The 112,279-nt window shown below is 49.1% G+C and overlaps 4 protein-coding genes and 1 non-coding gene across 5 annotated transcripts; 2 read left to right on the top strand and 3 right to left on the bottom strand.

Moving 5' to 3' along the window:
* Positions 1-9,036: 9,036 nt before the first annotated feature.
* Positions 9,037-16,133, bottom strand: ZP3 (zona pellucida glycoprotein 3). The gene is made up of 8 exons (XM_059897212.1): positions 15,825-16,133; positions 13,730-13,848; positions 12,916-13,019; positions 12,662-12,839; positions 12,449-12,566; positions 9,854-9,945; positions 9,590-9,717; positions 9,037-9,254 (listed from the first exon to the last, which is right to left on the bottom strand). Exons 1-8 carry the CDS (start codon positions 16,131-16,133, stop codon positions 9,037-9,039), a joined length of 1,266 nt encoding a protein of 421 aa, XP_059753195.1.
* Positions 16,134-34,889: 18,756 nt separating this feature from the next.
* Positions 34,890-43,874, top strand: SSC4D (scavenger receptor cysteine rich family member with 4 domains). Its single transcript, XM_059896530.1, has 10 exons — positions 34,890-35,055; positions 36,493-36,528; positions 36,801-37,106; positions 37,837-37,914; positions 38,700-39,014; positions 40,101-40,178; positions 40,752-40,826; positions 40,942-41,253; positions 42,136-42,204; positions 42,835-43,874. Exons 1-10 carry the CDS (start codon positions 34,890-34,892, stop codon positions 43,149-43,151), a joined length of 1,752 nt encoding a protein of 583 aa, XP_059752513.1. The 3' UTR covers positions 43,152-43,874.
* Positions 43,875-64,930: 21,056 nt separating this feature from the next.
* Positions 64,931-91,663, top strand: YWHAG (tyrosine 3-monooxygenase/tryptophan 5-monooxygenase activation protein gamma). The gene is made up of 2 exons (XM_059896884.1): positions 64,931-65,239; positions 88,241-91,663. The coding sequence occupies exons 1-2, from the start codon at positions 65,153-65,155 to the stop codon at positions 88,895-88,897; spliced, it is 744 nt and encodes a 247-aa protein (XP_059752867.1). The 5' UTR covers positions 64,931-65,152; the 3' UTR covers positions 88,898-91,663.
* A 9,052-nt stretch (positions 91,664-100,715) lies between these two features.
* On the bottom strand, positions 100,716-100,788 carry TRNAG-GCC (transfer RNA glycine (anticodon GCC)). The gene has a single exon. It is a non-coding gene; the product is annotated as a tRNA-Gly (tRNA).
* Positions 100,789-106,554: 5,766 nt separating this feature from the next.
* On the bottom strand, positions 106,555-108,203 carry HSPB1 (heat shock protein family B (small) member 1). Its single transcript, XM_059895927.1, has 3 exons — positions 107,716-108,203; positions 106,969-107,032; positions 106,555-106,878 (listed from the first exon to the last, which is right to left on the bottom strand). Exons 1-3 carry the CDS (start codon positions 108,065-108,067, stop codon positions 106,689-106,691), a joined length of 606 nt encoding a protein of 201 aa, XP_059751910.1. The 5' UTR covers positions 108,068-108,203; the 3' UTR covers positions 106,555-106,688.
* Between the last annotated feature and the right edge of the window lie 4,076 nt (positions 108,204-112,279).

Raw genomic sequence — 112,279 nt, 5'->3', positions numbered from 1 at the left:
TATGGGGAAATGTCTGGGTAAAATTATGATGGACTCTATATGTCATGCAAGAAATTTAGGCCCCTGGAGTCAATTGAAGATTAAGCAGGGGAATGAGAGTAGGCATTGCATTTTAGAAGGATACCCTTGTGGCAGGTGGAGGATAGAGAAAGGAGTGGGGAGACCAGTCTGGAGACTGTTGTCCAGGTCGAAGGTGATGAGGCCTAAACCAGACTGGTGACTAATCTTTTGGGATCATAGACCTCCTGTAGAAAGCTAAAGAAAGCTATTCCCAGAAAAATGCTCAGATGTGTTCACACATGTGTATACACACACATTTTGCATACAGTTCCAGGGGATTCAGAGTCCTCTGAATCTTGGACTCTAGTTGAATATCCTTACATAATCTAATGTCACTCATACTTTAACAGGGATTTGAGGAAGATTCAGATTGCTGGAGATGGGGAAAGAGCCCTCCCCCAACATTCAATTCAAACACTTTATTTTATAGAGGAGGAGAGAGGGGGAGTAACCCATCAAAAGCTAGTGAAGGAAGAGAAGGAACAACTGCAGCAGGCCCAGTTTCTTGTACCCTAGGCTGGGACCCCTTACCACCCGGAGCTGACTTAGAGGACATAGGCTTTGAGTCTGGGGAGGCATCAAAGTCAGGTTCTTCTAATTATGCCCAGAGCCAGCTCTCCATTGAGAAACGAAGGGTAGCGTTTTACCTGTGATTTATACTAGATGCCCACCGTGGCTACAGATTAGGATGGGACCACTTCCCTTCCCCTCTCAGAGCCTCAGTTTTCTCAGCCATAATGATTAACAACATGTCTAAATCACCTAGTAGGTGCTTCCCTCATTACTCCCATTTTAAAGATGAGGACACTGAGGACTTCCCTGGAAGTCCAGTAGTTAAGACTCCAAGCTTTCACTGCAGGGGGCCTGGGTTCGATCCCTGGTCGGGGAACTAAGATCCCACATGCCATGCAGCACAGCCAAAAAAATAAATAAATAACATAAAAATAAAAAAATGAGGACACTAAGGCACAGAACTTAAGCAATGTGTCCAAGGTCACATAGTTGACAGCTGAGAGCTGGTCTTTTTTTTAAAAATAAATTTATTTATTTATTTATTTATTTTTGGCTGCGTTGGGTCTTCGTTACTGCGCCCGGGCTTTCTCTAGTTGCAGCGAGCGGGGGCTACTCTTCATTGCGGTGCGCAGGCTTCTCATTGTGGTGGCTTCTCTTGTTTCAGAGCACAGGCTCTAGGCGCGCAGGCTTCAGTAGTTGTGGCACGAGGGCTCAGTAGTTGTGGCTCATGGACTCTAGAGCGCAGGCTCAGTAGTTGTGGCGCACGGGCTTAGTTGCTCTGCAGCATGTGGGATCTTCCTGGACCAGAGCTTGAACCCGTGTCCCCTGCATTGGCAGGCGGATTCTTAACCACTGAACCACCAGGGAAGCCATGAGAGCTGGTCTTTAAATCGAGGTAGTGTCTGAATCCAGATTTGAGCACCCCCATATAGCTGGCCTCACTGCAGGAAAGGTGGGGATGCAGATGAAATGGTCTGAAGCGTTAGGAAAGCCTTTCAACACCCAAAAGATATTTTCTTAAGTGTTTCCTTTTTCCTCAGTGAAACACTGGAGTGTTTGTCCAAAACCCCACTGCACACACACGTAGACACCCAAACGGATAGAACAATGGTGAGAGGCTGGCTGGGAAGGTTTTGGAACCTAGGCTCTAGAGAGGGGAGGACCTCTAAACCCAGACTGTTGGAGCTCTGGGGAAGTCTCAGGGGCTCAAGGTTGAGAACCAGTGTGGGAGACCAGGGGGAAGGCTGAGGCGGAGAAGTTCCACAGGGGCAGGAAGTAGGACACGGTCTGGAAGACTGGGTGCATGGGAGTGTCCTCCCATGAGGTAGAGCATGCTAGAAAAGTGGGGAGGTCAGTCAGTCAACCTCACGCATTGAGTGTGAGGTAGGGGGCGGGGTCGAACAGCCAGGTATGAGGCTCTGGAGAGATCTGGGCTAGAGATGGGGATTTTGGAGTCACAGGCGATGAAATTGAGATCACCTGGGAAGACCACAGAAGAGGCGCAAAGGTCAGTCCAGGGCTGAGGAATGCTGACTTTTGAAGGACAGATGAGAAGCAGAAGTATCTGGGGAACAGGCTGGACCGGGGGACACCAGGTGAGCATGATGGCAGAGAACCAAGGGGAGGGTTCCACGAAGGGGGAGCTCAGTGGTGACAGACACTCTGAGAGGCCCAACCAGCTGGTCCCCTGGTGGGGAGCCCATCCCAGAACCCAGGGTTCCTCCCTCCCAGTCTTGGGCTCCCTCATTTTTCAGTCAACCGGCTGACGTCCAGAAAGTTCCCAAACTTCTGACTTAGGGACAGGAAGGCCATTGGTGACCGCACAGTGGCTTCCATTGAGAGGCAGGAGCTGAGGTCATGGAGGTTAGGAATGCAGTCTGGAAGCATAGGCAGCTGTTCCAAGAGCAATCTTTGTGTTCCACACATGGGAGGAGGAGATTGAAGGGGGTGGCAGAGGATAAATCCACACGTGTGGAATGATGCCACTTACGTAAGGATGCCCGTGGCCATGTGCCCTTGGGAAGACGCTAGCCAACACGGTGACACCCAAAGGGCGGGAGTAACAGGTGATAGTCACTTTCTTTGTACTTTTCCTGTAGCATTTCACTGTGTCCCAATGAATAGTTTCCATTTTTATAACCTGAAAAGAAAGACTATTTTTATTTGGGGAAAAGTAAAGAGTTCTGGTCATGAAAAGAAGCTAAATAGGACAACAGCAAGAGGGAGAATGGGGGACAGGGACTTTGAAGTTTTAGGCAGGAGAGAGTGAGTGTGCTGTGTTCTGAGGCTGCAGCAGGATGTCCCTCAGGAAGCTGGAAATGAGGGAAACTGGATTGGCCACTTGCAAACTGAACTTTAAGCCAATACACATAGCAGAACGGGGCTGGTTAAATAACCCTGGAACGCTAGGTAGAAAGAATGAGGAAGACTCACAGGTGCTGATGCAACTGGTAGCCAAGATCTATTGTTAAGTAAAAAAGGAACTTCCAGAGCAGAGGGTTAGAGTAGAATGGGCACTTTTGTGTGTGTGTGTGTGCATTTTGATTTTTATTGGACTATAGTTGATTTACAATGTTGTGTTAGTTTCAGGTGTACAGCAAAGTGAATCAGTTATATATATATACATATATCCACTTTTTTTAGATTCTTTTCCCATGTAGATCATTACTGAGTATTGAGTAGAGTTCCCTGTGCTATACAGTAGGTCCTTATTAGTCATCTATCTTATATATGGTAGTGTATATATCGCACTCTCCCAATCCCAATCTCCCAGTTTATCCCTCCCCCCACTTCCCCCTTGGTAACCAGAAGTTTGTTTTCTACATCTGTGACTCTGTGTTTTGTAAATAAGTCCATTTGTACCATTTTTAGATTCCACATATGAGATATCATATGATATTTGTCTTTCTCTGTCTGACTTACTTCACTCAGTATGACAATCTCTAGGTCCATCCATGTTGCTGCAAATGGCATTATTTCATTCTTTTTATGGCTCAGTAATATTCCATTGTGTATATGTACCACATCTTCTTTATCCATTCCTCAGTCAATGGACATTTAGGTTGCGTCCATGTCCTGGCTATTGTAAATAGTGCTACAGTGAACACTGGGGTACGTGTGTGTGTTTTAAATGCACACACAGGCTTGGAGGCATAGACATTTTCTGAGAGGAAACCTAAGATGCTCCAAGAAGGTAAGGGATGAGCTGAGGATTTTTATTTTATTTAGTATGCATTCATGCTAATTTTTTCTATCACAAAAATATGAGAATGCCCCCCAACACATACACACAGTAGAGTAGGTTAGGTATGCCTGTGGGAGCTGAAACATCCCAGGCGGAGGCTCTGTCCTAAATCATCTGCCCAGAAGGGAAGACTTTTTTTTTTTTTAATTTTCCTTGTGCTGAGAACTCTTTTTTTTTTTTTTAATATTTATTTATTTGGTTGCACTGGGTCTTAGTTGCAGCAGGCAGTTTCCTTAGTTGTGGCATGTGAATTCTTAGTTGCGGCATGCATGTGGGATCTAGTTCCCTGACCAGGGATTGAACCCGGGCCCCCTGTATTGGGAGCACAGAGTCCTAGCCACTGTGCCACCAGGAAAGTCCCAGGAAGACTTTTTTTTTTTTAAGGTCTCACAGGCTAGCATTTGTGCCACCCACGGGCCTTGAGGGCTCCCAAGCAACTGAGAATGAATGATGTGGCCCAGGAAAGAAGTGGCCATAGAAGGCGGAGTGGTGGTGGCCAAAGGAACTTAGATTAAAAAATAAAGTTCTTCAATTCCACTCCAGGTGTCAGGGTTTACTGCTTCCAAAGGTTCCAATCTTGGAACCAGCCCCTGGCTCACGCTGGAGCAAGAAAAGATCAACGTAAACCTGGGAAAAGGCGAGACACTGGAGCCCAGCGACACCACTGAGGGGCTGAGCACTTTCTGATGTTTTGCTCGGAAAGGCAGAATTTTGCTGCTTGGTTTCTCAGCTAATGGGCCTCTGTCTGACACTCTGCAGGGCTTGTCTGATTAGAAGCCACAGCTGCCTTGCTCATTATTTCTGATTAATTGACAGCACCTGGCATCTCTGGGCGATGGCCTCGCTCAGGACCCAGGTGTGACCTACACAGCCAATAAAAGCGCAGTGGTTTTGCAGCCCTGAGGAGGGAAGCAGTCTCACCTGAAAGCACCATCGTATGTAATTCCCAGTCCCTGGGAGCACAATTTGATGAACTGGTTTATCCTTCTTGCTAGTTCCCTTGCTGCCGGTCTGAAATAACTGATGTAAACTCACAGTTAATTCATTGGAGAAGTTTGTTTTAAATCTAAGCAATCCCACTTGACCTCTAGCCTCCACCCCACAGTTATTGTTCTTATTGTAAATTAATGCTCCGGCACTCTGGTGTTAAAAAAAAAAAGGACAACAAGCCTGAGGCGGGAGATAGATGGGCCCCAAGCGGAACAGTTTCTCCCCTGTGGACAGAAACTCCATAAAGCAGGATGATGGAGGAGGCTGGGTCCTGCCCAGATAAGAGATAATAGACCACATATTCCTTATTCTTGAAGTCAAGGAGACCTCCCTGACTACACATGCACAGAAAGGCTCCTTGGAGGTCAAAAAGGGAGGGGGCGCCACCTCATAGTAAGTGACGTCAACTACCCATAGGCCTCTTCGCTGGAATCCATCTTGGCTAAGAGATACACACGCACACAGGGGAGGACGCTGAGATATACCAAATATGGACTCAGAACCAGGTAAAGCAACATGATTGGTCAAAGGAAACCCGGAAAAAGTGCCCCATAAGAGTGATTCAAACTGCCACGAGTGTGTGACTCTCTCTCTGAGCCCACCCGTGTGTCTATCCACGTGTATGCTTTTTTCTCCTAATAAACACTTTACTTGCTTCACTACTTTCCATCTCTATGTGGAAATTCATTTCTACGCAGCTGACGGGCCAGGGCCTTGTCACTGACTGCTGGTCTAGGGGCTAGGATTTGGTGCTCTCACTGCCGTGACCCGACCTCAATCACTGGCCAGGAACTGAAACCCTGCTTCAAGCCGCTGCAAGGCCGAGGCCACCGGAGATCAGGCCCAAAATGGAGTCAGTTGTGCTAAGCCGCATGTCAGCAAAACAAGACTTATTACCTAATTGCAGTTTCAGCCTCTCCCAGGAAAGTAACCTTTAACCAGTCAATCTGGAATTACCTGGCCAGCACTAGTGAAGGAATTCGCACCATAGACCCTTTCTGTCCCCCATAGGAAGGTGACTTTGCCTGAAACAATAATCCATTCTTTGCTAGAAACTTCCTTTTCCCACCCCCTTCTGCCTATAAAAGCCTTTCACTTTGTACAGCTCTTTGGAGCTCCTTTCTATTTGCTAGATGGAATGCTGCCGAACTCATGAATCGTGGAATGAAGCCAATACGATCTTTAAATTTACTCAGTTGAACTTTATTTTTAACACTCATTTGGAATCTTGAGTTGCTCAAGAGAAGGGATCAGTTGTGGTGTGTGGACAAGCAAGGTGTCCTAACCTGAAGGCTGAGGGCAGGTGGTCCCTTGGGAGACACAGTGTTATCTTTCTGGTGATATCCAACCTCCCCCTGGAAACTTCCATTAGCCCCTAGGAGCTGCTCAGAATCCATTGATAAAAATACCTGATAAGTCTCACACCTGTCAGGAAAAATTGTAAAAGACCTTGAAATGGGCAAAAAGTTAATATGGAAGGGTGTTAGAGAACACCTAGGTATCTGATTCTATAAGAGTCTGTGCCTTTCCTAGTCTTTGACTAAGGTATTTTACAAAACCAATAGTAATGCAAATAACTCTTACCCATAGAGATGCAATTGATTTCTGTCTTTGAAAGCCAGTTTTGCCTCTATCAGCAAATTCATGTCTGCATTCCTGATCGCCTTTGTAAATCTGTTTTTTGGATTCTCCTTTGAACCAGTTTTTTCCATCTTGCAGTTTCCCTCAATGAATGAGTTCAAACAAGATCTCTGACACATTTTAATTTTATATTTGTAGGATGATTTTTTTTTCATTGTTCTTTAACATAGCTCATATCTCCCTTTTTACCCCTGGCTATCAGGAAGGCAAAATTTTAAGATTAAGTTGTCTTATTTTTTAAACTTTTTACCGTGGGGGCACACCCATAGGCTGGAGCTGCAACCTGGTCCAGGTGGGTCGAGTGTGGGGTTTCCCAAGAGAGCGAACAGGTGCACTTGGAGCCCACAGGATGTGCTATGTGACTCTGGGTGCAGTTTTAAACACTCAAAGTGTTGATTCACCGAGAGTTTCCCCAGGATATAATAGGGACTTTCCCCAAATGCCCGGCAAAGAGGCGGCCTGAGCAATGGGCCTGCCATCTTCCTCCCTTTCCCACGGAAGCTCCACCTTGAGGTGGGAAGGCAGGGTCCTCTGACATTACTGCTGGAGGTGGCCTCTGCACCCAAGCTGAGGGCACCTACCTCCCGGAACTAGCTGGGGCTGACACTTGAGGTTACGTCCTCGGCACACTTCCTCCCCACACCAGACGCAGCCACTTCCTCTGAGGACAGCAGAAGTTGAATGAGAAATGAGTTCCCAAGATGTTGCAACACCCAGGACCATGAGGGCAAGTAACAGGTGGGAGGTCGCAGCGAGGACCATCTCCCAGGGGGTCCTGGGAGTAGCCTTTGCTTGGAGACCAGCTCTGAACACACGCTGCATTCCAAGTGTCACATGAATCCTCACCATAATCCTGAAGTCGAGAATGCCCCCATCTGGAACAGGATGATTCTTAGCAGGAGGAAACGGGCTCAGGCAGGGGTGGAGCTGGGTGGGATGTGAGACAGGCCATCTGGCCCAGGGCTCCTGCTGCGTGACCCAGGATTCCACCAAGTGCTCTGTTACTCAGTCTTCAGACAGTCCCATCTTACAGATGAAGTGACCTGCCAGCCCGGCCGTGGCAGGGAGGCAGGCTGGCTTTCTGTCAGCCTCCAGGTTTTACTCTGCTGCTCGGTCGATCTCCCTGACAGGGACGGCCCATCCATGGCACTCAGCCTTTCAGTGGCTCTTTTTCATGTTATCAGCCCTACGTGGCCAGCCTCTCCACTCTCCCCCTTACTGGACATCCAGGCCCTCCATTCCTACAGCCACAGGTTCTCGCCATCCTCTCCTCCCTCCACACCCACCTCCCCCATTTTGCCCAGCTAGGACCTGCTCGTTCTTTGAGGATTTGCTCCAGGATCACCACCTCCAGGAAGCCCACCCCTTCTACCCCCGAGTCTTTTACTCCTGTACAGCACACCTGATGGGGGCGGGGGACAGGATTCCTTCTTGATGGAACTCTCCTGGCCCAGAGTACTTCACACACCTGAATCAGTTGGGGATTTTGTTGAGATGCAGATTCTTAGGTCTGGGATGGGGCCCCAAACTCTGCCTTTCCCACAAATCCCCAGGTGATGCCCAACGGTGTTCACAAAACCATGCTTGGAGGGGCAAGGACCTAGGCCTTCCTGTACTTCTGAGGCCCAGAATCACACAGATCTTGCTCTGAATGTATTTAAGTGCCATTTGACTCCAATCAGTTTATGCCTAACAGCCCTGCCCAGCAGGTACCAGCCCCGTTTTGCCCCCGAAGATGCCCAGGCTCACAGCAGGTGACTAGCAAAGCTGGGATTCCACGGTGAAGGAGATCTTGACCCAGTGAGAATGAGTCGCAGCTGGTGGTGAGGTTGGGCAGCTAAGGGCCAGCCGATGGTGGGGACATCACAGCCCTCAACAGCGGGAGCACGACCACTCCCTGGAGAGGGGCCACAAGCTTCCTGGGCACCACCGGGGCACCATTCCCTTGCTGAGCACTCCCAGAGGCTGTGGCCAGGGCCTGGGGGAGCACAGCAGCTTCTGGGGGGGGAGTGATGAAAGTGGGGGAGGTCGAGAGGCAGCTCCCCTCGGTCACAGGAAGCCCTGAAGCACCCACAGCTGGTGACTTGGCCATGACACTCACCCCCCAGAAGGGCTCCCCTACAGCGACTTCAGGTCCCACTGCCCTAGACCATCACCTCTGGCCTTTGGGCTTCTAGCACATGGACACGTGGCTTCCTGCCTGCTGCCGTTAGGGAAGGCGACTAGAAGTCCTTTCCTCCCTGCCCCCAGCCCTGGCATCAGATCCATAGGGCCCAGAGCCAGGACCCTCTGCCCCCCTAGAAGCGGGGCTGGCAGGGCCCACCCTACTTTAGCCCCCAACACCTCTCATCTTGGCCTCCTTGGAGATGTGGGATTATACTTGCCCTGGGAAGACAAGCCCTGGTCTGAGGAAGGCCTGAGGAAGCCCTACCCTCTCTATACACAGACTTGCTAAAGACACAACGGTACTTCGATTTCGCTGCTTGAACCCGTGACCCTGTTACAGTTGACCCTCCGCCCCTACACAGCCCCTCCCAATTCACCCCCATCTAGTTACTGTGCCACACCCCAGAGGCCACTTTCTTCTTTTATTGGGAAGCAGACGCAGGGCACACAGGGTGGGAAGCAGCCTGACGCCTCCCCGTGAAACCCAGGACGATGGTGGCCAGAGTCAGGGACACCACAGTGGCCAGGCCTAAGCCCAGCATCACCGAGGGGGGAGAGGAGGTGGACCCTTCCACACCGTGGTCGCTAGTCTTCCCCAGGAAGATCAGTGGCCCCACTGTGACATCTGCTTCTTCTGTCACTGAAAGACAAGACATCCAAGGGTCACCCTAGTCCCTACACAGGAGTCAGGTTAGGGGTTTGGGGTTGCTCAGTGGGTTCTAGACCAGTAGGTTTAGTTCTAACAGCTGCATTATTCTCCCACACCCCTGATTATGTGTCATGACTCCAGGATGACTGCAGAATGGCCCCGGACGACAGCAGGGCGAGGGCTTGGGGCCTCTCCCACTTAGCCCCGAAATGGCATCCCCCTAGGGGTAAGCAGCCTTAAATGGGGAACAAGTGTCGCCCTAGAGTGACATCCAGTGCCCTAGACGGAGGGGAGGGCAATAGCCCTGGGGCCCTCTGGAGACCTACCATGCCTGCGACTACGGGGAACAGATTGTCCCTCCAGGTGGGTCAGCCTCCTGGAACGGCCCGATACGCCACAGCGCCCCTTGTTACAGCATCGACAGATATCAACAGGGCCTTCTACCGGGGACCATCTGAGAGGGAAAGACACAAGGGTCAGATGGCTGTGCGGTCTGCAGGAAGCGGTTTGCTGACAGTAGGCACCTTGGGGGAATCAACAGGAGCGTGGCCAGTTTGCTACCCCAGTCACATCCAATCTGGTCTCCTCACCTATTGGAGGACTTGCTGAAGGAACAGGCCTTGCTTATTTGGTCCGGGACTCGGTCAACCGGAGTGACCTTCAGGTGGCAGGTGATATATATCTGGAAATAAGAGCAGCTGTTACGAGGTGGAGTTCTAGGCAGTGCAGTGACTAGTAAGCCAGTTCTTCTATAACCTTTAACCCTTGAGGGGGAGGGGAAGCCCACTTTAGAGATGGGATAGTACAGGCTCAGAGGTTAACTTGCCTCAAACTTCAGAGCAAGTCGCAAATTGGACTCTAAATCGGAACCATCATCTTTATTCCTCTGGTCTTTCCCATACTTTCCAATCACTTAGCATGCCTAAGCCCTTGGGCCCATTAAGTCAGAACCTCAGGGACAGGAAATCAAATCCAAAGGGGCCAAAATCCCACCCGACCAGCTGGAGTGGGGGGAATTTTGACAAAACCAGAGCTCAGGTCAGCCTGCGTCCTCTTGGGAGAGGTCTCCACAGTCAGAGGTCCCCCTTCATACTTTAGGGTCTCAACACACACATGCACACACCCCCCAAGTCCTGCAAAGAAACCGAGGTGCCACCGCCTTTCCTAAAGCCTTCTGCAGAACCACAAACCTCGGCCACCACCTAGTGGCCAAGCGTGCCTGCAGGGTAACCGTTTCGGAAACTTGAACCATCCAGGTTGCACTTCTGGCTGCCTGCCTTCCATCTGCACACACACCCCAGCCCCCTCACCAAAGAAGGGCTTCCGGGTCCCTAAGTGTTCCTATTCCAGGAAGGGAACTGCTTTGACCCTCAGCTTCTTCCCAGAACATATTGCTGATGCTAAACTGGGGCCTCGGATCCCAGGGTGGTTCCTCGTTAGCTTTCTCCCTTGTGCCATAGCCGCCATCAGCCAAGCCACCCGCCCACCTTTGAGGGAGAGCCCCGCGAGAGCTCAAGGCTGCCTTCCATTGATAGGATCGTCCTCTGACCTTAGTCACCCCCACCCCATCCCTGGAGAGGCAGATGCCGGCTCAAGAGTCACCCATGCTGATGGCCACCACCTGTGTGAAGCCTCATCCCCTCCTTCCTCACTCCTGGACCACCTCTGAGGTCGACTCCCTACCCCAACCAGGATCTACCCTAGGACCCACAGGGTCACCGATCTGGGCACCGGGACCCTTCCCGAGTCTATTTTCTTTTATCCTCAGCCCCATTCAACCCAGGACCTGCCATCAGAAAGCTCCAGGACATCTCCCAGTAGCTCCAGTTGTGCCCTTCCTTCTGTCTGTCTACCATCTGTAGCAGATGACGTCTGTTCTCTGAACAGAACTTCTGGGTGAGGTGAGGTAGCATCAGCGAAGTCTAAAACTTCACACCGCTCGTCCCTCAATGCCAGCCAGCCACGTAAGCCTCCGGTTTGGCGGTTTGTAAACCTAGCTGCTTATTAGATGCGCCAGGGAGCTTAAATGGCTTTTGATGCATTTCTAAATAAAGAGACTAGTGGCTAGGTATGGTGAGATACTAACGGTAGAACCTAGATGGTAGGTACATAGCTGTTTGCTGTGAAATTCTTTTGGCTTCACTTTTGAAGACTTTAAGAAACTGGAAAAGTTGATGCCAGGCCCCACTCCAGTTAAATGAAAATATATGGGATGTATCAGTATTTTGATGATCCTTAGGTGGTGAGTACAGAGCCAGAGCTGAAAACCCCTGCTTTAGTCACTAATCCTTCCTGACCAGCTATTCCAAATTTCACATCCTCCCAATCCTATCTCAGGAAACTTGTTTAAAAACTTCTTGATTTTCGTCTGGAAGATTCTACCAGCACTTTCTGGCTAGAGGCCAGTTCTACCTGTGCTTCCTGCCCAGCCATCACGAGGGGTCCACATTTTAGCTCCCTCCTCCCTCTGCCACCCTTAGTGTCAAGTTGAGCTTCCTAGCTTAGTTGTTCTCGAAGGGTGGACCCCAGAGCAGCGGCATCACCAGAACCTGGAAACTTATTAGGAATGCAGATTTCAGGCTCCACTCCAAACCTGCTGAACCAAACCCTGGGTGGGGGGCCCAGTGGTCTCTTTCAACAAGCCCTCCAGGTGACGCTGATGCACTCAGGTTTCAAAAAGTCACAAGTCTAGCCTATGATCAGGTTCGAGAGGCTACCTAGCATGAAAAGTTCATACCTGCTTCCCTTGCCCTTTTAGAAAGCCTCCAGGAAGGCTGACACCTGCTCTTATTAAGTCCTTTACTCAACCCATCTGGGTTCTGGCCCCGCTGACCTTGGTGAGGACAAGGTCAGTGACTTGGTCACCAGACGCTGCATTGTTGGTGCTCGTCCGTTGTGAGCTGTCAGCTAGTTCTCCTGCGTTCCTATTCTCCTAGTTTGTTCTGTTTCCAGGATCCCTGAATTTCTCCATCCTTCATGGATTTTCTACCGGTCTCTTAGGGCCTGTGCCTTCCCAAAGATCTCACTAGCGCCCATGGCTTTATCTACTTGATAAGTTACTAGGATAGGGCAGAACTATCAAATCACTGCTTAAGGGGACAGCTAGTGAGTGACCACACCGGCTAGTAAGCCTGGTCAGCCTGACCCTATGAATTCACCCTTATTCAAGGTTCTTAAGCCATTACCGTGTTTCTGGAGTCATTAGCAAAATGGAACACATCCACTGTGAACTGCAGGGTCTCTGGTCTGGGTCTGGGTGTTTTGAAAGCAGATGAGGCATCGGTGAGACCGTCCACGAGACAACTTTAAAGAGAACAAGTGAAACACAGTTAAAGATCGAGGAGGGTGACACAGGTCGTGTTGCACAAGGGTTCCCTAGAGAGGTAGCCCAGCCTTACCCGTGGAAGTCCACGATGGTGTGATAAGGGGAGGTGCTCCAGTCCGGTGTCAGCGTGGCCACACAGTGGTCCACGAACACTCGCAGGGGCACATGGCTGCCGGTGTGGACTTGGGCCTGGAGGTGGGCTCTGTCTCCCAGCTGGAAGGTGGGCGTCGTCTTCTCGGCGCTCCAGTTCTCTGCAAGGCACGGCCAGTGTGAGGGCCTGCCAGAGCGCCCCCTGCTGGCTGCCCTCTCCCAGCACTCCTTGCTCACCCTCCATCAGGCGCAGAGAGAAAACCAGCTTCTCCTCCGAGAACATCGTGGTCCTGAAGGGCACCCAGGTGGGCAGGATGGCCCAGCTGCTCACGTTGCCCTGCCTGGGAAGAGAACAGCAGCTGTCCACCCCTGGCCCGGGGCTCCAGGTCCCTGGGCTGCAGCCCCTACTAGTGACACACTGCCCTCCTCTGTGGTGTGTACGGCTCTGCCCAGATGTGTCTGCCCACTGTCCGAGGGCCCCCTCTCCAGGATCTTGTTCTGGGAAGCCCTTCCACACATGCCTCATCCCTTGTTTCCTCGTGGTATCAACACCATCTCCCCTCCCCCCTCCCAGATGGGCGGGCAGGGTTCAAGGCCTTCGCACTCCGCCCAGCACAGGGCCAGGTGTTGTAGTTATAAACCAGTCGCCCTGTCCTCCCACCTCGATGCCCCAGTTCACAGGCACATGCTTCATGCTGGGGCCTCCCCACCCTCACTCAGCCACTGCGGGAAAGCCAGAGGGAGAGAGCAGGTTGTGATGGCCAAGGTCAGAGCCTGGAACCCACCCCTGCGCTATTGAAAGACCACTTCTGAACTCTGAGGGGGCCAGGGGCCGGGCAGCCTCGCAGCTTCCGCCAAGAGGCAGCTGTGGCCCGGACCAATTTCAGAGGCTCAGAGCAGAGGCATCAGGCCCTCCATTCGCACCAGGACCGAGGGCAGCGACCACAGCCCGAGCACCTCCCCTCCTCACAGCTAGATGCTGCCGGGAGGCTGACGTGCTTGCCGAGGGACCTCTGCGCCAGAGGCAGCGACAGGCCCATCCCACACGGACCTGGGGTAGCGGCACTCGATGGGGACCTCTGCGCGGTTAGTCCTCAGGATGGACAGGTTTCCCACAGGGCGGGGGTTATGGAACAGGAAGGTGCTGTACACCAGGGCGTCGTCGGTCACCTGAGGGAAAGGGGAAGGGTTAACCCTCCCAGCATCACCTGCCCTGATGCGCCCCCCCGGCCAGGGGCAGGAGGGCCGGCCACTGGAGGTGGAGAGAACACAGGCCCTGGGCTCAAAGCCTGCTCTACCGCTGACCCGTGGGAGAGCCTGGACAGGCACCCCCTTCGCACATCTTTTCACCCCAAAACGGTGACACCACCGCAGGGAGTCTGGATCAGCTCCGTGTCATCACCAAGCAACGCCCAATGACCAGAGACATGGGGTGTATGCTCCCTTCTCAGACTGCTGCCCTCACCCCCACCCTAACACACACACACACACACACCCCACTTCCTTTTCCAGGAGAGGCCTGAGGCCAAGAGAGCCTCCAGGAAGAGGCGAGAAACTTCCAGGAATTTTAACTCACTGCCACAGCAATTACTACCTAACTCGCCCTCCCTCTTCTGACTTATTCTCGAGCCCATTTCACAGAAGGGGAAGCTGGTTTTTAGTGGTTGCCTGAGGCCGGAAGAGCACAAGCAGGTGCTTCTGGGGCAGTTTGCAGCACCTGCCCCCGCCCCCTGACCCCAGCCCCGCAGTGAACGGCTGCCTGGCCCTGCCCTCGGCCCGCTCAAACTTCAGGGGTGAATCCTAACTGTCTGTCAGCGAGGCCCCCAGGTGGAGTGGCTGCATATTCGTGGGGCCCAGTGCAAAGTGAAAACGTGGGGCTCTTTGTTCAAAAGGAAAGAATTTCAGGACAGCAGAGCATCACTAAGCCAAGTGTGGGCCCCGAGAGCCGGCACAGGTGGCGTCCCCGGGAAGCCGCCCCGGCCCCACGTGATTCTCATCTGGCGAGACTGGGCAGATTGTCCTGGGGAGAGGTGTCATCAGGCTGTGCTCCGCGGTGGAGTCAGCTGGGGATCTTAAAGCTACTGATGTCTGTTCCCACTTCCATTCCGATTTAAGGTGGGCTGTGGGAATCAGGAGTTTTAACCACTCCCCAGGTGATTCTAATGCCCCAAGGTTGGGAGTTACTAAATTAGGATCATTCCTTAATTCCTGCAGCTCCGGCCTCCCCACGCTCTCCCCAGGGAAACAAGGCCCAGGAGGCTTCAAGGACAGCCCTGGGCACCACACTGAGACCAGAGCCCCAGAGGAGAACTCCGGGGGCTGATCGTGCTCCAAGGCCAGGTGGGCAGCGGGGCACAACAGAGGGGAGGACAGGCTCTCTGAGCGGGAGAAGTCGGTCCAGGGAATCGTGCACCAGCTGGGTCCGGTCCGGCCCTGCCTTGCTGAAAGGCCCCTCCTCGGAGTCTGAGGCTCTGCCCCTCCCCCCTCTCCTTGGGAGGCGTCTGGCCCGAATATTACTCAGCCGTCTTCCTACTTACGCCCTTACTTGAGACTGCTCCTATGGGACCCACTTTGAGCCTCTTCAACACAGATGAACACGATGCCCTTTGCCCCCTCCCTCAACATCACTTTTAGTTCAAGGCTTCAAAGCCATTAAACATGAATGAGGGATGCCAAAATTCTGGTATGTTTTTTTTCTGTGATGACTTCTGAGCTTTCTGAGGTGTCAAAGTTCATCTCTTCCATACAAATTTCTAGGGCCCCTCGCAAGTGCTGGGCTACCCGCAGGGGATCCTATCACACCCTCCTCCCCTACATCGGCTACATCTGTCCTGGATGCCCTCCAGGGGTTCATAAATCCTCAGGAATCGGAGCGGGGGTGCCCAGTCTGGCCCAAAGTGCACTGCCACCTCTGGACTCCACCCCACCTCCCCAGCTTAGGCAACTAGAGGCAGGAACTCCCCCACATCCCCATGCCACGGAGGCCCAGCTTCAGGCCTCAACTGCTCCACCCACCCTACCCCACAAATGAAAGGAATTCACCCCAGCCCCGCCTCATACCGGCTCTGCACCCACATTCCCCATCACCGGCCCCCTCCCATGTCATCCCACCGAAGCCGGGGCCGCCGAGGGGGCCCAAGCCTCACCTGCACACTGTTGCCACACGCATGCAGCCCAACCTCAAACCTGACCACGGTATCGGTGTCCATAGAGACCAGCGGCTCACAGTTGTCAGGGCCCAGGGTAAGGTCTGCAGGCCTGATGAGCTTCCCGGTGCCAAAAAGGTCTTTGCTGACAGTAACCACCAGCTGATCCTCCTGACACTCCACCATCACGGCGGGTGGCTTCGATGGCATGAGATGTTGGGATTCATCATGCCAGACGGGCTGGGGGTTGCACAGCTCCAGGCTTCCCCAGAGCAGAAAGCAGACCAAGAGCCTATAGCTCAGCCGCATGATGCCGACGAAGCCACTCCCACTGGTAACCCCTGGGCAGGCACCACCCTGCCGTCTTATACCCCGGATGATGGTTACTCACACCTGGGCTCCCAGTGGCCTCCCTTCCGCAGCCAATCCAGCGGGCTAGGCCTCTGCTGCCCAAAGTGGCTCCCGGTCCTGCAGCATCAGCATCACCTGGGAGTTTGTTAGAAATGCAGACTCTGGGACTTCCCTGGCTGTCCAGTGGTTAGGACCCCACGCTTCCACTGCAGGGGGGCCAGGTTCGATCCCTAGCTGGGGAACTAAGACGCTGCAAGCCGTGTGGCACGGTCCCCCCCAAAAAAGAAATGCAGACTCTCAGCCACAGCCCAGGATGACTGAGTCAGGATCTGATTGTTCGCTATCTCCCCAAGTGATTTGTATTCACATTAAGGTTTGAGAAGCTGGGCTGGCAGCCTGGTCAGTCATAACTTCTCACCCCTTCCCTACTCCCACCCCTATGGGTCCACCCTCTGCAAGGCCTTGCCCTCATTGCCTAGAGAGGGAGCTAAGACCTATCCTGGATTTCTGTGGGGGACCAGGAGAAAGGCTTTGATTGAAGGATGAGGAGAATTTTATCAGAGACGGGAGCTTTTTCAGAGGAGAGAAACGGAGGCATCATTAGGAGACCAGGGTATGTTGTGAGCCGCTGCTTAACTTTATGGGAGGTAGGAGGGAAGGGCGGTTCAGGCAGAGGCAGCTGTGTGAACAAAGTTGTAGACGGGGCACTGGGTGGGCTTGGGGGAAAACCCCAGGAACTCAGAGATGCTGGAGCCTCAGGTCCCCAGGGGGCAAGAGTGGAAGTTTAGGGGGCTGGGGAGGTGGGTGGGGCAGGATCGTGAAGGCACTGGGCTGAGATGCTGGACTTTGTTCTGGGGGGCGGGGCGGGGAATGCCACAGAAGGGTGCTGAAGCAGATGCGCGATCTGGCGAGCTCTGGCTGGGGAGGGGTAGGACTGGAGACAAGGGTCAGGGGGCTACTGCACCAGTCTTGGGGGACAAGGTGGAGAAGGACTGACAGACAGGGTCAGCCCGTACTCATGGCCTACTCGGTGCCAGGCCTGGGTGAGACTCCTTCAGGAGGGGAGAAAGAATACAAAAAAAAAAAAAAGAATACAAAAATATTCATGGCATTGAATTCCCAGGGGCAGAAGTGTGTACTCTCTAGCAAATGCTTGCTTCTAACGTGATTGAACCATACATCTAAGTTGCTTAACTATACTTCCTTGGTGTTTTTTTAAAATAATCTACTTGTAGGAAAATAAATAAATGCAGGGGAGAGATTGCCCGCACAACTTCCTTTGACCTGATCGACACGGGTGAGGGGAGGGGGGAGGAGGGAGGAAGCCAGCAGAGAGAAGCAAGTGAGAGGTCAGGTTCCAAGCTCGCCTGGGTGGCCTACCGCAGCAGAAACCCTCCCACCTGGGTTTCCTGCCCAGCAGGCCCAGAGGGAGGGAGCCAGCTGTGGCCTGAGGCCCCTGAGGGACAGCCAGCCAGAGAGGGGGGAAGGGGCCCCTCGGAACTTGTTACCCACAGCCGTGGGTTGGCTGTGGTGGGCTGGGGATGAGCCTCCCTGAAGCCTCACATCCATCAGCCCCTCTCCCTCTCTGCCTTGGAGTTAACCCCCCTTAGAGGGCTTCAGGGAAAAAAAGACAGGAAGAAATATGTGGCGGGGGGGGGGGGGGGGGGGGGGCGGGGGTGAGGCATGTACCGCTAGGGGGAGTCTGGGTGAGGATGGGGGAGAGTCTGGACGCACACGGGGTGGTGGTGAGCATGTGTGTTCCCCTTGTCCAGAAGGAGGACTAGAGACACCTCCATCTGGGAGCATGGCCAGTCCAGCCCGCAGGAACCCAACCCAGACCGGATTCTGAGTCTTTTACATTTTTCTGAGAAGTGCTACCCCCTGGTGGCCAGAATGCACCGAAGCAGGGCCACCAGCTCAGAGCATTTTCCTTAAAATTCTTGAAAGCCCAGATAGTGGTTTCTAAATACTATTCCTCTTTAAAAGCAGGACCCAGCTCTCCTTGGAGAAATGGCTGATTCCAGGGCTAGGGCCAGAAAAGACAGGGTGAATCTGGAACATCTTGTCATGCCAGAAAATGCCCACAAAGTGGTTAAGGATCTGCCTGCCAATGCAGGGGACATGGGTTCGATTCCTGGTCTGGGAAGATCCCACATGCCTCGGAGCAACTAAGCCCCCCCTCCGCGAGCCACAGCTACTGAGCCTGTGTGCCACAACTACTGAAGCCCGCATGCCTAGAGCCCGTGCTCCGCAGCAAGAGAAGCCCCCGCAATGAGAAGCCCTCACACCGCAACTAAGGGTAGCCCCCGCTCGCCGCAACTAGAGAAAGCCCGCGCACAGCAACGAAGACCCAATACAGCCAAAAATTAAAAAAATAAATAAATAAAAAGTTTAAAATGCTCGCAAAATGATGAGAACTTGTCAAAGGAACACAGGAGTCAAATTAATGGGGTGGGGAGGGGACTGGCCAAATTGGGGACAACTGTACATCAGAATGAATGCGGACAATAAGGACTACACATTGAATAAAATAAGAATTCGTGAGTGTCCATGCTGATGCTAAACACATATATAAAAACCCACGAATGAGAGAACTTTTCCCATAAAAGGGAAACTTCCTTACAATACAATGCCAACAAATGATCGTAGAAGGAAGATAGATTCAGAAAATAACAATTTGCAATCATCACAGTACTAATAGACTCAGGCAAGAAGCATTAGTGCCTGTTAAAAAATCAGCTGATAGTGGGCAGGGGAAGGATGGATTGGGAGTTTGGGATTAGCAGATGCAAACTATTATATACCCGTCAGGACTAAGATCCCGCAAGGCGCACAGCGGGACCAAAAGAAAAAAAAGGGTAAACAACAAGGGCCTACTGTGTAGCACAGGGAACTATATTCAATATCCTATGATAAGGAATTCCCTGGTGGCCTAGTGGTTAGGAGTCCGCCTTTTCATTACTGAAGGCCCGGGTTCAATTCCTGGTTGGGGAACTAAAATCCTGCAAGCCACACGGCGCAGCCAAAGTTAACTCTTCTAAAACGTTCGCTATCACCTATTAAAATTTTAAAATATATATATATCTATCCCATGATAAACCAAAAAAATTATCTGATGCTGTGATGAAGATGTTAGCTAACCCTATAATCATTTTGCAGTATAAAGTCAAATCAACATGCTGTACACCTTAAACTTATACAATGTTATATGTCAATTATATATTGATAAAGCTGGCGGGGGGAAGCTCTGGAGATGTATGGTGGTGATGGTTACACAACTATACTGAATGCTATTGAACTGTACACTTAAAGATGGTTAAAATGGTCAATTTTATGTTATGGATATTTTATCACAATAACAATAAAAACAAAACTAGTTGATGGAAGTTAGAATACATAGTCTCGAAGTTTCTCCTTAAGGATTGTTTATAAATTACAAAGGAATAAGGGCTTCCCTGGTGGTGCAGTGGTTGGGAATCTGCCTGTCAATGCAGGGGACACGGGTTCAATCCCTGGTCCAGGAAGATCCCACATGCCGCGAAGCAACTAAGCCCGTGCGCCACAACTACTGAGCTTGCACTCTAGAGCCCGCAAACCACAACTACTGAACCCGCGTACCACAACTACTGAAGCCCACACACCTACAGCCCGTGCTCCACAACAAGAAGCCTGCGCACCACAACAAGGAGTAGCCCCCGCTCGCCGCAACTAGAGAAAGCCCACACGCGGCAACGAAGACCCAATGCAGCCAAAAATAAATAAATAAAATAAATAAATTTTTTAAAAAATTACAAAGGAATAAGTGGCTACTTTACAGTGGATAAATCTGGCAAATAGCACTTTAGCCACATTGTCAAAGTTAACTATTAGTTGAATAAACATTATTATTTATTTGGTGGGATAAAAGGACATCACATGCCTCCTGATGTAAGGAGATGATACCCAGGGTTTAGAAAAAAGTTATGTATGTGTAAATGTGTGTGTGTGTAAACACACATGTATGTGTATACATACGTGTGTATATGTGTATGGGTATATATGTACATATACACAAAATTACGTGTATATACATATTACATACATACAGAGATAGAAAAAGCATATGTAGCAAAATGTTCATATTTGCTATATATGGGTAAAGGGTAAAGAGGATTTCAAAATAAAAGGTTAAAAATAAACCCTTTCTAGGTCAGGTTCAAGAGAAAGAGAGGACAAAGGGATTCGTTTTCAGAAGAAGGCTGTTAACCAGTTTCCAAAAACAATGGCTGAAACAAAGTATGAGGTTAGTAGGTAGAAAACAAAAATATGTGTAAGTCCTTTGAGAAATAATTTATGAAACTTTACTGAAAGTCATCAGAGAATACCTAAACAGAGAGAGATTCCATATTCATGGATGGGAAATGCAACCTCAAAGATATCAATACTCCCAAAAGTAATTTATAAGTTCTATCAAAATCTCAACAGGTTGTGTGTGTGTGTGTGTGTGTGTGTGAGTGAGTGTGTGTGTGTGTGTGTGTGTGTGTGTGTGTGTGTGGAACTTGACAAAATGATTCTAAAATTTATATGGAAGGGCTAAGGGCCAAGGAAACCAAGACTTTTGAAGAAAAAGAGCAATGTGAGAGACACACCCCAACAGATACTAAGACATATTATAGAGCCATGGTAGTGAAAGCAGGGTGCTGGTAGGACAAGAAAAAAAAACAGTGGAATAGACGAGAGAGCCCCAAAACAGCCACTTGCATAAGTGGAAATCTGATACATGACAGAAGGAACAGACGGACAACTCAGTAAGAGAAGCTGTGACAAGTGTTATCCATATGGGAAAAAAACCTGGATTTCTACTTCATACATAAAAATGAATTCTAGAGAGATTAAAGAGCTGAATGTGAAAGAACAAAACTTTAAAACTTTTAGCAGGAAATACAACCTCCCAGGGCAGAGTGAGATGAAGGGTATTTGCTAAATATGACCCCCATGCCCTCCCCCCACAAAAAAACACAAATCGTAAAAGAAAGGTGACTTTTTAGGGCATTTTCATAAATAATGATAAAATAGCTATAATAATAATAATTACGATTCATCATTTACTCACAATACACAGGGACTAGGTTCAGTACCCTAATCCTTATACCCACCAAGGGAAGTGTCGTTGAGCGCATTTTACAGATGTGCAAACTAGGACTCAGAGAAGTTGTACCCAAGGTCACGATGTACCAGTGAACACCCAAACCAAGTTCAATCCCAGATCTATCAGACTCTAGCTCCTGGTCTTTTGTCTCTAACCCTTACTGTCTCTCTGACACTTTATAGTAAAGTTAATAATATCAATTGGGTGTGTTGGCGGCGAGATATACCCATCTAAATAACTCTAATACAAACAAGTGTTAGGATTTACATGCCTCTCCCCCAGCTATTCATATCAGGTATTCAATAGGTGCTTTAAAAATAGGACTTTCTTCCTATCACCCTGGGAAGACAAAATAGCTGGTGTGTGATTAAGAATAAGAAACCAAAATTGTGGGACAGGTGGAATTTGCCAGACGTACCCACACACAAGCCACTGACACTACAGCCATGGCATTAATTCTGTAGCCAGACTTTATTTTTTATTTTTTTATTTTTTTATTATTTTTTGTAGCCAGACTTTAGCTGGAGAGACCACGATGGGGTAAGATTTGGCACATTTTTTGTGCAGTGAAAGAGATGAAAAGAGATTTAGGGGTATAAAAGGAAAGCAGCTCTGGGAAACTCTTCACTATTTCATTATTAAATGTCAAATGGTATACAAAATTTACAGCCCACTTGACTTAGTACATGACTTTGATTACAGCTAAGGAAAATGAATATTTTGTACAGTGTTTCTGGCTTTTACTTACAGAGTGTTAAAAATTACTTTAAAAAATAAAGTGTCGGGAATTCCCTGGCAGTCCAGTGGTTAGGACTCTGTGCTCTCACTGCCAGGGCCCAGGCTCGATCCCTGGTCGGGGAACTAAGACCGCACAGCTGCGTGGCACAGCCAAAAAAAAAAAAAAAAAAAAAGGTGTCTAAAGGGAAAATGAAATCCACTCCTTCACACCCCCAACTATTGTTAACAGTTTGTGGTGAATCCTTCCAGACAATTTTTATATGCATATAAAATCACTTAAAAATACACTTACTAAATGCAATGTGGTATCCTGGATTGGATCCTGGAACAGAAGAAAAGACATTAGTGGGAAGACTGGTAGTATCCAAATAAAGTCTGGAGTTTGGTTAATATTAAGGTATCAATGTTAATTTCTCAGTTTTGACAAATGTATTGTGGTTGTATAAGATTCTTGTTAATGTTAGGGGAAAACTAGGTGAAGAATTTATAGGAACTCTGTGTACTATTTGGGCAATTTTTCTGTAAACCTAAAATTATTCCAAAAGAAAAAGGTTATTTTAAAAATGCGCTTAAAATGGGGATCATATTCTACACTGTTCTGCAACCTGCTTTTTCTCAAAAGAAGCAGAGGACAACTTTAATGCTGAAAATCACTTCATTCTTTCTGATGGCTGAATAGAACCATATATGGAGGTACCACAATTTATCCAACTAAAGTTCTCGTGCTGAACATGTAGATGACTGCAATTTTTGTTGTCACTGCTACAAACTAGAACTTCCTTGTCCATCTATCTTTCCATGCCTGCTTCGATATTTCTGTAGGATCAATTCTTAGAAGTGGATTTGTGGATCAAAAAGTATCTGTGTTGGGACTTCCCTGGCAGTCCAGTGGTTAAGACTCCTCGTTTCCAATGCAGGGGGCGCAGGTTCGATCCCTGGTCAGGGAACTAAGATCCCATATGCCACGTGGTGTGGCAAAAAAAAAAAAAAAAAAGGTATGTGTATTGACACTTTTCATAGCTACTGCCATCGAACCCAGCAACCTTATGTGGATATGCTTGTCTCCTCCACACCTGGCCTTTAAACTTCTTACCCCTGATGTCCACACTAAACCAGCAAGGGGGGGGGACTATAATCCATGTTCTTATTCCTTATCCAGCAGGTCCTGTGTGGGGCACATTCTCTGCCAGCTCTGGGTATGGCTGTGTTGCCAACACTGAGATCTTAGGTCAAAGGCTTTATACTGTCTGCCTTTCTCAGTGGTCATGTTACCCAGACTATGTTCCTTGAACCAGAAGCAAAAGACTGAACACTTTCCAAGAGGCTGTGTGTGCTTGACTGACTGGTGTTTAGACCACCTACTCAACTTCTACAATCAGGGGGGTGGTACTGGTGTTACAGGACCATCAGACTTTTCAAACAGGATCATGAGGGTGGAGAGTGATGGGAGGACTGCTGATTTGGAGAGGGTGATCAGGAAAGGACATTCCCAAGGGAGGTACATTTGAGCAGAGGCTTGAATGAGGTGAGGGAGTGAGTTGTGCAGATATCTGGGGGGAGACAGCTCCAGGACAAGTGCAAGTGCAAAGGCCCTGAGGCAGGAGCAGATTTGGTATGTTCCAGGAATGGCAAGGAGACTGGAGGGGCTGAAGCCTAATGAATGAAGGAGGAAGTGGTAGGAGGTGAGCTCAGAAAGACCAATTCATGAAGGACCTTGTGAGATTTTAGATCATATTCTAATGGGAAGTCATTCAAGCAGGAGAATACTGGATGCGATTTACCTTTCAAAAGGATACCTAGTCACTATGCGGATAATACATTTAGAGGGGCAAGCATGGAAGCAATTAGGCTACTGCAGTGGTCCAGGCAAGATATGATGGTGGCATGTATCAGAGCAGAGTTACCCAACCCCAGAACTATTGACATTTTAGGCCAAATAATCCTTCGTTGTGGAGGCCTGTCCTCTGCCATGTTTAGCAGCATCTACACAGTTGTGACAACCAAAAACGTGTGTAGAAGTTGTCACATGCCCCCTAGGGGGTGAAATCATTCTGGTTGAGACTTGTATTCATATTGTGTTAGAGTGACTTGGAGAAGGTAAGAACAGGTTGAGCTCCAGATATATTTTGAAGATAGGGCTGGAAAGATTTGCTGATGGAATGGATGCTGATGGTAGGATGCAAGAAAAAGAAGAATCAAGAATGACTTCAATGGATAAATAAAACGTGGCCCATCCATACAATGGAATGATTCAGCTTTAAAAGGAAGGAAATTCTGGACTTCCCTGGTGGTCCAGTGGTTAAGAATCTGCACTTCCAATGCAGGGGGCACGGGTTCGATCCCTGGTCAGGGAACTAAGATCCCGCATGCCTCATGGTGCGGCCAAAAAAAAAAAGGCATGAAAAAGGAAGGCAGTTCTGTCGCATGCTACAACATGCATGAACCTTGAGGACATTATGCTGAGTGAAATAATCCAGTCACAAAAAGACAAATACTGTATGATTCCACTTATACGAGGCACCTAGAGTAGTCACATTCACAGGCCCTAAAAAAGTAAAATAGTGGGTACCAGGGGCTGAGAGGGGCAAATGGGGAGTTATTATTTAATGGGGACAGAGTTTTACTTTGGGGAGATAAAAAGTTCTGGAGATCTGTTTCACAATAATGTTAATATACTTAGCACTGCTGAACAGTACACTTAAAAACTAGTTAAGATGGTCAATTTTCTGTTAAATGTATTTTGCCACTTAAAAATAAAATAAGATAATTTAAAAAAATATTTATTTATGTATTTGGCTGTGCCAGGTCTTAGTTGCGGCATGTGGGGTTTCTAGTTGCGGCATGTGGGATCTAGTCCCCTGACCAGGGATCGAAACCGGGTCCCCTTCATTGGGAACACGCTACTGGACCACGAGGGAAGTCACAATAAAATAATTTTTAATATTGCATAAAAAAAAGAATGCAGTTTTTGTCCAAGAGGGTCTGCTTGATTCTCAGAATGTGGCAGCTGCTGCCAGAAGTTTCCTCTGGGCCATTAGTTTCCCAATACAAGGCACATCCCTTGGGAGGCTTCTGCCTTGGCAGCCCTTAGGCCTTAGGCTGCTTCTGAAAGAAAGTGCTGGACAAACATAATGGTCCCCAGTTCCGGTCATACCAAACTCTCCCTCAACACCGGTGCTTCCCCAAACATGCTCCCTGCCGTTGTCTACGGGAAGCTCAAAGAATGAAGTTTCAGTGACTCTAGGGGGACGTATTGGACACTTCTCTCCTACGCTCTAGTTTCACTTTTGCATGTTCTGTGGGAACTGCATTTTGTCACAGCGCAAATGTATCTCACAATGAGACCTTCATTTCCCAACAATGGGTTGCAATGGATTCCCACTTCAGCCGTCTTGCCTAGATAAACACACCAAAAGCAACCTAAATGTCCATCAACAGAGGACTGGATAAAGAAGATGTGGTACATATATAATGGAATATTACTCAGCCATAAAAAAGAATGAAATAATGCCATTAGCAGCAACATGGATGGACCTAGAGATTGGCATACTGAGTGAAGTAAATCAGACAAAGAGACAAATATCATATGATATTGCTTATAAGTGGAATCTAAAAAAAGGGTACAAATGAACCTATTTACAAAACAGAGGTAGAGTCACAGATGTAGAAAACAAATTTATGGTTACCAGGGGGTAAGAGGGGGAAGGGATAAACTGGGAGATTGGGACTGGGAGAGTGGGATATATACATTACCATATATAAAATAGATAACTAATAAGGACCTACTGTATAGTACAGGGAACTCTACTCAATACTCTGTAATGGCCTATATGGGAAAAGAATCTAAAAAAGAGTGGATACATGTATATGTATAACTGATTCACTTTGCTGTACACCTGAAACTAATACAACATTGTAAATCAACTATACTCCAATAAAAACTTTTAAAAAAGAAAAGAAAGAAAAAAGAAAACAAAAACAAAAACAAAGCACACACACCAAGAAAGAATAGTGGTGTGGGCACTAGTCAGATTTAGTGTAACAGATTTCCTGCGAATAGGTGGGACTGTTAGAAATGCATTAGGGGAATTCCCTGACAGTCCAGTGGTTAAGACTCTGCTTTCACTGCAGAGGGCCTGGGTTCAATCCCTGGTCAAGAAACTAAGATCCTACAAGCTGCACAGCACAGCCAAAAAAAAAAAAAAAAAAAGTACATTAGGATATCTTTTCATAACTAACCTAAATGGAGTCATCAAAACTTTTGGGTGTCACCATCATCCTGGGGGCTGAAGAGCAGAAAAGGTACTCCACTCGGGAAAGACATTCCAGAATGTGGGGACCCAGTGGGATTACACTCATACACCGCACACCAGATTTTCCTACTATCCAGCCAAGCCCGGCTGCTTCCAAAGGATCTTTCAGAAGACAAAACAGTGAATCAACCCCTGGGCACCTGCAGTTTCTCACACCAGGGAAAACCACTTGTCAGAATCCATCTTCATACCTCAAGCTGATGATTTCAAGAAATACTAAAATTTTTTTGCTTTTATTTTGCACTGTTAGTCTGTTTTGCTTTTGTAAGTCAGCTAAGACTTTTTAAAAAATGTTTTATTTTGAAATACTAATAATAGATTCACAGGAAGTTGCAAAGAAATGTATAAGGAGGTCCCGTGTACCCTTAGCTCAGTTTCCCCTGATGATTACATCTTACATAACTGTAGTACAATATCAAAGCCATGAATGTGACATTTATACGATGTGTGTGTATAGTTCTGTCATTTTATCATATGTGTAGACGTCTGTTACCATCGTGGCCATCAAGACACAGAACAATTCTGTCATCACAAAGATCTCTCTCGAGCTGTTCCTTCACACCCACTCCTCTCCCCTACACAATCCCTAAACTCTGGGCATCACTAATCTGTTTTCCACCTCTATAATTTTGTCATTTCAAGGATATTATATAAATGGAGTCATAGGGTGTGTGACCTTTTGAGATCAGCTTTTTTTTTCACACAGCATAATGCCCTTGAAATTCACTGAAGTTCTTGCATGTATCAATAGTTTGTTCCTTTTTATTGCTGAGAAGTTTCCATGGAGTGACTGTACTATGGTTTGTTTAACCCTTTACCTAATGTAGGACATTCTGATTGTTTCCAATTTCAGGCTATTACAAATAAAGCTGCTGTGAACATTCTTGTGTAGGTTTTTGTGCAGACATAGGTTTTCATTTCTCTGGAATAAATGCCCACGAATACAATTGCTGGGTTGTATGGTTAAGTGTATGTTTAGGGTTTTTTTGTGTGTTTGTTTGTTGTCTTTGTTTTTGTTTTTTTGCCGCACCACACGGCTTGCAGGATCTTAGTTCCCAGACCAAGGATCGAACCTGCGCCCTCAGCAGTAAAAGTGTGGAGTCCTAACCCCTGAACCTCCAGGGAATTCCCTGTTTAGTTTTGTTTGTTTGTTTGTTTGTTTTGGCTGCATTGGGTCTTCATTGCTGCACATGGGCTTTCTCTAGTTGCGGCCAGTGGGGGCTACTCTTCGTTGTGGTCTGCGGGCTCTAGGCGTGCGGACTTCAGTAGTTGGGGCACAAGGGCTCAGTAGTCGTGGCACACGGGCTTAGTTGTTCCATGGCACATGGGATCTTCCTGGACCAGGGCTCTAACCCATGTCCCCTGCCTTGGCAGGCAGATTCTTAACCATTGTGCCACCAGGGAAGTCTACCTGTTTAGTTTTTAAAGAAACTGTTAACACTATTTTCCAGAGTGGTTTGATCATTTTGTATTCCCACCAGCAATGTATGAGGGATCCAGTTTCTCCACATCCTTGTTAGCATTTGGTACTGTCACTATTTTTATTTTAGCCGTTCTGATAGTTGTGTGGCGATAGCTTATCCTGGGCTTAATTTTCATCTCCCTAATGGTTAGTGATGTTGAACATTTTTTCATGTGCTCATTGCCATCCATATATCCTCTCTGGTGAAATGTCTCTTCGTGGCTTGCCCATTGTCTAGTTGGAGTGTTTGGTTTTTTTAATGTTGAGTTTTGAGAGTTCTTTATATATTCTAGATAGGAATATATCAATATCTGTTCATATAGGTGGTATATCCATACAGTGGAATATTACTGAGCTATAAAAAGGAATAAAGTACAGATACATGCTACAATATGGATGAACTCTGAAAACTATTCTAAGTGAAAGGAGCAGGACACAAAAGGCCACATATTGTAGGATTCCACTTATAGGAAATGTTCAGAATGGGCAAATCCATAGGGACAGAAAGTAGATTAGTGGTTGCCAAGGGCTGGAGGAAGGGGGAAAAGGAATTGACTGCTAATGGGTACAGGTTTCGTTGGGTATAGTGAATATGTTCTGGAATTAGGTAATGGTGATGGATGTATAACTCCGTGAATATACTCAAAACCAACAAATTGTATACCCGGAGCTTGTTCAAAGTCTCCTAGAGAGGTAGAATGGATGGAGAAAAAGGCCAGGACTGAGCCTAGGGCTCCGGTCCACTTGCCAGTCATGCTTTGCAATGGGCAAGTCACTGGATCTGGCCACTGAGACTTGAGGGGATTTCTCTTCTGGGTTTTCTGGGGAAGTCTTCTTAGCTTTTAAAATAGGACACAAGGTGGGGATGTTTCCTCTTTTCTGGCTCTGAACATTGTCATATGCATGAGCTACTCAGAATTGAGGCCACCATGTTGAGTCATGAGGGAAACCAGCCAAAAGAAGGGGCCAACTTGCTGAAGATAGCAGAGTAGACTTGGGTCCCTGATGATGTCGCTCCACTGAATTAACCAATCCTGAAATGGCCTTACCTCTGGACTTCTTTTTTTTTTTTTTTTTTTTTTTTAATATTTATTTATTTGGCTGCACTGGGTCTCAGTTGTGGCATGAGGGATCTTCATTGCGGTGTGCAGGATCTTTTAGTTGTGGCATGCAAACTCTTAATTGTGACATATGGGATATAGTTCCCTGACCAGGGATCGAACCCGGGCCCGCTGTATTGGGAAAGTGGAGTCCTAGCCACTGGACCACCAGGGAAGTCCCTGGACTTCTTATTAAGTGAGATAAAAACTCCTCTTTATGAGTGACTTTGATTTGCATTTCCCGTTACTTGCAGCCAAAAACACTGTAACTGATAGAGTATCAAACACTTTTGAGGGAACTCTACTCAATATTTTGTAATAACCTATATGGGAAAAGAATCTGAAAAAATATATATATATTCATATATATCTGAATCACTTTTCTGTACACCTGAAACTAACACAACATTGTAAATCAACTATACTTCAATTAAAAAAAAACCCAACATTTCTGAGATATCAAGAAACACAAGGACTATGGCAGAAACTGTAATTGTTCCCTGGTACTTTCTGTCCCTTCTTACATAGTAATAGAATTCTTAGCTGGGCTATGGCCATGAGAAGATGTTCTAGCCATAAGAGAGCAGAAGGGATGTGGCTGTGCCCCTTAAGGGAAGGAACATGCCTTCCGTGTGTCTTTTCTTTCTCTTTTCATTGGCTATTATGGACTGAATGTGTCCCTCCAAAATTCATGTTAGAGCCCTAACCCCTAATGTGAGTATATATGAAAATAGGGCCTTTAGGAGTTAAGATTAAATGAGGTCATAAAAGTGGGGCCCTGATCTGATAGGATTAGTGTCCTTATAAGAAGAGATACCAGAGAGCTCTCTGAGATCCATGTGAGGGCACAGTGAGAAGGCAGCTGTCTATAAGCCAGAAAGAAGGCTCTCACCAGGAAACAAAACTTGCCAGAACCTTGATCTTGGACTTTCCAGCCTACAGAACTGTGAGAAAATAAATTTCTATTGTTTGAGCCACACAGTCTGTGGTATTTTGTTACAGCAGCCAAGCTGACTGATACACTGGCTGAAATAAAATCATGATGGCGGAGGATGGAGCAGCCATCTTGGACTATGAGAAGGAAGCCCTGTTGAGGGTGGCAGAGGAAGAAGAAAGAAGAAATCTGGATCCTTCACAATCGTGAGCTCTAGATCTCCTGCCAGCACTTATAGGTGAGAGGTAAAAATAAATCTGGATATTGTTTAAGCCTCTGTTATTTTCTGGTAGGTTATACTACTGTTCAGCATATGTTCACTCTCTCCTCCTCCCCATTTTTGGGAGAGGCATACTTCCCCTGCCTCATTGATAGATAACAGCCTTGGCCATATGACTTGCTGTAGACAATGGAACATGCATGAGCAGATGGGATGTGTGTCGTGACCCAGCGCAAGCTTTAAATGTGCTTGCTTGGTCTTTGGGGTTTCTGCCTTCATCTCCAGGAGGAGCATGCCCCAGGTAACCACTACTCCTTTAGCTTGGGTCCTGGAATGAGGCACACACAGTGCAGACCTGAACGCAACCCACAGCCTGAAATAGAGCTTTCAGAGCCAACGTGCAGAACCATGGGAGAAAAGTAAATGTTTGTTGTAAGCCATTGCAATTGGGGGGTTGTTTGTTACACACTCCATCACAGCAAAAACTGATGAATACAGTTTCAGAGCTCATATTATAACTAAAACAAGGAATGAAAAAATTGTCCCTTGAATCTCATGATGTGCAGGTCACCATTGACCTGAGGAAGGGTTGTCTCAGTGACGTGCTAAGGACCAAAAGCAGATTGGAGCCATTTGAGTAGTGAGAGAGAGGAAAGGAAATAAAGGTGGGTGAGCAGACAGCTCTTTGGGGAAGTTTGGCTGTGATGGGGAGGAGAGGGGTAGGGCAGCAGCCGGAGTGGGGCGTGGAGGCCAGTGGCAGCCATGCAGATGGTCTGCTCAGATCTCCCTCCGAGAAAGGAGCTGATGAGTTGTGAGGAATGTAGTCAGCTGACAGCCTCCATTTGTAGCAGCTTCAGGATCTACTGCAGCCTTTGAGCCAAGGGCACACTCTTCCAGGGCATCCCCAGCCAGTGACAAAGCATGGTAGGGAGGGACTTCCCTGATGGCCCAGCGGTTAAGACCCCCCACTTCCACTGCAGGGGGTGTGGGTTCGATCCCTGGTCAGGAAACTAAGATCCCACATGCCGTGCAGCACGGCCAAAAAAAAAAAAAGCATGGTAGGGATACTAGGGCTGGGCCATTTCTACCCTGAAGACCCAACCGACATAGGTTGAAAGGGTTTTCTGTTGTTTGCTTTAAATGACAGAAACCAGTTTGCTTAGAAGCCCCACGGGAAGAATCCAGTTGGGAAAGAGCAGCTGAACACGGGAGAGAGAAGACCCACAGATGGAGAGAGGGAGGTCCCGAGAAGGTAGAAGGAGATGGGGTCTGGAATGCGGGGGAGCAGTTCCTCAGGCCCGGGGAGGAGAGGACGGCTGAGCGCGGACATGTGAGGGGGTGTAGGTTTGGGAGCGAGGTGATGGCAGACTTCCCATCAGAGAATTTTCTTTTTCTGAGAAGTGGGAAGCAAGATCAGACTCCAGAGTCAGGGAACTAAGTCCTTCGAGGTTGTATGGCTGTGTCTCCATTTTCCTCTCTTGGCCTCAGTTTTCCCATCTGCACGATAAGCAGTTTGGGTTAGACCCCTGATCCCCAAACTTGTTTGAGCCTCAGTAGATTTTCAAAAACACACTTTTGGGGGGATCCCATACCTCAACTGCTGGATCGGAATCTCTGGGGCAAAAAGTGGTAGGGGCAGGAATCTGTTTCTATTTTTAAGTGCACCCAGGGGTGATGTGAATGCACATCCAGGTTTGGGAACCACCCTGTGGAGGCTCTAAGGACACCTTCAGCTCTGAGAGTTTGTGGTTCCAGCCAGAAGGTGCAGAATTCCAGCACAGCATTTGACTGAAGCTATAAACTACAGAGTAAACCACATGCCGTTACCTGTCACCTATGACTACAAAAGCACCTAAGTCCCAAAGGTACCGAACTCAAGAGGAACCACAATAAGGCAAAAGATCAGCAGCAAAATCAGAGGCCCTGCCTACATGGGAAGCCTACCTCATGCACTCTGGTTCCTGCTACCAGGTTTCCAAACCCCCAGGTGGGATGGGTTTGGACATGGTCAAGGGGAGTCCCAGGCAACGGAACTAAGGGTTCAATCAGGGCTGTGGCAGGAGAGAGAGGGATGCTTTTGGCTGCCCTGCCAAGGGGTGGAGGCCTATCCAGGCCTTTCTGAAACCTGAACCCTGGGGTGGGGGAAGGGGGAGGAGGGGCTGCCTGGCCCTGAGAGTCCACTCCTGCCCCCCAACCCCAGAGCTCCTCCTCTGCCCGGTGCCCCTTCTGGGGGCTGCTCCAGACACTGCAGGCCACCTTCACTCTCCCTTTGCCTCCCTCTTCCCCTAAGGTCGGGTGGGGACAGGCTGGGACCACCAGCCAGCTCCATGGACGGGGGACTTTGCCTTTGCTCACCTCCCAGCTTTGGAAAGAAAAGAAGAAAGGTCTGTGTTGATTTGCATCTGGGGGATCCTTCCCAGTCTTAAACTTCTGGAGGCAGACAAAGTGATTTGACCTTGGACTGACTATAGAAGAAGGAACAGAAAGAGCCTAGAACCTTCCCCCAGGTATGAATTCTTCCCTTTTGCTGGCGTGTGTGAGTGTGAGTGTGTGTGACTAGTTTTCCACTGGACAGATGTGGAGTTGTCCTTAATGATCTCCGGGGCCTCTTCTGACTGCTTCAGTGCTGTGATTCTGCAGCCCTAACCTTCATTCAGTCTCCTTAGTACCCGCCCTGTGCCAGGTGCTACCGCTGGGTAAGCCCTGGTCCCTGCTCTCGAGGGTCCCCAGTCTAAACGGGGAGACAGTAATCATAATAACAGCTACCACACTTACGGTGGGCCAGGCTCTGGGCTAAACTTTTTACAAACTTTAGCTCATGTATCCTAGCAAGAACTGTAAGAGGTAAGTGTATTACTAGCCCCATTTTACAGATGAGGACAGCGAGGTGTGGCACGATGAGCTCACACAGCTAGTAAGTAGATGGTGGAGCGGATGCTTGTAACCACTGTGTATGCTGCCTGCCCTGAACAGTGAAGAAACAGTTCAGGGCAACAGGTGCACTGCTACAGGGTAGGGAGGGAGCCACTATTCATGAGGGCAGGGAACGGTTAAGCCTCATTTTGACCAAGGTTCCCAGGGTGTAAGGCAGGAGAAGTTTTGGGGACCAAGCTAGGAGCTAGAGATAAGGCAGGCTCCACAAGGCCCACTGAGAGCTCTTGGGTCAGCCAGGACTTGAGATCAGTGGCTGTCAGGATCAGGGGTCCTCCTCCCTCACTCCTGGGCCAGGGTGGCAGGGGATAGAGCGGGGGGACTTCAGGATTCCCAGCCAGGTTCCCTGGGAGCTGTGTGTCCCCATACTCACAGAGCAGGGGCTTCCCTGACCTGGGGGGCCAGTGTTCCAGCAGCCTGAGAGGTGGGTGGCCCCAAGGCCTGGGAGGCAGGGGAAGGCCCAGGTCACAGTGGATTCCCCTCAGCAAAGACCGGACCATGGGTCCCCCCTCCTCACAGCTCTCGACTCCCATCTCCCAGCTGTCCCCAAGAGGACAAAAGCTGATTATTCCACTGGGGGCTGTACTGGGCCCCATGAATGGAGTATTGAAAACCCTGTGTCCACATCCAGATAGGTTTTCATTCTCTTCCCAACCAGACTGTTTGTATGCCAGGATGGAAGCAAAGCCAGGGAAAGATGGTGGGGGGGCGAGGGGGGCGGGTGCGTTCCGGCTGAGAGGGGCACCCATGTCCCCCGGGAACCTGGGTCTCAGTATATCCCAAACAGAACCATCTTCTAAACCAGTCCCCAACCATCCAATCATAGCCCACACACTGGGATGCTGGTTACATGGTGTGAATGTTTACTGAGCTCTGCACTTATGATTTATGCACTTTTTGGTTTGTAAACATCAATCCAAAATTTAAAAAAAAATCCCAAATGGCATTTACTCTCCCAGCCCTATACCATTTTTGCATATTTGTGACTGGTGGGAACCATATTTCCTTGATGTTTTTTCTTTTTTTTTTTTTTAATTTTTATTTATTTTAGCTGTGCGGGGTCTTAGTTGCGGCACGTGGGATCTTCGTTGTGGCATGCAGGCGGGATCTAGTTCCTCGACCAGGGATCGAACCCGGGTCCTCTGCAATGGGAGCACAGGGTCTTACCCACTGGACCACCAGGAAAGTCCCTGGTGTTTTTTCTTTAAATTAACTTCTTTTTTTTTTTTTTTTTTTCTGATTTCAATTAACTTTAGGGAATTCCCTGGCGGTCCAGTGGTTAGGACTCAGCGCTTTCACTGCCATGGGCCTGGGTTCCATCCGTGGTCGGGGAACTAAGATCCCGCAAGCTGCGGTGCAGCCAAGAAAATAAATAAATTAAATTAACTTTAAAGGGAAACTTTATGTTGTTCCAGATAAATGAAGAGCCAGCATCCTTTGCCATAAATAGAAGGCAGTGTAAAAGAAAAAATAAATGAAAATGAAACAGTAAATGTCATCTATCTCCCCCCAAAATGATGTGGGTTGCCCCCAGTGGCCCAAACACCCTGCTTTGGGATGTGTTGTCCTGGAGGGAAAACTCTGAGCCTTTGGCACAGCCCGGCAGACCTGTCTCGGTTTGGGATCAGACAACCCTCCAACCTCACCTCCCACCCCTTGCTTTCATACACCCTCTGCCCCAGCCGGACCTAAGTCCTCATGAGGAGTTTCCATCTGTGTTTCTGTCCTTATCCTCCAGTTGCTGCCTCCACGCAGTATACGAAACCCAAGTGGAAATGTCACGCCCCCACCCCTCACCGAAGCTCTACCTGGGCCCTTCCAGCTGGAAGAAGTGAAGGGGAACCTTTAATTCCAGAAGTTCCAGCTGTGACTTCTCCACCACCCCTTAATGGGACCCTTGGAAAGGCCATCCACTGGCTGGACGCATAAGGACACAGAGATGCAAGTTGGTCCCCAGCCTGATGAGAAGAGCAGGGGATGGAGGCCTGGAGACAGGAACGCGGCCCCTTCCCCCCTCACCCCTGTCCTGTCCTTCCTCCTCCTCTTGCCACTGGGTGAGTGCTCCCCTCCCCGCACTTCCCCTTTCTGGCTCTGAGTTTTCCCAGTTGTAAAATTACGGTGGGAGGTGGCCTCTAAAGGAGGTGGTTTCCAACATTCTCTCCAGCTCTGACATTTGCCCAGGTTTGATGAAAGCTAAGGTCTGAGTTGGGGGAGTGGAAGGCTCAGTGCTAAAGGTGAGGGCTCAAGGTACACAGAGCATGGGCAGTTAGGATATTGGAAACAGGCAAGGAGGGAAAGGGCACGGGCTCACCAATGGCTGTTGGAAAGCCAACTGGTGGAACAGATGCAATCAAACAGCCTAGGGACTATCCTAACTTAGGAAAGAAGAAACTGGCTCTTAGTTTCTTCATCTGTAAAATGGGTACACTAATACATGCCTCAGAGGTTGTAAGGATTCTTTCTCTGAGCTAAGGTATGTGGATGTGTCTGAGAACTCTGTGCACAAATGAGGGGCTATTATGGGTATTCAATTTCCCATGCTAGGCCAGTTTCCCTCTCAGTCCACATGCTCAGAATAGTGTGGTGAAGAAGAGTGTGGCTGTCCGGGTTAGAATTCCAGCTCTACCTTTTATTTGCGGAGTGGCCTTGAGCAAGTTACCTAACTTTACTAAACCTGAAGTTTCCCCTTCTGCAAAATTCAAGCTGCCTCATAAGTTGTCCTAATGAGTAAGTGAGTCAGGCCACATAAAGCAGTGAGCACAGTGCCTGACCTACACATATGTGAGAGCCGAAGCAGAAGGACTTATACAGGTAAATCTTTGGGGGGAAATCAGACTGAATCCCAAAGGTAATTTACACACTTAAGGCAGAGCTACTGAGCATCTGGGGAGTAACAGGCTCTGGGCAGGGGGCTCTGGGGGAGACCGAGATGAGACAGACATGGCCACATCACCGGGCAGAAGGCCTGGAAAAGGGTATGTATATGGTGCCCAGGTATTCAGAGGAAAAGGAGAGCACTTCTAGCTGAGAGCTCCAGGAAGGCTTCCCATAGGAGGGGGCTCGATCCGCAGGGCTGTAATGAGCAGGGCTAGCAGAGGAGACTGCAGGGTTAAAGACCTGGAGACAAGACTGATGGGAGACTAAGAAGTAAGGAGAAGCTGATCAGAAGATCCTAGAAGACTTTGTAGAGAAAGCTTAGGTTCTGGGACTCCTGCAGGAAAAGGGGAGTCTTTGGGGAATTCAGCAGTGGAGTGGGATAAGCTGATCTGTGTCTCAGGCAGATCACTCTGGGGCAGCCCATGGACCAATGGGCGAGGGATGAAGCAAGGAAACCAACTGGGGCAGTCAGGGGCTTTGGAAAAGCAGGGGTAGTGAAGAGGAGGGGGATGATGGTGAGGAACATGGGGGGAGGAGGGGAGGCTGTGTTCCCAGGGCCAGGCAGCCAAGGGAGGGGGCTGAGGGGGCCAATGCTCTTCCTCACTCTGTTCCAGCCAGCGCCCTACAGCCCACCTCACTGCCCTTTCCAGGTAGGTGCCCCTGCCCCTCCCCCCCGCCCTTCCCCCTGCTCGCGAGGTACTCAGATGCTCAGACAGAAGACCTCAGGGAATAATGACTAACCAGCCCTCCATTATTCTAGAGGCCCCCAAAGGGATTGCTCTAGTCTCCCCATTTTACAGAAAGGGAGAAGTAAGTCCCAGGAGGGCCTGATCCCAAGGCCCCCACAGCTTCAGGGCAAGGCGGAGGCATCCTCTAGGTTGGGCCCACTGATCCCCCCGTGCCAGCTTAACCCTCTCCACAGAGCTGAGGCTGGTGGGGGGCCCGAGCCGCTGCCGGGGACGTCTGGAGGTCCTGCATGGCGGCTCCTGGGGCAGCGTCTGCGACGACGACTGGGACGTGGTGGACGCCAATGTGGTGTGTCGTCAGCTGGGCTGCGGCCTGGCTCTGCCCGTGCCGCGGCCCCTTGCCTTCGGCCAGGGCCGAGGCCCCATCCTGCTGGACAACGTGGAGTGCCGTGGGCAGGAAGCTGCGTTGAGCGAGTGTGGCAGCCGAGGCTGGGGCGTCCACAACTGCTTTCACTTCGAGGACGTGGCTGTCCTGTGTGACGGTGAGCAGGACGGTCTGCGATCCGGAAGGACAGACAGGCAGGCAGGCAGCAGGGCTTCCCAGCGGTAAGAATGTCCCAATGAAGAAGACCAAGCCAGCAGCTGCAGTGCATGGTGCTGGCGAAGTGCCCCAGCCTGGCTGTCGGGAGCCTGGGCCCCAGCAGTGCTCTGGCTCATTGTATGACCTCTGCTGAAAACCAGTATTACTGCTTCCGTGGAGGGCCTTGATTATCCCAGCAGAGCCCCCTTCTCATTTTTAAAACCAGACAATTGGGGTCAACGCTGGCAGTAAGGCCCGCTTGGTGTAGAGCTGCAACAAATCTCTGAGAGGCTTTGACCTTGAGAGCAGTAGTTCTGGTTTTCAAGAAAATCAGCTGGAGGGCTCATTAAAACACAGATGGTGGCCCCATCCCAGAGTTTCTGATTCTGCAGGTCTGGGGTGGAGCCTGAGAATTTGCATTTCTAACAAATTCTCAAGTGATGTGATGCTGCTTTAAGAACTAAAAGAACTGAGAACTAAACGAAATCCTCTAAACCTACTGCTTTCAGGACTCAGGTGGCCCTTTCTCCTCTCATACCCCAGATTTCCTAGTTTTGACCCTTTGTGTGGCCAGAGGCCCTGAGGGCAGGTACCTTAGGGGTCCATGCCCTGCCCCTCACATACCTGTGTTTGTGAGGATGGAGAACAGAAAACTCCATATCCTCCTCCCTTCCACCCTGCTTCTTTCCCAGAATTCTTGCCCACGCAGCCCCCAGCAAGGAAAGTGTTAACCAGTAGGGCACCCCCTACAACTCCCCAGAATGGAAAAGGTAAGTAAAGGCAATGTGGGGGACCACCTGGGTCTTAGGAGAGGGATCCAGGGAGGAATATCCCAAACCCTACCCTAGGCAGTGGGAAGTGAGGGATTACTGATGGGTGAGTTTGGTCATTCCTTCATCCCGCCCTGCCCCTGCACTCCCTCAGGCCACTCACCGTCTGGATAGGGAAAGAAGATTCATTCTAGTGGGATGACAAAAATAGTCAGCACAAGGTTGGAGAAAATAAGAGAGGTGGGGGCTGAAGCTTAATCTAATGGGAGAGTCCGATATACACAGAAATGCTGATAATGATGTAGAACAACAAAATGAAAAGTTCCCTTAAAGAATGACAGATAAAAAGGCAAGAAAATCCGGAGGAGGAAGAGGATCCCATTCATCAGAAATCAGGGAGGGTTTCCTGGAGGAAGAGTTGTTGGTGTTGTACCTGGAAAGATGAGAAGGCTTTCACTGCTGTAGTGTTATAAATGAGGAATCAGCACATCCTAGATGGTTAGCAGAGCATGGATTGACAAGGGCAGGGAGGGTTGCTTTTAGGCAGGAAATGACACAGTCAGAGGGCTCTGTCCTCAGATCCCACAAAGCACCCCCAATCTAGACTCTGAGGAAGCAGTGCTTTGGGGGTAAGTGGGTGAGCAGCTCCTCCTAGGTTTTAGGTCCTGTGATACCATGCACTGTGGGTATGCGGAGGGCCTGGGGCAATAAGGAAGAACTTTGGGTTGGAATGGGCAGCAAAGCCATGTGGGAGATGCTCCTTGTCCCTCCACCCCCATTACCAGGTGAGGGCAGCGTGCGCCTGGTGGGGGGCGCGGGCCCGTGTCAGGGCCGAGTGGAGATCCTGCACGGTGGCCTGTGGGGTACCGTGTGTGACGATGACTGGGGGCTGCCGGACGCCACCGTGGTCTGCCGCCAGCTAGGCTGCGGGGCGGCCCTGGCAGCCACCACCAACGCCTTCTTCGGCTACGGCACGGGGCACATCCTGCTGGACAACGTGCACTGTGAAGGAGGCGAGACCCGTCTGGCAGCCTGCCTGAGCCTAGGCTGGGGGGTGCACAACTGCGGCCACCACGAGGACGCCGGCGCGCTCTGCGCAGGTGCGGACTTCGGGGGCGGGGCCTGTGGGCGGGGCGGGGCGGGGCCGAGTCCTGAAGCAGGAGGAGGTGGAGTGGGGCCTGGGAGGGCACCGGGATGTTGACTGTCTTGGTGTTAACCTGAGCTCTTTCAAGAAGGCCCGCAAATTAGTGTTAATTTCTCAGTACTGCTCTAGAAGTGCCTCCGAAAATCGTAGTAGACTCCACAGGTATGTAATACTGCAGTATTACCCCACCAATACTCCAGAATTGTCTAACAGTACTCCAAAAATGCCTTCGGAATTTTCCACCACTTTCTAAGTACTCTTTATGGAATACTTCAGAGTAAAGTAATAGTCTTCTAGGATCGCTCCAGAGATACTCCAGAATTCTCTCATTGAAACCCAGGTATGTCCCCAGAATTTCCTAGCCATCTGTAATCCTGATTCTCTTATAATAGTAGTTCCTCTCACCTGGTCCCTCTCCCATACTGAGGTTTTCTGAACAACTAGGAATAATAGGGCTGTTAATGGCATTTCACAAATGGACTCCATTCTACCAGATATAAAGTGCTTGCCCATGCCTCACAGCAAACCAGGGGGCATCATTCCCAATTTACAGATGGGAAAGCTGAGGCCCAATGAGGCAGAGTGAGCCCTGGCAAAGCCTCAGCTAACCTTGCTGCATGATCTTGGGTATGCCCCTTGCCCTTTCTAGTCTTATTATTTTATCTGTAAATGGGGATAGTGAGTTTTGTTCTGCAAGCCCCTCAGGACTGTGCATGGCCCTCCCTGGTGGGCAAGGCCTTCTTTATCTCCCCATCTTGGACACACATTGGGCTTCTGGGAACATTGGAGAGACATGAAAGCACATCTGTGAAAGCCTGTATAAACCGTGAAGTGTACACCTAGGCAGCACAAATAAATTACAAGAACTGGCAAAGTGGGGCAGACTTCCTTGTACCCCAGTTGGGACTGAGCCCCCAGCTCTGAAAGTAAAATCTGTTGTCTTCTCCAGGGAGACCCTCCCATCCTCTCCGAGAGCCCAAGGCTGATCAGGAACCAGAACCTTGGCCTCTGACCCTACTCCCTTCTCTGACTCCTACTCTAGTCCTGGGGCACCTGACTCTCACGGCACTGCCACCATCGGGCACAAGAGCGGACTGGGCGTGGCACACAGAGCCAGAGGGTAAGGAGCCCAGCCCACCAGGCTGGAATGGTAGGGGCAATGGTAGGTGTGTAGGGCTGGGAATTGGGAAGACTGTTCTGGACCCAGGGGGAGCGGGCCCGGGCTAGCAGGCCAGGGCTTTTGGCCAGACGGTAAAGAGGTGGGTGAGAGAACAGATGGGCAGCTGGAGCAAGGGTGAAATCCAGGGCTCTGAAAAGTTCAGCAGGCTGGGACGAGGCACTTTTTCAAAGCTCTGAAATAAAATTTGGGTTGGGGCCGAGGTTGGAAATTGAGAGGCCTTTCGAGAAGTGAGATATAACTTGAATGAAGGGTAGAAGTAGATTTGCAATTAGGGCTGGACCTATCATTGGGATTGAAATTAGGATAATGCCTGGAAGTAGGATTTGGTTCATTCCCTTCAAGCTTCCTGAGGACCCCACCACAGCGTACAACATGGTGACTCTAGGATTGAGGCTGAGTGGGGTGCAGGTGTGGTAAGAGTTGGGGCATCTCAGTAGGCGCGCCCTGTGCCCTGCTGCAGGCCAGAAGCCCTCTCTGTCCCCTTCAAATGCTCTAGATACCCTGTCTCTGCAGCTACAGGAGTTGGTGCCCTGCCTTCCAGGGAGCCGGCACTGTTCACCACAGCGGCCTGGGCGGCGGGGAAGAAAAGTAAGTGGCAGGGCCAGGGTTCCGTTGTGGGTGGAAGAGGGTGGGGCCGGGGCTCTGCCCGGGAGCCGGTGGCCCCAGCCCAGCCCCTCTGGCCGCGGGCCTGTGCGCCCCGCAGGCGGGCGGCTGCGGCTGGTGGGCGGCCCGAGCCCGTGCCGCGGCCGCGTGGAGGTGCTATACGCCGGGGGCTGGGGCACCGTGTGCGACGATGACTGGGACTTCGCGGACGCGCGCGTGGCCTGCCGCGAGGCGGGCTGCGGGCCGGCGCTGGGCGCCACGGGCCTCGGCCACTTCGGCTACGGCCGCGGCCCCGTGCTGCTGGACAACGTGGGTTGCGCCGGCACGGAGGCCCGCCTGAGTGACTGCTTCCACTTGGGCTGGGGCCAGCACAACTGCGGCCACCACGAGGATGCGGGCGCGCTCTGCTCAGGTGAGGCCGCTGTAGGACCACGTATGCACAGCGACACGGGCGGGGCAAAGCGCCATCTGAGGAATGGGGGGGGGGGGGGGGAGTGCCGCGCGCAGGCGCTTACTGCGGCAGGGCGGGGCCCGCTGTGAGATGGGCGGGACCGGCGCAGGCGCGTACTGCGGCGCGGGCGGGATGAGGCAGGCTCTGGGGAACGGGCGGGGCCTCGCGCAGGCACGCTCTGCAGCGCAGGGGGGCGGGGTCTGTTGGGAAATGGGCGGGGCCGCGCGTCAGAGTTCGCCGAGGCGCTGCGGCGTGAGCGCAGCGGGAGAGGACTCACACTCCGCAGACAGAGGCGGAGCCCACCGTCGGCGCGCTCTGCGGCTGCGCGGCATGAGCGGGGCCGGGAAGGGAGCGCCATCTGCGGCAGTGAGGGGCGGGGCCCGAGCTGAGAGGCCGAAGGCCGGGGGTAAAGTGTGGAAGAACCTGTACCAGACGTGGCCGGGGAGGTTTTGTTCTGCTGCGTAAAGGACCCGAAAAACTCTGGTTAGCAGGGAGAGTTGATCAGCTTTCGGGGAGCAAGCGTTTGACCCTTGGGAGGAGTCAATGGAAAAGGGGTGTTTGCAGAGTCTGACACATTTAAAAATGCGTCTCTTTACTGATTGCTTTGGGAATCGGTATTTTCGCCCTTGTTTGGTGCCCTGGTAGCCTTGGCCACAAAGGGTTCTGCTTTGGGCCCCAGGGTGAAAGAAACACAATCCACGTTTCTGTACCAAGGAGCGGGAACCTATTAAGTCCTTTCTGACCCTAAATCAGTCCTCCCTTGGAGGGTAAGAGGTGACCTGGCATCAAGGGACTTGTTCCCCAGTGTGACAGCCACCTGTTTCTTTGTCCTTGCTGAGCCAGGCCCAGAGGAGCTAGTCCAGCAGGATGGTGCTGAGACCACCCAGGTGCCCACTCCTCGACCCAGGGACGGTAGGTGTCCACCGTCCCTAAGAGTGAAGTGGAGGCATCAGGATACGAAGGACCAGATTTGGAAGGAGGTCACAGCCCGGGGTTACACAGCAGATTTGCACCAGGTCCTGGAGCCTTTGTCCTTCTGCGAGAGTCTCAGGCCTCATTAATAGAGGCATGATGTCCAGAAAGAGGGAGGTGGGTTTTAAGCTAGAGTCATCTAGAGATTTCTAGAGTTGGGACCAAAATAAAGGGATGGGCTCCTGTCCTCAGGAGAGCAATGAAAGAATTCAGGCTTTAGTCTGGGGAGTCCAGGGAGGAGGGGAGATGATGATGATAGAGAGCAGCCCTGGGTCTGAGGTATTGGGATTGTGAACAGAGAACTAAGGAGAGAGCAGACATGAAGCTCCCAGCATGCAAAGAGCACCCCACAAAGGCTTGTACACATTCTTCTGATCTTGAGATGCAGTCTGGACCGATGCCCTTCTTATTTTAATCTCATTTGTCTGCCTTCGTCCAGTGGTTCCCAGGGCAGTGCTGTGTCCCAAACCACCACCCTTTGCCTCCTGTAACTACCCCTTACCTGGCCTAGCTTGGGAGTGGCCTGGCCTGGGCCAGCCCCTTCCAGCCCCAGACCTTGTCTCCCCACAGGGCACTTACGTCTGGCCAACGGAGCCCACCGATGCGAGGGCCGTGTAGAGCTCTTCCTAGGGCAGCAGTGGGGCACTGTTTGCGATGATGCTTGGGACCTGCGGGCAGCCGGCGTCCTGTGTCACCAGCTGGGCTGTGGCCAGGCCCTGGCAGCCCCTGGTGAGGCCCACTTTGGCCCAGGCCAAGGCCCTATCCTCCTGGACAATGTCAAGTGCCGTGGAGACGAGAGTGCCCTGCTGCTGTGCTCTCACATCCGCTGGGATGCCCACAACTGTGACCACAGTGAGGATGCCAGTGTCCTGTGCCAGCCATCATGACCCAGCCCACTCTGCAGACCACCTCTTCTGGGAGCCTACTGTGGCCTGCCCCTCTTCCTCCAGGAAGTCCTCCTCCTGTGACAACTGCAGTTCACTCTGCCCTTCCCTCCCCTTGCCTGGGAGAGAGCCTGCCCAGATGGTGTGGTCCTGCCTGAGGGAGCCTGGCTCTATCCCATCAACTTAGTGTGTGACCTCACCTGTCATCACCTACTGTGGGCCCAGTTCAATGAAAACTCCTACTTTCTGCTCAGCTAAAACAGAAAATGGTGGGAAGGGAAGAACTCCTAACTTTGCTCTTTGGTGGGACTCCTGTTACAGTACCCTTAACCCAGCCTTCCTTAACCCTGGTCCAGGAGGTTCAGGTGCTCTCTGTAAATGGGGTATCTCCCTTCCCCCTACCCATCTTGGGATCCTCAAGAAGACGGGAAGGCAGGAGAGGCCTACAGCTCTTACCTTAGACTGGCCTGGGGCTGCAGAAGAACCTGGGTCGTTGCCCTGGCCTGCTCTGTGAGGGCCTGGACTCAGATGGTGCTTGGCTGGACAAGAGGACTGGAGGGGCCAAAGCAGGGACAGGGGCCCCTCCCTGCAGCTGGAACCAGCAACTCGATTTATGCTGCTCCCACCACAGAGCCTCCACTTTGCAGGAGCAAAGAACCCTGGGGGCCTGTAGCCACCCGTTCATAGGTGCCAAGTCAATAAAGCATTGTCCCCCCTGTCTTTTAACCGAGGTCAGTGTTTGGGCATAAGTGCGTTGTTTGTGGCAGCAGGGAAGACTCTGGTTAGGACTCTCCGGAGGAAACCTGCCTGGGGGTGGAGGGCAGTTCGAGAGCATCATCAGAGAGCTTTCAGCAGGACCATCACATCCTGGAGATGCTGACTCACAGTGTCAGGCCAGGAAGGCCCCTAGAGGGTCCCCTAGCCCATCCCCATTTTCCTTTTACATACACAGAATCCTAAAGGAAGGGGTCTGCTCAAAGGCACATAGCAAGAGTCAGTAGAAGAGAAAAAATTGAGAGGAGGCAGAAAGGATGATGAAGGAGAGTAAAGCAGCATTGGGGCTTCCCCAGGGGCTGCTCTTGAGGTACCTCACCTGGCGCCCCAGGGCCAGAGAGAAGTGAGGGATCCTGCCAGAGCCTCTCTCAGCCCCACGGTGACTGACTCGCCAGTAGCAACTGTCTGACGTCAAACCCCCGCCCTCCACATCAGCCTGCAGGCTCTGTATGAGTTTCCTATCCCTGCCGTAACAAATTAGGATAAATTTAGTGGCTTAAAACAACAAATTTATTATCTTACAGTTCACGAGGTCACAAGTCTGAAATGGGTTTCCCTGGGCTCAATTCAAGGTGTTGGCAGGGCAATATTCTTTCTAGGGGATCCAGTGGGGAATCCTTTTCCTTTACCTTTTCCAGCTTCTAGAGGCTGCCTGCATTCCATGCCTGCTCACAACCTCGTTCCAGCCAGCACTGCATCACTCTGACCCCAGAGTCCATCATCTCATCTCTTTTTCTGATTCTTCCACCTCCCTCTTCCATCCTCGAAGGCCCTTTGTTATTATATTAGGCCCACCTGGATAATCCAGGATAATCTCCCCGTCTCAAGGTCCTTAATTTAACCGTGTCTGCAAAATCTTTTTAGCTACGTAAAGGAGCATTTTCACCAGCTCCAGGGATTAGGACTTGGACCTCTTGGGGGGGGGGGGGCGGGGCGGGAATTATTCTGCCTCCCACAGGCTCCAAACCCAAGTCCTGGCTGCCAGCCAAAGAGTGAGGCAGACACTTAAGCTCCAAACTCCATCAGCTCTTGGCAGTATTGGTTTTGTCTCCATGTGTCAGGGAGCTCTCTGTGACCCACTGTGTCATTGGAGGGATGAGGGCTGGAGGAGTGAAAGGAATGAAAATGCTGAAGAATTCAGGGAGTCGGGGCAGAGGGACACGGATGCTGTAGCTGCCCTCAAACCCTAGACCTCAGTGCAGCACACTCAGATTCTGCTTAGCCTGTGGTCATTGCCACTCCAGCCACACCCACACTCGAGTGTGCCTCTCCATTGTCTTGAGATGTGTCACGGCTTCCCACCCCTGGACTCCCCTGCCCCATCTAGACAAAGTGCTTTCATCAATGTTCAACTAAAGGGAAGTATTAGCATCCCTTTTTACAGACAGGGACAACTGAGGCTCAGAGCGGGGAAATGACTTGTACAAGTTTGCAGAGGAGACCCAGGACCAGAAGTTAAGATTCTTGATGCCCATTACTGGGCACCAACATGTCCAGTTCTTCCCCTTCCTGGCATGTGGTAGATTTGTACTTCCTTGTTCTCTTGAAGCGAGGCATGGCATGTTGACACGCTTTGGCTGATGAAATGTGAGTGGAAGTATCTCCCCCAGGCAGAAGCCTTCAAGGACCCAAGCACTATCTGCCAAGTTCCCTTCCTTCAAGGTGACCAGTGACATTCCAGGTGGTGGAGGCTCCATCAATCTGGGTCCCCACCTGGAGAAAAGCTTCCACTGACTCAAGATGGGCAGGTAGAGTGAGTGAGAAATCTGAGTTTGGGGGTGGTTTATCATAGCAGCGTAACCTAGCCCATCCTGAGGGAGACACTGAACCTCCTAAATTTTTCTCTGTCCTGTGGGGTCTACCTGAAACCTGTTTTCCAGGCAGTTATCAAAGCTGTTCTGCTGTCTGTTTTCTGTGGTTCTGTGTACACTTTGGTGTTCTGTGGGCCAGAGCCTACTGGGTTTGGGAACACGCAGATAAATAAGGGCTTTTGCCCTTGAGAAACTCACAGAATAATCCAAATGCTGACTTGAGCGCCCTGTGCTCTCCTGATACTCAACCTGTGCCACTTAGAACTTTGTCACCTACACCTCAACCTGGGTTTCCCTGTTCAGGAATTAACACTACCAAGCACTAGCTTAAGCTGGAAATCTGGGTGTTATCCCCAACAGTCCCCACCCTTGAAAAACTAATTAAAGTCTACTGATTCTACCTCCCAAACACTGTTGGAATATGTTCGTTTCTCTTAATGTTTCTTCTCTTACATTTCTTTCATGGCCTCTTCACTGTCTCACTGTCTCCAATCCACTCCCCATACCACAAGAGCAGTGAACTGTCTAATGTTGACAAATCTGATTGCGCCACTCCCCTGCTTAAACCCCTTCCATGGCTTCCCAGTGTTTTCCTCAGCAGCCTAGCTCAGTCTACAAGGTCCTGCAACAACCTGGTTCTACTTGTGTTCGACATCATCCCTTACCACTTGCTGCCAGGATCTTGCCAGGCTGAACTACTTTCAATTCCTCTAATGTCTGGGCTTTCTTCCCATCGGGCCTCTGCACATGCTGTTCTCTCTGCCTGGAATACACGTCACCCTCTCCCCTCCTTCCCCTTGGTCAACTCTTATTTAGCCTCATGTCTCAGCTTTCATTTTCTCCAGAGGCCTTCACGGATACCCCCCTCCCCCACCCACGGTCTGGACTAGGAGCCCCCATCACACCCGGTACCTCCCCAGTGACAGCACTCACCCCTACATCACAGCAGACTGCTGACTTGGCTGTGTCTTCCACCAGCCCAGGGGAGCTGGGAGGGCTGGGGCTGGGTCTGTTGTGCTTGACTTTGCACGTAGGACCTTATACATGGCAGGTGCTCAAATAATATTTGTCCAGTGAACGGAGGACATGAACAAGTATTTCTGGAGCACCTGTGTGCTAGTTTGAGCACCGTGCTGGACTCTGGGGCTGCAGAACAGGAAGAGATCTAGACCAGTTACAGTTTGCATGGCCCAGAGATTACCTTCAAAAGAAGACCCATGATAAGCCATTGAACAAATCAATAGCCAAGAGAGTTTGAGCTAGTGATTAGTGCTACAAAGAACATGAAGCAGGGTGTTATGGGGAGGCATTGGGTGGTCATGGAAGGCCACTGAGGTGGTGAACCTTGAGCTGGGCCTGAGTAGTGAGGGGGAACCAACCATGAGCCTTTTGTTGATCATGAAAATGTTTGGGGCGGACCATTCCAGGTCCTTCACTGGGGATTTAGCCTGGCCTGCAGAAGGACCAGCAAGAAGGGCATTGTGACTGGAGCAAAGAGAAACGTGCTAAGAGATGAGTCAGGAAAGCTGGTAAGCGCCAGACCACTCAGTATTTTCTAGGCCACCGGGAGGAGTTTTATTCGAAGAGCAATGAGAATCCATTGGAAAATGAAGAATGTAGGCGGCCCAGATGTCAGCCTCTTGAGCACTTCCCACCTCTTTTAACTTGCTGAGTGCACCTTGCCTCTTAAGATCTAATCAAAAGGACCCATTAAAGTAGGATACCAGGATCCCTACCAAAAGCCTCAGGAATTCTTAGGGAGCTTAGATTCTGCTAAGTACCCCTGACTTTTGCTGATTTCTAAATCTTCCATCTGCTTTTGCCTCCTTTGTGACTCTCCTTTTACCTGTTCACTGACCAAGCCCTTCACTCCCAAAGTTCCACCAATTCCAGGCTGTGCATGGTGCACACTTGGCTGATGATTTGGAGCAAGCATTCAACAAACAGCCAGAAATTAGATACCCTGTTTTTAAAAATCCCTTGTATATTCACATACACACACTGCCACCATTACCACCACCGCACACACATGCACATTCCCACATAATTGTTACTGATTTTCTCTACTCTAGCCCTAATGGCCTACCCCAAATGCTGAGACCCTCCATCTCCTACCACCTCCTTCCGCATTTGCAAGCCCTCTTGACTCCCACATTTTTGCTCATTGCTTTTTCTTAAATAACAGCTTTATTGCGATATAATTCACATACCATCAAATTCTCCCTGTACACTCAAGTGTACAATTCAGTGGTTGTTAGCTATTTGCAGGGTTGTGCAACCATCACCACTATCTAATTCCAGAACATTCCAGAACATTTCATCACCCCACCAAAAAAACCTCATACCCATTAACAGTTACTCTCCATTTTCCCCACCCCGGGGCCCCTGGCAACCCCTAATTTACTTTCTGTCTGTATGGGTTCTAGACATTTCCTAGACATAGAATCAGGCAACATGTAGCCATTTGTGACTGGCTTCTCTCACTTGGCATAGTGTTTTCAAGGTTCATTTGCATTGTAGCACGTATCAGTACCTCATCCTTTTTTAAAAAATATTTATTTATTTTATTATTTTATTTTATTTATTTATTGTTTCTGGATTCATCGGGTCTTCGTTGCTGCGCGCGGTCTTTTGTCTGGTTGCGGCGAGCGGGGGCTACTCTTCGTTGCGGTTCGCGGGCTTCTCATCATGGTGCCTTCTCGTTGCGGAGCACGGGCTCTAGGCGCGCGGGCTTCAGTAGTTGTGGCACGTGGGCTCAGTAGTTGTGGCTCGTGGCTCTAGAGCGCAGGCTCAGTAGTTGTGGCACACACGCCCAGTTGCTCCGCGGCATGCGGGATCTTCCCGGACCAGGGATCGAACCCGTGTCCCCTGCACTGGCAGGTGGATTCACAACCGTTGCACCACCAGGGAAACCCTCATCCTTTTTTAAGGTGAAATAATATCCCTTTGAATGGACTTATCAGATTGTGTTTATCCATTCATCTGTTGACCGACACGGACTATTTTTACCTTTTGGCTATTGTGAATAATGCTGCTTTGAACAGTCCTGTACAAGTATCTGTTTGGGAACCTGTTTCCAGTTCTCTTGGGTATATACACAGGAGTGGAATTGCTAGGCCATATGGTAATTCTATGTTTAACATTCTGAGGGACTAGCAAACGGTTTTCCACAGTGGTTGGGCCATTTTACATTCCCACTTGCACTGCACAGGGGTTCCAATTCTCCACATCTTTGCTAACTCTTGTTACCCCCTTAAAAAAAATTCTAGCCATCCTACTGGCTGTGAAGTGTTATCTCCTGGTTTTGGTTTTTATTTCCTTAATGACTAATTATGTCACGTGTCTTTTTTTGTTGTTCTTATTGGCTATATGTATATCTTCTTTGGAGAAATGTCTATCAAGTCCTTTGCCTATTTTTCACATGTGTTCTTGCTCATTTCTTATGCAGAATTACCTTGTCTACTGCCTAGCCTCCAGGACTAGCTTTCCAAAATTGCCCTTTTTGTTTTGCTAATCAAAGCTGGTTCTCCTAATTGGAATTCTGCAGCCACCTATTAAGTGGTTTTGTTCCCTCCCCCCCTCCCCGCATTTATATATGTTGTCTCATTTCACAGTCGCAACCTGAGAGATGGAGGTAAAATCCTTTTCTGATTTGACATTTGAGGATTTAGGGATTGGCCAGGATCTTACAGCTAGCTTATTAGGGGGTGGGATTCACACCCTGAGCTGTCAAACTCCAAAAATCCCCATGCTCTTCCTCCTAACTAGTACTATCTTGTCTCATGACTACCCCTGGACATGTTTATCTTTATTTCTACTGTACAGAAGGGAAACTCAGGGCCGGAGAAGGATCAGGAGTTTTCCTGGGTCACGAAAAAAGATCAGAGACCAGGTCTAGGGTCTCCCACCTCCGCCCCAAAATCCTCCTCCCAGCCCCACCAGCTCAGTGGCGCGGACCTGGAAGGGGTGGCTCGGCTCGGCCCTTCCGGCCCAGTCCGGTCTCGCTTTCCTGCTGAGTCACTGCCGAGGGGCAGGGCAGGGCGGGCGCAGCGAGCACGCGCGAGGAGAGCGAGTAGGAGCCCGCCCCGCGTGGGAACCGAAGCCCCACCTCTGACTCCGCGGTAGCCTCCTGATTGGAGAGCATTGGACTGATACAGCCAATCACAGCAAGCTGCGGCGTGCGGGTGGGGCGGAGCCGAAGACAAGGGAGACACCTCCCCCCTGTCTCCTAGAATCCGCCTCTTCCGGGCGCACCCCTCGGGGCTTTGGGGAGTGTTCTGGGCTCGGCAGCTGGAGGGACGGAGGTAGCCGGACCTTGCGGTGATGTCGGGTGCTACCTACGCGGGGTCGGGAAGAAAGGGTCCGGAAGAGTCCCCAAGAACCTGGGGTGAAGGCGACCTTTTCTAGTCTGTGCGGCCATTCTCAGTTTACAAAGAGAATTTGACACCCCACCCGCCGCCAGTCGGGCCGGGCTGGGATCTTTATTCTTGTTTGTGGGGAAGATTAACCAACAGAGGCCTGTTAAAATTATAAGGCCAGTTTTCGTTAAAACTGGCTTTGGAAAGGGGCGGGCCCAGGCACTTGCAGACGTGCGCACTAGGCTGGGAGTTTACCAGCAGCTTAGAGGCGCCCCAGCAAAGGCCTGTGTGTGCAGGGTCACCCTGAGGATGTGGCCCGCGTGGTCTCCAGAGTTGGCCCTGAGGGCCTTTGAGATGCAGCCAAGGCAGGGAGGGTGGTCTCTGGAGCTCAGCAGTTTGCTATTCAAACTCATAGTCTAGGCCTAACTCCCTGTCTCCCCTGCCAACCGTGCACCCCTCCACCCACCTCCCTGGCTTCTGCCCTTGAGGTGTCTTGGTGGGCTTGAGTTTATCTTACTCGCAAAGACTGCTAGCAGTCTTTCTTCCTCTCCACCTCACTCAGCTACTCAGAAAATATTTGAGCCCTTCCTTGTGTCAGGCTAGGGCAAACGGCCCATCACAGAGCCAACCAGGTCTCTGCTCCTGTAGAGTTTACAGTCTAGGCAGGAGATAGACCAATGGTTACGTCAAAGCCTGGTGAGAGTTGGATGGGGGAAGAACAGAGTGCCAAGTCAGGGGCAGTTTGCAGGGGCCCCTAACTTAGTCTAGGGGGAAGGAGCAGGGAAAGCTTTAGGAAGAAAATTTTTTTAAAAAAATTTATTTTATTTATTTTGGCTCCTACTTGGCAGATGGAGAAACTGATGCTCAGAGAAGAGACTGATCTGCCCAAGATCACCACCCTGAGCTAGAGGCACACTTGGAACCTGGACATGCGGGCTCCCACTGGCTTCACTTCCCACTGCCCACATTTGGGTTGTTTTAGGTCTTCATTGCTGCGCACGGGCTTTCTCTAGTTGTGGCCAGTGGGGGTTACTCTTCGTTGCGGTGCGCGGGCTTCTCATTGCAGTGGCTTCTCTTGTTGCGGAGCACAGGCTCTAGGCACGCAGGCTTCAGTAGTTGCGGTGCGCGGGCTCTAGAGCGCAGGCTCAGTAGTTGTGGCGCAAGGGCTTAGTTGCTCCGCGGCATGTGGGATCTTCCCGGACCAGGGCTTGAACCCATGTCCCCTGCATTGGCAGGCAGATTCTTAACCACTGTGCCACCAGGGAAGTCCAGCAGGAGGATTCTTAACCACTGCGCTGCCAGGGAAGCCCGAAAATAGCTTTTAACCAGAGGAAAGGGAGCCTGGCCTTCTTGGAGGAATGGAAGGAGAAGCAGATGGCTGGAACAGAGGTTCAAGGGAGAAGGTGGATTGAGATGGGAGGAGAGCCTTGTGGGCTCATTAAAGATTAGGGAGATTATCCTGAGGGTACTCAGAAGCTAACTAGAGGGTTTTAAGCAGAGGAGAGACATAATAAGATTTGGATTTTAAAAAGATCATTCTGGGCATATTGTGGAGAAGGGGTAAACAGTAGGGGAATAAGATGGAAGCAGGGAAACCAGCTGCATTAATGCAGGGGAGACATGATGATGATGGTTCAGACTCTGGTGGAAGTGGTACAGACCATGAGCAGAGGATGCATTGTTGACCTGTAAGGGGGGCTGTAATGCTTCGGGAGACTTAGAGTGGCACTCCCTCTGTGGGGCCCCCTTTATTTATTCGTTCATTTATTCTCTTATTCAACAAATATTTGAGCACCACTTTGGCCAGAAATTATGCCCAGTTTCCCAGGGAGCGAGGCTGCTGTCTGACCCAGTCGGGGTGGAAGGGAAGGGGTGATGTCTGCAGAGGGGTTGGTGCAGACCTCACTGAGACCCCACAACTGTACAGTATTTGGACACTGGTGTGGGGTTCCTATGCATTTCAGCTCCCACCAGAACCTCCCTCTGCTAACAGCCAGCCAGAGATTTCAGTTTCTACTTGGCATATGGAGAAACTGATGCTCAGAGAAGGGACTGACCTGCCCAAGGTTACCAGCCTGAGCTAGAGGCAGACTTGGAACCTAGGTATCCGGGCTCCCACTGGCTTCTCTTCCCACTGCAGTCTGGCTGCCCACATTTGGGTTGTTTTAGGCTCAGAGAGCCTCTCCACCACCGTCAGGCAGGAGGAGAAGCTGCAGACAGAGGGGCGCCTGCTCCTTGTCTCTCTGCGTCCAGCTCCAGCCATGAGATTGCTGTATTATTAGCAACAACCCACGACTGCGCAGAGCTGTACAGCCTCCTGCTTGCCAAGGGACTTACATGCAATATCTCATTTGATCCATCTGGCCTCGCCAGGAAGTGAAAATTATTATCCCCACTTAACAAGTGAAGAGACTAAGTCTTAAAGACACAAACTATCAGTGCATCTGATGAACTCCATCGAGGTTCAATAACATACAACTAGTATGTATCCATTGAACTCTGATCCCCTGCAACTGTGCTGGGTTCCACAGAATGCAAAGATGAACAGGATCTGGGCTCTGCCCCCAAAGAGGAGATAATCTATAGGGATATAGTGCATATACATTCCTAGCCTTTGTGTAAGACCCCGGTGTGTGGGGCTTTGGAGAAATGGTGTGGGCTCAGAAGCAGAAGTCACTCCTAGCAGAAGTTCTGGGAAGCCTTCTGGAAGAGGAAGCATTTAAGCTGGAGTTGGAGGCCATGGGTTTGGATAGGTGGTCCTAGGGTCCCCTCTGTGTCCTCTCCCAGCATCCTGGGCTCACCCTCTCATCACATGTCATTACTTGTCTCCCCTACCAGATACTATGCACCTAATAAGTACTCAACATTTGAATCAATGGAGGTGCAAGTAAACGGTGGAGAGGCAGAATGAGGCCAGTTTGCAGGTGACCTTGATGATCAGCAGGGTCTCTTCCAGTCGTAGAGGGCTGCCATCTGGGGCAGAGCTCTTGGGCGGGTGGGATAGAGCGATGAAACATGTCCTTTCTTCCCTCTTTTTGGTGGGACTTGGCACCCAGCATAAGTGCTGGGGTTTGGGGGTGAGGGGAGGTGGGTAGGAGCCTTTAATTGGTGGGATCTTTATCAGTGGTGCAGCCCTGGGAACTGGGGTCACACCCTACTCTCCTGACTCCCCACCTTTGGCCCAAACTGCTTGGCCAGATTTTTGGAACTCTCCCCAAAGGGTGCCAGGAACAGAAGGTATCTGTTGCCTCCAAGTTCTTGTTGGACCTGAAGGACACCCTTGACACCCCAGGTTACTCAGGTCCTCTGTGGGGTAAGTGAAGATATGTCACAATCACTGAGGATTGGGTGGTTGTTTCCATTTTACAGATGGGGATGAAGGCTGCAGAGAGCTCAGTGGCTGCCAGACCTCACAGCTAGTGAGAGGCAGAACGGGGTCCCTGCCTCCAAAGCTGCCCCCTTCTCCGACCTCCTGCTGCCCTTGAGGAAGCCCTCAGCAGGGGCACTCCTCAGTCTGCAACACAGGGTCACCTGGCTGGGCTTTCTGCAGCGGGTGGTGCAGATGGAAGGGGTGATCCGTCTGCCTGGCCCGGTGGCCTCTGCCTTCCCAGAGCAGCCATCCATCTTGCACTGATTGGGTCCAGCCCAGCAGCTTCCGGGATGAGCTGTGGGCACCCGGCCAGCGAGCTCAGCACCTTCCCTCTGTCGGATCCTTTCTGTCTTTCTGTCTCTGTTTATTTCTCTTTTCTCTGCTTCTATTTTATTTATTTATTTATTTTGCCAGCCTCAGGGCCTCCTCCCCGGCCTTTCCCTGCCCCAGGAGTAACCCCAGGACATCCAGTGCCTCAGAAATCACGGCTGCCCCTACTCTGCCTGTGCCTCTCCTCAGCCACCTGCATGACCCAGTGGATAAAAAAGTACAAAGCAAGGGAATACGGTAGTCAGGCTCCCCTTTGTTCAAGCCCTTGGCTTCCTCTTCCCTGGTTGTGAAGCTCAGGAGGCCCGAATCGGCCCCATCTTTCCGAGGTAGAAGTGCTGGCCCAGAGGTCAGAGTTATGGGAGCAAGATGCGAGGGTGGCAGGGCCCTGTGCCAGGCAGAATGGAAAGGTGTGGAGGTTCAAGCCGCCAGCTGCCCTGCCTGCCGCGCTGCTTCTTCCAAACCCTTTGAGCAGACCCCCTTCCTTGGGGCTCAGAGCTTGCAGCTCTGTGAACCATCCCTGCGCCCTCACAGCCTGGTCCTGGGTGGCCTTCCTGAGGCCTTTGGTCCCTGGTTGTCGTTTTTGTCCTTCCCCAGGCCCTGCCTCATCCTGGGGACTTCCAGCCTCCACAGGACACAGCGTCTGCCCCCAGAGCCTCTCAAAGGAACCAACTCAAACCTGAGCCTCAGCCCTAGCCCCTGTCCACTCCCCAGAATTTTCTGCTGCACTTGGGCTTCCTACGCTCCTGATGCTTTGGCACCCCACTTCACCGCTCCCCTCTACTTGTTTTTCCATGTCCCTGAGCCCTCCGGCCTCTGACCCCCTCCTGCCTTTATTTTCCCCACCTTGCCCGGTCCTCGGCCAGTCCTGGCATTCACTCCTTTGATATATTGAGCCCCCTGGCCCCCAGTCCCTTGGCCACAGCTGACCACTGCCTGCCCTGGGTGGTCTGACCTCGACCTTCTCAGCTCCTGGCCCACACTGCTGAGAGCTGCTGGAGAAAACCACAGGGCTGGGCGTATGGGGGCTCTGTGCACCAGGCCTCCAGGCCCAGCTGGTCCTTTTCCCAGCTCACTCCCCCACCCTCCCCAGAGGCTCCCTCAAACCTTCAGCCTGTTCACCAGGCTCCTCCCCTCCTCCTCCCATGACTCAGCAGATGACTTCAGCCTCTCCTTTTCGGAGAAGAAGGTTCCCAGGAATCTCCCTGCCCTCCGCTCAGAAGTGCACCCCACCTGCCTTCCATCCCGGCTGACCCCTCTTCCAGGGCTCCTGACCTCCCCCACGTCAACATATCCACCTGTTCCTTCCACACCGCCCCCATCCTTCCAGCCTCTCTCTCTCCACACTCTTTCCCCTGAGCATTTAAACAATCCCAGCCTCTTGCAGACAAAGGAAACCCTCCCTCTGCCATGAGCCACCAGCAATATCAGCGTCTCTCTCCTTCATCTGACCATTAAATTACAGATGAAAATAGTCATTTGCCTAACACAACATTGTAAATCAACTATACTCTAATATAAAATAAAAAATAAATCAAAAAAAAGAAAATACTCATTTCCAAATCCTAATTCACAACTTCTCTACCCCCTGCCATCCTGAACCACTGTAGTTCGGCTCCACTAAAATTGCACTTGCCGAGGTTGACAGAGATGCCCTAACTCATGGAAAGGCCTGCTTTTCTGTCCTTACAGTTTTCTGGAGGCACCTGGCACCTTGGAGCACCATGAGGAACGGATGGTCACATCCTGTGCTTCCTGGTGATCCTTCCAGGTCTCCTTCTGAGCCCATCTTTTCTGGCCCAGCCCATACCTCACCCCCTGCTCATTTATACTCCTTAAAGGCCCACGGGTCCACCTCCCACTGCAAACTCAAATTTCTGTGTCCAGACCCAACCTGGGCATCTCACCTCCCAAACTGAACCCATCATCTTTCCCTTAACCCTGCTCTATCTAGGAGGATGGGACTGTCCTCATCCACCCACTTTTCTAGGAATCCTGCTGGGCATCTCCCTCCTCCCACAGCCATCACTGCTCCCTAACCCCTCCCCCCCACCTCTCACAGGGGCTATTATAGGAACCACCCCCCCAAAGGGTCTCCCCACCTCTGGTCTCCCCATCCAATCCACTCCCGACTCTAGCTGCCAGAATGACCATTCTAATATGCAAATCTGGGAATTCCATGGCAGTCCAGTGGTTAGGACTCCATGCTCTCACTGCCGAGGGCCCAGGTTCCATCCCTGGTGGGGAAACCAAAATCCCACAAACCTTGTGGGTGGGCCAAAAAAAAAAAAAAACTTTAATAAAATGCAAATCTGACTCCATCTCTCCCTTGCTTGATATCTTCCCTGGCTGAAGAATCCAAAGGGCAGAATCTGGTCCATTCTGAGATTCCCAGCCTTAGGGCTTCTCAGAACTGGTTTTATTTATCCTCCCCTCCCCCACGCCCAGAACCCAGGAAATCCCCATGGTTTCATTGAGCGCTGCTGATTTGTGCAGGATAACTGGAGTTCAGATCATTTCAGCAAAGGCCGGAAAATGTGAAGATTTTAGTATTAACCTAAGTGACTTGTTCTGAGCAAAGGAGAGTCAGAAATCCAGAGAAGAGAAGTGATGTGTTTAAAGTTATTCAGCACATCATTGGTTCAGCCAGGTCTCCAGTGTTCTGTTTGCTGCCCCAGCCCCCCTGAATCCAGCGTGGGCAGCCCCAGCCTTGGGGAGTATGCCTGGAAACTGCTGTCCCTCCAACTTCTCCAGGAGGGCCTTGACTTTGACTCATCCTCCTGGAGGACACACTCCTTCCCACTCCCGTGAATGAGCAGGTCATTCACCTCTGCTCTCAGGCCCCTCCTACTACCCAGCTTTGTCTGCATCCTCCCACGGGAGAGGTGAGAAGTAAACCCAGGGCTTCCCTGGTGGCGCAGTGGTTAAGAAGCCGCCTGCCAATGCGGGGGACACGGGTTCGAGCCCTGGTCCGGGAAGATCCCACATGCCGCGAAGCAACTAAGCCCGTGCGCCACAACTACTGAGCCTGCGCGCCTAGAGCCCGTGCTCCACAACAGGAGAAGCCACGGCAATGAGAAGCCCACGCACCCAACGAAGAGTAGCCTCCGCTCGCCGCAACTAGAGGAAAGCCCGGGTGCAGCAACGAGGACCCAATGAAGACAAAAATAAAATAAATTAATGAAAAAAAACCCCACCATTCACTAAAAAAAAAAAAAAAGAATCTACTTGCCAACGCATGGGACACGGGTTCAAGCCCTGGTCCTGGAAGATCCCACATGCCGCAGAGCAACTAAGCCTGTGTGCCACAACTACCGAGCCTGTGCTCTAGAGCCCATGAGCCACAACTACTGAAGCCCATGCGCCTAGAGCCTGTGCTCTGCAACAAGAGAAGCCACCACAATGAGAAGCCTGCGCACCACAATGAAGGAGTAGCCCCTGCTCGTTGCAACTAGAGAAAGCCCCCACGCAGCAATGAAGACCCAACGCAGCCAAACATAAATAAATAAATAAAAGAAGTAAATCCAGCTGTGTGTAGGGAGTCAGGCCTGTCTTCACTGGCTCTGAAAAGAGGCCAACAAAGAAGAATTCCCTCCAATGAGGAACAGGAGGGACGTGAACCGCCTTCATGACCCAGCCCCTCCGTTTACTACCTATGTGACCTAGACAGGTTACTTAACCCCTCCGTGCCTTGGACTCCTCATCTAGAGTGTGGCTTCTCTCCTGTCTATGGGGGAATGGGGGCAAACGCATATGCTCTCCTGTTTTTTCTCACTTATTGGCCTTTCCTTGCCCCCTGAGTATTATTAAAGAAACAAGGTGAGGACTTAGGGGGAGGATCACAGAGCACTGATTATAGACCTCGAGGCAGCCTCTGATGGAGGCACCTGGCTCAGCCTAGGTTGGGGTGGCTGCCCTGGGGTTGGAAGGCCAACGTCCACTTGTCATGAAGTGCTCTTAGGCCTTGTATAACCCTCTGGGCACACAACTCTCAAGTTGGGGGGTCAGGAGCTCAGTACCACATATCCTGGTCATCCATCTCTTTGGCCGTCTCTCCATTCCCATCATGCACCAGGCATTATAGATGGAGAAGAAAAAAGAACGTGCTGAAATGTACTCTTGGGCTTCCCTGGTGGCGCAGTGGTTGAGAATCTGCCTGCCAATGCAGGGGACACGGGTTCGAGCCCTGGTCTGGGAAGATCCCACATGCCGCAGAGCAACTGGGCCCATGAGCCACAACTACTGAGCCTGCGCGTCTGGAGCCTGTGCTCCACAACAAGAGAGGCCGTGATAGTGAGATGCCCGCGCACCGCGATGAAGAGTGGCCCCCGCTTGCCACAACTAGAGAAAACCCTCGCACAGAAACGAAGACCCAACACAGCCAAAAATAAATAAATAAATTAATTAATTAAAAAAATAAAATAAAGTAAATAAATAAAATGTACTCTTTGTTCCTGGGAAAGCTTGTACAATATAGAGACAAAAGGGCTTCACATGTCCTGGCCTTAAACGTAAAAGGCCTTTGGGGAGAAGGGTTCTCCTTTTTCTTGTAACACCATAAAGTAGAATGAAGAACAATGGGAAAAAGATCTGGGAACCTAAGTGCTGTCCCACAAAGGAAGGGGGACTTCAGGAAATAGTAAACTGCCTGCGTTCAGAGGTGTGCTCGCAAGGGCTGACACCCAGGAGATGGGGTGCTACATGTGGGATTTCTCTATTGGATGAACAAGGGTCCTTCTGCTGTCCCTTCCGGTTTACCAACTCCAACTCCGGGAAGACAGGGAGGAAATCTGGCTGGCTCTGAAGCCTAGAAGACAGTGCAGGCCCCATGCTCCTGAGTCATCTCAATTCGCTCAAGGGTTGATGTGGAGGGAGTGCTTTTTGCCCCTGTCTGTCCCCAGGCTCAGAGCAAGGAGTTGGTGCTGTCTGTGCCTACCTCCTGTCCCCTGGTGCAGCCTGGGCTCCTGTCTGCCTGCTGTGTCAACACCAGCGTTCCTATTACATGATCAAGTGGGATTTGCACTCTGGAAGCATTAGTGCTGGGCTGACTTGGCAGAATGGCCAACACAAGAAAATGCCAGTTCCCTACCTCTTCCAGCCAGCTCTCAGAAGGCCTCATGGCCACTCTACATCCTCTCTGAGCAACCCAGCCTGGCCTTCTTCAGGGTTTCCAGGGTCTTTTGAGGTCACTCTGGCAGACCACTAATGGTGGAGGAATCCCCCAGAGAGCTTTAAAAATGTACAGGTTCCCAGACCCTACTGTTGGAGATTCTGATCCAGTCTGTTGGACCTAGGACTCTGGATTCTAGACAAGTTCCCCTCAGGTATTTGGGGGACTGCAGTGCACAGCCAGGTTGAGAACCACTGGTCAGCGTCACCTCTGAGTGGCCCGTCTTCTGGCCCTGCTTATCTGCTGGTCCCTCACCTCTGACTCCTGTCCCACCCTATCCAGACTCAGCCCATGCCATCACTGGACAGCTCTAGCTGATGGAGAAATTGCCTCCTAGAAATGAACTGAAACTGATGGGCTCTCTGCAGCTTGGAGTCTTCTAAAAACAAAAAGCACCTGCCTCATTCCCTGTGGTAGGCAGGCTGCCACCATCCCCATCACTGTGGCTCTCCCATGAGTCATTTGCCCTTTGTTGGAGTCAAGCATCAAAATTCTCACTCAGACCCTTCTACCAAGTCAAGAACACATTCATTTCATAGTCCAATTCAGAGGGCATGGTGGAGAGTTCTCTTTAAGATTCAGTGGGGAACCTGAGGTCCAGATTGGTGAAGCACTTGGCCCAAGTTCACACAGCTGAGTTTCAGGAGAAGATTATTTATTTATTTATTTATTTATTTATTTATTTATTTATTTATTTATGGCTGCATTGGGTTTTCGTTGCTTCATGTGGACTTTTCTCTAGTTGCGGCGAGCGGGGGCTACTCTTCCTTGTGGTGCACAGGCTTCGCATTGTGGTGGCTTCTCTTGTTGCGGAGCATGGGCTCTAGGGCACAGGCTTCAGTAGTTGTGGCACGCGGGCTCAGTAGTTGTGGCTCACGGGCTCTAGAGTGCAGGCTCAGTAGTTGTGGCACACGGGCTCAGTAGTTGTGGCTCACGGGCTCTAGAGTGCAGGCTCAGTAGTTGTGGCACACGGGCTTAGTTGCTCCACGGCATGTGGGATCTTCCCGGACCAGGACTCGAACCCATGTCTCCTGCATTGGCAGGCGGATTCTTAACCACTGCGCCACCAGGGAAGCCCTCAGGAGAAGATTCTATCCTGGGCTCCTCTGCCCTGGAATGTCCATCTCTTGAGAATGGGGACAGTTTACCTCTTTGTTTGGGACAATGGCCTATTTTTTATGTGATGGACATTCCCTTGGTGTGGTAAAGTTTGAAGTGGGCTCTTTTTAGGGGAATGCAAAACTTAAAACGTAAAGATGTTTTAGACTTTTCAATCTCTCCCTCCTTCCAGGCCAATCAGTTTTATGGGATCTGAGAGGCCATAGATTTAGGGAAGCTGGCTTGGTGAGGAGCGGTCAGACACTCAGAACGGAAAATTTCTGCCGGTTGTCAGAGCCAGGTCAACAGGCTTTCTTTGAAATCTGTCTGGCTCTTCTTCAAGACCATTCTTTCTGGCTGTGGCCCTATTTGCTCCTGGGATTGTCTACAGTTCTGCCCTCCTGAGTTTTGGCCGCAATTTGACCATGGCCATTTGTTTTGGGGCAAAATCTTTCAAGTCCTCCTCAAGAGGTAAGACCATCACCAGGCGATTCATTCTTGAAGCAGAGTCTTTTTCATTGAACAAAACTTCCCTGAGCACCTGCTCCATGCCGGCCTCGGAGCTCAGAGGTGACTCCGATGGATCTCTGTCTTTGAGAAATCTATTTGTAAGACCACAGGGGAAGACAAAGTCACACACATACAAGTGCAGTGAAGAGGTCTAGAACCTGTGCTGGGAGCTGGTAGGAGCACCGAGGGGGAGTGGTCAGTTCAACACGCTGTGTCTGAGTCTAAAAGACGAAGAGGTAGGATTGAATGGAGGGTAGGAGTAGAAGGAGTTCCCAGCAAAAGGAACAGCTTTTGAAAAGGTCCAGAGTGGGAAGAGGGCACTGCATGGTCAGGAAATGCCAGTCAAGTGTCCTGTGTGAGATGCAGGTAGAGAGGTAGGCCGGGGCCTCGGGAAAAGCCCTTGAATTCCAGGCTAAGAAGCAGGGACTTTGGCCCATATGCAATGGGAGTGCCATGCATGGCAGAGCCAAGGCGAGGGAAGGAGAAGATGGGATGCACATATAGAAAGATCTTTCAGATCTTGTACTGTAGAGGCTAGGAAGACACTATGGTAAGGCAGTTGGCAGGCTATCGCTACAGGCTGAAAGACCTTAAGAAGCATCCGTGCAATTCTGTTATATTACCGATGTACAGTCTGAGGCCCAGAGAGGTACAGCGACTTGTTCAAGGTCACCCAGCAAGATCAATAGCAAAGTCAAGCCTTCAACCTGTGGGTCCTGCCTCCCAGCACAGCCTTCCTCCACTGCTCCAGTATCCTCAGGAGGAGAGGCAACCCACTGAGATCTCCATGTTGTCCTTTGCCTCTGAATCTGTCATGTGCTCTGCCCCTGGTGCAGACCAGCCTGTTAGGGCAGTGACTGGGAAGTGTTCCTAGAGGACAGGGTGGGGAGCACTGCCGGTCTGTTTCGGAAGATGCTGCTGCTGCTGCCGCCTCCACACCAATCAGGGAGCTTTCTAGCCGCAGGAGGAAGCCAGGAGCCAGGGGATGGGGCTGCGGTGATTTATGACTGCACAGAAACAGCAAGACAGTAATGTCTCTGGCTGGCCTGTGTGTCCGCCAACTCAGCCCAGAGAGGATGCATCTAAAGGTCACATCCTCCAGCACTGGAGATGGGGCAAAGGGTTAGCCATACAGGGTGACTGCCCAGTGCCCGTGTGTCAGGCCAGTCACCAAAGGGCGAGGCCCCTCCTTTCCTGAGCAGATACCAAGGGGTAGATTCTCATAGCCTGGGCAGGAAAGGGTGCCCTTGTTACTGGGAGTCCAGAAGATCTGCCTGGGTTTGAATTCAGGTTCTGTTGGTCATTGCTGTTTGAGCTTTGACTGGTTACACAGCCGAGATCTCTGTGTCTCAGCCTCCAAGTCTAAAACACAGAGATGACTGAGCCTTTCAACTCTGGGACTGAACCATCTCCCAGGTCTGCAGGTACAGATTCCCTGTTTCCATAGCTAAAGAATGTCAGTAGCCTTCCATTTCAGAAGAGGAACAGGCTGAATCTAAACTATGACTCGTCACACCTGGGCGGAGCACTTAGCGCTCATTGAATTTAATTTCTCACTTCAAAGGTGGGGAAATTAAGACCCAGAGAGGGCACAGGCCTTGCATATAGACCTGGGGGCCAGGCAGAAGCCAGAATGCTAGTTCTCCACCTCCCTGCTCCAGGTTTCTCTTAGCAGTACCACGGCGTAGAGGAGGAAGCCAGAATATTAAGCCATTTGCTCTATGTCATGTTGCCATGCCTCTGAAGCAGCCCTCTAAACAGCCAGGGGCCGCTGGGCAGCTGCAGCTTTAAGCCTAGAGTCTTAAAAAGAATCAAAAGGGAAAGGAGGGCAGGGCCAGCTCTCCCCTGCACCATCGGAGAGAGGCCTGGATGTGGAGACTACAGATGTTATTCCTGTTTGATTTTAGAACATCCTTTTCTTTGCATCTGCTTTGCTTTTTCCCCAAACAGATTTGGCCTGGAATTTTTTTACTTTATTTTATTCTTTAATTCACATTGGACTGGTGGGGGAAGGAGAGGTCAGAGAGGCAGCCTGAAATGTGCCAGGAAGTTCCTGAGATTTAGCTTCTGGGGCCTGAATCACTGACACATTTAATCCACATGTGGACAACCAGGGTTGGCTGTAACGGTTCCTTCCCATGCACCTGGGATGCCCAGGCCAGAATGGTTGAGGCCTGGCCTGCAGGGAGGAAGAGAAAGGAAGAGGAAGGACTTTGTCGAACTCTCATGTAAGAGACAGAAGGAAGTGGGAGGGTTTATTCACCAGCAGGATTGCATTTTGCTGGGTGGTGTAGTATGAGAAGAGGGACCAGATCCCATGTTGGAGGAGGGGAGAAGAGAGCTATTTCTAGACTCCTCTCCTCACTCAGGCCATCTCCTTCACTCCTGCCACAGCACTCTCCCTAAGCGCATGCACGCGTTCATTCATTTCTTTATTTCACATGTTCTGCATACGTATGGTGTGCCACTGTGCTCAGCACTGAGGAAGCAACGATGATGAAGATCAAATGCAAATCTCATCGTTTTCTGCCCTGGTTAAAATCTCTCACAGGCTTTCTATTTATTTTGGAAGAAAGACTTCACTCCCTTGCCTGCCATTCAGGGCTCCTCATGTTCTGGCTCTTGACTCCATCCCCAGCCCCACTACCTGTCACTTCAGGCAACAAACATACAGAATTCTTTGCCTATCAATAAATATGTCAGGGAGGAACCTGCTTCTGAGACCCCTGCCTGTGCCCTCTTCTGCTCTCAAATCCTACACATCTTTTTTCTTCTTCTTTTTTTGTTTTGTTTTTCTTTCTTAAAAATTTTTTTGTTTTTCATTTTATTTTATTTATTATTATTTGTTAATCAAATCCTACACATCTTTAAGGGCTGGGTTGGAAGTGTTACCAGCTTTTCCGAAACTCTTCCTGGGGAATTCCCTGGTGATTCAGTGGTTAGGACTCCCACCTTCTCACTGCGGAGGGCCCAGGTTCAATTCCTGATTGGGAAGTTGCCGACGCCGCCAAAAAAAAAGAAACTCTTCCTATCTAGCCTGAATTCCTTGAGGGCAGGGTTCCATGCCCTCTTCCTCCAGTGCCTCGCATAGAGCCTGGAATATTCCTTCACAGAAACTCCCTCATTCTCTATTCTCATAAACAACGCTTCATGTCCACTATCTTTTTTTTTTTTACTAGTTATAATTTTCTAACGCACTCTACATGTTATCTTTATTTTGCCTATTTTCTTGGGCAGGGGTTTTGTTTTGTTTTGTTCACTGCTGCACCCCATTACTTAGAACAGTGCTTGGAACATAGTAGATGCTCAGGAGATAAGGGCCGAATAAATGAAATAAATAAAATGTGCAGTCAACACTATGGGGTGTGTGAGCTACATGGAATGTCAAAAAGGGAAGCATATGAGCAAGAATTAGTCAGCCTGACCTCAGCGTGTATATCCTAGGCGGGGAGAGAAGGGTTGGTCCACCCCGAGACACAATCCAGTGGTAAGCATCCATTGGCCCTGGTAACTGAATTGAATCTTTAACGCTCCACCCCGGAGAGGAAGAAGGGGCTCCCCAGGGGTCAGCCTGCAAACAGCTGCATCCTTTCTGTATATTAACCAGAATGCCCGGCTGGTATTTGTCTTTCCATATTTCCACCTGTCAGGTCCAAGAACCTCAAGGTGCGGATGGGGAGCTGGAACCTTGTGGGGGGTGGGGGAGGGTGACAGTCCCCCAAGGTTTGGCTCTTTAATTCAGCCATCCCTGAGGTGGGTACCACCCTGACTGTTTGAATCAATAGTGGACGCGCCCCATCTCCCCAATCCCCCCATGGCGTGCTATTTTATGTCGGAAATACGGTCCAGGGCTGAGGCCCTGGCCCCCTCCGCCAGTAATTTCCCAAAGAATATGGGGCGGGGCCGTGAATCAGCACTCGCTCGGACACAGGCAACCTTCGTCCCCGCCAGGGGTCCCCAGCGGCCGCGGACTTAGACCCCCCCACCCCGAATCCTCCTCCATCTGCGCGCTATGATCACTGGGAGATGTAGTCTTGACCGCTCCTTTGTCCTTGATCTCCCCAATGTAGCACCCTACCAGAGGATGAACTACAACTCCCAGGGGCCCACGCGCCGGGGGCCTGGCAGGGCGGGGGTCTGCATGGCGAGGGGTGGAGGTCGTCTGGAAAAGCTAGGACGCAGCAACCGGGGTGAAGGGGAAAACGGGGCTTGTTGAGGGGCAGCGGGGAAGAAAAGGACACCCAGAAGGCGGCGGCGAGCTGAGTTGGGGAGGGGCAACCCGAGAAGCGGAGGGGCTGGGGCGGGGCCGGGGCGGGGTGCGCGGGGTGGTGGGCGGGGCCGTCTGCGTCACGCGGCGTGGGCGGAGCCGCAGGGGGTTGTCCGCCCGCGGCACGCACAGCAGCCGCAGCCACCTCGCGCCCGGTCCCTCGGTCGCAGCTTGAGCCGCAGCTTTCGCGCCGTCGCCTCAGCCGCTCGCTTCGTGGGTCGGTCCTTCCGGCACACGGGCTCCAGCCGCGCCTGCAGCCGCCCTCCGAGCCCTTCAGGCCGCCCCGGTCTCCTCGCCCGGCCCGACCCAGCCCGTGAAGATGGTGGACCGCGAGCAACTGGTGCAGAAAGCCCGGCTGGCGGAGCAGGCGGAGCGCTACGACGACATGGCCGCGGCCATGAAGAACGTGAGTTTCTCCTTCTCCCTCCCCGCCGCCTCGCCCCAGCCCCTTCGCAGACGCGGGCTTCCGCGGAGTCGACTTGGGGACTAGTCACCCGTCGCTCCTGCAGGTTGGCCGCCCCAGAGGGGGCTGGGGAGGGTCCTGAGAGCGCTGAGAACCGGGTGTGACGCGGCCTCTCCCCGAGCGTTCCCCAGGGCCGGCGGCGCTGCCGCCTCGGCCCTCCCCACGCGCCCGCGCTGGGGCGGGGTCTTGCAGGGCTGGTCTCGGGAGCGGGGTCTCTGGCCGCTGCACCTTCGGGTCTGCTGGGGACTTGAGCAGGGGCTGTGCGCATCCTTTGTGCCCCACTTCCCCTCCTCCCAGCCTGGCCTTGTGGGGGCGGGGGACCGCATGGATGCGGTTCCTCTTTTCTCCCTGATGTCTGGGCGGCGCCTTTCCCATTCACTGAGCAGGTCTCCCGGTTTTCTAATACTCCCCCCCTCCCCAAATCTTCCCACTGCCTCTCCAGACAGATCCTTTAGGACCTCCCCGGGAAAAATGTAGGCTGTCCTGAAAACCTGGGCTCTATGGTGCAAAATCGAAACCTCCTTGCTCACGTTTTTCTTAACAAAAGGCTCCTCTTTCTGCATGCCCCAAAGCAAGCCCTCTTGCTTTTAGGAAGGGGGAACGTTTGTCTCGCTAGCGTTTTCATTGATTGTTCTCAATATGTCATCTCCATGTTTTCCTACGGCTTTCGTATTGAAAAGTGTTGGTATTGTCTTTAAAACAAAGGTGGTGAATTTAGCTGACTGGTTCAATTTGTGAGATATGCTGTTTCTTTTTTAAATATAAGCACACATCTGTCGAATTTTCTATAAGTTGAAAAAATATTCTCTGATCTGATATTGCAAACAAAGCGGTGGTGGGAGGCAGTATCAAGTCATTCCAGAAGATTCTGCATTTGTCGTATTGCAGAGAGCCTAGACTGGGTGGAGGCTGGGAGGAGTTATTTTAAAGGGGAAAAAGTCTTTTTCTTTTTTTTTTTTAATTTGTTTTGTTAGATGCATCTGAAGCTTAAAAAAAAACAAAAAACTAGCGCATCCTCAATGCTGATGAAAAGAGAATACTGATCTCCAGTTGTCGCATTTTGCAGATTCCTGCTTGTATTGCACCATTTTGTCAGTAACACTATATTCATCTAATGGGTGGTCAACCAGTTTGATATTAGAGGATGGGGGAAGTATTGAGCATTATTAAATGAAATGTAAAATTATCTAATGATTTCGGTCTCCCACTGTTTTCATATCTAACTTCCTGCCTTATGTAACAAAGGTTTTAAAACGCATCTCCAGTGTGCAGCGGATGGAGGAGTGTACCTTGCCTGTTAAACCTTTTTAATGAAGCAGTATAGGTATTACAGGTTAATTCTTGAATAACTTTACTGGTTCACAGAAGATGACAACGCTGATGTCTGTGTATTTAAGCCAGCTACATTAACAAAGAAGATTTTTATCTTATTAAGGAAGAGAGTTGATTCTGAAATTTGGAGCACTGTATTAATATTATTGCCACAGTTGCTGTCTTTAAAGCTCAAATGATGTAAGTTGCACTTTAGCAGATATCAGTATCTTTACTTCACATTACTTAGACTCTTCTAATTTTTCCATATTTCTAGTTTCACCGGAAAGCGAGTGACCTCGCTCCTATATCCATAGCAACCCAGTGATGTCACACACAATGACACAGAGGCTGCAGTGCACCTAATGGGTTGGTAGGGAGTATGCAAATGGCATTTGTCCAAGGTAATGCAGAAATTAGCAGATAAGCCAGGTGGAATTGAGCATTTTATCTTCCACCGGATGAGAATTGGTCCCCCAAATAAGAATTTCATTTATCCTTAGACGTGCAAATCAGGGACGTCTAGCTATGCCTGTTCACCTTCCTATCTGTAGTTTTCTCAAAAGTTTATAAGATACAGTCGTGTTTTTAAACATTTGACTATTAAAATTGGGCAATGAAGGAATAAAGATAGAAATTTTAAACAAGAATGTTTTATGCTCATAGTGCAGGGGTGAGCTGTATACATGGGTTTATTGCGAATTATTAACTTGGCAGGTTTTAATAAAAACCTTAAAAAAAATTATGACTTCCTACTGGGGCATTTTCAGTAAATGTTAGGGAATGAGACTCTATTACCGAACAATTTAGCTTGGGATTTGGGAAAGTTCTCTCTTGCTGTGTTTATGTTTCTGCTCCTTAACTGAGTATGGAGGAAAAAACAGTTTATAAAATACAGCAGACCTTTTCCAAATCTGTTTACCGTGATTTTGAGGAATTAGGCTTACCTCTGACCTGCATTTTCCTCATCTGTAAAATGGGTCAACACCTGCTTGAAAAAGTTGTGGGGATTAAATAAAAAATGTAGTAGGTGCTTTAGAAAAGGTAACTTTATAAAACTTTATTTCTTCCTTTGTTTATAAAAATCATCTCATAAGAGAATTTGGAAAATACAGGAAGATACAAAGAAAATACTCAGTCCTACCGCTTGAGTTCTCTTCTAAGACTGAAGTCATCCAGATGCTAGCGTGATTAAAGTTATTTGCATCTGATGAAGTTACCCTAGTAGTAAAGAGTTAGGACCTATGATAGTTGTAGGTGGCTGACCAGGATAGAGATAAAATGGTGTATTCTGGAAAGGAGGAAAGAAGGAAGTTTATTCTTTTAAGACACATGTGTAGGCTTGTATCTAAAAAGAGCAAACACCTAGATGTTTCCTACTTGTTAGACAATACTGACTTGTCCTTTGGATTTTAATAGCCTCTTGAGAAGTTAATATTCTAAGTAGGCTACTGGTACTTGCCTGGGGGCGGTGGGGGGGGGCAGAAAAGGTTCTAGGCTACTAACTTTGTTGAAGTTACTGGGTTAAGCAGTTTAACTCAGGTGTGTTGGGAGGCATTAGTGGCAAAAGGCTATCTTAATTATATAAAAAAGTCTTCGTAGTGGAATCGATATACTTAAAAAGTTTTTACCATGTTAAATATTCTGTTTTTCCTACTAGCTCTTCCAGGAGGCTAGATCAATAGCCATTATCACTAGTGGAGTAATGACACCTCTGTAGACTCTTCAGAGGTGGAGTTCTGCCAGCCATTATTATAATCAGAGTCATGTGGTTTCAGTTGTTCTCTTTGGGGTGGAAAGAATACAGATGACAGTTTGCTTTTTACGTTAACCTTCACAGTAACTGAAATGACTCTTAAGTGCCTTTTCTAATTATTTAAACAATTTCATATGTATCTTTTGGATTATATTGAGATAAAAGATGTTGCCGAATGTGCATCCTCATTACAGTTCTTTGGATTAACTGCAGACCCTGGGGAGGATTTCATCCCCTAGTACTTGGAGGAAGCCTTATTTATTTATTAAACCAAACTCTAAATTATTAAAAAGTGGAGGAAATGATTTTATTTTTATTGAGGTAAAAGTCACAACATAAACTAACCATTTTCAAGTGTACAATTCAGTAGCATTCAGTGCATTCACAATGATGTGCAGCCATCACCTCTAGAAAAAATAGGAAGATATTTTAAAAATGATGATGGTCTGGCTATAGCTGGCTGGATTTCAGCACATTACTGATTCAGGAATGTGTCAATAATGAAGGGCTCACAGCCAATGGTAATCAGTATCCCTTTCTCTTTGTTTTCTAACATCTGAACCTTTCAGCATAAATTGAAAAGGGGACTTATTTTGGCTAGATTTGTATTTCCATTTAAAAAGTTACAGAGCTTAAAAACTATACGTTGCTCACACAAATTAATAAGAACAATTTACCTGAAATCGGAGCCAACTATTAACTATTTGGAGATTATAGGAATTTTGCTGGTGTTCTTATTATCACTCATTTTCCACCCCAAGACTGACTTTGTTAGACACACTTGCCCTGCTGTGTGCCACAGGTTCCTGCAGTGCTGAGCTATTCAAGCATGGGCTTCTCCTAAATAAGGTGTTAAATACATTGTTTTGGTGTTTCTGAGGCTGCCAGGAACAACTTCTTGTCTCCAATATCACCAGCCCTAACAGTTTTATCTGGCAGGGCATCTGATTCTTTCTGTATTCCTACCAGATTCCATGAGATGTGGAAAAAAAGAAGCAAAGACCGCTTTATATGTTTAAGAGTCAAAGGGAAAAAAATCACATATAAACCATTGTCTTTTGTCGTATTTTCTAAGCTCTGTTTGTTAGAGCTAGACCAGATATTCGAGACTATAATTATAGGGAACCTATATTTGTTGTCTTTCTAGGCTATAAAGGCTACCAACATGAGCTGCCTTATGGCCTTTCCTCTCATAATCGTTTTTCTGCTGTCTTCCCCAAATTCCATTTTAGGTATTACCTATCATTTTGGTTTAGTACCAGACTATATTATCTTGCTTTAGATTGGCACTTGAAATTTTGATTTTACTAATTTATGAATTTGAGTCGTAAGAAAACAGGTACATGAAAAGTGATCAACAAAAATTCCCAAAAGAAAGCTTAATTTTAAAATAAGTGGTTAAATTTATTTGGTTCCATGATTTTGCAGAAACAATAAAAATTTGTAAATCTTGTAAGACTTTGCATGAGTCTTTCTTTTTTCTTCCTTTTAAAAGAACTCGTGAAGTCTAAACCAAATTTTCATCAGCATATCACTTGTAAGAGTGTCCCACAGAGGTAGATTTTTCTTTACCTAAGTTGAATACTGTTAATGTGGTGCATAGCATTAGTCGCATTGTGAATAAGTAGATAGAAATGAGTGTTCTTACATATATAGATTTTTAATATGACATTTTTTAAAAATTCCAAATAAACTCATTGGTCTCATCCTTTTAATCTTTGAAGCGATACCTTATTTTTGGAGAGGTGTAAAGCCAAACTTGGTGAGTAGGACCCAGGTGTAGTGTCATCTTTTCCCTCTTAATAATTCTGTTGCTAGAACAGGGGTGCCAGAGCTGGGGATATGACAGTGACAGCAGTGGGCAGCTGAACATGTAATGACGGTAGTGCGAGAGGAATCCCTCATCCACCCTCCCCCACCGCCGAGTATGAAGAGCAGCTGTGGTGGTGTGAGAAGTGAGAGAAGGCTAAGAGGTAACAAGAGGAAGGCTTTGAAAAATGAAGGTTTGTTTTGAAGAGAGAGATCATTTAAAACTTCTTTAGCTTTCTGAAAGGAGTTATTAATATGGCACTTAAGCTACCATATTCAAATAACCAAGATCTAGGAAACAAAGTTGCCTGTGGTGCCAGTACTTTAAGGATGTAGAAATAAGCTTAAAATATTTTCGACTGAATTGTTTCAATTCAGTACCATTCAGTTCAACACAATGCTCCTTTTGTATGGGTCTAACATGAAATAGTGAATGAGTATGTCTTTGCAGCAGAAGCCCAGCATGGATAGTCGCCATGCAAACAATCCCATACTCCCGCCAGGACATGCTTCCATGAGGGCCTGCCTGGCATGGCTAGACCCGGTGGATAGATGTTATTTTCAAATCATACTCCACTCTTCACGTATGACTCACCTCTGGTCTTTCTAGCTTACATCTGTGTAGTAAAAATAGAGACTTAAAGTTTAGGCACTAGATTTTTTGTCTAGTAGTTTGAAAATGACCCAATGCGTGAGGATAAGGAGAAATAACAAGATAGGATAAGAACAGCAGAATAGCATTCTGCAGACAAGGAAAGCTGGTGGGGACAAGTGAGTAGGGAAGAAAAATTTTAGAATATCTTGATTTTGGGATGCTCTGATCTTCTAAGGGACTCTGGTTTTTGGAAGGCTGTCATCAGTGGGACAGACCACTGATGACAAAAATGTCTGGCCTTTAGGACGCTAGACAGATGACACGTATCACCATAATAGTTCCCTATGCAGGGATATTTCCATCATGTCTTTCTACAGGGCTTTGTACCTTGCTTTTTCAACTTGATATTTCAAGGATATTTTCTTCTGTTATTAGTATTTTCAGTGGCTGAACAATCCTGTGGGTGTGTCATAATTTCATTTTTATTTAGCATTTAGGCCATTTCCAAATTTATAAATAATATTGCCATGAATATCTTTGTGGCTAAAGCTTTCAACACAGATTGTATATTAGGACAGAGACCCAGAAGTGGAATTTTTGAAAGAGTTGCTAAGAATTTTTAAGGAACTTGAAACCATCACTAGTACTGGTGTGTATCTCAAAAGTTTTGGAAGATGTAATTGTTTGGGTAGATACTACATACACATGGTTCAAAGTTCAAGGATACCCTATTGCCCTTTCTGCTCCAGAAAGAGAAAATGAGGTTGAAACAGGGGAAAGTTTAACTGCAAGCTTATTTGTGGCAAGCCTCTCTTCTGCTTTCTTGTGGTTGGAATGAGTACCTTTTTAAAAAATTTAAAAAAAAAAAACTAATATGGTAACTTTCAAGTATATGCAAATATGGTAACTTTCAAGTATATGCAAAATAAAGATAATAGCATGATATAACCCCATAATAACCAGTTTCACCATTTGTCAGCATATTGGCCAATCTTGTATCTATATACTTTACTACTGTTCTGGTCCCCTTGGTATTTACCATCTTGCAAGATGGCTTTTTATTGACCTAAAATTACGCCTTATTTCCTACAGATGTTCCAATTACCAGCAAGATCTCTTTATGTTCAGATTTGGCAACCTCGAAGTGTAGTTTCTTGCTTAAAGCATTTAATCCAGGTGGCAGATAATTTAATTTTTTCCTTGATTTTAAGAGGAATGTTTCTCTTCAGTTGACATCCCAGTGCTGCTTCCCATCAGCCTTTGCTCATGAGGAGGAGGAAAGGCTGGATCGGTCATGAGTGGGGAGAGGAAAGATGGTGCTGTGTCAGGTAGGTTTAGAGAAGGGTTTTATCATTACAGGACTGTTCGTTTTTACTGCCTTTTTTGGGAAGGGGACAACAAAGGCTGATATCTTTTGTCATTTCTGGCTTTTATCACCAATCCGATAGAAGTGCTAAAACCCAATTGATTTGTTGAGGGAGATGTGGATAAACAAGTTTTGCTTTTGTTCGGTTTTGTTGCTTGCCAAGCATTTAAAAAAAATCATTTTTGCCTTGAAGTCATCATGGTACTGGTTGTAGGTATGAGTAGGTAGGTAGGTAGGTAGGTAGATAAGTACATACACTAGCTGTCTGGGCCCAGACACCTTGGGTTTGAAGTCCATGCTCAGAAGTATGGAGTTGACTAGTTTAATGATATCAATAATTTAGGTGAGTATACTGCCGTTTTATTTTTTTACCATTCGAAGGTCCTGCAGAAAAAGGCTAGATTTTTGGAACCGTTTATTGAGGAAGAGAAAACAACATGGTAAACTTCAGACAGCTATAGTAATGAATTGAACTTTAAAATTGCATAAAATGTATTTCTATTAACATTACTTATTTAGAACTCTGTCTAGCATATAGATTCTCAAAAACAGAGTGAATTATAGCTAGTTCTTATTTTGGATTTATGGTACTCTTGCATTTTGATCATGTTTTTCTCTTCGTAATCTGGCCGGCTGTATAAATACATATATATTTTTTAATGAAGGATGATTAAGACTAGCTTTTTAGTAAGTGTTTACATCTGTTGTGAAAATCACATCAGTACTGTAATTTACTAAGCTGTTATGGCACAGCATTACCCTGAAATGTTGATGAGTTAAACTACGCATCTGGACCACAGAGGAAAACCTAGTGTACTTTTTGGGTATGACTTTTTTCACATCTGTTCTATGGATTTCTGCACTGACTATAATATTTTTGGGAAGACAAGATTTTAAGTTACACACTCTCAGATTAAAATATTGCAATATAGTTGGACATTTACTGTCACTTGGGAAGCATCTTTCTATACTTTTCCCATTTAATTTCACAACAGTTTTATAAAGTGATGGTCCCATTTTACAGGTGGAAATGTTTAAGTAATTTGCTTAATAAGGCTTGAGTTAAAAGTTTTTTTTTTTCCTAAATCTCGGCCTCTTTTAAAAGGTTTTTTAGTTTTCAAAAAGGAGTCATAGGGCTTCCCTGGTGGCGCAGGGGTAAAGAATCTGCCTGCCAATGCAGGGGACACGGGTTCGAGCCCTGGTCCGGGAAGATGCCACATGCCGCGGAGCAACTAAGCCCACGAGCCACAACTACTGAAGCCCGCGTGACTAGAGCCCGTGCTCCGCGACAAGAGAAGCCACCGCAGAGAAGCCCGCGCACTGCAATGAAGAGTAGCCCCCACTCGCCGCAACTAGAGTGCGCAGCAATGAAGACCCAGTGCAGCCAAAAATAAACAAACAAATAAATAAAATATTTTAAAAAAACAAAGAGTCATAGGTGAAGTGTATACGTGGATACTGGTAATCTTTTAGCTCTTGTCTCAGTGATCTGTTTTCATTAATTTTAGTCAATGTTCTATTGTTTGCAGAAGCTTTGAAATTCCTTCAAACTGCTGTATATTTAATATTTTTCCATTTGGTTGTCCTTGAGAGGGTTGTTATGTAATCCAGGTTTTTAATACAGAACAAACTTCTTTAGGGCAGCCCTAAGATGAAATACTCAATATGAGTGTAATCTTTCTTTTAGAAAATATTTGGTCCCATGATTGTGGTGTGTTTTAAATACCATTTAACAAAGGAGAACTTGCAATTTTTAGTATAAGGAGGTAAGTACCATGGTTTTGCCATTGGAGTCTTAAGGAATTGCCAAGAAGTGAAAGGATGCCACTCACACTGAATGGAAGAGTATACCTCACTTGAAAGAAATGGGAGGAAGCTGTGACTTTTTTGTTCATCAAAGATAATATGGTCTTGTGTGGAATTCACAAACTGGAATGTGGAAACATGTTTTGAGGGGATTTAAGTGAAGATCAAAGGAAGAAAAGAATGTTAACTTGAATATTTTGTAGATGTTCTAGGCAGCGGAAGAAGTGAATGGTACTGATCCAGAATTCACACAGGGAAGGTAGAGTTGTGAGGGGATTATTGAACGTCTGTGGGAACATTCCACACACAGAAGGTGAAGGTCAGCCCAGTGCTGTGGTATCAGAGGACACTGAAGTCACCCTGAGCATCAGGGGAGATTTCCTAGAGAAATGATAGCAGCGCAGTGTGGTGGGGGTGAGGGGGGGGTGTTGAGGGGAGGGGAAAGGCTGGAGGAAGGAATGTCCAGGCAGAGGGAATAGCATTGTTTAGTTGCAGAATGTACAGGGAGCAGAATCCGTTGCATGATTGAGAACAGTCACTGTTGGTTGCACTGAGAGAATGTTAGGAAATGAGTCCAGAGAGGTAAATAGGGGCAGGGGCCAGTTCATGAAGGGCCTTGTGGAGTTTGGGTTTTTTTCTTAGGCTTTGGAGAGTCATTGAAGGATTTCAGGCAGAAGAGGATCATTATCCGATTTTTGGTTTGGAGAGAACCTTGGCAGCAGTGTGGAAGTTGAAGAGGAGGACAGTGTGGCAGAGGGACAAGACTGATTAGTATTGCAGGGTCTGCTCTGAAGGTATGAGGACCAAGACATGGGCAGTGAGGGCAGATTTGAGAGAGAGAATTTGATGGCTGGAGATAGGAGGAGGAAGGAGAAATGATGGAGAAGATCAAGTCAATTGCCGTCATGCTGTGTTTGAGGAAACATTTAAGTGGCGGTAAATGGAAGCAGCATGGCTACAAGTTAATTCATGAAAAGCTCTTAAAACGGCCTGGCACAGGTTAAGCACTCAGTGTTACTTATTATTCATTAAGTAAACATATTTATTTAGGAACCACTAACGGCCAGGTTCTAGTCTCAGACCTGGAGGATATAATATCCCCTGCCCTCACAGAACTAACATTCTAGTGGGAGTCTCCTACCAGGCATAATAAGGTCACCTAGGCAAAATTGAGAGTTGAAGTCAAAATGAACCCTGGGGAATCCCACTTCAGTAGTGACTGGAATGAGGAAGAAAAGACTAAGTAGATGGTGATAGAAAACCAAGAAAGCAAGCTAACGAAGTGGACAAGAGTGTCAAGAAAAGGGGATTGGTCCGCAGTGTTAGATTCCTTACGAATTAGGAAAGGGACTTCCCTGGTGGCGCAGTGGTGAAGCATCCGGCTGCCAGTGCTTGGGACGCGGGTTCGAGTCCTGGTCCGGGAAGATCCCACATGCCGCGGAGCAACTAAGCCCGTGCGCCACACCTACTGAGCCTGCGCTCTAGAGCCCACGTGCCACATCTACTGAAGGCTGCATGCCTAGAGCCTGTGCTCCACAACAAGAGAAGCCACCACGATGAGAAGCCCGCGCACCACAACAGAGAGTAGCCCCCGCTCGCCGCAACTAGAGAAAAGCCCGAGTGCAGCAATGAAGACTCAATGCAGCCAAAAATAAAATTAAAATTAAAAAAATTAAAATTAAAAAATAAGACGTAAGAGAACATGGGATATGTGAGGTAGGAAGACAGTTGATGACAGTGGTAATGGGGTGAGGAGTGAATGAAAGGTGAAGAAACGGTAACAAGTGTAGGCTAATTTTCAGAAACTTGATTTTGAAGGAAACAGATGTGATTAAAAGGCATCGTTTATTTTAAACCTCAACTTGGACTACATGTTAATGGGAAAGTACAGGAAAGAGAGTAACTGATGGGAATATCTTGAGAGGGAAGAAACATCTTGTTTGCATACAGGGAGGAGGTGGCAGTGGTAGGGGCAGTTGTTTGTCAAGTATAGGCCTTTGGTCACTTTCCTTTGAAGAGGCAGTAGTGAGCAAGGGTTGCCAGGCAGTGAGTGCTAAGGGCCCGGCTGAGGTTAAAAAGCCTTAATTTGTAGTGACTACAATCTAGTGTTTTTTGGTCTCTCTCTCCCTTTCCCCTACCCCGCCCCATATTTTGGGTATAAGAGTAGAAAGCAGGCTGGGTGGTTCTATTGATTGAGCATTTGGGTGTTTTAGAGATGGTATAGCAGAAGGACAAGGCATAGGAATGTTGATGTTAATGCGAAAATAATTGAATTTGATGGATCTTGATGAACCTTACAAGGAGGAAATAAAACCTAAAGGAAAGGGGCTGAGAAAAAAGGAGAGGGCTCAAGAGCAAGTCTAGTAGGTGGAAGTGAGGACTGGTAACATTGAAGGATAGGTAGGAGTTTGGTTTTATTATTTTTTACTTGTTTTGGCCGTGCCGCACAGCTTGCAGGATCTCAGTTCCCCAACCAGGGATTGAACCCAGGCCACGGCAGTGAAAGCTCCAAGTCCTAACCACTAGACCACCAGGGAACTCCCCTTTTTAAAAAAAAATTTATTTAATTTTGCTTGTTTCTTTTTGCTTTATTTATTTTTAAGATTTATTTATTTATCTTGGTCACACCTCTTAGTTCCCTGACCAGTGAAATCGCCGAGTCCTAACCAGTGGACTGCCCAGGGACTCCCAGCAGTTTGATTTTAAAGTGAATGGTTGGGGGTGGGGCGGGGGGGATAAATTAGAAGTTTGGGATTAACGTATGCACACTACATAAAGTAATCAACAAGGACCTTCTCAATATCCTGTAATAACCTGTATGGGAAGAGACTGCAGAGAATGGATACATGTGTATGTCTAACTGAGTCACTTTGCTGTACACCTGGAACTAACACAGCATTGTAAATCAACTATACTCCAATATAAAATAAAAATTTAAGAAATGAATGGTTGTGAGTGAGGTCGAAGATGTGGTTTGGGGATAAGTTGTCAGAATTGATGAGATAACTGTTGTTTAGAATTAATTTGAGGGAGTAGCCTTGGATAAGGAGGTAGGGCCAGAGGTCTGGATACAGGTAAACAATCCCAAAGAAAGTGAACATGACATTGATTCCAGAAGAAATTTTAGAAGCAGAGAAAAGACATGAAAGAGAAGATGATTGTGAGGGAGTCAGTATGGGCTTGTATAAGAACCTGTGTAACTAATTTTGATTTAACTAATTTTTATTTTTAAAAAATATTTATTTATTCGGTTGCACCGGGTCTTAGTTGCGGCAGGTGGGCTCCTTAGTTGAGGCTCCGGTTAACTAATTTTTAGAATAGGGTTATTTGATTGCTAGCCAAGGGAGTGCTAGAGGATAGTTTATCTATTTCCTGATTTGTGAGGTTAAATGGTGAGCTGCAGAGCTTTGGCATTTGTCCTGGTTGTTGAAAAGTGAGATCAGACTGGAGCAATGGGTGGAATCTCGGCTAATGAAGTGGCCTTGTTTTTGCTTCAAGTCCTGTACCTTGACCCTAAAATTCAACTGTTCGTTACATTTGGTGCAGGTGGCACTTAACAATAGCCATCTTAATATTCATTAAGTTTTTGTTTGTATCAAACTACCTAAAGCAAATATTTCTTGTTTATCACAGTTCTTTATCCTGACCAGGTAGTTTGGGTCTAGACTTGCTCCTGTGGGGCCGGAAGAGCTATGAAGAGGCCAAGGCCTCTTCACATAGCCTCTCATCTCCAGGTTAACCCAGGCTTCTTTGCCTGGGGAAGGTTCCCAGCAGTGAGCCCTGATTCACAAGCACTTTTCAGGCCTTTGCTTACCTCATACTTGCTAATGCTCTGCTAGCCAAAGCAAGTCTCATGATCAAGTTCAGATTATAGAGTTGGAGAAATATATTCCAGTTCATGATGGAAGGAGCTGCGAAATCATTTAAAAGGAAGGAGAGATAGATACACAGGGTTGGAAGGAGTTATTAGGGCCATTTATGCAAACAGTCTGGGCTGGATACAGCTTATGTAGATTCATGTCACTTAAACATTCTGAAGTGACAGTTTAGGTACTGTGGTGTGATTCACTGATGAGTGAAGTGTGCTTCCTGCCCTTAAGGACTTTAGTCCTTTTAGGAAAAAGAAAGGTATACAGTTATACTACAAGGCATTAGATATAAGCAGTATAATTGCAAGGTGAAAGTTACACACAGAGTAAGCAGTAGTTCTGCCTGAGGAATTTTCAGGCTTCAGGAAGTAAGTGTAGTATTTGAATTAGGGCTTAAAAGATGACATAGAGAATTTTTCTTCATAGTTCTGGAAGTGCGTTTTAGGTGGTTGGAAAAGAATGATAGCAGAGGAGTGTGTAATATGAGGAAGACTGCGAGACCTGGGTCTGGGTATTGATGACTTGCAGCAGGGTTTTTCTACCTTGGCCCTGTTGACATTTGGGCCAAATTATTCTTTGCTCTTTTATGTGGCTGACCTGTGCATTGTAGGATGTTCACCAGCATGCCTGGCCTCTGCCCGGTAGATAATATCTAAATAGAGCTGCTTTTAAAATGCACTGTATCATAGGTTATACAGCACTTTCAAATACACCAGCTTGTTTACCTTCTTCCCCCTGCCCCCCCCCCCCCAAAAAAAAGCAGATCTGTGGTAAAACTAGCAGTTATAAATGTTAGTTCATTTGTGGTGAATTCAGAAAATAGCCCGGCTAAAGTGTGAAGTGTTGTATTCTAAGTAGCAGACTGGAGAGTACTGACAAAAGAGTACTGACAAATTTTGGGGGAAAGAGTCCGGATGATGAGGGGCGTTGCATCCAGGTCATAGAAACAGTTAAGTAGAGAAGACCTAGGAGTATGAGGACTATCTGTTTGAAGAAGTGATTCTGGCCCCAATAAATAAAATTCTTAAGGCTAGCGACTGGCAGTTTTAGGGGAGATAAACTTAGCTTTATCTTGAAGTCAGGTACTTCTGATCTTACTCTGTAAAGGTGGATTTAGGCTGAGTTCTCACAGGTGTCCAAGTAGAGGGTTGGAAGACCACCCACCAGGGTCTGTAAGAGGGAGGGGAGCACTGCCTTGGTATGTGTTTGTGTGTGTGGATTGTCTGTAATTTGAGAAGTTGTTATTTTAGTATATTTCTCTCCTGCCTTTTTTCCCCATAGTGGCAGAATTGAATTGCTTCATAATGAAGAATACCCATGGTAGGGAATGTAAAATTCTTATCCCTTTTCAAGTTTGCTTAACTATATCTGAGCAATAAAGATAACGCTTTCGTTCTCATTTTTGGCGAGGCTATTGAGAAATGATAAGCTACGTCAAACTACATAGTTTATTTGAAGGCACAAGAGGAGGATTAAATAAGAAGTAGAGGTTCATGCTCTATTATAGTGGGTTTTCTTTGTAAGAGCCCACATGTTATGAAGCATGAAGTATTTGGAATTCTGAACTTGTCAAACAAATAAGCTAATTAATTATTGACGTGTGAAAGTGCTATATAGACTGGCATAGTGCAGCAGTTTTATCTTTATAGCTTTATTGAGATATAGTTCACATACCATACAATTCACTCATTTGAAGTGTACAGTTCACTGGTTTTTAGTGTGTTCAGAGTTGTGTAACCATCACTAGTATCTAAATACAGGACATTGTCACCTCCCTAGAAGAAACCCTGTACCCATTAGCAAGCAGTCACTGCCCTCTGCCCTGCCTCCCCCCCCTGCCCCACACGAAAAGAGCTCTAAGCAACCACTAATCTATTTTCTGTTTTTACAGATTTGCCTGCTTGGGACATATGTAACTGGAATCATAATATATGGTCATTGGTGATAGGCTTCTTTCACTAGCCTAATATTTTCATTATCATCCATGTGGTACCATCTATCAGTACTTCATTCCTTTTTATGCCTGAATAATATTCCATTGTATGGATAATGCTACATTTAATTTACCTTTTCATCTGTTGACATTTGGGTTGTTTCCACTTTTTGGCTGTTTTAACTAATGCTGCTGGGCACATTTGTGTGCAAGTTTTTGTGTGGATCTTATGTTTTCATTTCTTTTGTATATACCTAGGAGTGGAATTGCTGAGTCATGTGGTAACTCAGCATTTTGAGGAACATTGTCCTGCAGTTCTTAACCTGGAGAAATAGATGTGTGGATCCCATGCAATACTGAATCTTTGAGGGTTAGGGCTGCTAAGGAGAGTGTTTTACAAAAAGCTCCTCCTTGGTTAAGAACCAGTCATAATAGTGGAAAGCATATGGGATTTTGAGCCATGAGATTTGCGTTCCATTCTTTGGCTCTGAGCCTTAATTTTCTAAACTTTAAAATGGAAATAACAATACTGAATCATAAAGGGTTATATGGAGGGCCAAGGAGGAATTATAATTTTAGTGAAGAACTCATTTTTGATACTGCAAAAGTTATTTAGAAAAATACGGAATAGATGAATACTTTTTAACATGATAGAAGTATCTTTTAAACAAAGAGTTGGTATTTAAGAATGAAACACTGGACGTATTCCATTAAATTCAAAATGAAACAAAGATGCACATTATAAGCATTACTAATATTGTCCTTGTCCTTGCAGTAGATGTGATACAGTATAAGAAATCTAACCACGGGAAAGGACAAGTAATATTTGGAAACCATAAAATTAAGTAGGGAATAAACTGGAAAAATATTAGAATTAGTAATTAGTTCAATGAAACAGGGCTGAAATCTATAGTGTGTATTTTATATATCAGCCCTGATCTGTATAAAGATATAATGAAAGATTTTTATGCAACTAAGTTTTGTTTTTTACGGTATTCTTGGTAGAAGTGAGGTGGTGAGCACAAAGCAGCAGATGTGGGTTTGAGTTATTTACATCAGTAAACTTGTTTACATAAAACTGCTGGCTTTGAGGTTTTTTTGAAAACTTGGTTTTCATAATTGACTTTGAACTTTAATTGTGGATGTGATTAACTGGGTAAATTATGGAGAGGGTTTGTTTGAATAGGTACTACTGGTAACAGGTCAAACTTCAACCTCCTCAACCTTGACTGCCTCCCAGCCACTCTGTTTTCAGACCCTTCTAGAAATACAGTGAGAGCATAGAAATTCCTTTTTAATGGCTACCTAGAATTCTGTTGTATGGATGTATCATAATATAGCCAGACTTCCATCGAGGACCATTTAGGTGGTTCCAGACTTTAGCTGCTACAAATGATGGCGGTGAATCAGTTTCTAGAAGTGGAATGGCAGAGGCAGAAGTTTTCTTAGTATTTGTCATTTTGATAGCTGTTCCCAATTGCCCTCCATAAAGTTTGTACTAATTTATGGTTTCCAACAATGGGTGAGAGTGCCTGTTTATCCACGGTACAGCCTTCACAATGAGTCATGAAAGTTTAAGTTTTGCCAGTCTGATTGGAGAAAAATTAGCATTTATAAAATGAATGAATTTGAGTACTCTACTTATATTTTCCTTTTTTTTTTTTTTTTTCAATTGTCCATTCCTTTGCTCACTTTTCTATTACTGATTGGTCTTAAATTCCTTTTAGGAAGGTGTTTTTTGTTTTTGTTTTTGTTTTTTGACTGCGCCGCTGTGAGGCTTGTGGGATCTTAGTTCCCCAACCAGGGATCAAAGCTGGACCCTTGGCAGTGAAAGCACGGAGTTCTGACCAGTGGACCTCCAGGGAATTCCCTGCAATAGCATGTCTTAAAGTACATCTTTTTTTATTGGAGTTTAGTTAATTTACAATGTTGTGTTAGTTTCAAGTGTACAGCAAAGTGATTCAATTACACATATATTTTTTCAGATTCTTTTCCATTATAGGTTATTACAAGATACTGAGTATAGTTCCCTGTGCTATACAGTACGTCCTTGTTGTAGAAAAGTACATATCTTAATTAAAAAGTACTTCATTGCTAAAAATTGCTAGTCTGACAACACAGGGTTGCCACAAACCTTCAGTTTGTAAAAAACTGCAGTATCTGTGAAGCGCAGTAAAACAAGGTACAGCCTCTATTAGAAACTAGCCCTTTCTCTGTGACATGTTGCAAGGTTTACATCATCAGAGACTCAGGATGGGAGAAAGAGCACAGGATTTGAAACCAGAGCACCTGAGTTTGTGTCCCTGTCTTGCTGTGTGATTTTTGGGAAAAAGTCTATTGATTTCTCTGCATCACACCTGTAAAGTATAATGTCCACCTTGTTAGGGTAGTTGTGAAAAGAACATAGGATTTGGTGGCTGTCAGAAAAGCCCAGGTTCTCAGGAAGCTCTCCTCTTATCGATGAGACCTTGAGCTTGGCCCTTGAGCTTGGCCCTGAATATGCCATGGAAGTTTCATGATTCTTCTAGGATGTTCCTCTTCCTGGAATGTTTCCCTTCAGCACAGTTTTTATCCAGGGTCATTGCTGCTGGCTTTTATTTATTTATTTTAAGTTGGTGAATTTTTGTGTAGCCTTTTTTTAAAAATTTATTTATTTTTGGCTTCATTGGGTCTTCGTTGCTGCGCGTGGGCTTTCTCTAGTTGTGGAGAGCAGGGGCTGTCCTTCGTTGCAGTGCGTGGGCTTCTCATTGCCGTGGCTTCTCTTGTTGCAGAGCACGGGCTCTAGGCGTGCGGCCTTCAGTAGTTGTGGCACGAGGGCTCAGTAGTTGTGGTTCGCAGGCTCTAGAGCGCAGGCTCAGTAGTTGTGGCACACGGGCCTAGTTGCTCTTCGGCATGTGGGATCTTCCCGGACCAGGGCTTGAACCCGTGTCCCCTCTATTGGCAGGCGGATTCTTAACCACTGCGCCACCAGGGAAGTCCCGCTGGTGTCTTTTAAAAGCCCAGCTGATGAGCTTTCCAGGCAGAGTTTGAATATGTTTTGAGGGTCCTCAAGACTTAGCCCCATGTTCAGTGATCTGCCAGGACTCAGCATATAGCTGTGCTCTTGGCTATGATTTATTACAGTGAAAGGATGCAAAGCTAAATCAGCAGAGGGAAAAGGTGCTTGGGGCAAAGATCATAGTAAACCAGGTGCAAGTTTTCCAGAGTCTTCTCTCAGGGGACTCACACAGATTGTGTGTGTGAAATGTCTGCTGGGAATCTCATTAGAGACTCAGTACCCAAGGGATTTTTGGTTTTGTTTTGTTTTTTTGATGTTTAAAATATTTATTGGTATTTTTTAAAATAGATCTTTATTGGAGTATAATTGCTTCACACTAACTACTGTGTTAGTTTCTGTTGTACAACAGAGTGAGTCAGCCATATGCATACGTGTATCCCCATACCCCTTCCCTCTTGAGCCTCCCTCCCACCCTCCCTATCCCACCGCCATCCATTGAGGGATGCTCACAAAGGCACTTTCTGCCTAGCACATACCAAATTCAAGACTCCTAGAAGGAAAACAGGTGTGTTTAGCATAAACCACATTGTTTGGACAAACATTTTAGGGACAGTGAGCCATTCTTAATCGGGGATGGTGGGAACCCTTCCAAAATCTTAGTTCTCAGATGCTAGCCAAGGGTCAACTTTGCAAGCAGACCTTTCTAAAGATAGCAGTCTCAAGGCTGTTGTGTTAACTCTTTTTTTGTACAGACTGTACTTCAAGTTTAAGGCATTTTGCCCACATATGCAAGACATGACTTCAGATTATTTTCAAAAATTTTGATTTGAGATTTAGCAGGTCGTCTCTAGAATACATGACTGATTATATGCAAGCAGAACAGTGTCACATTTACTTGTAGTGGGTTATTCTGCTGCCTGCACAGTATATAGATAACTGTCCATTACTTGGACACTGATACTCATCTTGCACCTTGTCATGTTTTTTTTTTTTTGGTGTAGGGTGTTCATATATAGCAGTCACTGCATTTACCCTTTTTATGGCCTCTTGGCCCTTTCAGGTGATAGCACTCCTAGGACCGAAAATGCTTGATGGGACCGAATGTTATACCTGGTGTCTGCTAACTCATTTTTTTAATAGACTATTTTTTAGAGCAGTTTTAGGTTCACGGAGGAAAGCACAGAGGTCCCGTACGCTCCCTGCCCCTCCCCCCACGCACAGCCTTCCCACCGTCAGCATCCCAGCGTAGTATGCTTGTTACCATCAATGGACCTACACTGACTCACCGTTAGTATTCAAGTCCATAGTTTACATTGGGGTTTAGTCTTGGTATCGTACATTCTGTGCATTTTTACAAGTGTGTAATGACATGTATCCACCATTAGAGTATTGTACAGAATAGTTTCACTGCCCTAAGAATCCTTTTTTCTGCCTGTTCATTCCTCCTATCTTATTTTTTGGATGTGAACAGAATGTAAGTTTGTTCTTTGTGGAGATTTTCAGCTTTCCTTAAGTCAAGGCGTCTTACCATCATAAGTTATTGTACAAGATTCTGCTTGATAGAAATACATTTTAAGTAAAGAAAGCTTAATTCAAGTTTCATTTAAGGAGTTTAAACATTTGAAGTTGCATTCATTACAATTTAAGGTTCTCGATAGGTAAGTTGAAGAATTGTGAATGACTTGGTGCTCCAAGACCACACAGGGTCAGAAAGTCATCTAAATAGCTTTCCAAGAATCTCAAGGGTTGCTCATCTTAGGTAGAGAAGATTTGTCTCCTCATCAACTCTTAGGGGAGAACAGTTGATAACTAATATCTGATGCCTTAGCAGCTGGGATTTGGGGAGTTTTATTTCTTAAACTGTTGGTGAGAATAACAGATTTTTCTAACCTTTTTGCTAACAGCTCTCTCTAACTCACTGAAAGAAATTTGAACTTGAGCTAGTATCATAGGAGTTGAGAAGAGAAACCTTAATTTTATTTTTAACCAGAACATAAAACTGGAGAATTTGCAAACTGTCCACATTTTCCAGTAGCCATGACAGTAAATTTTGGGGACCATATATACAAGTATTGCATTCTTAGAAACAGTTCAGTGACTGTTTTGAAAGACATTACCTTGCTTCCCAAATGATACATATCTCACATCTTCCTACACTGAATAGGCATTCTATCTTGGTTAAACCTTTTTTTTTTTTTTTTTTTTTGGTTAAACCTTTTTTGAACGCTATGTGGATACTTTTTTTTACCTTTTAAAAAAATTATCTTGACTTTTGAAACTAGTATGGTTGGGATCTCTATTTTATTTTAATGTAAAAATCACAGATTATCTCTCATACAAGTCATTTTGATCTTAAGGATTTTTTTAAAAATTCAGATTTAAGGTTTTTAGAGAAATCTTAGTTCCTTTGAGCAGACTTTTTTTTTTTAGAGTTAAAGGTTTTCCCCTCTAACATAGTTTTTCAGTGGCAGAGAACATCTGGGTATGTCCCAAATGTGGTTGAGTTACTGTATCTAAAGGTGATGTTGGCATTGCATAATCTCCATGTTCCAGTTTGTCTGAGGCAAATGGCTACCTTTGGGCTCTTTAGCCCAACTTTTGCAGCAGGAGGAGACCTAACGGTATAGAGTACTGGTGAGGTAATTTGAGCTTTAAATAGTTGCTGGCTCTTGAAATAAGGATAGCATGATTTAGGGGAAAGGCCAGAACCTGATCTCAGTGGCCTTAGGCACCGCGGCTTCTTGCATTGGCGACAGTTATCAGGTTACTCTAGAGGCGGCTAGTCTTCAGTATCTGCACATTCAGTGAATATGGGCTGGTGTCCTATGGTATGCGGGCCTCAGGCCTACAGAGGCCTCTCAGCCTGTTTGAAAGCCAGTCTGGGGAGTTATTCCAGGCTATATGATATTAAAGTTTATGGAAAGGAAGTGATGTAAGGGAGCTAAGGACTAGAGAATAGCATGAAATGGAGAAGAGATACTTGATACAGTATCTCTTATACATTAGTAGCATTGAGCAGAAGATAAACTAGATGATGTGAGAAATACAGAGGCCTCCTATGGCGAGAATTAAAGTGAAGGGACGTTATTCAAGTTGTTCTCAAAAGTAATTGCTCAAGGGAATTTCCTGGCGGTCCAGTGGTTAGGACTCCGGGCTTTCACTGCCGAGGGCGCGGGTTCAGTCCCTGGTCAGGGAACTAAGATCCCGCAGGCACATGACTTGGCCAAATAAAAAAAGTAAATGCTCACATCTCTATAGCTCACATCTCTATAGCACTTTACTGTGTTGGGAGCACTTTATCGTTCATCTGATACACCCTTATAATCTTATGAAGGAGGTAGAAATCTGTATGCAAACTGAGGCCCAGACAGATGAAATGGCTTGTCCCCAAGGTCACTTAGTAAATGGTGGGACTGGAAAGCCCCAGTCTTCTGGGTTATTTGCATATACGTCAGAAATTGACAGGAGTGACAGTGGCTGAGGGCTGGGAATAGTTTCTCCAAAGTCCAGAATATATGGAAAATTGGATGTGAGATGATAAGCCTCCTATTCAGGGGAAGCAGTGTTTCCACGGTGGCGGGGGGGTGGCACTCAGAGAGTAGAAAGCACCTCTGTGCTGGTTTCCTTCTTCTCTGAAGTCCAGTAGAACCAAAGCCCTGTTCCCCCACTCTGCATCTGTTTCCCCTAGGCCACCTCTGGCAGAGCTACTGTTGCTGTCTAGTGTTAGAGTGGAGAATCAGTAATGCATAGTAAGAGGTTAGCATAAGAAAAACCACTCAAAAACTTAGGAATTTGAGTGTGTGTTATTTGCTGGATGTTGTGAGAATTAGTAAGCAAAGCATATGAACTAATATGTATGGTTTACATTCTGATTTGATTGTATCTGAGAGGAACTATTTTAATTACACAACCAGTTTCCTTAAGTATAATCGTCTCCCACCCCGACCTCTTCCTTAATAAAAGAGGAATACATACCAAATGTAAATGATCCATACACAGGTAAGTCTCTTGGAATCCCAGCCCTTCCTCCCCCAGATACTTTAGCTTATCTTTTTGGATTCTATCCCAGTACCTTGCACATCTCTGAGTAATATAATGTTACATGGATGCTGTGGTTGATCTACACAGGGAACAGAGAGTAGCCAGTTTAACTGGGGGTGGGAGGAGTAGAGCTGGGCAAGATTGCATAGAAGCCATGAGTATAACTTGGTTCTTGACAGTTGTCTAAGTATTTTCCAGGCAGGAGCACTGGTAATTGTTCTAGGCAGAGGCAGAAGAACAAAGGGCAGAAGTATGAAGGTTTTTGCAATTAACATGTTACCACTGGAGCGCAGGTACGTGAGAGAATGAGGCGAGGAAAGCATCTAGTCTGTTGTAAGTCATAGGAAAGAGCTCATGATCTGGGGTTTCTGATAATGCCGTTGACTTAGTATGTACCAGTTGAGATACAATAGTTAACCAGACAAATAAAAATGTGACCTCAGAATAGGAAAAAAGTAAGGGCTCAATCACTCCTTCTTGTAAAATTTTGTTTCGTATGGTTGTCAGACACTTAGAGGTGTATGGCTCTGACATCACAGAAATCAGGCAATATAAATTAAATAGTTTTAGTCACTTGATTTAATTTCTTTATTATATGCAGTTGTTTGGTAGTCATAAAAATACACAACATTGGTGTGCCGTTGCTTTAGTGTCCTCAAGGCTCTTAGTGTTTCGGATGATGAAAACCTAGCACAATTGAAAGAAGCATTAATTCCTGTTGGCCACCTCAGCTCAGAAGTGCTTTGCTCACCTCTCCATCTTATTGCTGTTGTATTCAGACACTACAAACACATGTTCCCCAAGTTGCTAATATGTCAGTGATCAGAGTCAATCCCGTGCCCCCAGTTTTGACTTCCTTTCTGGCTTTCTTAATTTATGTTATTTTAACATAAGAAAAACTTCTTTGTTTCTCAAAAGTCAACTTGAAGTTGACTGACTATGTTCTCACCCGGTAGGCAAGATACTCTCACCCAAAATGGATGGGACTGACGTTTGGTAGACAGGGCAAGGTTAGGAAGAAGCTGTCATTTCTTTTTTCTTAAAAAGAACTGATGAGATATATAAGCCATCTATACTTAAAATCCTTAGGATTGGTATGTACGTAGTGTTGCCTGAGAGACCTGTTGACCTTTTGTAATTTAGATCAAATTTTGACTTTACATGTAAGAGTTAGACTTGATAGTTCTTTCCTGGAACAGCTGTGTGATAATAAGCCTATGTGTCCTTCTCTAGGGAGAAAGCAGGGGTTCAGGCACCATTGAGCCAGTTGCAGTTTTTTCCCGTCTTTGTTGCTCCTTCCCTCTCCATCCCTCTTCCATATACCCACACAGCCTAACTTCTGTTTGTTGATTACTTTAATCAACTGCTAGATCTCTTTGTGTTTTAGTGGCATAAAGATATGATTAACCCAACTGACATCATCTGTACCGTAACAGCTCTTTATCTTTCCTCCTTAATAGGTGACAGAGCTGAATGAGCCACTGTCCAATGAAGAAAGAAACCTTCTCTCTGTGGCCTACAAGAATGTAGTTGGGGCACGCCGTTCTTCCTGGAGGGTCATTAGTAGCATTGAGCAGAAGACATCTGCAGATGGTAATGAGAAGAAGATAGAGATGGTCCGTGCTTACCGTGAAAAAATAGAGAAGGAGTTGGAGGCCGTATGTCAGGATGTGCTGAGCCTGCTGGATAACTACCTGATCAAGAATTGCAGTGAGACCCAGTATGAGAGCAAAGTGTTTTACCTGAAGATGAAAGGGGACTATTACCGCTACCTGGCCGAAGTCGCCACTGGAGAGAAGAGGGCGACCGTCGTGGAGTCATCTGAGAAGGCCTACAGCGAAGCCCATGAGATTAGCAAGGAGCACATGCAGCCCACTCACCCCATTAGATTAGGCCTGGCCCTTAACTACTCCGTTTTCTACTATGAGATCCAGAACGCCCCAGAGCAAGCCTGCCACTTGGCCAAGACCGCTTTTGATGACGCCATTGCCGAGCTCGACACTCTCAACGAGGACTCCTACAAGGACTCCACGCTCATCATGCAGCTCCTCCGCGACAACCTCACGCTCTGGACAAGCGATCAGCAAGACGACGACGGTGGAGAAGGCAACAATTAAGGCCCCCAGCTGGACTGGCAGCGCACGCTGATGCTACTACCGCAGTCTTTATTTTTCCCATGAGTTGGGGTCGGGTGGGGGAGGGAAAGGGAGGGATGACCTTCCTAGGGAGAAACCCACGACCTGTCCTGTCTTTGATCGCCTCTTTGACATTTTTGCCAAAATACCACTAGTGGAAAGTCAGGCTAGCTGTGCTGGTATTGGAATAGCAGCCTCACGCTGGCATATGGACTGTTCTGTAGATTAATGCAAGTGGAGCTGTCCTTAATTTAACTTATTGCTAGAAAATAGGGTTTTAAGATGAAAAGAAAACTTAAACGGAATAGCCCTCATTCAGTAAGTTCTGTGGTTCCAGTAAGGATTTTTATGTACATATGCTCTTGTCTTTTAAGTTCTGGGTACTTTCTAGCTCATCTGTTTCAGCTGTGCGTTTTGTTTTTCAGGGTGTACTCTACCAGACATGGAATAGTTAAAATCCCAAGCTGATAGACTTAGAACATAAGGTATATTTATCCTTGTGGTTTAGGCCTTGCCAGTTTTCAGAAGTTTCTGATTAGTTGACAGTATTAACACTAAATTGCAGTTTACAGTATTTCTGCATTACAGCCATATGTGACATCAAGCCATTGATTGTGTGTTTTTCTTATTTTGGCTTTTACATCCTTATTCAGCCTCATCCAGGTTGGTTTTGCTGTTATCTATCTCCTAGGCCAAAAGGCTTGCCTGAGGAGAATCAGAGCTACTTTAGGTTTTGTTTAATAGGTGCTTGGCAGATGGCTGTGGGATTTTTGTCCTTCTTTCTTCTTAACTTAAATCCACCACAAAAATGATTAATCACTTTAATAGAAACGTTAAACACCACAAAAATAGAGAAAATTCAGGTCTGTGTGTCATTTATTGTGCTGATATTTCCGGAGAAATCCTGGTTTTTTTTCAGCTGCCATAGCTCCTTCCTCAGGGACTGCACTGCTGTCTCACTCCTCACGTGAGTCTTCCCTACTGTACCTTGTGCCCAGGGCATGCACTCGGGTGGGTGGAAAAGCTGTTGGGTCGTAGGAGTTGGCGGTCGTTTTGAGAAAGTTTGTGGTGCAGTGTGTGAAAATTCAGGTGCTAGGAGCTTACTGGTAGAAAAATCCTAAAGGAAGAGCTCTATTCATAAACATTCTGTCCAATTTCGGGAGCCTTGTGTGTCAGTTTTTCCTCCCTAAAAACAATCCTTCCCCAAATAATCGTTGTAGGAAAATAAACTAAAATAATTATCAGATAATAAATGCTTAACTCCTATTTGACCAAAACTTTTTTATGTATTTTTTTCCTTTTTAATGAAAGCATAGAAGTTGGAAATTGATTTGTGCCATCTGTACACGTTTTAGAATTGAAGGAAACCACGATGCTATTTCCACAAGTTTGTTTCAGTTAGCCTTAGGTCCTTGGTTCTCATTTTGGATAAGTCTTAACACACGACCTGTTGCATGTGCATTCAGCCTTTTTTATAAGGTCAGTAACAGCGTGAACTGCTGAGATAGGTAATGACACCAGACTTGTTTGTTTCTTTGTTTTATTTAGGCAGGGAGAGGAATGAGTAGTAATTGAGGAAAACCTGACAGTTGCTTTTGCTAAAACCAGAATGGAGCTTCCAGTTGTGAAATGCACGTGTTGACCAGGATCCAGGTGGCAGTGAAGATAGCAGAGTGTGACGATGCTCTGTAATGTGGCACAGTTACCCAGCATGACCTTCCTTCGAAGGCCCCCTCCATACGCTAGAGCGGAAGTCCCAACTAACCAAACCTACCAGGAGAACTAACAGAAGAGAGCTTCATAGCTTCTGTGCCCTAACAGGGGCCTAAGGTCAATGCCACGGATGGGAACAGATTTGCGGGGGGTTGGGGGGGGTAGGTGGGGTTTTCCTTAATTTATCTTCATGTCCAGTGAGCAGTGTTGTGTCCTTCCTTGTAGCATTTGGAAATGATTTACTGGAATTACAAAACCTATTTTTCATTTAAATTTCAGCTTTGGCTCTGGCTGCTTTTTAGAATAATGCAAGGTAAACCCATATCTGAGGGCTAAAAATGAAGGAGGGAATGGGAGACTTGATATTTAAGCAGCTTGAATGGTTTATTTTCTTTTCTTTATTTTTAAAGAAATGCACTTGCCTATGATGCTGTCTCTCCAGTGAAATGATTACTCCTCCATTACGCTATTGATACAATATTGTGCATGCTAGTGTTGTATTTCTATACAGTAGCTTGAAATTTATTAACTTATACTGTAGGTGTTATGTATTCCTATGACAAAAAAAAATTAAGTCTTCAAATTTTTTAAAGTTTTTTTAATTTAATTTTTCCTTTTGGGGGTAAAGTTTGCTCTACCAAATAGTGATCGTAACAAATTGATCTGTTTTGGATGTTGCTATAGTGACATGCAGTTATATATTTTGTTTTTAAGGGTGGGGGGGGGAAGCAAAAGAAACACCAGTGTTAGCTTAATCTTAATGTCTGGTGTTTGTCATGGTGAAATTATAATTATTACAGTGTAGGAGAACAACGAATATGTTCTCTGAATGAGCCTTTGTGCTTTTTGTCATGTTATGCAGTGAACTATTTTTAAGGTCTAATCAGTGATTATTTTTCCAACTCCGTGTTTCTCTAAGGAATTATTTCACACACGGACCATTCTTAGCAGTTTTCCTCAGTGATGGAATATCATGAATGTGAGTCATTATGTAGCTGTCGTACATTGAGCAAATAAACTTACAGATCTGATGTCGGTGCTAGTTTTATTTAATGAGTTGAAATTTTTCTTTGCTTTTGAAGGTTTGATTGGACATGGGTGTTCTCCCCCACTCAAAGAACAAGGTTGGACTGCGGGGGGAAAGGGGCAAAACGGTGTATATTGGAAAGTGCCTATCTCTGGGAATCAGACCTGGGTTTACTGACCTTAAAAAATGATCGCACCTTTTGGGTCTCCATTGTTTCTCTTGTGAAACGAACCTGAAGTTTGAATCATGACTCCTTTTGATTCTCGGGCAAATGACTAAACTTCTGAGCCCTGGGGGTGGGGGATATAGGTCTAAATGAAAACTGGGTCACGTGCCTGGTTTGGTATTTCTCAGCTGCCCATTGGAGATCTCATTATGTCTTAGGTGAGGTGGGTTTTTGCATTTTAAGATGTTCATTCATAACTATATTGTCTTGGGTTTTTAAGTCTTTCTGACGTGGTCAGCAGCCTTAGTTGACGTGGGCTGCACTCTCAGCAGCCTGCTGTTTCTGATGGCAGCTGTCAGGATGTGCCCGCGGCTCAGATCACATCCCTGGACATGTGGGGTGTTCTGCCCTGACCAGCTGTGAGGAGGGGTTTGTCTACAGGAAGGAACACCAGGGCAAAGGCGTTCCTCCTCCACCGGCTTGGGTGTGCTCCAGCAAGGCAGGGAGGGGCTGCACTCGTTCATGCAGTGGAAGAGGACAGCTTTTCAATTCTTTGGGAAATTTTAATTCACATTTTAGGAGTAACACTGTGTGTGACTAGGCTTTTGCCATGTTAATGAATTCACCTATTTTGGCTCGTTGTCCCTCAGAATCACCTTGAGAGTGCCACCTCTGTGGACACAGAAGTGACCCATGTGCCTGAGGTCCCACAGCTCACTGATGACCCATGTTGGAGCCCGCATCTTCAGCCCTCCTGAGCTTCGCCTCCTAACACCAGGCTGCTTCTCCTCTAGGAGATAACTGAGCAGCAGCCAACACTGACTGAGCAAGAGCTCAGTGTGGGAGTTACTAGGATAGCGGCAAGTCATACCCGTCTTGCCAGCCAGGGGAGTTGAGAGATGGGCAAGATCAGCACAGGCTCACCAAGGCTCTTCAGAAAGAAAGGTAGCTCCTGGAAGGTGTTACTGTTACACCCTTGTTCCTTTGGTGTAACGTCCCATTATGAGTGCCTGGAATTTGACATAAGACTGGAATTTGCCCAGAGGATTTTCCACAGACGGACTTCTCTTGAAATGAAATGCTGTCTGTTGCTGCATTTCCACCCAGTTTTAAGTTCCTTGATGCAGTGTTTCTGAAACTTTTTCATCTCAGGACCTCTTTACATAACTCTTATGTAGACTGTATCAAAAACTAGAAACTGAAAATACTCATTTGTTTAAAAATAATGGAAACCTATTACATGTTGAGATACATAACAATTTCATGAAAAGTAATTGTTCTCTAAAACAAAAAATAGAAGAGTAGCGTTATTTTACAATTTCGCAGATCTCTTAGTAGAAGTCATCTGGACTCTCCTAGCTCCTTCTGCATTCAGTCTCCTGTAACATATTTCCATTGTGAAGTATTTGCGGGGGGGGGGAGGGGGGGCTTGCATAACAGTGATAAGCAGTTGGAAAAGAATGGCCCTGAAGAGTTGAGGTTAAGAAAGCTCTAATTCAGGAATTGAATGATACCCCGGGTTAGGCACTAAAGATAGAGGTCCTCTTCCTCAGCGCACTCTAGAACTTAAAAAATAACTGACAGTGGGAAGGAATTAAAGATGATGGGCAGGAGGGTAATTGTAAAGGAATGAATGATCTACTTGGCTTCGGGCATCCACAGAGCAGGGTTCTGCATTCCTAGAACTTTGCGGGTGGAGTGGAGGGGATATCAAACGGGACTTAGTGGCAGGGAACCTTTCAGTGGAGCAAATAAGTTGCCTGGTGAAGCGAGTGCAGTTTCCCTCCACTCTTTATATGTAACGACCGCACGCACTGGCCTCTGCGCCGGTGAACGGAACCTGCCTGTTGACTCACACTGGTTGATCTGAGTGGCTAAGAATGGCAGCTACCTCTTCCTGTGCAGTTTCCAAAGCAAACTTGGAGAATCAAGCCGGGTAACTGTTCTCTATTTCTAGGAGCTGACATTAAGTGGTCTCCAGCCTAATCAACATTAAAATGTGGTGTACCAGCTTACTAATTTAATTGGCCTGCTAGTTTGAACTTTCCAGTTCTGGTATGGGCAAATGTGGTTGGATCTGAATGGCCACAAACCCTACCTCTGATTAACCAGATACCTGTGGTCGGTGAAGAGTTTGGGGCTAGAGTGGCTGGGTCACACTGACGGAGTCCTCAGTACCAGCTCATAGGATTTTTAGTATTTCATCTTCATACTTAATCCATACCTGGCTTTATATTTTTAAAAGGCTGTAAAGGAAAAAAAAAGTGCAAAGAGACAGTATGTTGCCCGTGAAACTTAAAATATTTACTATCTGGACAGTAGTATGGTGACATCGGGTAACAGTAAGTCTCCCATGGTGGTTTCCCAGCCACCCATTTTCCTTCCTAGAGGTAACGAGCGACTGTCCTCTGTGCTTCCTAACCTGCCTCAGTTTGAGATGGAAGGATTTTTGCTGCTTTTGAGCATTAAGTGACCCGTGGGTCATATAAGGTTTTTTTTGCCCTGTGATTTTTTTTTTTGGCTGCGCTGCGCAGCTTGCAGGATTTTGGTTCCCCCACCAAGGATTGAACCCAGGACTTAGGCAGTGAAAGCGTGGAGTCCTAACCACTGGACCGTGGGAAAATTCCCTGGCTTGTGGTTTTTTGTTTGTGTTTTTTTTTTAATAAAGTTACTTGCCTTTTATTTATTCATTTATTTATTTATGGCTGTGTTGGGTCTTCGTTTCTGTGCGAGGGCTTTCTCTAGTTGTGGCAAGCGGGGGCCACTCTTCATCGCGGTGCGCGGGCCTCTCACTATCGCGGCCTCTCGTTGCGGAGCACAGGCTCCAGATGCGCAGGCTCAGTAGTTGTGGCTCACGGGCCCAGTTGCTCCGCGGCATGTGGGATCTTCCCAGACCAGGGCTCGAACCTGTATCCCCTGCATTGGTAGGCAGATTCTCAACCACTGCGCCACCAGGGAAGCCCTGGCTTGTGGTTTTTAAATGTGGATATTTGAAAACCGGTGGTCCCAGTAAATGCCTCTTGCATTAGATTTAACCCTGTTTAAAGGATAGCTGGGTGGTATCGGGGGACTTGACCCCCCCCCCCCAACCTTTTATATGTTTTGAAAAATTTCAAACACAAAAGTTGAAAAGAATGGTACAGGGATAAACCAAATATCCATTGCTTTGTGACATTTTATATTTGTCTTGTGGAACCTTGAAAGTAATGACATTGCACTCCCTATGTTGATATTTCTCCTAAAAACAAGGACATTCTCTTATGACGGCCACACTGTTATCACACCTAAGGAAATCACAATAATTCTCTTAATACCAGCCCATATTGAGATCTCCCCAAATTTTACCCAGAATGCCTTTGATAGCACTTTCTAACCCCCTCTCCTCTGATCCAATGAAATCGATTAATTGGATTTCATAATAGTTTTCTTTAGCCTCTACTCCTTCCACCTCTTTTATAACATTGACTTTTCCAGAGACCAGGCTACTTGGTGGTCTTAACACATTCTGGGTTTTGTCTGTTTGTTTCCTCCTGTGTCATATGATTTGTTTCTATTCCTGTTGGGGCACTTTTTTTGGTCTTGCATAAAGATTTTTCTTTGTCCCTCCATCCAGCCTTTTCATTGGTTCATGTGGAACTGAATTTGAATTGAGTGGTGGCCGGCCCAGGGCTCTTCCACCAGAATCAGATGGCCTTAAGCAGCGGTCAGCACCAGGGGCCTGTGACCTGAGCCCATGAGGACTAAGCTGCCTGCCTGTCACCCAGAGGAACCATCTTGTTTTCTGAGTAGTCTTTTAGGTTAGGGTGTTTTGCCTCCTCAAAATCCTCTCCTGTTTCCCTTGGATGGAAAAAGAACTAGGTAGGTGCCCACTCAGCACGTGCTTTGACTCAGCAAGCCATCTCATACATGTGCTCACTTGACCTGGTGAATCCTGGTGGTCTGCAGCTGTTTGCCCCTATGCCTGGCAGAGGTGGCAAAATAGTGCAGCCCACTACTCCCAGAGTTTTCAGGAAGCTGCAATCATGTCTGAGAGGCTGCCTTCATATTGGATCTACCTTGGGAGAATGAATCTATAGACTTTTAACACAGTCTTGGTGTTAACTGGTTATTCCCACCACGATGGACAAATTACCCTACTACTTACTGGCTCTCAGATAAGGGGCCAACACGGGACATCAAACCTTCCATCTCTTCATTCTCTTAGCCTCCTGAAGCCAGATTTTAGGGCCGGGGTTTTGATGGTTGGTCAGTTCTTTAAAGCCTGACTGAAAGCTCATTTTGGATTCCCTTAGGTTTGTTATGAAAGCATTTTGCCTTCCAAAAGTCCTTGCCTCCCAAAATATGGAGGTGTTAACGTTATTACGGTTTATAAGTGGTTTTGCCTGCTCAGTTTGGAAACTGCTCAGTTTTCAAACAGACATTCCTTTTGGGGAATGTTGTGGTTCCTCAATGATGAGTACTAGGTTGGAGAGGGTAGTGGGTGGACTAAGTGAAAAATATTCTCTTGACCAAAATTAGGCATTACATTCAAATACACAAGATAGATTTGGGAAGTAATGGCTGGGTAACCCGTATAAAGGAGGAGCAGCTTGTGGCTGACTGCAAGCATTTTGGGTGAGCTCCTTTCCATGTAATTTCCCTAAATGCTGTCCAGATCCCCAAGATCAAACAGACACTTCATTACACTGCTGGGCAAAAGCAAAAGGAGCAATACTCCCCTAATATCCTAAATGTTAAGGATTTAAAATTTATTTAGCCCAGTGGTGATAGGGCCAAAACGAACCTAGATAACAAAACAGCCTTGGTCCATTCCTCAGGGCTTCAGGACCCAAGAATGCACCAGCGACTGGTCTGGCCGCCTCTGCCCTATTTACTTGGGTTACCAAATGATTTGCAGGGCGCCGGAGTTGGGAGGATTCAGCAGCCCTCCGGGCCCCGGCCCCCCGCCCCCACGCATGTGCCGGCTCCAGTGGCGCCGTCCTCTGCTGCCCCCCGCTGGGCGCCACCCGGCTCTGCAGCAGGCCCGCCAGCCCCAGGCCCGGGCCCCCGGGTGTCGGCTGGGTTCGGCTTCCTGCAAGCCTTCGCGTTACACGGGTTGTGCCCAGACCCTGGGACGGCAGTAGGGCCCTCAAGCTCGGCCCACGCCTAGCTCCAACCCATACGGGAACTCCATCCTCGGCCTTCTCTCCGGTCACCTGTCCGCAAACACCTGGGCCCCAGGTGCAGGATTTCGCTGTCTGCGTGTGCCTGGGACCTCAGTTCTGCGCGGGCACGCCTGCGCGCACCCGCACCTGCGATTCCGCGTGGGTGAGCCTCACCGCTCTGCGCGCCCGCCAGGCACGTCTTGGGCGCTTGCCCTGTAGGCCAAAGAAATCTGACAACCCGCGATCGCTAAGGTTCCAGGCCAGGCCAGACACCCGGATGTGAGCAGGGCGGGGACGAGGCCGCCTTCCAATCGCGGGCAGCGGCGAGAGCCAATCACAGCTAGCCTGCCCCGCTCCTCCAATGGTCGGCCTGTTGCTAGGGCTCTGAGCCGTAATCTGCCCGGTGGTGCCCCAGCGCTCCTCCCACCGCGGGCTTTAATAATTCCCCTTCCCCCACGCCCCCGTTCTCCATTTTCTCCTCTTTCCTTGGTCTCCGCCCTCCGTGTGGGCGTTTGTCACCCGGAGTAACCTGGCCTGGGTTCTGTAGGGCGTTACAACGCCTTATAGGGCGTTAGCGACATCTGTGGGCCTTGTCCATTGCCGCGGTCGGTGGAAGGAGCTGGTGTGGGAGGGCGGAACTCAGGCTCCTGCGGGGCCCTTGACCGCGTACCTGCCCATCAGATTCCCCGTCTGAACAACGACGCAGCCTCTAAAGTCCACGGCGGTTCGTCATGATTTCTTCCCTACGTATCGCTTTTTCTGGAGGCAGCCCCTGGAGGTCTACGTTATTCCCACATTGCAGAGGAAGCCGGGTCTCTCTACAGCTTGCCCGGCCCACAGAGCACTTGGAGGGGCTCAAAGGGGGATGGCGACTGGGGTCTGTCAGGTTCCATCACCTCACACGCGGGCCCCAAGGTCCAGAGGGACACTGAGGCCAGCTCCTGCCTGTCTTTGGCACTCAAGGCCCTCCACGGCCAGGCCCCAGCCCCTCTCCAGCCTCGCCTGCCGTCTGCCCCCGGTGTCAGCCCAGCTCCCGTCCCCGCTGAACACCCTTCTTTCCCCCACACTCCCCGGATAGACGCTCCTCATTGGGAATTGAGTGGTGGCCGGCCGGAGCTCTCCCCCAGAATCAGATTTCAGGAATGACAGGGAGCGCAGACACCCCAGTCTCTGCCCTTCTCATCTCCCAACATAGAGCTGTGTAATCTGAGGCCGGGAGGGGAGATGGGTTGCCCAAGGCACAGTCAAACCTGGATTTAGGAATTGAAGACCAACTTCAGTGTGGCTACTGTTCAGAAAAGTGAGATTTCCGTCACTCAGAAACGTGTGTCATTTTCCAAATGAAGGGCTCACAGTGGTAGAAAGCTTAAGAGTTTAGGATTTGAATTCTCACCCCATCCTGTGCTAGTTGTGAGGCATAACTTCTCAAGTTCCTTCGTCCTTCAGAGGTCAGTTTGCATATCCGTAAAATGAGAATATTACAGACTACCTCATAAAGATGCCTACATTGACTGGATGCTTCCTGGGTGCCCCAGACACTGCTCCAAGTCTTTACTTATGGGAGCTCCTTTCTATCCTAGATGCGAGGCTGCCCAATTTCATGAATAATTGACTACAGCCAGCTAGAGCTTCAAATTTACTCAGCTGAATTTTGTTTTTTAACACTCCTTTTCTTCTCGTCAATACTGAATGGCCACATCCACTCTAACTCCGTTTTCTTTTCTTTCTTTTTTTAAAATTTTTAAGTCTTTTTTTTTTTCTGGCTGTGCTGTGTGGCATGCGGGCTCTTAGTTCCCCAACTAGGGATTGAGCCCGTGCCTCCTGCAGTGGGAGCGTGGAGTCCTAACCACTGGACCGCCAGGGAATTCCCTAACAGTCTGTTCTTATCTATCTTTCTCAGAACTTTATATTCCTGATTATAAATTAAATCTCCATTATCAACTTCTCCATTGCTTCTCTCCATCCATCTTCACATCATTTAAACTCATTAACTGTCTTTAGTCTTGAAAGGAAATCTCTACACTTATTTTCTAAAGCTCAAGTCCCATTTCCTTCCCTTTTGTAACAAAACTGAAAGAACCGTTACCATTTCCTCTTATTTCCCTCAACCTTTTTTTTTGGCCACGCCCCACAGCGTGTGGGATCTTAGTTCCCCAGCCCTTTCCCTCTACAGTGGAAGCGTGCAGTCCTAACCCACTGGAGCACTAGGGAATTCCTCCCTCAACTTTGGGAAGGTCACCAGTGATTTCACTCTCTAATTAGGGTGATCTCCATATTATTATCTTAATAAGATCAAAGTTATCTTCCCATAATTAATTCCCATGAGTGTTTCTTTCTTACTTGAAAAATAAAGGCTTCACATGTATTAGTTCATATGATCAGCTTCATTTTGCAGAGGAAAAAACAGACTTAGTAACTTGCCCATGGTCCCACAGCTAGTAAGTGCCCCAGTGGGGATTTGAACCCAGGCAGTTTGACCAGTGGCCACAAGCACAGCTGTAATCCTCTGCTGCCTCTCAGTGGCATGGGGTTGCTGTGAGGATTCAATAAGCTAAGGAGTGATTGGCAGCTAGCAGGTGCCCAGTATACGCCAGTGTGATTAGTAACAGCACACCTATGCAGCAAAGGCGCAGAGGGTGTGGCAGGTCTCCCTCACCCCCTGGGCTCCAGGCCTTGGCTCCCAGACCCTGCAAAGGCAGACTGAGAAAGTGAGCTGGGTCCTCCATGAGGGAACTTCCGGGAGGCTTGAGGGCATTCAGCGACTGAGGCCCAGAGCAGAGAGTATGACCAAAGGTATGGTAGGTGCAGGGCTAGGGGGCGTCAGTGTTTTCCAAGACTCGGATTTTCTGCCCCCATTTCTGCTCTGGGCCTGGCAGGACCCAGAACCTGGGCAGAGATTCCCAAAGTTTCTGGGGTGGGTGGTGTCAGGTATCTAGGTGTCTCTGGGAGAGCACCAGGGGGCACTCACTTACTGTCCTATCTGGGCCTCAGGGAAAGGAGAGAGGATGGGGAGGCCCGGCAACAGGGTGTCCTAGAGGGGGTGCCTCGGGACTTACCTTGGCCCTGCTCCATCCTCCTTACAGGTGGGGTCAAGACTTCCTTTCTGGAGTCGTACAGTCTGAGGCCTGAGCTGGCGGGGCCTGCTGCCTGCTTGGTGGGGCTCCTCCAGAGCCATTCTTCCTCCCATGCAGAGCCTTGGGGCTCCATGACCCCTGCTGAGGGATTGGCCCGTGGGACCACTCCTAGGGGTCAAGGCTTTCCGGCTGGTAAGTCCTGGAGAAGGGGGTTTTCGGGATCATCAACAGGGCCACCAAGGGCATTGTGCAAGGATAGCTCAGCCACCAGGGCCCAGAGAGAGGTAGGGGAGGGGCTCCCAAAAGGGAGGGGGGCTTGGTGAAGTGAGAAGATGCAGTGATGGATTTGGAGGTTCAGCGAAGATGGGAGAACTCCCAGAAAGGAGGGGGTTTCAGCGTGGGAGAAGGGGCTTGGTGTTGGGAGGGGTGCAGTGATGTGAGGGAGTGGGGCGAAGTAAGGGAGATGCCAGATCAGAGAGGGACAGGGAGACCCAGCAAGGAGGATGGGAGTTCAGAAGGGGCTGGGGCGGGGGAGGGCTGGGTCCGCTCTGGTCATCCATTCACCTAAATTCTCAATCCCCCTGTCCTGCGCTGTCCCATTGTCTCCCCAGCCTGAAAACAGCTATCCCTAAAGGACTTTTTTTTTGGCTGTGCTTTGGGACTTGTGGGATCTTAGTTCCCCGACCAGGGATCAAACCTGGGCCCCCAGCAGTGGCAGTGCGGAGTCCTAACCACCAGACCACCAGGGAATTTGCAGTTTTTGTTTGTTTGTTTGTTTTGTTTTGTTTTTGGTAAGGAACTTTCGAAAGGACTTTCATGAACTCATCTTGATGAGGGGGGAATGACATGGGAAGAAAAGGGTTGTCCAGACCTGCCCTGGGGTCAGAGCCAAGACTGAAGGCCTTCCTCATGCCAGGCCCTTGTTGGTCCTGCAGAAAGTTGGCTTATACCCTTGGGCACCTCTGGGACTTTGGCCTTCCTATTATTTTTAGGGTACCCTGGGTAGCTGCCAGTCTTGGCGATTCCCCCTTGATTTCTGGTCTGCACAGAGCTGACAACACTGACAGACAATCAAGGCAGGAGGGGCCTCAGGGGCCACCCAGACCCCTCAGAATGGAAACTGAGCCCAGAGCGGGGCTGGACCCCAGGCCATGCCTCCAAAAGGGACAGAGCTGGCGCAAACCTAGAGCTGGCCTTAGCCCAGTGCTTTTTCCTGAACGCAGAGCTGCTCCTGCATCCCTATCTATTCTTTTTTTTTTTTTTTTTTATAAATTTATTTATGGCTGCGTTGGGTCTTCATTGCTGCGTGTGGGCTTTCTCTAGTTGTGGCGAGCGGGAACTACTCTTCCTTGCGGTGCACAGGCTTCTCATTGCAGTGGCTCTCTTTGTTGCGGAGCACGGGCTCTACGCACATGGGCTTCAGTAGTTGTGGCTCGCGGGCTCTAGAGTGCGGGCTCAGTAGTTGTGGCTCACAGGCTTAGTTGCTCCGCGGCATGTGGGATCTTCCTGGACCAGGGCTCGAACCTGTGTCCCCTGCATTGGCAGGCGGGTTCTTAAGCACTGCGCCACCAGGTAAGTCCCAACCCCTATCTATTCTTTAAACCTTCCTGGCAGGCTCTGCCCTGTTCAGCCCCGAGATGGGGGTGAGGGTAGACTTCCTTCCACTGAGACAGCCCCTGGATCACCAGTGCTGCATCTTGACCCAACCGTTGCCACCTAGGCTGGGCAGGGAGGTGTTCCAAGCTGGTCGGCGTGCAAGGCTGGAAGGAAGGGTAGGAGGGGGTTGTTAAACTGCAGGGACCTCTCCTAGGGCAGGTCAGTTTTCCCCACGGTCCCCGCACATTACCTTTTCCCCCTGGGCTGCAAGCTGGGAGCCCTGTCTGGGTACTTGACTTTCCCTTGCCCTCAGTCTGCCCTTCAGAAGAGATGGAAGTGGCCGACTGGCCAGTGAGGCTCTTCCGCCTTCCACGCTCCTACCCGAGACCATCCAGAGATTTTGTTATTGATCTGGAGCCGTCCCTTCTTAGCCAGGCCTGGGATTCCTGGTATTTTTCATGCTTCCAGCTTTCCCTGCACAACTAGCTGTTGGCAGAGCTGTCTCATCAGAGGCCCATGAGAATATGGTTCATAATTAGGAGGCAGAGTTAGATGCATATAATGAAGTCAAAGTCACCTGGGCAGGTGGAGGAGGGAGGGGAGGACCCAGAGCCCTTGACTAAGAGGATCTTTGCCAGGGATGGAGTAATTCCCGCCCCCAGGCTCCTGTGCTCTTTAGGGCTGGAACACAGGGGCATGGTAGATGGACAGACAGTACACACTTTGGGGTGGGGGGGGCACACATTCCCAGGGCCCACTTCCCTAGGACAGCAGCCTGAGGGCAGGGCTTAGCCCCCATTTCATCAGGGTCTGAGCTGCAGGGCCCAGTGGCAGACTCTGGCTAAGACCAGCCCAGGCTCGCCCAGCTGCCCTCACCCATGCTGCATCCTCCTTCCCTGCTTTGGTCCTGAGGTGGAGCTCAGTCACTGCTGTGCACGTCTGGACCCGGTGCCAAGTCCTGGCTGCAGGGCTGTCCCAAACCCCCAGGTGCCACTGTGTGCATGTGGGGATTGGGTGTTGTGTAGAGGTGCAGGGGGTCCGGGGTAAGGCCAGCAGATAGAAACCCCTCCAGGCTGATCTCTGCCCTGCCCTGGGCTCTGCCAGGGCACGTAGGGCTTGTGTGGCTGCCAGCCGGCCAGGGGTCTGGGGTCTCTAATGGTCAACCTCCTGGTCAACCCTGGGCGGGGGCTCCAGTCCAACCCTACCCTCCTCTTCTTCCTTCGCTTGGTTGCCCCTCCCCCATCACAAAGGTGCTCTGGCCGTACCCTTTGGATCCAGCACTGGGGTCCTCTGCAGCCATTCTCTGGGCAGCTTTTATTCCCCACCCCACCCTCTCCACAGAGCAGTCTCCCTGGCAAACCCTAGGTTGATTCAGTAGCAGGGAAGATGAGGGCAGCTGGAAACAGTTCACTCCCCCAGCAGCCAAGGTCTGGTGGCTGCTTGACCTTACAGAGACTGCGAAGTCAGCAAGCCCCAGGCAGCGAGCTCAGGACTTTAGAGGTCCCCTCCTTCCCCCACCCCCCAGCACCCCGACATCCAGTGTGTCACCCCACACTGCAGAGCCTGCTGCTGCCACATCCTGGCGTGCGATCCCCCTCTCCCTGGCAGGACCCATGCCCACTACGTCTCAGCAGCACACTGCCCCCGCCTCATGGCTGCCCCTCCCAACCACTCTCCTCTAAGGTCTGGAACCCTGTTTCTAAAGCAGGGATGCTTAAACCCTTTGCTTAGCCTGCACTTAGCGTGGCCTTCGATGCCCTCCAAGATGGGGCCCCCGCACCTCCTTCACTTGCCCTCTCTGCTTGCAGCCCCTCCTCCAGCCTGACCGCACCAGCCTTCCAGCCTCACCCATGCAACTCCCCCTTGCCTGTCACACAAGGGTCACTTCTGGAAATCCCTCTTTCCCACTCCACTGAGACTCCGCAGGCTGTCCTGGGCCCTCTCTAATGGTAGAATGCTGCTCGTCACTGGGCTGTGTCCTCCGCTTGCCCCCTTGAGCTCAAGCAGGGACTTGGACCTATGGGCTGGGTGCTGGGCCCAGAGAAGGAGCCAACAGGGAGGGCAGATTTCATAACTGGGAGGGAGAGAGAAAAGGAGAGACCCAGGGATCGGCCTGGAACTGAGAGCGGCTTGTGCACCCCACGGATCCCCAGGGGAGCTGGAGCTGGTGAGAGGTAAGCCGCAGCCACAGGGATTTGAGGTCCTTGAGGGTGCCTTTGTCACTGGCCTGGAGCAGGGGGCACTGCCCCTCAGGCACCCGTCGGCTGAGCAGAGGGACCCAGATGCTAGCGTTCACTGAACCAAGGCCAGTGTCTGAGTCTGCAGACCTGAATGTCATCAGAGGCGTTTAGAGAGGGACCCACTGAAAATCAGGGAAAGGCTTGGCGAGGCCGGGGACAGCAGTAGGGCAGCGACTCACCAGGCATCTCAATACTCAGAACCGGCCTCTCCCTGTGGAGACTCCCAGACCTGAGCCAGCCTGCCCCACCCACCACTCCGCCCAGAGGTGCTGCCCAGATCCCACGTCCTCTGAGATGAGCTCTGGGCGTAGGGCCAGCCCAGCCCCAGGCTCCCCTCCTGCCTCTGCCCCGCCCCCCACTGTGTGGCCCAGGCCGCCTATAGGGCATCTGCCTCAGCTTCCTCACCTCCTACTTTGGTTTCCCACGGAGACTGCGGCCTGTTTCCTTTGCAGGGACTGAATTCTTCACTTCCTACCTCCCTCGTGCCCCAGCTGTGACCCCAGTGATGGCCTGAGCCCCCGGACCTATATTCCATTCCTATAGCACCGACAGCACCCAGGCGCTGACCCCTGCCTACCCCAGGCCATGGCCCTGGACTCCGGGCCTGAGACCCGGCAGCTCTCTCCGGGCCATTTTGCAGCCTCGCCCCCTCGAGTGGCCCAGGCCCCCAGGCTCAGCTGCATCGCTGTCCTTCTCCTCCTGAGGCCCCACGGAGCCTTATGCGGCAGCACTTCCAGCTGTGGAGCGCCCCCCCGCCCCCGCCAGCCTTGTGTCTGAGTTAATCTGACCTCCCGTGTCTGGGGCGACGCAGATGGCCCTCTGCCCCCTCCAGGACGAGCTGTGTGAACCTGGGCAAGTCTCTTCACTTCTTTGAGGCTCACTGCCCAGTTGTCAAGCAGCAGTAACTGCACCTCTTCTCGGGGCTGATGTGAGGATTACCTGGTCAGAGGCTTGGAACTAGCTCTCCCACACGTCCAGGGCACCAGTGGAGGAGCTGGCAGCCCGGCAACCTTGCAATCACTCTCTCCGACCAGATAGGGGCACCCGGCCACCCCCGTGGAGGTCAGGGCCACCCTGTTGCCAGCCACAAGGGCACTGGCCAGCAGAGCGAGGGTGAGAACTGGACAGGCTGACTCTGGGTCGTGGCCACGGGAGCGTGGAGGCGTCCAGGAGACATCTGAGACGTGGGGGGGGGGTGCGTCTCGGGGAGAGGGTGGAAGGTTTAGGCGATCAGAGCTCAGGAAACCGGGTGGGAGGGTGGGTAGACTGGGCGGTGTCCTGGCTGACAGGCCCGGACCTGTGCTGCCAGCTGGGCCAGAACCGTCCTTGTTCCAGGTGTTTATTTCCCTCTTGGCCTCCTTCCAGTTTCGGCGGGGCCCTCGAGGGCTGGGACCCCCTTTGGCTTTACGCCTGCTCCAGATCGTGGTGTCCCAACAGGGAGCCCACACCAGGGAGGAGAAACTGAGAAGTTGGACGGCGTGAGAGGTGGTGTGTGGGTGCCCCAGGCCCCTCCCTGCGGGTGCTGCTCCTCTCAGGGACCCTGACAAAGTAGGGCTGTGCACCCAGAATGACAAAGTAGGGCTGTGCACCCAGAAGCGTCTGGCCATAGCCCCCCGCTCTGGGACCTTGCTGGTGGAGAGAATGTGGGGTCTCAAAATCCCCCATCTACTTTCAGACTGGGCTCCAAAGCCCCCATCTACGTTCTCCCTCCCCTAGGTCGCCCCGAACCCTCCTCGGGCAGGGAAGAGGGTGGGGGGAGGACAAGGACAAAGGCCGAGGTAGGTGTGGGTGTTCCTGCCGGGGACAGTCAAGGCAGGCCCTCCTGCAGCCACTGCTTCCCCTGGCAGGTCTTTGCCTCTCTTCCACCAAAACCTAGGCCGCACCTGCCCTCGCTCTCTGCAGGGCACCCTCAGGCCTGAGGGCCCAGGCCCCCTGCTACCTGCACGGCCTGGCCTGGCCTGGCGGGAAAGGTCCTTTGATGAGGCCAATCTCCCCTCAGAATGCCATCTGGGGTGGCCACACCCCCCCCCATACCATCTACCTGGTCCTGCCCCTCTTCCCCAGGATTAATGAAGTTATGATGAGGGCAGGAAGGAACTCTGAGCTCCCAGGAAGCTCCCCTCCCCAGACCCTGCCCTGTCCCCCCCTCACCTCCCCCCTGCCCAGGTGTTCCTGAGTGCCTAAGCCTGGGCCAGGTGCATATCCTGGTTTCCCCTGATCCCACACCTAGCCCTGGGTTTGGTTTTTTCTTCATGAATTTATTTATTTATTTATTTATTTTTGGCTGCATCGGGTCTTTGATGTGCGGGCTTTTCTCTAGTTGTGGCGAGCAGGTTCTACAGTGCAGGCTCAGTAGTTGTGGCGCACGAGCTTAGTTGCTCCGCGGCATGTGGGATCTTCCCAGACCAGGGCTCGAACCCGTGTCTCCTGCATTGGCAGGTGGATTCTTAACCATTGCGGCACCAGGGAAGCCCAGCCCTGGGGGTGGTTTTAATTGCCGTAAACAATGACTGTTTCTCTCTTAATAAACAAGGGACTGGAGGGCAGGGCTGTGCCCTGTGATGGACACCACTGTACCCACAGGGCCCAGCGTGGGCCTTGGCACACAGCAGGCCCTCAGCAAAGGTGATGAGCGTGTGAACCACCCACAACCCCTATGTCTCCACAAACACACCAGGGTCCGAGGCAGGGGCAGGCAGTTGTTTTGAACTTTGAGAAAAACAGAAGGTAAAGATATCAAAAGAGTACAGAGGTTTGGTGCATGGGGATGGTCAGTGATGGCTACTGTGGGGTGGGCAACTGGGCTAGGGCCTTTATTTGTTTCCAGGCTGTTCAGACTTCCCAGCTTCTGGGCCCCCAAGCTGGGCCCGCGCCTCGAAGGTTACAGGGATGGTGATCTCTGCCGACTGGGTGGCTGGCTTGGGCAACGGGGCCTCCACGGTGAGCGTGCCCTCGGGGGACAGGGAGGAGGAGACCTGGGTGGGGTCCACACCGGGGGGCAGCCTGGACACGCAGAAAGGGAGGAGAAGCATTACACACCTGTGTGTCCCTGCACCCTCCTCCAGCCCCCCCAGCTCTGGAGCCAGAACTCACGTGTATTTTCGAGTGAAGCACCGGGAAATGTAGCCGTGCTCGTCCTGTCGCTCTTCGTGCTTGCCTGAGGGAGAGGGGAGTGGAGGGGCGGGGGTAAGGAGGTCAGAGGAGGCAGGGAGGGGCGGCCTCTCCAGCTGGCGCACATCCAAACGCGTCCCACCTGGCGGCCAGGACTCAGGGCAGGCAAGACTGACTAAGGGATTTGGGTGCCCCAGGCTGTCCCGGGATCTCAGAAGCTTCTGGAAAGTTCGGTTCAGGGGCTTTGGGAGCGGTGAGGGGGGCCGCAGCGCCGGGCACGCGCACACGCCCCCTCCGCGGACACGGGCTATGGGCGGAGACGGCGCGGGGCGGGCGGCGACGCCCTCTTCATACCAGCCGCAGGCCGGGGTGGGTAGGCGCGGGTGGGCGCGGGGAGACCTGGTCCCTTGGGGGTGGGGCTGGGCCGTGGGGGTCTCCGCTGGAAGGGGGCGTTTCTTCCCTTAGCGGAGACTTTTTAGGGCTAAAAGATCCATTAGGAGCTACCAGCACCCCCCAACTCCAGAGAAGTGGATACAGGCCAGGGGCAGGGCAAGGAGGCCCGCCCCGTTCCCCCGGCTCTGCCCCCGGGTCCTTGGCTAAGTTTTCACTTTCCAGCCCCCCCCCGCCGCCCCCCGCCCCGCATTTCAACCCAGGTCCCTGCCCAGGGCTCCTCCCCAGGACCGGCGAGAGGCCGGGGGCCGGCGCCCCCAGTCCCCGGGGGGGTCTCACCAGTGATCTCCACCACGCCGTCCTTGGTCTTGACCGTCAGCTCCTCGGGGGCGAAGTGGTTGACGTCCAGGGACACGCGCCAGCGGTCGGCAGTCTGCTGGATCTCCGAGAAGCCGCTGCTGAGCTGCCGGCTGAGCGCGCGGCTGTAGGAGGGACCCTCGATCGCGGCGGCGGACAGCGGGCGCACGTAGCCCGGCCATCCGCTGTGGCTCAGCCACTGCGACCACTCCTCGGGCAGCCGGGGCAGCCCGAAGGCCTGGTCGAAGAGGCGGCTGTGGGCCGGGTACCAATCGCGGAAAGGGTCCCAGCTGGGGCCCCGCAGGAGCGAGAAGGGCACTCGGCGCTCGGCCATGCTGGCTGGTCTGCGCGCGTCCGGCTGAGGCTCGGAGTAATGCGAGAAGTGTCGGGCCCCCGCCCCAGCAGCGCTTTTATGGGCCTCCAGCCGGGTATTTTTAGCAGGCGTGTTTCAGGTCGCTATTAATGGCAGTGACGGGCCGGAGCAGCCCCTCCCCCTGCATTCCCCCCACTGCATACCGGGGCGCGGGGCGGGGCGAGGAAGGCCCTACCCACATCTGGAACCTTCTCTTGCTTTAGAAAACAAATGACTGGAGCCCCGGTGCTGGTGCAGTGCCCACTGCCGGACGCTCGCAGGCCTGGGTGCTAAAGCGCTAGGCCGCGATCTGTGGACAGTCCAGGAGGGTAAAGCCGAGAGAGAGGTCAGGCTGCTTGTCCCAGGCCACACACCTAGGGATTGGCAGAGCCGGGATTTGGACCCCAGGGTGTGTGTGAAATAATGTCTTAAGAAGCAGCGTGGTTAGGAGTGTGGGCTCGGGAGCCAGACCGCCTGAGTTCACATGCAGGTCCTGCCACTCACTGGATGAACTTGTGCAAATGAGAGTCTTTGTGTCTCAGTTTCCCCATCGGGGAAATGGGGATGATGATGATGATGATGATGATGAAAATGCTTCCATCACTGGGTTGGTGTGAGGATTCAGCCACTTAATGAAAGTAAACATTTTAGTCCAGGGCCTGGTACATGATAATGAATTATTGTTATTATTAGCTCCTTGGAGTGGAAAGAGGGGGGAGGCAGGAGAGCGTGTATGTCTCCCTGTTGCAGAGGCGGTGGCGTGTGTAGGTTTGGCCGTTTTCCCCTTGACTTCCCAGTGGGGCAGACCCAGATCACAAACCCTGAGGCCCCGTGCTGAGGGGGGTCAGGAGAAAGGTTACTGTCAAAGCTCCCCATTATATCTATTTTTCTTGAGGAGCCCTGGACAGGGAACTTGAAATACAGCAGCCTTGAATCTCATCGGGGTTTTGCCACTGATTTTTTGTGTGATTTGGGCCAAGGCCCCTCCTTTTCCTCTTTGCAGATTATGATCTCAAAGCCCCTTTTGTTTAATATTCCCACAGCACAAAGGGAGAGAGGGCTCCAGGTAGTACAGCTCCTTCAAACTTGCTTGAAGCCTGAGGCCTGCCCCGCCTCCTATCTGACCACCTATGGGATCCACGCCCCCGCTCCCACCTCTGGGCAGAGGCTGCTGCCCCTAGGGTCCTGCCATAATCCTAACGTTCCCTCTCTCTCCTGCCTTCATTGGCATGACCCCAGTCCAGCCTCCCTTCTCCTCACTTCTGTCTTGTTATCCCTCCTTTCTAGATGGGGAAACTGAGGTTCAGAGAGATTAGGTGACTGGCCTACGGCCCCCTGTAAAACACTAGCAGAGTAAGGCTAGAGGCTCCGAGCCTCTCTAGTGCTCAGGGCTCTTACCCTCATGGGGCTCCCACCTTGGAGTCCCTTACTTCCTCTGCTTCCAAGACCCACTCTGTTTGCTGCGCCTCTCCTGGGGCTGGGCTGAGGCTGTACTCCTGCCAGTTCCACGCAGGATTGGCCCTGCCCCGCCCAGGACACCTGAGGGGCTGAAAGCCAGACTCCAGTCCAGTCGCCTCAATGAGCTGAGGTAGGGCTTCCCTGGTGGCGCAGTGGTTAAGAATCCACCTGCCAATGCAGGGGACACGGGTTTGATCCCTGGTCCTGGAAGATCCCACGTGCCATGGAACAACTAAGCCCGTGCGCCACAACTACTGAGCCTGCGCTCTAGAGCCCGCGAGCCACGACCACTGAGCCCACGAGCCACAGCTACTGAGCCCACGTGCTGCAACTACTGAAGACTGCGCGCCTGGAGCCCATGCTCCGCAGCAAGAGAAGCCACTGCAGTGAGAAGCCCGCGCACCACAAGGAAGGGTAGCCCCCACTCGCCGCAACTAGAGAAAGCCCGTGCACAGCAACAAAGACCCAACGCAGCCAAAAATAAATAAATTAATTAATTAAAAAAAAAAAATGAGCTGGGGTAGCAACAAGTCTCATGCCCTCTCTGAGCCTCGATTTCCTCTTCAGGAGAGAGCACTCCTAGATGTCTTTCTTTCTTACCCACCTGCTCCCCATCGGGAAGGAGCTGGGGTTGGGCCACAAATCTGAGGTCACCTCTGGAAAGGCATCTAAGCACCTGGAGCTCTCATGGGCCAAGGAGAGGAGGCAGACAGGATGCCTGCCCTCTGCCCCGCCCCTCTTGCTGGATCACGTCAGGAGCCCAGTCTCCATGGGGAGCTACTCGCCGCCCCCCCAAGGGTCTCAGCTTCAGGAAGCCCCAGGCCTTCACGCCCTGGCACTCCCAACCCCACCTATCCCCAGCTCTTAAAGTCAGGGTGAGGTCAGGAGCCAGGGAGGGCCCTCATCCGTCCCTGCCTGCCCACCTTGGCCCAGACTGGAGCCCAAGTGCCCCACCCTAGCGGGAGCTGTCAGACATAATCATAGGTGCCTTCAATTGTGACCCAGCCATGCTCTGGGTGGGGGCTGCCTGCCTGGCCGTCAGCACCTTGTAGACAGAAGCTCCCTTCAGAGCTCCCTTCATTTTGCCTGAAACCAAGGTGGGGAGGATCCATCCCTGCTACCCCGGCTATAGGGGAAGCTGTGCAACCCAGGGCTCCACCGCCAGCACCCAGCCCATGGAGGTGGAGGCAGCAGAACTGAGAATTCACATCCATCTTTTTTTTTTTTTTTTTTTTTTGACCACGCCTGGGGGCTCGTGGGATCTTAGTTCCCCAACCAGGGATTGAACCCCGGGCCCTCTGCAGTGAAAGTGTGGCCAAATCTGGCTCCCTGTGCACCGATGCTGGATAAAAATACGGAGACAGAGAAATGGAAGATAAGAAATAGAGAGGCTTTTTATTTTCTTTGCCAGGCAAAGGGAAGACACAGTAGGCTAACGCCTCAAGAACTGGGCCCCCTCCTTGGGGAATCGGAGAAGATTTTATATGTGGGGCTCGCAGTCCGGGGTATATGATAAGGATCAAAAGTAGTGGAGGCCTTGCATTTCTTTTCTTCTGCAAATTCATGGCCAAAGTTGGCATCAGGTGGCTCAGCAACCGGGTCTGATGTCCCTGAAGTTATGGGCCCATGACCTTTCTGAAATGAAGAGTGCTACAGGGGAGTGTAGGGGGAGAAGAAATGCCAGTTGCAAAGGGTAATTTGTATGGAGTCAGAGAGTAATAATCATCTTTGTGAAGGACAAGTCTAGCTACAAGTGTTTGTTAGTAGTAACAACTAAAGAATAACCAAGATTGCTTAACACTTTCAGGTCTGTTTATGTTGTTTCCCCAGCCTGTTCATTGTTTCCTTATTTTCCTGTTTATCAGAAAAGTCTCATTTCTATTTTTGCTACAACAGAAGTGTGGAGTCCTAACCACTGGACTGCCAGGGAATTCCCCACATCCATCTTCAATGGGTCACTTCTCGAGGGACTCTCAGATCAGAGCTGCCAATCACAAGGGAGGGGACCTGGGTAGCTCTGGATGGTAGTAAGAGGGGGTAGGGGTGGAGGAGAAACTGGGTTTTGGGGTCAGACAGGCTGGGCTTGAACCTGCTGCCGTTCACGGGCCTGGTGACCTCTCTGAGCTGGCACATCCCCATCTGCAAGACATAGCTAATAACACACCCAGCTTGCAGGGCTGCGGTGAATCTATAACACGATAACTCCCGTGAAGTGCCTGGTGCTCAGAAGTGTTCATTGTTATTAAGGAAACAGGGCCTTTAATTTTGGATATTGAGACTTAGATTAACGAGAATTACCTGGTTGTATGTGCTTTATAGCACGTTCAAGTATCTTATCAGAGTCCCATTCTGGAGATGAGAAAACCTGAGAGTCACAACTGCCCCAAGGTCACAAAGCTGGTGAAGGATGGAGGGATTGGGACCCAGGCCTCCTGCCTGTCTATCCGGCAGGGGGCACTTCCCAGGCAGTCCAGGGAGGGCCGTGGGCTGTGGCTTGCAGGCCCAGGGTGAGGTGTGCAGCCCAGGGTTAGCTGTGGGACAGGGAGGGTTGGGCCAGCCATCTCTGGGTTCACTTCCAGCCCTGACCAGGCACCCTTCCTCTAGGGTACTGAGCTCCCAGGGGTAGTTTTTCTGGGATTAAGAGGACAACTCCACCCGCAGGGATTTCCCAGAAGCCAAGGGGTTGGGGAGCAGGGGGACACTGCAGGGATTCCTTAATCAGAGGGGCCCGTCCCC

The sequence above is a fragment of the Balaenoptera ricei genome, chromosome 15 (genome assembly GCF_028023285.1).
Source record: "Balaenoptera ricei isolate mBalRic1 chromosome 15, mBalRic1.hap2, whole genome shotgun sequence".
Classification (NCBI taxonomy): Eukaryota; Metazoa; Chordata; class Mammalia; order Artiodactyla; family Balaenopteridae; genus Balaenoptera; species Balaenoptera ricei.
This window is presented reverse-complemented; position numbering and strand designations above follow the sequence as displayed.

Excerpts from the sequence above, each read along its gene's own strand:
- ZP3 (XM_059897212.1), bottom strand. The coding sequence starts at position 16,133 with ATGCGGCTGAGCTATAGGCTCTTGGTCTGCTTTCTGCTCTGGGGAAGC. Across the intron at positions 12,567-12,661 it reads ACCATCGTGGACTTCCACGG|TTGTCTCGTGGACGGTCTCA; the intron begins GTAAGGCTGGGC and ends TTCTCTTTAAAG. Across the intron at positions 9,255-9,589 it reads TCCCCGTAGTCGCAGGCATG|TGACAGAAGAAGCAGATGTC; the intron begins GTAGGTCTCCAG and ends CTTGTCTTTCAG.
- SSC4D (XM_059896530.1), top strand. The coding sequence starts at position 34,890 with ATGGGACCCTTGGAAAGGCCATCCACTGGCTGGACGCATAAGGACACA. Across the intron at positions 40,827-40,941 it reads CTGGGCGGCGGGGAAGAAAA|GCGGGCGGCTGCGGCTGGTG; the intron begins GTAAGTGGCAGG and ends TGCGCCCCGCAG. Across the intron at positions 41,254-42,135 it reads TGCGGGCGCGCTCTGCTCAG|GCCCAGAGGAGCTAGTCCAG; the intron begins GTGAGGCCGCTG and ends TTGCTGAGCCAG.
- YWHAG (XM_059896884.1), top strand. The coding sequence starts at position 65,153 with ATGGTGGACCGCGAGCAACTGGTGCAGAAAGCCCGGCTGGCGGAGCAG. Across the intron at positions 65,240-88,240 it reads TGGCCGCGGCCATGAAGAAC|GTGACAGAGCTGAATGAGCC; the intron begins GTGAGTTTCTCC and ends CCTCCTTAATAG.
- HSPB1 (XM_059895927.1), bottom strand. The coding sequence starts at position 108,067 with ATGGCCGAGCGCCGAGTGCCCTTCTCGCTCCTGCGGGGCCCCAGCTGG. Across the intron at positions 107,033-107,715 it reads CGGCGTGGTGGAGATCACTG|GCAAGCACGAAGAGCGACAG; the intron begins GTGAGACCCCCC and ends CCTCTCCCTCAG. Across the intron at positions 106,879-106,968 it reads TGCTTCACTCGAAAATACAC|GCTGCCCCCCGGTGTGGACC; the intron begins GTGAGTTCTGGC and ends CTGCGTGTCCAG.